The sequence below is a fragment of the Ranitomeya variabilis genome, chromosome 4, assembly GCF_051348905.1.
Source record: "Ranitomeya variabilis isolate aRanVar5 chromosome 4, aRanVar5.hap1, whole genome shotgun sequence".
Lineage (NCBI taxonomy): Eukaryota > Metazoa > Chordata > Amphibia > Anura > Dendrobatidae > Ranitomeya > Ranitomeya variabilis.
Window position 1 is genome coordinate 431775451 of NC_135235.1, and position 144179 is coordinate 431919629.

General features: G+C 41.9%; 1 protein-coding gene across 7 annotated transcripts; it reads right to left on the reverse strand.

Annotated features, from left to right (window-relative positions):
* Window positions 1-12645: 12645 nt before the first annotated feature.
* On the reverse strand, window positions 12646-108645 carry TMEM100 (transmembrane protein 100). Of its 7 annotated transcripts, none has more exons than XM_077257594.1 (4): window positions 69294-69371; window positions 45277-45465; window positions 42061-42175; window positions 12646-13270 (listed from the first exon to the last, which is right to left on the reverse strand). In XM_077257594.1, the coding sequence occupies exon 4, from the start codon at window positions 13211-13213 to the stop codon at window positions 12809-12811; it is 405 nt and encodes a 134-aa protein (XP_077113709.1). In that variant the 5' UTR covers window positions 13214-13270; window positions 42061-42175; window positions 45277-45465; window positions 69294-69371; the 3' UTR covers window positions 12646-12808. The 7 variants fall into 7 exon arrangements, with proteins under 7 accessions (XP_077113709.1, XP_077113708.1, XP_077113710.1 ...); XM_077257593.1 differs by having other exon boundaries at window positions 12646-13279; XM_077257595.1 differs by lacking the exon at window positions 42061-42175.
* Window positions 108646-144179: the final 35534 nt, after the last annotated feature.

A 144179-nucleotide genomic window follows, 5' to 3' on the forward strand; every position in this document is an offset into this window, starting at 1 on the left:
GCTCACTGTATCCCTCTGCTAGTAAAGCCAGAATAGAGGCCTTCTTTTCCTCACTCAAGACTTTTCTTTTCAACTCATTTGGCATGGTTAAAAGTTATTTTTTCATTCCTTTTACTTTTGGGATATTACTAACACTTGTTTTGCCATCCAGCTTGTCCTATTGCAAGAGGATTGTGAACACCACAGCAGTGTTTTTTATACTTTCCTTCATTAAATAAGATTTGGTTCAGGTGATCATCACCTAATCAGAAGCACATTAAGTAGAATGAGGTGTACTCTGGTTGGAATCCAGTTGACACTGGAATGGAATGGCTGTCAGACATGTAGAGAAGCTGTTTTATATAAAAATGTGCAGGGGTCTCTTAATTTTTGCCAGAGCTGTATATGCATATACACAAAAAAGCATATTGGCCATAATTTCACACAAAACACCAAAAATGGGCCAAACAAAATAGTTGGTACCTTCCAAAATTGTGGGTAAACAACTGTGTTTCAAGCATGTGATGGTCATTAAAATTCACATGTGGCAAGTAACAGATGTAGGCAATGTGAAAATCAAACCTGAAACCAGATAAAAAGAGATGTTGACTCAATCTATGCATTGTGTGCCTATGTGTGCCACACTAAGCATGGAGAAAAGAAAAAGAAGACAAATGTCTGATTACTTTAGAATCAAAATTGTTGAAAAACATCAGCAATCTCAAGATTATAAGTCCATCTCCCCAGCCCTTGATGTCCCTTTGTAAATGGTGTACAGCATAATCAAGAAATTTAAAATCCATGGCACTGAAGCTTATCTTCTTGGATGTGGATGGAAGATAAAAAATTTATGAAAGAAAGAATTTCAAGCTGTCCTGCAGGCTCAGCGTGCAAAAGTGTCATCGAAAACAATCCATCAACATTTTAATGACATGAAACGCCATAGCAAGGAGGACCTCACTGTTAACACAGACATAAAAAATCTGGACTGCAGTTTGTCAAAATGTACTTCAGCCAAAATCATTCTAGGAAAGTATCTTGTGGACAGATGAGACAAAGACAGAGATTTTTGGTAAAGCACATCATTCTAATGTTTACCGAAAGCAAAATGAGGCCTACAAAGAAAAGAACACAGTACCTAAAGTCAAATATGGTGGCGGTTCAAAAATGTTTTGGGGTTGTTTTTCTGGCTCTGGCACTGGTTGCCTTGACTGTGTACAAGGCATCATGAAATCTGAAGATTACGAATGGATTTTGGGTCGCACTGTAGTGCCCAGTGTCAGTAAACTGGGTTTGTGTTCTAGGGTCTTCCAGCAGAACAATTGCATCAAAAATACCTTAAGAAGAACCCAGAAATGGATGGAAACAAAGCGCTGGAGAGTTCTGAAGTGGCAAGCAATGAGTCTAGATCTAAATTCAATACAACACCTGGGGAGAGATCTTAAAATTGCTGTTGGGAGAAGGCACCCTTCAAACATGAGACCTGAAAAAGTATGCAAAAGAAGATTGCTCAAAAATTCCATTTGAGAGGTGTAAGAGGCTTGTTGATGGTTATAGGAAGTGGCTGATTGTAGTTATTTATTCCAAAGGGTGTGCAACCAAATATTAAGTTGAGGGTATCAATAATTTTGTCCAGACCATTTTTGGGGTTTTGTGTGAAATGATGTCCAATTTGCCTTTTTTTCTGTTTTCTTTCATGCTGTTCCAATACACACAAAGGAAATAAATGTGTATAACCAAATATGTGTAATTGCAGCAATTTTCTGGGTGAGATACTTCATTTTCTGGAGCAATTTCAAGGCTGCTAACACTTTTGGCCACAAAATATTTTATATATATATATATATACACACACACACACACACACACACACACACACACACACACACACACACACTGTATATATAATATTGCATCTGATCAAATAAGAATTCAAATTTATTGAATTAATCTATTTTTGGAGCCATGCTGTAAATTACCCTTGTACAATCATGGCACTTGTTGGTGCTTTTAAAGAATTTGAATGGTTATTGACTTTATTCTATCTATCTTTCTTTCTCTAACTGTATATTGGTTAAAAGAGGGCTGTTATATTAACCTGCCAAAACAGGCCACCTAAATAGCTGACATTCCTGGCTTAGTCGGCTAGATGAAGTTCTGGGCAGGCCAAGAATGAATGTACTTGAAGAGGTTAAACTCACAACCAAGTAGCAACCACAATAAACATAACGCAAATAACATGAAATTCCATTCCCCCTCCAACGTCACTGTGACCAGCATACATCAACCAGACTAGGCTTTAGACCGCACTAGGAAACCTTAGTCAACAGCTGTAGCACCCAGTCCCTCAAAACACCTATACTGTACGCTACTAAAGCTCACTCCCGTTCTGGCAGTGCTATAACTAGGAAACCCTTTTTCTTTTATCCACCTGTTCAATTATTTATCATGCTATGTGTTTCCTGTTAATTGTCACTCATGCATAGGCTTTATGTTGTAAGTGGACACCCTAATATTTTTAATGACCTTAAGCAAAGTGATTGACATTGGATAGCCGTGTCAGGTGTTCCTAGTGACGCAATATGTTCTCCCAGCAGCAGGAAAGCTTCCTGTCGTGATTAAGTTGGAGCTATGAATGTAACAAAATGTGTTGTCAACTTTCCTCTGATGCAAGACATTTTATTATAGTGTCTGGTAACAGAGCAATGTAGCAACGCAAACAGTGGCTTTAAATACACCGCTCTGCTCCGCTCTCCCCCCATTCAGCCTTCTACATGTATAGCAAGTCCTATTTTAAAACCCTGGCATCGGAGATATTTATCAATCCACCGATGTGCCCTCAAATCTCCAGATGCATCCAGAATTTATCTGTATATGCCTCCAGATCCCTGATAGAATACAATTCCAGATGGGTATATGAAATTCTAGATTTTTGGGTTGAGCATATTTACAAATAAACATTTTTTAATTACATTTCTCACATTTTAACATTTTTTAACATTAACACTAACAAAGTAAGAATTGAAACAGCCTAATTTACACAGCAGGATAAAGTATGAAAAATAAAAAAAAAATGATATTAAGAGAATGGGTATGTCTGAAGACATTGGTCAGTGAGAGAGGAGGAGACTATGAATGAGGTATTTCAGACGTTCTAGCAGAAACACGGAGAACTGATAACAACAAGACCGAACACATACCTGTCTAACTAAGCAGATGACTAAATGATTGATGGAAATAGTGCAATAGTGATTGATTTTCCCCAAAAATGTGGCAGATGTTCAAATGCGTAAAAAGGAAGTCATTGATCCTAAATTAGCAGCATATTATGTAGACCTTTCCATATTTCAACTATAAATGGTCTATGTATGTTCTTTAGCATAATTTATTTAGAATATTTTATTATACTGTGCTCCCAGATCCCATCAGGCAAACTGAAAGATCTCTTTATACCTTATTTCACACATTGTAATGATCTGATACTTCCTCATCCATATCACAATCCATTATTCATACCCAACAGGCAGATTTCATCTACTCACTTTATTAGGCCGGTTTCACACGTCAGTGGCTCCGGTACGTGAGGTGACAGTTTCCTCACGTACCGGAGCCACTGACACACGTAGACACATTGAAATCAATGCATCTGTGCAGATGTCATTGATTTTTTGCGGACCGTGTCTCCGTGTGCCAAACACGGAGACATGTCAGTGTTCGTGGGAGCGCACGTATTACACGGACCCATTAAAGTCAATGGGTCCGTGTAAAACACGTACCGCACACGGACATTGTCCGTGTGCAGTCCGTGTGCCGTGCAGGAGACAGCGCTACAGTAAGCGCTGTCCCCCCCACGTGGTGCTGAAGCCGCCATTCATATCTTCTCTGCAGCAGCGTTTGCTGTAGAGAAGATATGAATAATCCTTTTTTTTGTTTGTTTCTGGTGTTTAACATAAAGATCCCTGTCCCCACCCCCCTCCCACCCCCTGTGCGCCCGCCCGCTGTTATTAAAATACTCACCCACCTCCCTTGCAGTGTCCTGTCCTGGCCGCAGCTTCTCCTGTATGCGGTCACGTGGGGCCGCCCATTACAGAAATGAATAAGCGGCTCCACCCCTATGGGCCCCACGTGACCGCTCATACAGTAGAAGGTGCGGCCAGGACAGGACACTGCGAGGGAGCCGGGTGAGTATTTTAATGCCGGCGGCTGGGCGCACAGGGGGTGGGAGGGGGGAGGATGCCCTAAAGTTTATTTTAAACACATAAAAAAAAAAAAAAAAAAAAAAAAAAAAAAAAGATTTTTCATCCCTTCTCCCCAGCGAGCGCTGGAGAGAACGGATGAATTGCGCTTCAGCACCATGCTGGGGAGACAGCGCTTACTGTAGCGCTGTCTCTCCTGCACGGTCCGTGTGGTACCCAGGCGGCACACGGCTGCCGCACGTGTGCCACTCGGATGGCCTACGTGAGCTCACGGACACACGGACATGTAGATTGTAAGCTCTCACGAGCAGGGTCGTCTTATTTTGTTTTATTCTGCTTTATTACTGTATTGTTAACATTGTTACCTATGACTGTTGTGTTTGAAACTGTTAAACTGTAAAGCGCTGCGGAATATGTTGGCGCTATATAAATAAAGATTATTATTATTATTATTATTATTATTATAACTCCGGTACCGATTTTTTCCGGTACCGGAATTATCTGGACGTGTGGGACAGGCCTTACTATGAGTTTTATTTCACAAATGTAACCTCAGCTGTGGTCTTAGCATACTGGAAATATGTACTCGACCGTGCTCACAAATTTCTACGTACCATAAGGCTATGTTCACATGTTCTGTTTTTGCAGCATTTTTTCAAGCTTGTTATGCAAATTTTCAGCTGCGTTTCACAGTACCAGCAAAGTCTCTAAGATTTATGTATTCATTGGGTTTTTTTCTGACTATTTTTTCAAAGAGCTGCATTTTTGCAAAATGCAGCATGTCATTTCTTTCAGCTTTTTTTCAGCGTTTTTGCAGCATTTTTCACCCAATGAAAGCAATGGGTAGTGCAAAAAAATGCCATAAATGCAGGTTTTGCTGCGTTTTTGGTGCCAAAACCTGATGAAGTTTAATCAGATTATTTTCTATGCACTAAATATTTATCAGCATGCACAAGAGACATATGTATCCTGACAAAAATGCAGCAAAAAAAAACACACAGCAAAAATGGCACAACAAAATTGCTGCAAACAGTAAGCAAAACCTACTTTTTGAAGTTGCTTCTTTACTGCCAAGAGAGCAGGTTTTGCCTGTGGAAAAAAAACGCATCAAAAACGCAACATGCGAATATAGCCTAAGCCTTGATAACACTTTGCCTAGTAAGCATAGCTGTTTTTACCCCAGACGTGACCTGCCTTTTGTTTCAGTATCAAAATGTGGCTCCATGACATCCACTTGTCAACCATATTGTCTTTTATGTGGTTGCTTCTTTTCTCACCTATTCACTCAGACTTCCTTCGCTCTACAATTTTCCTGGCAGTAACAGTAGAAAAACCATTTCATTGTCCCATCCTACTCATCGAGTAAAGACATTGAGTGGAACATCTTGTGGCATCAACAACCAAAAATGTATTGGTTTATCGGTTACCGGCTTCACCCAAACTTATAGCTTTCAAGAGTAGTTCAGTTGGAAGTGTGCAAGTGTTAACTTGACTCTTCATTGGGTTGTTCAGACCTATGACCCAAAAGTAAAAAAAAAAATATGTACTCATCTCTCAATTTCTCACTGTTCCTTTATAGAGATGCTTGAATTCTTCAAAGGTCTCTGAGTATTCTTTTCTGGAGGGAACATACATGTGATAGCTGCAGATGTGACCAATCAATTTAAACTAAGTTTTAGAATGAAAGTGCATTTACGACAAATTTTTTTTTAGTAGGATTATCCGTTATTGGAAAACATATTAGTAGTGGACCCAAGGAAGTAAGAAAAACAATAAAAAAAAAAAAAAAAAGATACTGACCTCTTGGACCAATGCTTCTCCTTCATAGTTAGTATTGTGTCCCTTTGTAGTCTGCTGAGATCACATGAGCGTTACAACCAATCAGCAGCTGATAATCGGATGCATCTATCACATTTAGAGCAAGAAGAAACATTGACTACAGAGGAGCAGCCCTAGAATTATTCTCAAATCCCTTCGATCATTAATAATGGATTGTTCAGTGGTGGTGTTTTCTTTATACATTTATAGTATGAACACCAAGGACACAAACTCCTGGCACATTGCTGACCAAATTTATAAACTAGCTCTACGGTATGAGTGTAGCACTTCTATACTAATATTTTTGCAGTTGTTCTTTAGCGGGAAACAGTTAACCAGTCTTCACATGATCATACAAATCCCTGTTGATTTCATTTTGCACATCAAGCTGAGCAACCTGTGGATATTGCTGTGTTGAAAGTCGGATGTAATTGTTCTTTTGAACAAGCGATATGACAGTGAGAACTTCCTATGAGTTTATTTTTTCCTCTAGAGCCGCAGGATTCATGTTTAGCTATAGGAAAGACTTTATAAAAGCAGCATTTTTTCCATGATTACCGCTACAGTCTTTTAGCAGACCAATTGTTATTAGTATATCTTCAACAGTCCGCCATCAGTCATGCTTCTCATAGCTTGCTAATCAGAAGGAGGTTCATGCATCTTGGCTACTAATGTAGGGCCTTTACCATTGCTGACACATGGAGATGGAGCCTAAAATTTCACACAGCGGCAGCTCATTATAATGTTGGCTTTTCAACCCTGGACAAAAAGGGACTGGTCTTTGTTTCCTCCTAGACGTTTCTTTTGTAAAAATGCAGTTCTTGTGGAGAAAGGAATCCTAAGCAGATTTTTACATATCTGCTATGCATAGCACACTTCAAGTCCGCTAAGGGGACTATTTAATATAGCAAAAAAAAAAAGTTTAAAAAAATATTAATATAAAAAAAACACAAAAATTCAAATCACCTGAATTTGCCCCCATAAAAAATAAAACAATGAAGAAAAAAAACTACACATTTGGTATCACTGCGTATAAATGTCCGATCTATCAAAAATAAAATAAATTAATTTGAATGGTAAACAGTTTAACGAGAAAAAAAATCAAGATGCCAAAATTCCTTTTTTTTTTTTGGTCACCGCAAATTGCAATAAAATCAACACATCATATCTATGCCAAAATGGTATCAATAAAAACATCAGCTCAGGGCGCAAAAAAATAAGAGTTCACACAGCTCCAGATCTCAAAAAAAGAGAATGTTACAGGACTTCGAAAATGGGGACAAAAGCAAATTATTGTTTTTTTGAAATTTTTGAATTTTTTTACCACTTAAAAAAATATATATGTATGGTATCTGCATAGCTGTACTGACCTAGAGAATCATATTGCTAGGTCAGTTTTATCATATATTGAGCATGGTAAAGAACCCCAAAAACCATTGTTAAATTGCACTTTTTTTGCAATCTCACCACACTTACAGTTTTCCAGTACACTATGAAGCAGAATGAATGGTGTCATTGAAAAGTACAACTCATCCCGCGAAAAAACAAGCCCTCATATGGCTATATGGTTGGAAAAATAAAAAAGTTATGGCTCTTGGAAGAAGAGGAGGAGAAAACGAAAAATGGAAAATTGCCCAAGGGTGAAGGGGTTAAGATCCATGTATAATCGACATGGAACACATGCAGATTATGTCATAATTTTTAATAAGCGTTGCAGCAAAATTTTCTACAAAATCCTCTAAAATTACCAACAAGGTAACCTGCAAAGAAAAGATTTTAAATGCATTAATTCCGAACAAAAAACACAGCTTTAATAGCAGCACTATTTTTTAATAAAACATATATCTCATACAAAAACAGACCAAAAAGTGCTAGGTTGAATAAGTTTATCGTTAATTTACAAAAAGGTGACACATTTAAGTATAAATCACATTTAAGACAAAACAGAATTACAATTAGCCATCTAAATACACTGTAAATACAACATGAGTAAAAAAAATCTACAAGTACCACCAATATCATTCACTGCAGCACAATGAAGTACTGACATCCAAGATTTGATTTCAGACCTATGTTTCAGACACTAGATTAGCTTTGTTGCACATTTAGTCTCATGGAATAATTGCTACAGCTACAGACATTTCATCCTTCATTGGATTTCCCAGATACAGTTTTGATTATCTGCAAAGCTGAACGTTTCGATTAGTCATCTGAATGCATATTAATTGTGGAGACAGAAAAAAGCAATTATAATGTTTGCCAGATATGCCATCACTGGGAGTTTCTACAAGTGAGAAATAAAGCTTGTTATACACAATTCATAATATATTCTATGTACAGATATTGCAAAGAACAGGTTTAAAGGCATTCTACTCTTGGACCAAAACTGTTAGATAACAGGGATGTAATATAGGTAGCGTAGTAATTGCAAATGTCTATAATCCCTGGTGCCTAATAAAGCCCAATGGACCTACCCCTACATAGAAGGACACCAGTATGATGCTTGGGCATGGCCTACTTGGAGAGGAGCACATAAAGCCCATTAACCACATTACTACCTAGGAGGACACCAGCATAATGCTTCAGGAGTACCCACTTGAGAAGGCCCACATAAGGTCCAGCAGATACACTACTAAATAAAAGGACATCAGCATGATGCTTGGGGAAGATCACCTAAAACCTAATGGTTTAATTACTACATATTAGAACACCACATGATGCTTGGTGAGGCCCACTTAAAGCCTTATGGTCTCATTACTAGATAGGAAGACACCCCACAATGCTGTTGGAGGCCCGCTTAAAGTCTAATGGCCTCGTTACTACATAGTAGGACACCACATGATGCTTGGGGAGGCCTACATAAAGCCTTATGGCCCCATTACTACATAGGAAGACACCCCATAATGCTTTTGAAGGCCAACATAAAGCCTAATATCCTCCTTACTACGCAGTATGACACCACATGATGCTTGGAGGGGCCATTGAAAAGTTTTGTATTAGGGGCTATGGAGCTTCAAGTTACACCTATTAAAGGGAATCTGTCAGTAGGTTCAACCCTCATAAGCAGTCTATATGGGCATGCAGGTCATAGGAAGTTGATTAAATCAATACCTTGATATCTACGATCAGATGTCTTATTCCAGAGAAATCCATGTTGTCCTTAATATGTACATGAACTGTTAAGATCTAATGCATGACAGATCTTCTAAAGAATCTGTTTACAGAACTTAATATTAATGAAAGAGGGGGCATTACCAGTATAATATGTAGATCGGGAAAGCAGACAGTGAGTCATTACATGTCTCACACTAGGAACTCCCTCTTTCATTTAGAGGCACATTCTCATGAAGATCTGTGTCCGATCTATAGATCTTAACAGTATATTAAGAAAAACACAGATTTCTGTGGAATAAGACCTCAGATTGCAGATATCAAGGAATCATTTTATTCAGATTTATATGACCTACTTGCCCATATAGACGGGTTAGGAGGCTTTATCTGACAGATTACTGTTAAATAGAATACAAGAGTGATCATCTAATCCTCCCACTTTTTAACATTAACTGTTTCCCTTTTAGAAGTCAATAAAATAACAGTATTTTCATTAGCTTTGAAAATCCTGTACAAGTTGGGTTACATGAAAACTAGGGACATTCATAGGTTCTTTCAGATAAGATTTATTAAAAATAATTTTACAATATCAACTAAATGTCTGCCGTCTTGCATAGTGAGCTACCGTATATTTGATTCACTCATGAAATATGACACTATGGAGAATTCTTCCAAGTCGTTACTGTAGGACTATAATACCAATTTTCTATCAATTTTGAAAAAATTACGCACGTGCCAATTTGAAGATCGCATAGGTAAAGGGGCAGAAAGGAAAAGGAGGTTAATGAAAAATCAATCGTACTATACGATTCAGCTTACCCCATCATAGAATCTATTACTTTCTGAGGAACAGCTCTAGCAGAGGAACGAGGGCAGGTGGGGAGGCTGAAGTTGTGGTTGGACCCATATTAATTTTGCCATTTTCCTTCCACAGTCAATATCCTAGTTATTACACAGTATGATTATGCTGAAATGTCATCCAAATTTGCCAATAGGTTTAGTAAAATAATGACAATAGAGATGAAGCATCTACATGGGGATTACCTACAACTTGAGGTTTTCTGGTTCTTGCTTCTAACGTTTGCACTTGGTAATTGAAAGTCACAAGGGGACAATTGGAAATACAAAGAAGTTGTGACTGCATAATATATTAGATCCTACCTGAAATATCTCTTCTGTGTAAGTCTCGCTACTTAGAATATTTTTTTATAATATTAGAATAGTATGCGTATATTGCCAAACCCTCGTAGCTGAGATTCGCACACTTCACAAGTATGTTCCTGTGCAGATAATATATATTCATTTTTAATACCGTGTATCAACTCTAGGCTTAATATAATTATTATGACTAGTGTCTGTAAGTATATTTGTGCAAATTAGTCATGAATCACTCATTAGGATGTAATTGTAATCCAATGATACATCTAATAGGCTTCTAACATCTTTACAACTATTATTACATTATTCATGTGCAGTTCCCCTTATTGATTTCAGTTTAATGTGGTTTGAGTTATAACAGAGGAGTCAACATCCAAAAACACGATGGCTGCTGCTACTTTACTATAGTCCACATTAAAAAATGACTTACTATCACAACCTGCCTAACAAAACAAAGTAAGCTTAGGCTATGTGTGTGTCCTATTTTTCCAGCAAAAATGGACAACTATTGGGCAAGAAATGCTCCCGTTGAGGAGGTCATTGGCCTCTACAGTGAATATAACACTGGATAGAAATAAAATGCAAGTATGTTCATAACATTAACATTGCTGCTCTGGTTACAGAATAGGTGAATAAAGAAAATTTGAATCGACCAACCAAATATTGCTATTATAATCAAAAGTCCTCATAACAACCAACCTGCATGGCACAATGTCAGGAACTGTATGAGAAATGCACTGACCCTAAATGTCAAAATGAACCCTATCATAGTCATCACAACCTCAGCTCAATGCATAAATACAGTTAGGTCCATATATATTTGGACAGAGACAACATTTTTCTCATTTTGGTTATAGACATTACCACAATTTAATTTTAAACAAAACAATTCAGATGCAGTTGAAGTTCAGACTTTCAGCTTTCATTTGAGGGTATCCACATTAAAATTGGATGAAGAGTTTAGGAGTTTCAGCTCCTTAACCTGTGCCACCCTGTTTTTTAAAGGGACCAAAAGTAATTGGACAATTGACTCCAAGGCTATTTCATGGACAGGTGTGGGCAATCCCTTCATTATCTCATTCTCAACTAAGCAGATAAAAGGTCTGGAGTTGATTTGAGGTGTGGTGCTTGCATTTGGAAGGTTTTCCTATGAAGTAAACATGCGGTCAAAAGTGCTCTCCATGAAGGTGAAACAAGCCATTCTTAAGCTGTGAAAACAGAGAAAAAACCCATCCGAGAAATTGCTACAATATTAGGAGTGGCAAAATGTACAGTTTGGTACATCCTGAGAAGGAAAGAAAGCACTGGTGATCTCATCAATGCAAAAAGACCTGGGTGCCCACGGAAGACAACAGTGGTGGGTGATCGCAGAATAATCTCCATGGTGAAGAAAAACCCCTTCACAACAGCAAACCAAGTGACCAACACTCTCCCGGAGGTCGGCGTATCAATATCCAAATCTACCATGAAGAGAAGACTGCATGAAAGTAAATACAGAGTGTTCACTGCACGGTGCAAGCCACTCATAAGTGTCAAGAATAAAAAGGCTAGACTGGACTTTGCTAAAAAACATCTAAAAAAGCCAGCACAGTTCTGGAAGAACATTCTTTGGACAGATGAAACCAAGATGAACCTCTACCAGAATGATGGAAAGAGAAAAGTATGGCGAAGGCTTGGTACAGCTCATGATCCAAAGCATACCACATCATCTGTAAAACACGGCGGAGGCAGTGTGATGGCTTGGGCATGCATGGCTGCCAGTGGCACTGGGTCACTAGTGTTTATTGATGATGTGACACAGGACAGAAGCAGCCAAATGAATTCTGAGGTATTCAGAGCCATACTGTGTGCTCAGATCCAGCCAAATGCAGCAAAACTGATTGGTCGTCGTTTCATACTACAGATGGACAATGACCCAAAACATAAAGCCAAAGCAACCCAGGAGTTTATTAAAGCAAAGAAGTGGAATATTCTTGAATGGCCAAGTCAGTCACCTGATCTCAACCCAATTGAGCATGCATTTTACTTGTTAAAGACTAAACTTCAGACAGAAAGGCCCACAAACAAACAGCAACTGAAAACCACTGCAGTGAAGGCCTGGCAGAGCATCAAAAAGGAGGAAACACAGCGTCTGGTGATGTCCATGAGTTCAAGACTTCAGGCAGTCATTGCCCACAAAGGGTTTTCAACCAAGTACTAGAAATGAACATTTTATTTAAAATTATTGAATCTGTCCAATTACTTTTGGTCCCTTTAAAAACAGGGTGGCACATGTTAAGGAGCTGAAACTCCTAAACCCTTCATCCAATTTTAATGTGGATACCCTCAAATGAAAGCTGAAAGTCTGAACTTCAACTGCATCTGAATTGTTTTGTTTAAAATTCATTGTGGTAATGTCTATAACCAAAATGAGAAAAATGTTGTCTCTGTCCAAATATATATGGACCTAACTGTAAATGCCAAAGCTCAATTGTTAAAAAAATGTCCAATCTGTCCAACCAATGCAGACCAGTTTCAGTCCATATCATTCAAGATGTCCTCCACCATTAAGCAAATAAACTCCTTTGGTTTGCCACTAATGCTGTCTGGCTCTCTCTCCTTTTAGCTCTCTTTTTCCGTTGCCTAATTTTCCAGCACAACGCACTGGAGCAGACCAGAAGAAGTCCAGAAGAAAGTAGGACCAGCCCAAAGACAGAGATAATGGATCCATGAGAGTTGAAACTATAAGCCACGGCTGTGACTACAATGCCTGCTATTAGAATAACGACTCCAAAAGGGATAGTGCAACGATAGCAAGATAGCTCTGCTCCACCAGTTGCTGCAGTTAATTGGGTTTCATTCACTCTTGGAATAGTTGTAATGATGCAGTCATTGGCACGCTTCTCCACCATCATAGGATCTGAAGACTTTGGAGAACCCAAAAGTATATCTTTGATAGGCTGCTCCATCATTTTGATTCCATCAAGTTTGAGGTGTGAATTTATGCAACTTCTTTATTGGGTCCAAATCTAATTAAACTGTGCAAAGAAAAAACATAAATGCGTTAAATACAATCCACATATAATATATAAGCATATCATGTAATTCTACATCTAAGACCAAAATATGACAAGGATGTCACACATGTAATAGCGTACATATTTACAGCAGTAGATTTAGTTGGGGCTGGAGTATGAAGCTGTCACCAGGTATTTCCCATATAAAGTAGGGCCAGCACCTGTAAGCCTTCATATACAGTATTGTAGAATGCTTACTATATGTCCCCAATGTGCTCTCCATAAAAAAAAAAGCTTTTATTCTATTCACCTACGGCATGGTGCGGTCGAATGGGTATAGCTGTTCTGGATCTGGCGCCTCCTCTCTTCTTGATTCGTATGGATGACGTGTTCTACATCATCCACACAGTGTCCTCAGCATAGCACTCCTGTGCAAGCGCACTTCTCAACCCTGCCATAAAAGTAGTAAAGTACTGTAATGTGCATGTGGGGAAAGGCTAAAGAGCGCCGGCGCATGCGTACTACAATACTTTGCTATGCCCCTGATAGGTCAGAGAACTGCGCGCGCACAGAAGCAATATGCAGATCACGCTGTCTGGATGACGTAGAACGTGGTAACCTCAGGATGCAAGAAAAGAGGAGGCGCCATATCAAGAACAGTGACGCCCATCAGAACGGACAACTCCATAGATGAGTATAATAAAAGCTATTTTTTGTTTTATAGAGAGCGCATTGGAGACATATAGACAGCATTCTAGAATGCTGTCACATAGGGCTTACAGGTGCTGGCCTTACTTTATGTAGTAAAAACCTGGCAACAGGTTCCCTTTAACATACAGTACATGTCAACTGATCTTTCTATGGCAGTTAAGAGTGAAAGAGGATATGGATACCTTGTAAAAAAGAGGATATGGATACCTTAAGTGATTTATATTTTTCACTAAAATGCATGATTTAGGAGAAAAAAAAATAAATATTACAATTGGGTTTCATTAAAAATTTTGCACTTTTTCCTTTTTCTGAGGAAATTACAGACTGTATTGCAGCAAAGGACAAGAAAGTATTTTTAAAAGTGACTGAAAAGCCAAGTGCCTAGAGATTTATCTATAGTGTTTGTAGCTTTGCCTTCTGCCCCGGCAGAGACATTGAGTTACTCACCACTGCAGCCTCTTTCCCATACTTCCTGCTCCGGCTGCCGATGACCAGGTTCGCACATCACAAGCAGATCCCCAGGCACTGTGCTTAGGGTGCAGAATCCTGAAGTGTCCCCAGCCAATGGCTGTGGACACTTATTATTTAAGGCACCTCCACCCAAGGGAGGTGCCTGTGCAATGTAGTAAGTTTGTTCCTAAAAACACTCTTGTCAGTTCTCAGGTCCCAGTGCTCGTATTCCTGTATACCTTCCTGTCTATCAGCCGTGCCTGCCTGTCTATCAGCCGAACCCACCTGCCTGTCTACCAGTCCGCTCTTGCTAGTGCTCAGACAGTTCCACACATACCTGCCAGTGCTCATCTCCATATCAGCCAGTCCTACACATACCTGCCAGTGGAAATCTGTACATCAGTCGGTCCCACACGCATCTGCCAGAGCTCAACTCTGCATCAACTGGTCCAGTCCGCACCTGCCAGTGCAAATCTGTTCACCAGCCGCTCCTGCACACAACTGCCAGTATATCTCTGTACATCAGTCAGTCCGGTCTGTATCCATGGTTCTCATATTCCTACAGTGCCTGCCTGCATTTACTATTCCTTCCTCCGGGCCATCCTTGCTACCCATCCCTTGGGAATCAGCTGCCATATACCCAAGGTCAGTCCTGGTATACCACCTGGTCCCACCTCCTTTGGTGAGACACCAAGTTCCGCTACTCTAGGCTTTCCTTGGTCCTCGGCATAGTGGTTCCACCATCCAGCCTGTTACAGTGTGGTTTGTCTTAAAGGGGTGATTCCAGAATATATTATATTTTTCAAACTTCCATTATTATAATAACTCTAAAGTAACCACAGCCATGCCTTCAGATACTCACTGGCTATTTTTTTTCCTCCTCTATAACTGCGTCTGTCTGCTCAGTGTGAAGTAGGCCGTGCTTCAGTGCTGACATGCGACCAATGTAGACTATATATCCCACAAAAACCTACTTTTTCAGGCATGCTGCTCTCCGCCATGTACTGATAACGTTAGCAACCCCTCCAAACTGTTCTGTGGTCTGCTAATGGCTCCTGAAGAAGAGCTAATAGGCAGTAACATGGTGCTGTCCACAGCTTCTAGTATATCAAGGAAATTAATTGTTCTACGACCCCACCACTCTGTATTTTGGTTTATAATCATCCATCCCCTAGTTCTGTAAGTGTTATCGATATATTTTCCTACGTGTGCTGTCCTATGTCTTTTTTGTCCATAGCAACCAATCACAGTGTAACTTTCATTTTACCAGAGATGTTTAACCCCTTAGTGACAGGGCCACATTTTTAAAGAAAGTAGAAAAAAATTGGAGTCCGGCTCAACTAGTCATCAGTAAGACTGCCTAGTGCAGTTGACGGGGTCATGTCGACCATGTAAATTTTTCTTTTGTACGCACTATATTTTCTTTTGAAAAAGAAAAGGAAAATCCAGTCCTGGTGAGCCGGACTCCAATTTTTCTATTTTCCTTGATGTGAGGCCAGGGCGAGGCCAGTGTGTGAGCCCCAGGTGGATGAGCATAAAGAAACTGGGTGAGCTGGAATCAAGTTCCCAAATTTTTAAAATCTGACCAGAGTCACTTTCCATGGAAATATCTCTGGAATTCTTCAACAAATCCCAGTGATTTTGAGACTGTTTTTTTAGTGACACATTATACTTTATGATAATGGTAAATTTAGGTTATGTTTGTTTATTTACAAAAAATATAAAAACTTTGACAAATGTAAAAAAAATTAGCAATTTTCAAACTTTGAACGAATATCCCTTTAATCCAAATAGTCATACCACAGAAAAATATTAATAAATAACATTCCCCTCATGTCTGCTTTACATCAGTACCATTTGTAAAATGTTATTTTATTTTGTTAGCCTTTTAGGAGGTTTAAAATGTAGCAGCAATTTTTCATTTTTTCATGAAAATCTACATAATGTATTTTTTTAGAGACCTATCCATGTTTGAAGTGACTTTATGGGTCCTATATTTCGGAAAACCCCAAAAAGTGATACCATTTAAAAAATAGCACCCCCTGGCATATTGAAAACTGCTGTCGGGTAGTTTATTAACAATTCAGGTGCTTTTCAGGAATTAATGCAAAGTGACATAACAGGAATGAAAAAGTGTATTTTTACCACCTAAATGGCCCTAACTTCTGAACAGGCCGCTATAGGTAGCAGACTCTAAGGCCGCTATTTGGTCGTGAACAGCCATGGCAAACATCAGGATCAGACAATCATGATTTTGGGTGCCAACGGGGATAAAGAGGAAGCCCCCACACTCTGTTAACCCTTTATATGATATAGTCATTATTGACAGCAGCATCTAAGGGGTTAAACAGATATGGACGGTGTCAACACGGATCGTGGCTGATGCAGAGAGTTGTCAGATATAGTGTACAGCCGACAGCTGCTAGATTGTCACCTGTATCTGGATGCTATTCTTTTATATCTCAGGTCAGTTAAAAGATGCATTGACGGTCATTAAGGGGTTAAAAAATGAGAGCTGAACTTTGAATGGTTGCTGTGGGCAATAATGTCAGTTTCTCCTTTTAGACAGTACTCTGTAAATAAAGACCCAGTTTTTGTTACATTGTATGAAAAGGAATGCCCATTTTTTCCAGATCGCAGATGTTTTTACTTGTATGTTTTCCTGAATTTTTGCAATCCTTACTAGTAGGGTTGAGCGACTTTCATTTTTTAAAGATCGAGTCGGGTTTTGTGAAACCAGACTTTGTCCAGAGTCGAGTCGAGTGCAGTCGGCCGATTATCGCGAAAAGTCGGGGATCGACCGAAACACGAAACCCAATGCAAGTCAATGGGGAAGCATAGTCTGCAGTGAGTGGAGGCCAGGAGACCTGTGCCAGTGACGTCGCCAACGAGTATGCCCCCCCCCCACCTGTTGAAGGAACCTGCACTTTCATCTGCACCTTCCTCTTTGTCCCTGTGTAAGGTGGTATAACATGCGGGAAGGGGAACCTTACTTTCAGCAGGGTCAGATTCTGGCTGTGTAGAGTGCAAGGGGAATGTAGTGGTCTAGGTCAATGTACCAGCAGACTCATCTAGCAGTGGCTGGGGAATGGGCAGGATGAGGAGGAAACAGATATAGGGCCAAAGAATAAAGTAGGCTAAATGCAGTTCAAAATTGGTAACAGGACTAAACTGGCGGCATTGCTTTGTTGAGTGGAGTAGCAAACCCAGGAGCAGCAGACACTGTTTTAAGGGCCCAAACACACTAATAGGCCAAATGCAGTTTAATATTTGCTACTGTAGGCCAAAAGCCAGAAGGTTGAAGCTCAGCTTTGTTCAGTGGAGGACAACACCAGGCAGGGGCAGACACCGTTAGTAGGCCCATAACCACCTATTTTTAAAAACACAGCACTTAAAGAGAGCCAGAAGGTGGAAGCTCAGCTTTGTTCAGTGGAGGACAACACCAGGCAGGGGCAGACACCGTTAGTAGGCCGGAACCAACAATCTTTTAAAAAACAGCACTTAATGAGAGCCAGAAGGTAGAAGCTCAGCTTTGTTCAGTGGAGGACAAACACCAGGGAGCAGCAAACAGAGGTATTAGGCCCCATCCAGCAATTAAAAAAAAAAAAATAGCTTAATCAGAGCCAGAAGGTAGAAGCTCAGCTTTATTTAGTTGAGGACAACACCAGGCAGGGGCAGACACCGTTAGTAGGCCGGAACCAACAATCTTTTAAAAAACAGCACTTAATGAGAGCCAGAAGGTGGAAGCTCAGATTTATTCATTTGAGGACAACTTGAATTAGGGACTGCAGACAGACTTACCAGGCTGTCCCCTGTGTGGACCATGCATCCAATACATTAACCCATTGCGCCACAAAGGACACGTAACCTTCCGTGGCCATGCCTACAGGTCCATGTGTCTGTTGTCAGGTGTACCTTTGGACTCACAGATTGACAGAATGCAAGGACAATGTGGTCTTTAACATGCTGGTGGAGGGGTGGGATGGCTTTTCTCGCAAAAGAATTGTCAACTGGGTAGCTCATAGCGTGGTACAGCGTAGTCCATCATGGCTTTATTAATATTAAATAAAATAAAAAAATAGGCTCTATGCACTGTAAAATAGGTTCCAGGGGTACACGGGCAGCAGTGGTCTGGTCAGTGGAGGCCTAGTGGAAGGAGGGACCGCAGACAGGCTTCGAAGGCCTAACATAATAAAATGGGCAGGCTCTATGCACTGTAAAATAGGTTCCAGGGGTACACGGGCAGCAGTGGTCTGGTCAGTGGAGGCCTAGTGGAAGGAGGGACCGCAGACAGGCTTCGAAGGCCTAACATAATAAAATGGGCTGGCTGTAGGCACTTTATAATTGGTTCCAGGGGTACACGGGCAGCAGTGGTCTGGTCAGTGGAGGCCTAGTGGAAGGAGGGACCGCAGACAGGCTTCGAAGGCCTAACATAATAAAATAGGCAGGCTCTATGCACTGTAAAATAGGTTCCAGGGGTACACGGGCAGCAGTGGTCTGGTCAGTGGAGGCCTAGTGGAAGGAGGGACCGCAGACAGGCTTCGAAGGCCTAACATAATAAAATGGGCTGGCTGTAGGCACTTTATAATTGGTTCCAGGGGTACACGGGCAGCAGTGGTCTGGTCAGTGGAGGCCTAGTGGAAGGAGGGACCGCAGACAGGCTTCGAAGGCCTAACATAATAAAATGGGCAGGCTCTATGCACTGTAAAATAGGTTCCAGGGGTACACGGGCAGCAGTGGTCTGGTCAGTGGAGGCCTAGTGGAAGGAGGGACCGCAGACAGGCTTCGAAGGCCTAACATAATAAAATGGGCAGGCTCTATGCACTGTAAAATAGGTTCCAGGGGTACACGGGCAGCAGTGGTCTGGTCAGTGGAGGCCTAGTGGAAGGAGGGACCGCAGACAGGCTTCGAAGGCCTAACATAATAAAATGGGCAGGCTCTATGCACTGTAAAATAGGTTCCAGGGGTACACGGGCAGCAGTGGTCTGGTCAGTGGAGGCCTAGTGGAAGGAGGGACCGCATACAGGCTTCGAAGGCCTAACATAAAAAAATGGGCTGGCTGTAGGCACTTTATAATTGGTTCCAGGAGTACACGGGCAGCAGTGGTCTGGTCAACGGAGGCCGATTGTAATGAGTGTCTGCCAGTTAGTAGTCCAAAACAACAAATAAATGTGAATGTCTCGCATTAAAACAAAACAAAAACACTAAAGGGTGCAATCATTAGGTTCAGGGGTGGGATCCTCTGCGTTGTTTCAGACCTACTAATTTAGCGCAAAGTATTTACTGTGGTAAATAGAGGACACTGCCCCTGACTATGTTAAGTACCATCATACATGTCAACACAATGGTATTATCAGTGGCAGGTATGGAAGGATGTCAGCGCATAGACTAAACATTGGTGGAAGTGTGAGAGATAACTGTGGAAGTGGTAGAGCAATGTTTGACCTGGGGGTGGGTGAACTCTCTTGTGGCCGGCGGTACAGGCCCAGGGCCCCTCATGTTACAACAGTGTGTCTGACGTTGGGTGCGCACCACCACCGCCAGAGACACTTTATTGTACTATGAGGGACCCAGTAGCAATGCCGTCGACCAAAAGCGAGCACACCCACCTCTTCAGACAAACAGCAGTCTCACGGGTGCTTGCGCCAAGTCACGATACCACGGCCCCGTGTGGGGAGTTTGGCCATTTAGGGAGGTGTAAACATGTCGTATGCTGGACAATCAGCTGCAGCAAATTAGACATTAGAAAAGTAATTCACAGTAGTCCACAGGCAAGAGCTTTTCATAGGAAAGCTAGGTGTCGGCCGGGCAAGGTGGGGCAAAAGATTTCGAAATCCAGTTGTGGTTCATTTTAATGAATGTTAGATCATCAACATTTTGGGTAGCCAGACGAGTCCTTTTTTCGGTTAATATTGAACCTGCAGCACTGAATACTCTTTCTGATAGGACACTAGCTGCCGGGCAAGCAAGCTCCTGCAATGCATATTCTGCCAATTCAGGCCAGGTGTCTAATTTGGATGCCCAGTAATCAAATGGGAATGACGGTTGAGGGAGAACATCGATAAGGGATGAAAAATAGTTAGTAACCATACTGGACAAATGTTGTCTCCTGTCACTTTCAATTGATGCAGCAGTACCTGTCCTGTCTGCGGTCATAGCAAAATCACTCCACAACCTGGTCAGAAAACCCCTCTGTCCAACGCCACTTCTGATGTGTGCACCCCTAACACTCCTAGTCTGCTGGCCCCTGGAGCTCGTGTGAGAACGATCACGTGCGCTGTGTGCTGGGAATGCCTGAAGCAAACGGTCAACAAGAGTTGATTGTTTGGTTGCTAATATTAGTTCCAAGTTCTCATGTGGCATAATATTTAGCAATTTGCCTTTATAGCGTGGATCAAGGAGGCAGGCCAACCAGTAATCGTCATCGTTCATCATTTTCGTAATGCGTGTGTCCCTTTTTAGGATACGTAAGGCATAATCCGCCATGTGGGCCAAAGTTCCAGTTGTCAAATCTCCGGTTGTGATTGGTTGAGGGGCAGTTTCAGGCAAATCTACGTCCCTTGTGTCCCTCAAAAAACCAGAACCCGGCCTTGCCACGCAACCAATTTCCAGTGCCCCCGGGAAAGCTTCCTCATTAAAAATATACTCATCCCCATCATCCTCCTCGTCCTCCACCTCCTCTTCGCCCGCTAACTCGTCCTGTACACTGCCCTGACTAGACAATGGCTGACTGTCATCAAGGCTTTCCTCTTCCTCTGGTGCAGACGCCTGATCCTTTATGTGCGTCAAACTTTGCATCAGCAGACACATTAGGGGGATGCTCATGCTTATTATGGCGTTGTCTGCACTAACCAGCCGTGTGCATTCCTCAAAACACTGAAGGACTTGACACATGTCTTGTATCTTCGACCACTGCACACCTGACAACTCCATGTCTGCCATCCTACTGCCTGCCCGTGTATGTGTATCCTCCAACAAAAACATAACAGCCCGCCTCTGTTGGCACAGTCTCTGAAGCATGTGCAGTGTTGAGTTCCACCTTGTTGCAACGTCTATGATTAGGCGATGCTGGGGAAGGTTCAAAGACCGCTGATAGGTCTGCATACGGCTGGAGTGTACAGGCGAACGTCGGATATGTGAGCCAAGTCCACGCACTTTGAGGAGCAGGTCGGAGAACCCAGGATAAGTTTTCAATAAGCACTGCAGCACCAGGTTTAAGGTGTGAGCCAGGCAAGGAATGTGTTTCAGTTGGGAAAGGGAGATGGCAGCTATGAAATTCCTTCCGTTATCACTCACTACCTTGCCTGCCTCAAGATCTACTGTGCCCAGCCACGACTGCGTTTCTTGTTGCAAGAACTCGGACAGAACTTCCGCGGTGTGTCTGTTGTCGCCCAAACACTTCATAGCCAATACAGCCTGCTGACGCTTGCCAGTAGCTGGCCCATAATGGGACCACTGGTGTGCAACAGTGTCATCTGCCGATGGAGTGGTTGGCCGACTGCGGTCTGTGGAAGAGCTGTCGCTTCTGCAGGAGGACGAGGAGGAGGAGGAGGGGGTGCGAACGCCTACAGCCAACTGTTTCCTAGACCGTGGGCTAGGCACAACTGTCCCGAAATTGATGTCCCCTGTGGACCCTGCATCCACCACATTCACCCAGTGTGCCGTGATGGACACATAATGTCCCTGGCCATGCCTACTGGTCCATGCATCTGTAGTCAGGTGCACCTTTGTACTCACAGATTGCCTGAGTGCATGGACGATGCGCTGTTTAACATGCTGGTGCAGGGCTGGGATGGCTTTTCTGGCAAAAAAGTGTCGACTGGGTAGCTCGTATCGGGGTTCAGCGTACTCCATCAGGGCTTTGAAAGCTTCGCTTTCAACTAACCGGTAGGGCATCATCTCTAACGAGATTAGTCTAGCTATGTGGGCGTTAAAACCCTGTGTACGCGGATGCGAGGATAAGTACTTCCTTTTTCTAACCAGAGTCTCATGTAGGGTGAGCTGGACTGGAGAGCTGGAGATCGTGGAACTTTCGGGTGTGCCGGTGGACATGGCAGACTGAGAGACGGTTGGAGACGGTATTGTTTCCACCGGTGCCCTAGATGCAATATTTCCTCCTACAAAACTGGTGATTCCCTGACCCTGACTGCTTTTGGCTGGCAAAGAAACCTGCACAGATACTGCCGGTGGTGCGGAAAATGGTGGCCTTACAGTGATGGAAGGGATGTTGCGTTGCTGACTAGCTTCATTGGCCGAGGGTGCTACAACCTTAAGGGACGTTTGGTAGTTAGTCCAGGCTTGAAAATGCATGGTGGTTAAGTGTCTATGCATGCAACTAGTATTGAGACTTTTCAGATTCTGACCTCTGCTTAAGCTAGTTGAACATTTTTGACAGATGACTTTTCGCTGATCAATTGGATGTTGTTTAAAAAAATGCCAGACTGCACTCTTCCTAGCATCGGATCCCTTTTCAGGGATTGCAGACTGAACTTTAACCGGATGGCCACGCTGTCCTCCAACAGGTTTTGGCTTTGACACGCGTTTTGGCCCAGATACGGGACCGACAGATGGAACCTGTTGCGATGTTGATACCTGCTGCGGCCCCTCCTCCACCTCTGCTTCTGAACTACTGCCGCCTGCACCCTGTTCCCCCAATGGCTGCCAATCGGGGTCAACAACTGGGTCATCTATTACCTCCTCTTCGAGCTCGTGTGCAACTTCGTCTGTGTCACCGTGTCGGTCGGTGGTATAGCGTTCGTGGCGGGGCAACATAGTCTCATCAGGGTCTGATTGTGGATCAGTACCCTGAGAGGGCAATGTTGTGAACTGAGTCAAAGGAGCAGCATAGTACTCTGGCTGTGGCTGTGCATCAGTGTACTCCATGTCAGAATCTACTTGTAATGGGCATGGCCTGTTAAGTGTTTCACTTTCTAAGCCAGGGACGGTATGTGTAAAGAGCTCCATGGAGTAACCCGTTGTGTCGCCTGCTGCATCCTTCTCTCTTGTTGTTGTTTTTGCTGAAGAGGACAAGGAAGCGACTTGTCCCTGACCGTGAACATCCACAAGCGACGCGCTGTTTTTACATTTACCAGTTTCAGAAGAGGAGGCAAAAGAGCTAGAGGCTGAGTCTGCAAGGTAAGCCAAAACTTGCTGTTGCTGCTCCGGCTTTAAAAGCGGTTTTCCTACTCCCAGAAAAGAGAGCGTTCGAGGCCTTGTGTAGCCAGACGACAAACCTGTCTCCACAGCTCCAGACTTAGGTGTAATATTTTTATCCCCACGACCACCTGATGCTCCACTACCACTACCATCATTACCAGCTGACAATGAACGCCCACGGCCACGACCTCTTGCACCAGACTTCCTCATTGTTTTAAAAACTTAACCAAAGTAACTTTATTTGTTGCTGTCAAACAACTTACACGGTGAGCTATAACTTCAGTATGATTTCAATATCCCTTTACAGGTTGATGAGACCACAAGGAAAATCAGGCCCAATGTTACACACTCTGTTTTCTGTGGCACCAAATCACAGAGATGCCACACACGCAGGACTGTCACTCAAGCACAAATGTCAATATTAATCTCCCACTGTTTTATTTATTTTTATTTTTTTCAGGGAGACTTTAGAAACCAAATAAGATAAAATGATTTTTTCAGGGAGACTTTAGAAACCAAATAATAAAAAAAATAGGCTTTCTATGGCCCACTGAGTGAGAGATGGCACACACAGGAGTCAGGAGTGGCACACAAGCCCTGAGGCCAATATTTTTCTCCCACTGACTGATGTAGTGATTTTTTTTCAGGTAGATTTTAGAACCCAAATCAAGCAAAAAAATAAATAGGCTTTCTATGGCCCACTGAGTGAGAGATGGCACACACAGGAGTCAGGAGTGGCACACAAGCCCTGAGGCCAATATTTTTCTCCCACTGATTGATGTAGTGATTTTTTTTCAGGTAGATTTTAGAACCCAAATCAAGCAAAAAAATAAATAGGCTTTCTATGGCCCACTGAGTGAGAGATGGCACACACAGGAGTCAGGAGTGGCACACAAGCCCTGAGGCCAATATTTTTCTCCCACTGATTGATGTAGTGATTTTTTTTCAGGTAGATTTTAGAACCCAAATCAAGCAAAAAAATAAATAGGCTTTCTATGGCCCACTGAGTGAGAGATGGCACACACAGGAGTCAGGAGTGGCACACAAGCCCTGAGGCCAATATTTTTCTCCCATTGATTGATGTAGTGATTTTTTTTCAGGTAGATTTTAGAACCCAAATCAAGCAAAAAAATAAATAGGCTTTCTATGGCCCACAATTTGAGAGAGAGAGATGGCACACCCAGGAGTCAAGACTGGCACACAAGCAGAAAGGGCAATATTAATCTCCCACTGTTTTATTTAATTTTTTTTTTTTTTTTCAGGGAGACTTTAGAAACCAAATAAGATAAAATGATTTTTTCAGGGACAATTTAGAAACCAAATAATAAAAAAAGGCTTTTTATGGCCCACTGAGTGAGAGATGGCACACACAGGAGTCAGGAGTGGCACACAAGCCCTGAGGCCAATATTTTTCTCCCACTGATTGATGTAGTGATTTTTTTTCAGGTAGATTTTAGAATCCAAATCAAGCAAAAAAATAAATAGGCTTTCTATGGCCCACTGAGTGAGAGATGGCACACACAGGGATGGCACTCTAGCAGAAATGCCAATCTTAATCTCCCACAAAAAAAAAACAGGGACTGTCCTACAATTACTATCTCCCTGCAGTAATCTCAGCCAGGTATGGCAGGCAGCAATAAGGAGTGGACTGATGCACAAATTAAATAAAAAGTGTGGACAAACAAAAAAGATAGCTGTGCAGAAAGGAAGGAACAAGAGGATATGTGCTTTGAAAAAAGCAGTTGGTTTGCACAGTGGCATATACACAGCAATGCAGCTATCAGGGAGCCTTCTAGGGCAGCCCAATGAGCTACAGCGCTGAGGAAAAAAAAAAAAAATGTAGCTTCCACTGTCCCTGCACACCGAAGGTGGTGTTGGACAGTGGAAATCGCTACAGCACAAGCAGTTTGGTGGTTAATGGACCCTGCCTAACGCTATCCCTGCTTCTGACGAAGCGGCAGCAACCTCTCCCTAAGCTCAGATCAGCAGCAGTGAGATGGCGGTCGGCGGGATCGCCCCTTTATAGCCCCTGTGACGCCGCAGACAGCAAGCCAGTCACTGCAATGCCCTTCTCTAAGATGGTGGGGACCAGGACCTATGTCATCACGCTGCCCACACTCTGCGTTCACCTTCATTGGCTGAGAAATGGCGCTTTTCGCGTCAATGAAACGCGACTTTGGCACGAAAGTCGCGTACCGCATGGCCGACCCCGCACAGGGGTCGGATCGGGTTTCATGAAACCCGACTTTGCCAAAAGTCGGCGACTTTTGAAAATGAACGACCCGTTTCGCTCAACCCTACTTATTAGTAAAATCAGCTCCATTTTAGGCAATGTCATCTAATGTACATCTTGCTACTTTTATGCAATCTTTGAACAGATAGACTCAGTAAGCCGTGGGAGTGTCTGCTTGAGTAAGGGGGAAAACAGAAGTGCAGGGCAGGCCAGAAAGGTGCAGGTAGTAGGGGAGTCAATTATTTGGGAAACAGGGCAATCTGTCACGAAGGTCTGGATCTGTGAACAGTGTATTGTCTTCCTGAGGCTTGAGTTTGACACATCGCGGATCGGGTTGATTACTGGGAGGGGCTGGTGAGGACCCAGTGGTCATGGTGCACATTGGCATCAATGACAAAGATGGATGATCTTTAAAAATGCTTTTACTGAACTTTACTGTAAGCTTAACCTCAAAGGAAGTATTCTCTGAAATGCTAGCATGTGCCACCCAAGAAAGGTAACAAATTGGAGGAGTGTTTAAACTAGAAACTGTGGAAAGGATAATTACTGTACAGGGGAAGATAGTGTAGATTGTGACCTGGGCCTACATAATGAACATGGTGGCTGAATAGGGGAAGTGGTTAGAACACTTGGCACAGAGAAGATGAATAGAGGTACAGAGAAATAAATAAAATACCTCACCAACAAAATAGAGGAGTTAGAAAAATGTTTGAAAAAAATGTGGTATAGTGGAGATAACAGAGGCATGGCTGGATGACAGCTATGACTGGGCTATTAATTTACAGGGCTATAGTCTGTTCACAAATGACTGTAAAATTAAGCAAGGAGGAGGGGTTCACATATATATATATAAAACCTTCCTTAAACCCATCCAGCATAATAATTTATATGAGAGCAATGAAAATGTAGAGTTCCTAAGTGTGGAAATAAGTAGAGGGAGAAAGAATAATAAAATAAGTCTTCAAGTACAGTTCAAGCAGTAGAAAAAAAATCCTCATAGTGCCAAATAGATGAGGCAACAAATCAGGGTGAAGTAATTATTATTTACTTCAACTATTGTAATAGAAATAAGGGAGCTGAAACCTTTAGGTTCAGCAAAGGTAGTGAGTAGTGAGGTTAGGCTTGGCCACATGTAGTCACTAGGAACTACTCCAGTGCAGTCTTTCGGATTGCAGCAGCGGACAGGAGTGTCAGAGGCACAAGTATGCAGTATATAAGGTCACAGACAAAACATGGTCAGAGGATCCAAGGTCGGAGCAGGCAGCACAGGTTAAAAAGGTATAGCCGAGGTCAGGAGTGGAGGTGGAGAGGTCAGGCAGGAAAGTAAAACTAGCCAGGTCGGTAACAGGAAGCAGAATACAGAGAAAAGCTTGAACCTGGACTACATGGTAGGAACCAAATGATCGAGCAAGGAGTGATGAGAGGAGCTTCCTAATATAGTGCTTGCTTGCATGAGATAGGCCAGGGAGTCAGATCTTTGCAGGACACAGCAGGGTTAAATTTCTGGAGAGATTGGTCACTCCCCCTAAGGCAAAATGGAAACACAATGCTGTACCAGTCATGCAGGGGAGTACTGTAAGAAGCAAACCTCAGTGAGCTGACCTGAAGTGAGGAGACTCTGCTTGATGACCATGGTGAGTAGGGCGACGCAGAGGAGGCACATGAGTTACTGGTGTGACAATTTTTATAACAATAAAAGACAATTCCAATTACAACTGATGCATTCAACAAGAGGATGGCACCTCTAGACCTAATTTTAAGGATTAAGGGTATAAAAAAATGTAGACATTTGAGAACACTTTAGAAGTAGTGATAAATAAAAATAAATTTCACTCATCCTTTGCTGAGATATTTAATAGAGGGGGGCTACAAAACCACTAAACTTCAGGAAGGCTAAATTCTATCAGCTAAGAGATGATCTTACTGCCATAAACTGGGACAATGTCCAGAGAAATAAAAGTACGTATAGCAAATGGGACACTTTTATAAGCATCTTGAACAGGAGCTTTGAACAATGGGAATAAACAAGCTAGAAATAGGAGAAAACCACTATGCTTAAAAAGAGTTGCAAGAGGAACACTAATTGACAAAAGTAAAACATTTAGCAATCTAAAGCTATAAGGGAAGTAACCAGGGATTACTTAATTATAGGGAGAAAAGGGACATACGGCACTCCTGGTGAGCAACTGCGGTGCTCATGTAGGGTTTCAACCTGTAATCAAATAGTAGTAATAAACTTGGCACTCAGATGGCACTAGATTTATTGACGACATTTTCTGCATTTGAGATGGACCAATGGATTCACTGACAGCCTTCCACACATACATTAACAGCGTATGGCCAGAGTTACAGTTCATGATATACCATGTAAAAAAAAAAAAAAAAATCAGCTTCTTGAACACCATTGTTTGCAGGAACGAGTGGAAATCTAACTATTGATTTGTTCACCAAAGTAATTGACTGCAATATATGACTACATTTTTCAAGTTATCGCCCCCTGACTATGAAAAAGCCATACCCTCATCTCAGTTCAGGAGAGTTGATAGAATAGTATCACAGGAGCATACTAAACAAATCATACTAAAGGAGATGAAGGACAAGTTACGGGATAGAGGTGACACAGAGAAAGTACTGGCAGCAGTACAAAATACATGACCAGTGGACTCTACATCCAAGGCCAAGAGACCTTTCTAATCACCTTTTTATTCATAGACCTGAGACGGGGATAAGGGGGCATCCTCTACATCTGGAGGAAAGAAGGTTTACACATAATCACAGACGTGGATTCTTTACTGTAAGAGCAGTGAGAATATGGAACTCTCTGCCGTATGATGTTGTAATGAATCATTACTAAAATTTAAGAGGGGACTGGATGCCTTTCTTGAAAAGTATAATGTTACAGGGTATATACACTAGATTCCTTGACAGGGTGTTGATCCAGGAAACTAGCCTGATTGCCGTATGTGGAGTCGGGAAGGAATTTTTTTCCCCAATGTGGAGCTTACTGTTTGCCCAATGGTTTTTTTTTGCCTTCCTCTGGATCAACATGTTAGGGGTTGTTAGGTTAGGCTATGGGTTGAACTAGATGGACTTAAAGTCTTCCTTCAACCTTAATAACTATGTTTCTATTTTACTATGTTCCCCACCCATCACCTGCGCTGCCACAGCACAACAAGTAAGTGTGCTTATCATGGCTCTATCCTACCCATCACTGATGTCACATGGGTATCCTCCCCTCTCTGAAGGTCCTGGCTGCTGCTTCATCATATGACTCCACCCCCTTTTTACATCAAGCAGGTTCTGGTGGCACAACACCGCTTTCCCAGGTCATTTCCAGCTCAGTGCCTAGATAAAATGGCCACTGCCATTATTCCACAGCACCACTCTTCTGCAGCGATTTAGATAGCGCCCCTACACAGTGCTGTTTTCTCTTATGATCAGAAGTTTCCATATGGCAATGAGGTATTTTATTTGATTTATCCATCATCTTTCAGATTGTTGTCCTTACGACTGTCAGTCTTATACCCTATACCAGAGGTGTCAAACTGCATTCCTCGAGGGCCGCCAACAGGTCATGTTTTCAGGATTTCCTTGTATTGCACAGGTGATAATTTAATCACCTGCACAGAATGATTCCAGCACCTTGTGGAATGCTAAGGAAATCCTGAAAACATGACCTGTTGGCGGCCCTCAAGGAATGCAGTTTGACACCTCTGCCCTATACGGTACATTGTTCCACTCTTAAAGGTACAGGTCCATTTGGTTCCAGTACACTTTTCCATAATTCTGCATTAGGACATTATAAGTAACACATTTTTCCTTCCCACTAAGTGGACATATTGCTTCCATCTTTGCATATAGCTTCTACATCTTGTTTGGAAGTCTTATGTATTGACAGTATTATAACCATTGCTAATTCTCTCTTTTTGGACAGGCTTCCATTGAGATAGTCTTGTGGGACCTCAGTCCAGATCCCATATGATATCCTTTTGACCTACCTGAATTCATTGTCATAATATGTACTTTCGGAGGAATTTGATTCCTTGCATTTCTGAAAAATTATTTTGACACATTATCGCTGTATCCTGCATTGTTAATTTCCTTATATGTGGCGTATCTATTTATGTTACTTTTTATTTTATTTTTTCATTTATTACGGTTTTTGTATGTTTTTACACACATGAAGGTCTAAATAGACCGAAATGTTAATTTGTGGATTGACAATAAAACTGTTTTACGTTTATACAGTTCTGAGTGCCAAGTTTATTGCTTCTATAAATTGTAGGGAGAAAAATAAACTGTGAAATTGAAATTTCATTACCTAGGAAGGTAAGAATAATCTAAAAGTATTCTAACTAAGTAAACAGTAATACATTATTTTTAAGGGGACAAACACTATAATTTTTGAGTCTGAGTGAAGTCGTGGAAGAGGATGAAGGAAAGACCAATCTATTAAACTACTTCTCCCTTCTACTCTACAGTATTTACACAAGAAAATCCCATGACACATGACATGATCAGGGATACCATAAATTGTCCATTAAATGTAACCTGCTTAACCCAGGAAGTACTGCACTACCTCAAAAAGAAAATCGATAGACAAATCAATGCGCCTGGATGGCATACACCTCCGAGTACTGCAATAATTAAGCACTGTGACAGAACAAACCATTATTTCTAATGTTCAAGGATTCTAAAAATAAAACAGTCTTTACCAGAAAACTGGCACATAGCAAATGTGGGGCGAATACTCAAAAAGGGGTCAAAAATTGAACCTGGAAACTATACGACTAACCACTACTTTTGAGCAAACTCTTTTCTAAGAGATGCTGTCCTGGATTATCCTAATAAAAATGACCCCATAAACAAACATCAACATGGAGTTAAAAGTTATCTGTCTTGTCAAACTAAACTGATAAGGAGGTTAGAACCAGACTGACCCAGGTAAGGCTGTGGATGCTAAGAAAATGAGCAAACACCCTGCAGTAAATAAATAGGAATAGTGCATGAAAATGATATAAGGTACTTGGGTAACATAATTTTGCTAAAAAAAAAAACAAAACATAAAAGCCATCCCACCACGTGACGGTGACCCTATTTGGGATGGTACTAACTCTGTGCAAATAAGGGCTCATCCTCACTTTTCTTTGAGCTGGGCATTGTATTTATATAGCTCCCAACTGCTGGGTGTCCATTAGTTGGGACCTCAGTCCTTCTCAGCCCTTATTCATATAAACATCATTAGACACATGGTAAGGTTTTAATACTGGAGGTTAGTACCATTCCAAATAGGGTCACCGTGACGTGGTGAGATGGCTTTTACATTTTTTTAATCAAAATTATGTTAACAAAGTACCCTATATATTATTTTCATGCACTATTGTTATATATTTATTCACTGGAGGGTATTTGCTTATTTTATTTTTATCTTAGGTTTTGTCTGCTTAGCGGCCAGTGTGAACATTCGCCTACATACTATATGTACACCAACTTACATTACAATTCATTGCTTTTGTTTTTTGTTTAAGACTGTGGATCCTGTCTACTATTCAAAGGCATTTCATAAAGTACCACAAAAAGGTTAATACATGAGAGCAATAGGACTAGAGGACAATATGCGTAATTGGCTAACATCTAACTCAGTAAGGCCTCTTTCACATTTCCGTCAGTATGGGCCCATCGCAATGCGTCGGGCTGACGTACCGAAGGACGTTGTGAATTCTCTGCACGACGTGGGCAGTGGATGTACGCATCCGCTGCCCATTCTGCAGTCCGGGGAGGAGGTGGCGGAGTTTCAGCGGACCCGTCGCACAATGACGGACCCGTCGCACAAAAAAGTTACATTGAACTTTTTTGTGACGACGGTCCGCCAATTACCGACGAATCCAGTGCACGACTTATGGAACATGTGTCCATACGTCATGATGCGTCGGTAATACAAGTCTATGTGCAAAAAACGCATCCTGCGGGCAACTTTGCAGGATGCGTTTTTTGCACAGAACGATGCATTGCAACGTCTTCAAAAAGCCGGAAGTGTGAAAGAGGCCTAATAGGATACAGTGGATGGTTAATATTGAAACGAATACTTATTGGGTAAAAGTTATGTACAACAGGGATCAGTATTGGGCCCGCTTCTTTTCCAAACATTAATTATCTTGTAGCACGTATACAGTGTAGAATTTCAATATTTGCATATGATACTAAACTCTGCAGAATAATGAACACAGAGGAGGATAATTTAATACTACAGAGGACTTTGAGTAAGCTGGAGGCTTGGGCTGAGGTCATGCGCTTTAGCTTTGAAAATAAAATGAACAATTATGTAATAAATGGGAAAACACTGGGTATAACAGTCATTGAAAATATCTTAATTGCTGGGTGTACAACAAACTCAACTTTAGCAACCAGTGCCAGGCAGCTGCTGCCAAGGTAAATAAAATCATGGGATGCACTAAAAGAGCCATAAATGCTCATGACAAGAACATAATTGTGCCTCTATTTAAGTGAATAATGTGGCCTCACTTAGCGTATCTGGTACAATTTTGGTCTCCAGAATATTACAAGACATTGCTGAACTAGAGAAGAGTGACCAAGGTTTTCCACCACGTTATCCCCAAGAGTGGTTTGAATGTTAATGACCAGGACAATTTTTACAAATCTGAACAACTGTCCTTTTATGAGGTAATAACTCTGGAATGCTTCAACAGATCTTTGCGAGTCTTAGACTGTTTTTTTCATGACATATTGTACTCCACGATAGTGATAAAATTTATTTGATATGACTTGTGTTTATTTGTAAAAAAAACTGAAATTTTGTGAAAATTTTGAAAATGTCATAATTTTCCAACTTTTAATTTTCAGGCACTTCAAATCACAGAGATATGTCACAAAAAAATACTTAATAAGTAACATTTCCCACATGTCTACTTGCATCAGCACAAAATTGGGAACCAAATTTTTTTGTTAGGAAGGTATAAGGGTTAAAAGTTGATCATAGATTTCTCATTTTTACACCATTTTTTTAGGGACCACATCACATTTGAAGTCACTTTAAGGGGTCTATATGTTATAAGATACCCAAAAGTGACACCATTCTAAAAATTGCACCCCTCGAGGTGCTCAAAACCACATTTGAGAAGCTTATTAACTCTTCCAGTTGGTTCATATGAATTTTTGGAATGTGGAAAAAAAAAATGAACATTTACTTCAGATCCAAATTTTTTTATTTTGACAAGGCTAACAGGAAAAAATGGACCCCCAAATTTGTTGTGTAATTTCTCCTGAGTATGCCGATATGCAATATGAGGGAGAAAACTACTGTTTGGGCGCACGGCAGAACTTGGAAGGGATGGAGCGCCATTTGACTTTTGAATGCAAAATTTGCTGGAATTCAACTGGCGGATGCCATGTCATGTTTGGAGAGCCTCTGATGTGCCTAAACAGTGAAAATCACCCACAAGTGACACCATTTTGGAAACTAGATCCAACAGGGAACTGATCTAGATGTGTGGTGAACACATTGAACCCTCAGGTGCTTCACAGAAGTTTATAACGTTGCGTTGTAAAAATTAAAAAAAAATCAAACTTTCCCCTCAAATATGTTTTTAACACAAGATATTGCATTTTCATAAGGGTAACAGGAGAAATTGCATGATACAATTTCTTGTGCAATTTCTCCTGAGTACGCCAATATGCAATATGAGGGAGAAAACTACTGTTTGGGAGCACGGCAGAACTTGGAAGGGATGGAGCGCCATTTGACTTTTTGAATGCAAAATTTGCTGCAATTCAATTGGCGGATGCCATGTCATGTTTGGAGAGCCTCTGATGTGCCTAACCAGTGTAAATCACCACAAGTGACACCACTTTGGAAACTGGATCCCACAGGGAACTGATCTAGATGTGTGGTGAACACATTGAACCCTCAGGTGCTTCACAGAAGTTTATAATGCTGCATCGTAAAAATAAAAAAAAAATAAAAAAAATTCCCCTCAAATATGTTTTTAACACAAGATATTGCATTTTCATAAGGGTTTCAAGAGAAATTGCAATTTCTCCTGAGTATGCAGATATGCAATATGAGGGAGAAAACTACTGTTTGGGCGCAGAGCAGGGCTCGGAAAGGAAGGAGCGTCATTTGACTTTTTGAAAGTAAACATTTCCTGGAATCATTAGCGGACGTCATGTCCCATTTGGAGACCCCCTGATGTGCCTAAACAGTGGAAACCCCCCACAAGTGACCCAATTTTGGAAACTAGACCCCTCAAGGAAAGTAATTAGATGCATGGTGAGCACCTGGAACTCCTAGGTGTTTCACAGAAGCTTATAAAATTGAGCCATGAAAAAATAAAATCACATTTTCCTCACAAAAATGTTATGTTAGCCCCAAGTTTTTCATTTCCATAAGGGTAACAGGAGAAATTGCACCATACAATTTGTTGTGCAATTTCTTCTGAGTACACCGATACCCCATATGTGGGGGAATATTACTTTTGAGGCACAGAGCAAAGCTCAGAAGGGAAAAAGCACTATATTCGAGTTCAGATTTTGATGGAATGGTTAGAGGGTGGTATGTCACATTGGCACAGCCCCTAAGGTGCAAAAACAAAAGAAACCCCCTATATGTGAACTCGTTTTACAAACTACTCTCCCCAATTAATTCATCTAGGGGTGCAGTGATCATATTGACACCACATGTGACTCACAGAATTTTATACAATTGAGCGGTGAAGAAAGAATAAATTACATTTTTACCACTAAAATGTTGTTTTAGCCCCAAGTTTTTAATTTTTCTAAGGGCTAATAGGACATTTTTTTTACAACAAACTGAGGTCCATTTTTCCTGAGTGCACCAATAGCCTGACTCCCTACATGTAATCGGGAAATATATTTTTCAGGCACAGTGAAAAACTCAGAAGGCAAGGAGTGCCAGATTTTACTGTTATGGTTTGCATGTGCCATGACCCACTGCAAGAGCCCATGAGGTGCCAAAACAGCAGAATCCCCCATAAGTGACCCCATTTTACAAACTACACCTCTCAGTGAATTAATCTAGGGATGCAGTGATCATATTGATGCCACAGGTGTGTCACACAACTATATACCATTAGAAAGTGAAGAAAAAAAATTAAATTTTTACCTCAAAAATTTTGTTTTAGCCCCAGATTTTAAATTTTCACACAAGAAGTGGGTAAAAATTGCACCAAAATTTGAACGATAATGAATGATACCGCGCTTGAGAGTAAGTAATCTAGAAAAATGCCTGGAGTGATACAAATGGGGTAGTGCAATGTTCACTCCGATATGGACCCCAGGTTATAATGCTGGTGATTCTAATAGCAGGGATACACAAAATAGCCTGACAGATAAATAGATAAATACAAGTCCCCTAAAGGCTCATATACAAAAGGTACTGCTTAGGATATTGAGAAGGAGAACAAGAAAATTGACTGCATGGCAGTGTATAGTAAATGTGTACCTGCACCCCCTCGCGGGATAGCCGTAGGGAGCTGATTCCCACCTATGTGCAGGTGAGCCCCTGATCAGAATGTAGGCAGTATAGATGCACTTGCGGTTGCTGGCTTACCTAAGTGATGCCTGCTGGAAATGCAGAACCGTGTCTGATCGTGAGATTAGTAGGGGGAATGTGTACTCCAATGATCCAGGGGGCGGTGAGGGTTCAAGGTGCTGCGTAGAGCCAGGGAAGCCCCGGCCAGTGGCGTCCCTGGATACCAGCAAAGAAAGAAAACAAATGGCTGACAGGACCTGCTCCAGCGTGATGTCACTATGTAGTGGCGCTGGGATCAAGAAGGCTAACCAACACGTTTCGAAGGACTGTGTCCTTCTTCATCAGAGTTAGCTCCCCCTACTTGACCCTATCAATATATGCTACACCCGATCAAGGGTACAACCCCCATTCTTATGCTGATAAGCCTCCGCAAATAGGTACTGATGTGTATACTTTACTCCACTACTTGGGATTGCGGGTAAATGATACATCCCTAAAATTATGGCCAGTTGGGTGTCAAAGGATATTTGTATAAATCAATATTGATCACCAGTGAATGTTAAAAATAGATAAATAAAAGCGCTACACCCCAGGTTAAAATAAATAAAAAAATATATGGGCAGGAATATTAAAGGGACATGACTTATACATACAAACGAGATTAAAACAAATTTTATTCATAATTTAAAAATTAAAAGTGGATAGATGATAAAATACAACTACATAAAAAAGTGAATTAAGAACTGTTACAATGATATAAAAAGTGTGTATCGGGATAGATGGACCACTAAAAAAACATGAACTATTGGTAACATCGATCCGCATGAGTACTCAAAACTATTATGACTCTAGTAAAAGAAAGGGTCATTTGTGTTGCAAATGACTTGCATCCCAAAAATTATATGAGTATGTAAATTGTGGTACTCAGTAACCTTTCAAGCTGGTGTGAGATGACTGAATAAGATATAATAATGCAGATATCAATCAATCTTCCTGGAGCCCTAACCCACGTATCTTAGGATTGTGTGCCCTAATAGGTTAGATGGTACAATTTAAGGGTTCCCGTGACTGTTAAAAATATGGGCAGAAGAGGAGAGGTGTAAGGAAGGGGGGAGGGGTTAAAAATAAAATTATATTAATACTGATAAATAATCTTTAAAAAGCAAATAGCTCCAGCTCATGGTTTAGGCCCTTAGGGGCCAAGGAGTCCAGGGTGAATATCCATTGGGATTCCACCCGAGACATGCGTTTCACAAAATCACCCCCCTTAGGTTTGGCTGGACCATTTGAATGCCAAGGAAGTATACCCCTTTAATGGATCTGTGATGTTTTTCCTTAAAGTGGCGTGAGAGTGGATGCCCCAAACACCCTTTCTGAATGTTGGTTAGGTGTTCTTTTATCCGTATCATAAGGCGGCGTTTTGTGCAGCTGTCGTACAGCTTATTACAAGGGCATTGAATTAAATATATTATTACTCCTGTGGAAAACAGGAGATGCTCTTTTCAATAATTAATTCCTTAGTGGCACTGGAATCAGTAAACAATAGTTGACAGGTTTTTTGAAAGAAGTATTTAGACAGCAATAACACCCCCCACATGGTGTAAAACCCACCCTTAATAGACCTACAAAAAGGTCTCAAATGTTCTCCCACAACTATGGTGAAACCATTTAATCTATACATTTCCATGAAAAAATATCTGCGGAAACTGCCTTTGAAAAAATATTTTTTGAAAAAAGGCAAGCTAGCAGCAATAAACAGCCAGGGGGCACATGGGTATATCCATACTATGCTGGCTCCTTCCCCCTATGCAATGATGTAGATTTGTAGTTCTAATGCTGAGTCATACAGGGAAAATGTACCTCCTGTTTCTACATAGAGCGTAGAAGGATTCAGCTAGTCAGTTTTTAATCATATGAGCTCATAGACCTAGTGGAAAACAGAATAATTAGCTGGGTAGATAGGAAAAATGAGCAATTGTATGTACACAGTGCTGTATAATATGGTGATTACAATATATTATGAGGATAACAATTTTGATGGGAGTGCTACTCTAACTGTAGACAGATTTTGAGTGAGTGTTAGGTGTCGAGTTCCCACCTCTGCACAGGAGGAATCTCAAACCATCTCCACTGCGGTCTCCCATTCTTCTCCAGCCGCAGTGGAGTCTGCTCGACAGAGACGTCGGTCCCAGAGTCTAGTTCAGGCTGATACTGGAAGACTGGTTACTACTGCCCTTCCAGGCTCTGTCCTTGTAGCCAGCAATGTTCAGCAGTGAGCAGGTCTTTCTGGGACTAAGTCCTGCTTTTCCCCTTCTGAGCATGCCCAGGGTAAGATCTCACGTTGGAGATCAAGGGTCACATGCTTAGAAACTGCAGCAAATCCCATTGGTCCTCTAGGAAGGTCCTGAAAGTGCTCAACTTCTGTGGCAGCCTCCAATTGGTCCTTCTGTGAAGGTCCTGTACTTGCTGCAGCTATAAAAGGTACGCATGGCCGTACGGCCATGCGCTAGTGTGCACTTGTAAGCGTGTGTATGTTGATGAGTGAAAGTCGCTCATTAATCATCCCCTCCTTTGTGTATGACTGCTCGTGTAAGGTGGATGTCTGTTATCTAGCGCCTGACAGAGCCATCAGTACTAAACGCACGATACAGCGTCAATTGCTGTGACCGCCAGTGCGGCGCCGTACGCTATTAGAGCTCTTTCCTATCCCAAGTTTGGGTGGTTAGTGGCGTCCACCAAAGCGGCACAGCACGCACTCTTGTGCATTTGTTATATTTCCAGTTACTCTGACACCCCAGTTGCGGTGTCGAGCGCAAGTGGTCTTAACGTACTCTAATCCTGTGTCTTGGGATAGAGTCCTGAGACTCCTTGCTTGCGCTCTTGGTGCGGTACCGCGGCCCTGTGATGCAACAGGGTTTGCTTCCTTCACACAGGGTGAAGTTAACCTGTGTGTGTATCCACATTGTACCGCCATATAGTCCGTCATTACTCAGCAGCAGGTTCCATCTCTGCACGGTGGACCCCGGGCTGCGAAACGCAACTTATATCATCTCTCTTATAATTTGGTGTGTTCCGCTAGCCCTATCAGTGAGTGATCAGAACAAGAGGTAGAAGAGAGGAGTAAGACAAGTAGACAAAAGAGGTATTTTCTTGCAACAAGACATATTAAATTGTTGCTCACCACAAATTAACAAGAAAAGAACAAAAAAATTTCAAAGAAATACATTATAAATATTTACTGCTAAGAACAAATCTGTTTTGGTTGCAAACAATGGAAATTTTCTACTTAACTGGACCCTAAGCAGTAAATAATCTGGAATTAGTGCCACATTAGTGATTCATTCACAAGAGCACTTGTAACGATATTAATGCAGCTATATTTTTCAACACTAATTATTGAACCGCCATCCCATATGCTAACCCTTTCAGTGAATTAAAAAATGAATACAGAATATAAAACTTGAGATAATATATTATACTATATCAACAGTCATAATAATAAATATTAATGTAAATGTAATGTTAGAGGGCTAACAAAATATACATATACCTAAAAAAAGACAACTTTTGTTTTTCATGAATTTACTGTATTTATTCGGCCAATTTTATCTTACGTTTTTTTTTCAGATTTCATTTTTCCTTTTTATTTAGGGTATTTTATTAATGGATTCATTAAAACTATGGGCTATACATTTATATGTGGCATCAATAGGTTAAACTGCCTTTTTATGGAAAAATCATGGAACCTGGTTCTGACACATCACATCCTAGAAATGAATAGAGGATTCATTAACAATAAATTCATTTTTCATAAACAGAAGTGATACTATAGATAGATATAAAAAAAGAAAGAAGAAAAAAATGGATATGTCTAGATTCCTTTCTTTTAAGGTTAAAAAAGTCACAGCAGACTATGCTGCTTCGATACCTTAAGAAAACAGACTGAAATAGAAATCTGCACAAGCATATGCTAAACAAATGTGAATATGGCATATGTTTCACCCATTACGCTTTATCTAAACAACAACATTTCTGTCTGAGTATTTTTTGGCGGATTCAAATACATAGCAGATACATACATACATACCACAAAAAATGTGTCTAAAATGCAGAATGTCGGCTACAAAGCACAATGAAATTCCATATTCAGAAAGTTATTTGTAACCATGTAAGGACACATAACACTGAATATCAAGAAGTTACATTTATATTTTAGTTATTTTTATTTAGCTATAAAATCTATTTATAGTATATCTATATTACGGCAATTTATCATATGTCTATTTAGCTATCTAATATCCCAGAAAAATATCCAAATATGTGGAAAAAATAAGGAGCCTTTTTGAAAGTTTGAGATCTGAATTGGAACTGCATCCTAGACTTTGACACTGCTGCTTCCATTTTCCTAATCTATCTATCTATCTATTTATCAATCTACAGTATCTATCTATCTACAGTATCTATCTATCTATCTATCTATCTATCTATCATCTATCTATCTCTCTACTTATCCCATATCTATCTAATATTTATCTATCAATCTACAGTATCTATCTATCATCTATTGTTAGGGCTAGCGGAACGCACCGAGTAAATATAGAAGTTTTATTGTAATTGATACGTTAGCAGCCCGGGGTCCACCGTGCAGGAGAACCTGCTGCTAGCAAGCGGCGGAACTATATGGCGGTATGAGCTAACTCTGTCACTTCACAGAGTAGCCGTGAAATCAACGCACTGCACCCTGTTTGACTTCACAGAGGCACAGGCTAACTACCCAAGTGAGAGCAGTCAGTGGTCATGCATGCACACAAAATCTCCTCGCTGGAGGTGCCAGCATTCTAGGGGCTTATTTCAGCCGGGTCCCTGAACACAAACTCACATGACCACACTGGCGCAAAGCACATAACATAGGAAGATACTAGCGCATGGCCGTGCGGCCATGTGAGCCTTAAATAGTGGCAGCACATACAGGACCTTCCTAGAAGGACTAATGAGAGGTTGCCACAGAGCCTGAGCACCTACAGAACCTTCCTGAAGGACCAATGGCTTTAGCTGCAGTATCCGAACATGTGACCCTCGATCTCCACCGAGAGATCTTACTCTGGACATGCTCAGAACGAGAAAATCAGGACTTAGTCCTAGAAGCGTCTGCTTGTGGCTGCCCAGCACTGACTTCAATGGCAGAAGCAGGAAAAGCAGCAGTAACTCTTTGTACAGAGTCAGACTGAGCGAGACGCTGGGACCGACGTCTCTGCTGAGCAGGCTCCACTGTGGCAGGAGAAGAATGGGAGACCGCAGTGGAGATGGCCCGAGATTCCCCCTGTGCAGAGGCAGGAACTCGACCCCTAACATCTATTATTTATCTATCCATCCATCTATCTTTCCCATATCTATTTTCCATGAATGTACAGTATCTATCAATCTACAGTATTTATCTAGCTATCTAGAGAGGGCACTGTGAATAAGAAAAATAACAAAAATAACCAGAATAAACTAAATAAGAGACAGCACTATACATAACAGGGGAGCAAGCTATATAATAAGGGACTGCACCATGTATAACAAGAGAGCAATGTACGCAATAAAGGAAGGTGTGATACATAATAAAAGAGGAAACTATGTAACTAAGGACAGTGTTTTGCATAATAAGTGATTACACTGTATACTAAGGGACTGTGTGAGTATATTATATACTCAGGGATTGTACTATACATAGTAAGTGAGTACACTATATACTAATACAGGAAAGATATATATCTTGGTACCGTGTTAGCCAGTAGATAGAAAAATATTTAGAATTGAGAGTCCTCAGTGGTTGATACCTTTTAATGGCTAACTGAAAAGATGGTAACAAATTGCAAGCTTTCGAGACTACACAGGTCTCTTCATCAGGCATAGACTAAAACAAATTCTGAAGAATCACATATTTATGCACAACATAGCACAGAAAAAAAAAAACACCAAACCATGGATAAGACAGGTGGCATGAAGCAGAATTACCATGAGTGATAAACAGTAATGAGGGGGTCATCACAACAGAGACCCCAATCAGAGGACAATAAAACAATCATTATCTAAGAACTGGCCCAATATTTATGGACATAACTGTTTATCACTCATGGTAATTCTGCTTCATGCCACCTGTCTTATCCATGGTTTGGTGTTTTTTTTTTTTCTGTGCTATGTTGTGCATAAATATGTGATTCTTCAGAATTTGTTTTAGTCTATGCCTGATGAAGAGACCTGTGTAGTCTCGAAAGCTTGCAATTTGTTACCATCTTTTCAGTTAGCCATTAAAAGGTATCAACCACTGAGGACTCTCAATTCTAAATATTCCACTATATACTAAGGAACTGTCCTATACATAAAAAGTGAGTACACTATATACAAATGGACTGTGCTATACATATTAGGCTACATCCCTGTATCCGTGTGCAGTGTCGGTGTGCTGCCCGCTTTTAGGGACGCATTGAGCATATCCTATTCTGATCCTCAAAATCGAATCAGAAGAGGACATTCTCTGACCCTCATGGATCTCATTCTCAGATCCGTGATTTTCATGTACGTGTGAATAAACCTATAAAACTCTACAAGTCCATGTGCCATCCGATAAAAAAACCTGGAAGCACACGGACATTTCACACCAATGTGAGAATGTAGAAAAAGGGATTTTACCCCAAAAAATATTATCACTCCAAATCACACAGTGCAGATACAGAATAATATCTACATCCAGGCACTTACCGCTGAGGCCTCGTCTGATTAGAGCCGCTTTCTCCTGTTTCTTCTCCATCTGGTCAGACCTTCATGTTGACATCTCCTAGTCATGACTCGTCTTGTCACGATGATCGTCGGAGCCCTGAAAATAACAAGGTCACATACATTGTATACATACATGTGTCTCCTCCTGAATACAGATATGTACCCACCATTAATATTCTATTAGCCACGCACCATTAAAAATATAATGTGATAAGCAGCACTGTGTCCCCCATTAACTATAATCTCTGACTCCCAATAATATAAATTATTCAGTCTGTGACTCTCCCCAATTACCTGTAAGGCTATGTGCACACGGAATATATGCAAGGTTTTATAGTACAGGAAAAGTGAATGAGATCCCTGAAGTCTCATGCAAACGCTGCTTATTTTTTACTTGCAGTTTGCTGCAGATTAAAATCTGCATAATGTCAATTCTTGCAGCGTATTTCACTCACACTAATAGGGAAAGATACATAACAAAAGCATGGCAAAAAATGTGGAAAAAAAATAAATGTATTTTACACAGCATTATTCCTGCCAACACATTAGTAGATGCAGCAGAATTTTCTCCTGCAAATCCTGAATGTGTGCACATAGCCTTTGTCCGTGACCTGTGTCATATTCATTATAAGTCCTTGATAGCATCAAAATGAATTTGGAAGTGGGAGAAGACGCCATCACGTACTGAGCATCCTCCACCACCTCCCAATTCATTACAAGTCCCTGACAGCGTCTTCTCCCATCTTTCAGTTCATTCTAAAGTGTCCTATGCACCTTGCCTCCTCTCCCACTCTCCAATAAAATTGAAGTCCCCTATATCATCACAATGAATTGTGAGATGGGGGAGGACGCTATCAGGGGCTTAGCACTCTCCACCAACACCCAATTCATTTTACATCCATATCTAACATCTTCCTCCACCTCCCCCTGTTCGTAAGTCCACTATGAATCCATCTTTCTCCCATCCCAATCCCCCACACACCTCATTGTCCTACTCCTCCACCGCATCTCATCATTGTCCTCTCCACCACCTCCATCATTGCCCTATGCACCACCCCAATCATTGCCCTCTACACCACACCATTCATTGCCCTTCCCATCAACTCCATCAATGCTCTCTCAAAAACCTCCATCACTACCCTGTCCATCACCTTCATCATTGTTCTCTCCACCACCTCCATCATTGCCTTCTCCCCCACCACCCCATCATGGCCCTTTCCACCACCATCATTGTCCTTTCAACCACCCTAATCATTGCCCTTTCAACCACCTCCATCATTGCCTTTTCCCACACCAACCCAATCATTGCCCTTTCCACCACCATCCTTGCCTTCTCCCCACCTCACTATCATTACCCTTTCCACCACCTCCATCATTGTTTCCTCCCCACAACCCTTATCATTGCCCTTTCCACCACCTCCATCATTGCTTTCTCCCCCACAACTCCCATCATTGCCTTTTCACCACCTCCATCAATGGTTCCTCCCCCACCACCCCAATCATTTTCCTTTCCCCACCATCATCTTTGCCCTCTACACACACACCAGTCACCTCTCTGCATGTTCCCCGCAGCCACACTAGCCACACACACACACACACATACACACACACACACACACACACACACACACAGACAAATACACGCACAGCACCTCTCACCTCTCTGAACGTTCCCAGGCAGCCGCAGCATCTTCATCGCTGGCAGCTTTTTCTCTGGCACAGCCACGCGCTGAATGCTGACGTCATCCAGCCGCACTGCTGTATCAGACATGAAGTGCGGGCAGGAAGCAGGACGGATCCATGTAGCTCCGCTGCCATTTTGAAGGCAGCAGAATTGCAGGGATCGCTCCCTGTCCCTCACACGAGGGCAATCTGGCAAGGGGCCCCTCTGGTCAGACTGCTCAGTGTTAGCCGCCCTACAGGGACAGCCCTCCAACTCCGGGCTCCGATGCAGTCGCACTGGCTGTACATGCGGTGTGTCCACCCATGATCTATCTACAGTATCTATCTATCGTTCCCTTATCTATCTTTCTATCTATCTCATATCTATCTATTTTCCCATATCTTTCTATCTATCTCATATTTATCTATCGACAGTATCTATCTACAGTATCTATGTTTCCCATATCTATCTATACTCTATGAATCTACAGTATCTATCTACAGTATCGCTACAGTATCTATCTATCTTTCCCATATCTATCTTTCTATCTACAATATTTATCTGTCCCATATCTGTCTGTCTATCTACAGTATCTCTCTATATCTATCTAATATTTATCTATCATTATCCATCTAGTATCTATCTTCTATGATCTATCTATAATTATTTCTACCTATCCATTATCTATCTAGCTAGCTATCTGTACAACCATTTTTGCTAGTTAGCAAAACTTAACAGTTATAAATAATATTTAATAATTAGATATGGTATTTTTAAGGTAAAAATATAATTAAAAATATCTTATTTTCCATCTGTTTTGATCAGAATATGAAATATTTTTATTATGCATTATATATTATATCATATTATTATACAAAGATATTCTGCAAGAATATAAAAAAATTTCATTACAAAAACAGGAGAAAGTACACTTATAAATGTATTAAATATTTCCATACAGACTTTCTTGTTTAAATTTATGCAAGTATAATAGTTATTTAATTCTATACAATTTTGTAGGCCACATATGAATTAAGCTCCATATGCAGTAACACATTCAGTCAGACCGGTCCACATCCCTCAATATCCTCCAATATAATGTTATATGCAGTAATACATTCAATCAGACCAGTCCACATCACCCACAATATCCTCCCATTCTCTGATTTCATATTTATTTCCCCAATTATTATTATTATTTCAGGTACCTTATTCTAATTATTATGCCAGAATATAATATATTATTCATATTATATTCCGGTTAATACAGTACAGCGATTTGAGTACATAAACCATCTGGTTTTTTGCAGAGATTAAAATATATATTGTTGTTTCATTTCAAATTTCAATGTTCTTTGTTGGCTTGTCAATACGCGGCCTGTAAATCTGTTACAGTAAAACTTTACAAGTTCTTATTTTAGCAGAAGGCATAATTATTCCGCAAGACGTCTGTAGAGCTAAATGCCAACAATCTTAAAAGCTAATAGATGTGTAGCAATTCAGATTTACAAGCAAGCATTCAAATTTGAACCTACCGTGAAAATCTGTAATCCATGCTATGACAAATCCCGAGGGTTCGTAGTCAACAAAACATGTATTTTGTCTAGATCCAGTTTGTGCTCGGCAGGAACACTAAGAGGAAATGCTGTGTGCCTGTTGCTTTCAATACCAGTCTCCAGCTTGAGGCTGAGTTACAGATGACACATAGTTAGCGCCGAGGTTTTCTATGGAAAGAAAAAAAAATGGGACACGAATCAGAAGAGAGTGAATAGGCGTTTGTTAGCAATTATTACTGGGTCGTACTGAGGAGAAAGGGGCCAGGCTCCAGGAGAAAATCTCTGCCTCTTACACCTCTGTGGAGATTTCATTTCTTGGCAGTAATGTCTAGCTTTCTGACCTCTTGGTCACCTATTTTGTGGCATATTGTGACTAGGTGAATTTAAAAGTATTAACAGATGAAGAGACTGCCAAGCAAAGAATCAGGGGGCAAAATTACAATACCTTTCTGATATTCCATGAATTAAAGTCTCAAGATGAATGATGTTATAGAATGGTGAACATGAACAGATGTATCTTTCCTTAACAGGATTGTTCAGGAATAAAAGAAAGAGAAAGAGAAAATGTCATTATTTATAAATTACAGTAAATACCTTTTAATTAGCAAATCACAATCATTTTGTATATGGAGGTAATGCCGTACATTAAAATGGCTATTGTCTTGCTACAGTGATAGAAACCCATCCTATCATGTTAAGTGCCTATGAGCATGCAGTAGGAAGCTCCGCTGCTGTGACCTGCATACAACCTATACCACATACTGTAAAGCTGTCTTCTGGTCACAGCAATAGCTCAGCATTCACATAGACAGCGTGAACAGAGGTACCTAAGCACCCCTGACATCTCCAATAGTAAACCAGAAAGAGAAGTTGAAGAGCAAAGTGAGCAGCCTCTTCTTATCTCAGAACCCCTGATTTAGATCAGAAAGGAAGGGTGGTGAGCAGTGTCTTCTTACATCAGCACCCATGGTTTAGATCAGAAAGGTAGGGTGGTGAGCGTATTGCCTGCTCACCACCCTAGCAATCTAGCAGTGTCTTCTTACCTCAGAAACTCTTTTTTAGATCAGAAAGGAAGGGTGGTGAGCAGTGACTTCTTACCTCACCACCCCTGGTTTAGATCAGGAAGGTAGGGTGGTGAGCAATGTGAGCAGTCTCTTTTTACCTCGCCACCCCTGGTTTAGATCAGAAAGGTAGGGAGGTGAGCAATGTGAGCAGTCTCTTCTTACATCGCCACCCCTGGTTTAGATCAGAAAGGTAGGGAGGTGAGCAATGTGAGCAGTCTCTTCTTACCTCACCACCCCTGGCTTAGATCAGAAAGATAGGGAGGTGAGCAATCTCTTCTTACCTCACCACCCCTGGCTTAGATCAGAAAGGTAGGATGGTGAGCAATGTGAGTAGTCTCTTCTTACCTCTGCACCCCTGCTTTATATCAGAAAGGTAGGGTGTTGAGCAGTGGCTTCTTACCTCAGCACCCATTCTATATTAATAGATGAGAAGGGAAGTGTGGCCAGCAGTATGAGCAGACTTGCCTTACTTCAGCATCCTTGGTAACTCCAATATTACTTCAGAAAGACAGGGTGGACAGGAGTGTGTGCAGCTTCTTCTTACTTCAGCACCCCTGGTTTAGATCAGAAAGACTGATGGACAGCTGGCTTGATAGCATTGTGAGCAAACTCTTCTTATTTCAGTACCACTGGTACTTTCAGTATTAAAATATCCAGATGGGGCTTTCCTACTGAACATGCTCACAGGCACCTGCCCTGATATCCTTGGAGAGGTTTCTCTTACCATCACAAAACAGTGGTCATTTTAAAGTACTATTGTGATTATCTCCCTTGAAGAAACAAGTATGATTTCCTAATTAAATGCATCTAGGATTTTTTTTCCCATAACATTATCTTTACTTTTTCTATTCTCCAAGAGTCCCTTTACTTGCTTCTAAACTCAACGTGCCTAGTATTCCATATATGTATGACGTGACATATTAAACATAAGACAAGAAAAACATGTACAACTGTTCTCAAGAAGGCTGCAGATACCAGAAGTGGAACTTGCACTTGACATTGTATTAGACATTTATGACATATCCTGCGGATTACTGTTGTAACTGGTTCTGCTCAACATAACTGATATAATGCAGAGATAATAAATCTAGCAGCAGTTTTTAAGGCATTTTCTTGTTAGTTACCAAGTTACCAAGCTATAAGACAACATAGATCCAGGAAGGAGACTGGTGTTAACCATCTTATGACTTTGCATTCATATTAGAAGACATACATTACTAAGTTAATAGCTTCTATCATTACTTAGGTATACAATGTCATGATGGATAATACACAGTATAAGTACATGTTGAATGAAGTTTAGAAAACCATTTCTTCTGTTCCTTTCAAGGTCTTTACAAAGTTTAGAATGAATTATATGCAGATTACAACTAGACTATAATAATTGGTTTGCATTTTATATATTTATCCACATTATTATCCTTCTTGTAATCATAAATCATGAGTGGCTTAGCAGATCGTACGCACGTCAGATATCTTGGCCATCTTTCCGATAGATAGGTACACTTACCCTGCTGAGTATTCTGGTGTTCTACATGGGAGAGCTACAGACATCTCTGGTGGTGGCTTATCTCATGGAAAAAACTAAAGGTTTCCAATAGATAGGTACACTTACCCTGCTGAGTATTCTGGTGTTCTGCATAGGAGAGCTGCAGGCATCTCTGGTGGTGGCTTATCGCACGGAAAAAACTAAAGGTTTGGCAGTCTGAAATCTGACATGCCAGATCCTTATCTCATCCGACAATCATCTCTCTGTGGCCCCACATACATATACATTAGACGGTCTGCCAAACCCATCGATATCAGCTGTTTCGGCTCCCCTTAGACTAATGTGTAGGGGGGGGGGGTTGTTTAACACAACAAACTTTCTCAAAATCTCAAATATGGTTGAATCTACTCAGAATTCTTCTATATAACAATATCTATGTTATTCCCAAACCTTCCTGGTCATACTGGTTTGCCTCCAATTCTCTTTTAAATTTGCGTATTATTTCTGACATTGCAAAAAATCACAAGTCATCAATAACTGCGGAGTGCTGAAACTACCATGTGATAGATTGTCTTGGCTGCCATTAGGCACCTAAAAAAAGGGTTAGCTCATGGTTATCTATCTCTGCAACTGAGATAGCTTAAGGTTTTAATTACATGGCCTGACCGACAGCATGAAAAAAACGCCGATCGGTAAATACTGATTGGCAGTCTTTGACACCCCGTTTACCCAGGAAAACCAAAGCAAACAATGTGCAATGAGCAAGCTAGACCACTCAGTGCTAATCGCTGCCATGGTTTTGGCAGCTCAAGTCATGTTTAGACAGGAGAAATCACTGTCAACATTGGTGATCATCAGGCAAGATAATCGAGAAATGATACATCTTTAACGACGCTTCTTCATGATTATCTTGCAGTGTAAACGCCCCTTAAGTGACATGGTACTCAGTAGGGTCACATAGTCTTTTTGTTTTAGCGACTGATTTGGCCTCAATTAACACTTACGTTTTCTCAAAATAACAGATACATTTAAATACAAAATCCTATGTGTTCGATCACATACAACATTTTTAGAAACACAATCAAATTTTTTTTTTCATTATACATACTTTGGGGTAGATGAATATTACATTTAATACCAGTTAATACTAAACATCCAGTAAATAATTACTGCCACCTTGTAGAATTTCTACTTCACCTCTCTTTCTTTATGCACTTTAAAAAATTTAATGTCAACTGTTGTGAATTGGGTTTCTGGGCTCCCCCGGTGGTCACTGGTGGTACTGAACTTGTGTGCTTCATCTCCTCTGTTCACCTGTTTCCATCAGGATGTGGGAGTTTTCTATTTAACCTTGCTCCTCAGTCATTTCTATGCCGGCCAACAATGTTACCAGAAGCCTTTCTGTTGCATGTTCCTGCTCCTAGACTACTATCAGCTAAGTTGGACTTGTAGTCCTAAGTTTGTTTTGCATTTTTGTTCCAGTTCTCTGTGTTTGAATATGTCTGAGGCTGGAAGCTCTTGTGAGCTGAAATTGCCACTCTAGTGTCATGAGTTGATATTAGAGTCTTAAAGTAATTTCAGGATGGTGTTTTGAAAAGGGTTTTCAGCTGACTGTGAAGTTCCCTTTTCTGTCTTCCTACTATCTAGTAAGCGGACCTCAATTTGCTAAACCTATCTTCATACTTCGTATGTCAATTTCCTCTAAAATCACCGACAATATATGTGGGGGCTACTGTCTGCCTTTTGGGGAAAATTTCTCTAGAGGTAAGCCAGGTCTGTATTTTCCTCTGCTAGGGTCAGGCAGTCCTCCGGCTGGCGCTGGGCGTCTAGGGATAAAACGTAGGCACGCTACCCGGCCACTGTTAGTTGTGCGGTAGGTTTAGCTCACAGTCAGCTCGAGTTCCCATCTTCCAAGAGCTAGTCCTTTTGTATGCTTTACTACGGTCTCTTGCCATTGAGAACCATGACAGTTTGGCCGGCCAAGGGTTAAAATAATTGGCAGAAGAAAGGAGAGAAAAGAAGTCTGCAGAGAATTTTTTTTTTTTTTTTTTCCTGAGTTTGCTCATTAGTTGATTTCTTGCATCTCTGCTTACTGCAGCCTTTGTCTCTCTCTCCTTCTAATCCTTGAATGGTTCTGATTTCACCTGGTAAAAATGGATCAGCAGAGTTTAGCTACAGGTTTGAATAATCTCGCTATGAAGGTTCAAAGTTTACAGGACTTTGTAATTCATGCTCCTATATCTGAACCTAGAATTCCTTTCCTTTCAGGAAAATTCCTGAATTTTTCTCCGGGGATAGATCTCGCTTCCAGAATTTCAAACATAATTGTAAATTATTTTTGTCTCTGAGATCTCGCTCCGCTGGAGATCCTGCACAGCAGGTCAGGATTGTAATTTCCTTGCTCCGGGGCGACCCTCAGGATTGGGCATTTGCTTTGGCACCAGGGGATCCTGCGTTGCTCAATGTGGATGCGTTTTTCCTGGCATTGGGGTTGCTTTATGAGGAACCTCATTTAGAGATTCAGGCTGAAAAAGCCTTGATGGCCCTGTCTCAGGGGCAAGATGAGGCTGAAATATACTGCCAAAAATTTCGTAAGTGGTCTGTGCTTACTCAGTGGAATGAGTGCGCCCTGGCGGCGAATTTCAGAGAGGGTCTCTCTGATGCCATTAAAGATGTTATGGTGGGGTTCCCTGTGCCTACAGGTCTGAATGAGTCCATGACAATGGCCATTCAGATTGATCGGCGTTTGCGGGAGCGCAAACCTGTGCACCATTTGGCGGTGTCTACTGAGAAGGCGCCAGAGATTATGCAATGTGATAGAATTCTGTCCAGAAGCGAACGACAGAATTTTAGGCGAAAAAATGGGTTATGCTTCTATTGTGGTGATTCAACTCATGTTATATCAGCATGCTCTAAACGTACTAAGAAGGTTGATAAGTCTGTTTCAATTGGCACTTTACAGTCTAAGTTTATTCTGTCTGTGACCCTGATTTGCTCTTTATCGTCTATTACCGCGGACGCCTATGTCGACTCTGGCGCCGCTTTGAGTCTTATGGATTGGTCCTTTGCCAAACGCTGTGGGTTTAATTTAGAGTCTCTGGAAGTTCCTATACCTCTGAAGGGTATTGACTCCACGCCATTGGCTAGTAATAAACCACAATACTGGACACAAGTAACTATGCGTATTAATCCGGATCACCAGGAGATTATTCGCTTCCTTGTGTTGTATAATCTACATGATGTGTTGGTGCTTGGATTGCCATGGCTGCAATCTCATAACCCAGTCCTTGACTGGAAAGCAATGTCTGCGTTAAGCTGGGGATGTCAGGGGACTCATGGGGACGTACCTTTGGTTTCCATTTCGTCATCTATTCCCTCTGAGATTCCGGAATTTTTATCTGATTATCGTGACGTTTTTGAGGAGCCTAAACTTGGTTCACTACCTCCGCACAGAGATTGCGATTGTACTATAGATCTGATTCCGGGCAGTAAGTTTCCAAAGGGTCGTTTATTTAATCTATCTGTGCCTGAACATGCTGCTATGCGGGAATATATTAAGGAGTCCTTGGAAAAGGGACATATTCGTCCTTCGTCATCTCCCTTAGGAGCCGGTTTTTTCTTTGTATCTAAAAAAGATGGCTCTTTGAGGCCGTGTATTGATTATCGGCTTTTGAATAAAATCACGGTTAAATATCAGTATCCTTTGCCACTGCTTACTGATTTGTTTGCTCGAATAAAGGGGGCCAAGTGGTTCTCTAAGATTGATCTTCGTGGGGCGTATAATTTAGTGCGAATTAAGTAGGGGGATGAGTGGAAAACCGCATTTAATACGCCTGAGGGCCATTTTGAGTATTTAGTAATGCCTTTTGGTCTTTCAAATGCCCCTTCAGTCTTTCAGTCTTTAATGCATGACATTTTCCGTGAATATTTGGATAAATTTATGATTGTGTATCTGGATGATATTTTGATTTTTTCGGATGACTGGGACTCTCATGTCCAACAGGTCAGGAGGGTTTTTCAGGTTTTGCGCTCTAATTCCTTGTGTGTAAAGGGTTCTAAGTGTGTTTTTGGGGTTCAAAAGATTTCGTTTTTGGGGTACATTTTTCCCCCCTCTTCCATTGAGATGGACCCTGTCAAGGTTCAGGCTATTTGTGATTGGACGCAACCCTCTTCTCTTAAGAGCCTTCAGAAGTTTTTGGGCTTTGCTAATTTTTATAGTCGATTTATAACTGGTTTTTCTGATGTTGCTAAGCCGTTGACTGATTTGACTAAGAAGGGTGCTGATGTTGCTGATTGGTCCCCTGCTGCTGTGGAGGCCTTTCGGGAGCTTAAGCGCCGCTTTTCTTCCGCCCCTGTATTGCGTCAGCCTGATGTTACTCTTCCTTTTCAGGTTGAGGTCGACGCTTCAGAAATCGGAGCTGGGGCGGTTTTGTCGCAGAAAAGTTCCGACTGCTCCATGATGAGACCTTGCGCGTTCTTTTCTCGTAAATTTTCGCCCGCTGAGCGAAATTATGATATTGGTAATCGGGAGCTCTTGGCTATGAAGTGGGCTTTTGAGGAGTGGCGTCATTGGCTTGAGGGGGCTAGACATCAGGTGGTGGTATTGACCGACCACAAGAATTTGATTTATCTTGAGTCTGCCAGGCGCCTGAATCCTAGACAGGCGCGCTGGTCGTTATTTTTCTCTCGGTTTAATTTTGTGGTTTCTTACCTACCGGGTTCTAAAAATGTGAAGGCGGATGCCCTTTCTAGGAGTTTTGAGCCTGATTCCCCTGGTAATTCTGAACCTACAGGTATCCTTAAGGATGGGGTGATATTATCTGCTGTTTCCCCAGACTTGCGACGGGTCTTGCAGGAGTTTCAGGTGGATAGACCTGATCGTTGCCTGCCTGGTAGACTGTTTGTTCCGGATGATTGGACCAGTAGAGTCATCTCGGAGGTCCATTCTTCTGCGTTAGCTGGTCATCCTGGAATCTTTGGTACCAGGGATTTGGTGGCTAGGTCCTTCTGGTGGCCTTCCCTGTCGCGAGATGTGCGAGGTTTTGTGCAGTCTTGTGATGTTTGTGCTCGGGCCAAGCCTTGTTGTTCTCGGGCTAGTGGATTGTTGTTATCTTTGCCTATTCCGAAGAAGCCTTGGACTCACATCTCCATGGATTTTATTTCTGATCTCCCTGTTTCTCAGAAGATGTCTGTCATCTGGGTGGTGTGTGACCGTTTCTCTAAGATGGTCCATTTGGTCCCCTTGCCTAAATTGCCTTCCTCATCCGAGCTGGTTCCTCTGTTTTTTCAAAATGTGGTTCGCTTGCATGGTATTCCGGAGAATATCGTTTCTGACAGGGGAACTCAATTCGTGTCTAGATTTTGGCGAGCATTCTGTGCTAGGATGGGCATTGATTTGTCTTTTTCGTCTGCTTTCCATCCTCAGACTAATGGCCAGACCGAGCGAACTAATCAGACCTTGGAGACTTATTTGAGGTGTTTTGTGTCTGCGGATCAGGATGATTGGGTTGCCTTTTTGCCCTTGGCGGAGTTTGCTCTCAATAATCGGGCTAGTTCTGCCACCTTGGTTTCTCCTTTCTTCTGTAATTCGGGGTTTCATCCTCGTTTCTCTTCCGGTCAGGTGGAGTCTTCGGATTGTCCTGGAGTGGATGCTGTGGTGGAGAGGTTGCATCAGATTTGGGGGCATGTGGTGGACAATTTGAAGTTGTCCCAGGAGAAGACTCAGCAGTTTGCCAACCGCCGTCGTCGTGTTGGTCCTCGTCTTTGTGTTGGGGACTTGGTGTGGTTGTCTTCTCGTTTTGTCCCTATGAAGGTTTCTTCTCCTAAGTTTAAGCCTCGGTTCATCGGCCCGTACAAGATATTGGAGATTCTTAACCCTGTGTCCTTTCGTTTGGACCTCCCTGCATCTTTTTCTATTCATAATGTCTTCCATCGGTCATTGTTGCGCAGGTATGAGGTACCGGTTGTGCCTTCCGTTGAGCCTCCTGCTCCGGTGTTGGTTGAGGGTGAGTTGGAGTACGTTGTCGAGAAGATCTTGGACTCCCGTGTTTCCAGACGGAGACTTCAGTATCTGGTCAAGTGGAAGGGCTACGGTCAGGAGGATAATTCTTGGGTGACTGCCTCTGATGTTCATGCCTCCGATTTGGTCCGTGCCTTTCATAGGGCTCATCCTGATCGCCCTGGTGGTTCTGGTGAGGGTTCGGTGCCCCCTCCTTGAGGGGGGGGTACTGTTGTGAATTGGGTTTCTGGGCTCCCCCGGTGGTCACTGGTGGTACTGAACTTGTGTGCTTCATCTCCTCTGTTCACCTGTTTCCATCAGGATGTGGGAGTTTTCTATTTAACCTTGCTCCTCAGTCATTTCTATGCCGGCCAACAATGTTACCAGAAGCCTTTCTGTTGCATGTTCCTGCTCCTAGACTACTATCAGCTAAGTTGGACTTGTAGTCCTAAGTTTGTTTTGCATTTTTGTTCCAGTTCTCTGTGTTTGAATATTTCTGAGGCTGGAAGCTCTTGTGAGCTGAAATTGCCACTCTAGTGTCATGAGTTGATATTAGAGTCTTAAAGTAATTTCAGGATGGTGTTTTGAAAAGGGTTTTCAGCTGACTGTGAAGTTCCCTTTTCTGTCTTCCTACTATCTAGTAAGCGGACCTCAATTTGCTAAACCTATCTTCATACTTCGTATGTCAATTTCCTCTAAAATCACCGACAATATATGTGGGGGCTACTGTCTGCCTTTTGGGGAAAATTTCTCTAGAGGTAAGCCAGGTCTGTATTTTCCTCTGCTAGGGTCAGGCAGTCCTCCGGCTGGCGCTGGGCGTCTAGGGATAAAACGTAGGCACGCTACCCGGCCACTGTTAGTTGTGCGGTAGGTTTAGCTCACAGTCAGCTCGAGTTCCCATCTTCCAAGAGCTAGTCCTTTTGTATGCTTTACTACGGTCTCTTGCCATTAAGAACCATGACAGTCAACCTATTCTTTAGTGACATCTTTGGGTGACAGCCTCGGGAGATGCAAAGTTACAGACAGTCTAACGTACCTTCATTTTGTAGCATAGACTACTTTTTACTGACCCTTACAAAATCTTCTGGGTTGGAGGGGGTTGGGAAACAGGTTGGAGTCTTCTACTTTTATGGACAGTTTTGCACAAACCCCATTTTAATATCATTCATCTACACTCAGGCTTAAAAAAAAATCATAACCAATCTTAAAGGGAGACTGTCATTAGCTTTTTGCTGACCTATCCAATGCCAAAATTAAAGGCGGACTCCCATCTCCAAGACCCAATCCCAGTATGTAGTAGGTGTATCCATGGTTAGGACCAGTCATATAGTGACAGTTCGTTATTAGTGGTCATAATCATGGATATGTAAGGTACTGTTGTGCCCTGCACATGGGGTATTCAACATAGCGAATCAGAAAAACTATACTACATTTCTAATTGAAGGTATTTGCTAATATTATTATTATGATTCGCTACATAGCTTACCCAGTGTGCAGCAGTAGCTTAGATATCCATGGTTACGACCACTAATAACTGTCACTAAATGAGTGGTCCTAACCATGGTTACCTAAGCTGCTGCAATGTCCAGAACACAGGGTAAGCAACATATCTAATAAGAAAAAGGATACTACATTTGAGGTATTTGCTAATATTATTACACCTACTATATATTGGGATAGGATCTTGGAGATGGGAATATCTCTTAAAATGCGACAGAGACCATGATTCCATTGCCGATTTTTTTGATTTTGCATCCATTTTGCTAAAATTCTTGGTTATCTTTTGCAGTCCTAAGGTCTTTTTGTTCATCAGCTGTCAATTACCCCATCTATGCCCACTGATTGACAACTGATTTGTCCCCATCATATGTATAGGGAGATAGCTTTCAATCAGCAACAGGTAGAAAGGGGAAATCACAGACTACTTAATGGGGAGGTAATATTTCTTCTATGTTACTCTGTCACTGTGGTACTGGAACAGTAATTATATAAGGGGAACAATTGACTTTTGTGACCCCTGCTTCCTGAAATCAGCTATGAGCTATCCATGTGAAAGCCTGCAGGAATTTCACTTTACAATACTACTAAACAGGCAAAAGATGCAATATATTTCTCACAATTATAGAAATGGTGTATAAATTCAGAATGGTAAAAATATTTTGGAAGCCCAATGCCAGATAATGAAATATCTTTCACGAATGACCAATTTTTTGCTCTTCAAACAATGTTAGTTACAGATTGGAAGACTATATTGACTAGATTGCATTGGATAGACTAGAGGACTACATTAGAAGAATGTGTTACAATTTAGCCTTATCAGAAGTTTTTATGTATGTGCCATAGAATAATAGAATGCTAAAAAATGTATATGCTTTTCCCAAACCTTCTTGGTCATACTGTTTTACCTCCAAGTCTCTTTTAGATTTGAGAATTATTTCTGACATTGCAAAAAGTCAGAAGTCATCAATAACTGCCGAGTACTGAAACTACCATTCAATAGATTTTTTACATTTTATATAGAAGAATTCTGAATAGATTCAAGCATTTTTGAGAACGTTTGTTGTACAGTAAACAATCCCCCCCATACATACTGAACTAAGGATAGCTGAAACTGCTGATATTGATGGGTTTGGCAGACCTAAAAGTTCATTGTGTCCAACCCCCTGTTCAGTGCAGGATTCACTAAGCTATCCCAGACAGATGTCTGTCCAGCCTCTGTTTGAAGACTTCCATTGAAGGAGAACTCACCACCTCTTGTGGCAGCCATAAAATATGTTAAAATCGTTCAAGCACAATAAAGATATTTAGTGGAATAAATACAAGCGTTTATACCGCAGAAAATCAAGGCAAACTATTTCCAAATATTGGAATAGAAAGTATTCCGTTCTAGAAATTTAGGTTTGGTGATTGATTACCAAACTTTATGACCTATTGCCTCACACTCATGAGAAATCTTTAGGCAATAGAGGCTTCAAAGATTTCATAAGCAGATATGTAATATGAAAGATATGTTTGTCGATAAGATTCAAATGGGTTTTCCATGTTAGAAAAAGGAGGAGACCCCTTTGTTACCTCATTTGTAACCCCATATAATGCAACCACCATAGTTTTCATGGCAGCAAAGGGCCTTTTAAAGGCTCATGTGTGTTGCATGCTAGTTTTTCTGTTGAGTCTTTTTCCAATACATTAGATATATTATATGGTAATCAAGCTCTGAGCCTACAAATAAAAAAAAAATCTGCCTCTGAAGCATTTCTGCTTGCTGCTTGTCAGTAATGTAGGAATATTCTTGATTATATATAGGCATATGCTAGTCTTGTTCATAGGCTGTGTCTGGTTTTGCAGTATAGGTTTATCCACATCAATAGGGCGGCATTGCAATACAGTCGTCGGACAAGAATTGTGTTTCTCTGGAAAGAAAAAACACTTTTTCTAATCCAAAATTACTCCTTTATATTTGGGAAAAATGTAAAACTAAGAAAGCAAGTCTGAGAAATAAACAGATAATAGAGTTTGAAAGACTTGGTCTCAAAGCAGAATTTATGAGCTACTACATCTTTACTTCCTTTAATTTTTTCATAGACTTACTTCTCTGGTCTTACCAGGCTTGTGCCCAATTAGAAGGCTGTGCCCAGCATTTGGCTACATCAGTCACATGTCACCATGTCAACAAAGACTAATGAGGAAAAGTGGATAGATTTAGTTCGCATAGAGATAGCATGCTGATTTTCTAATTTTTAAGCACATCAAGTCTTAATGTGATTTTATTCTGAAACTGGACAACTCCTTTCAGCCTTAATCTTTTGCCTTTCCATGTTTTCTTGTTGTTTTTGTGAACAGTTGGGACAAGGAAGATGCAGAGATGGTGCCGGAATACATTTAAAGGATTAATATATGAGATGTATACAGAGGTGGTTGCTGTAAAGGGGCTAAGGCACTATACAAAGTGTTTCTGCACCTTCATTCTTCTGACTGGTGGGGTGCTGCCATTGCTCACAAATTGATGGATAATTTGCTTCAGAATAACTATTTGCACGTGCAAAATGTTTCCATGGATCAATTGACCTCTTACCCATTTTATTTATTTTTTTTAGTTATTTTTTTACTAGTTTTAATGCCACATCACGTGAAGAAATGGGGACCTCTGTTTGGAATGGCGCTAATATCAAAGTGCAAGTTATTCCTGATTTTTGCATCAATCTGGATGCCAACAAAGCTTGAACACGGTTCTTCACAATCTGAGAGGCATTTCTGCTGCATGTCATAGTGGCATCATTGTGCGTCATTAAGATTTAGGTTTTGAAATATAGCTCTCTTCACCTGACAGCTTATAATAAGACTTTCATTGACATACTTTGCAGAAGCCACTTTATTTAGAAGATCCCAGGATAGCCTTAGCCTTCACCTTTTAATGCCTTTATAGGGATCTTGAGTTATGCAGTGTCCCCTGAGTTACATCTGCAGAGGGGATGGTGGCCAGAGAAATACCGTAAGCTGGGACAGAGGATTGTCATCAAGTCAGGTCATCTTCAGGAAATCAAAGTCAGTGACAGAATCGTGAGGCAATCAGATAAAAGAAAAACAAGCGAAAGTTAGGAACTAAATATCAGGAGACATATTATATGAGGACTAGACAAAGCAACAAGCCATGGCAGTAAAAAACAATACCTGGCAACTGGAAGTAGTTGCTGGGGGTTTTAAATAGGGAGTAGCTCCACCCAAGACTCACAGCAGTTATTTGCAACAGATACAACTGATATTCAGCACTCTGAGGTGGCAGAGGTTATAGGAGAGTATTCAGACATGAAAATAACAGATTTATGGCTGGGACCGATTTAAAACATGAAAACCAATATACAATTTAAAACATATTATACAATATGTAGCTGTCACAATTCCACCAATCACGATGTCCTACGCACATTGTGAATGACAGTTCTGCTACCCTATGGGATCAAGGGCTTTTTAAGATGTCAGGATTGTGAGTGACAGCTCTACCACCCAATCTGAGGAAGAGGTGGGAGTATTATGATTGACAGCTCAGCAATCCCATCTGGCTGGGTTTGTGGGATCTCCAACAGGTATCATCTATATTGCCCCCAATAAACTTATATGAGAGGTATATTATATTGGATTACTTTTCTATTGGCTAATAAATATTTACTTTTAAAAATGCATGTTGCAATAGTCAGTTAAATATATGATAGGAAGCTGTCAAGAAAAATGTAATAGCACTAGTATATGGAAAATGTTCAATTTTATGGCAGTGTAGAAAGATCAGTATATGGTCATAGTAAATTGTCATTGACTTAAATTAGATGACATTCTTTCATAGAATTGTGACCCAGTAATTCATTCTACAGTTGATGTGACTAATTGAAGAGCGTGATGTAAATGCTGGATTTAGGTTAGATGTTATGCATTCACAGATCTTTCAAATCTCTTTTTTATGTTTGGATTTGAATGTAGGGAAATAATTTATAAATTCTATCTACATTTCATATAATGGCATAATCTACATAAGATTGAGCTGTTAATAGTTTGCTCTTGTCAGCTTGACAGCTATGATATGTAAGAACTTTTTTGATACATTTCATAGAATTCAACTCTATGTTCTATGTGGGTTGTGATGAAGAAAGAAACATAAAAGATTATTAAACAGAAGTGTGAATCATTCAAAAATCTCAACAAAAATGAATGGTAATGAAGAAAAGATTCGAAATTACCATTATATGGTTTACATCCTAACCTGTGTATTAATAGGGAATATATCACGGCTATTATAATTAATGCCAGATAGCAACACATGAAAACATTTTTTTTCTAATTTATTGTTGTTTTTATATTTTCCATATTCTGATTTTTCAGACCCTATCCTTTGTAGTAAGGCATCTAGATACAAAAGGTCTTTGTGAAGGGAAGGGGGAGCTGTGATATCAACTATTGTAAATGGAGGAACACCTTCCAAAATCACAAAACAAAGCCTCCACACATGAACATCACCAAATAGGGCCTATAAGAATCCGATTGACTACATGTTTTCACCAATGATGGAGTTAGGGTACCGTCACACAGTGAAATTTCCATCGCTGCGACGGCACGATTCGTGACGTCGCAGCGTCGTTTGAATATCGCTCCAGCATCGTAGACTGCGGTCACACTTTGCAATCACGGCGCTGGAGCGATGCCGAAGTCCCCGGGTAACCAGGGTAAACATCGGGTTACTAAGCGCAGGGCCGCGCTTAGTAACCCGATGTTTACCCTGGTTACCCCCGTTAACGTAAAAAAACCAAACAGTACATACTCACATTCCGGTGTCTGTCCCCGGCGTTCTGCTTCTCTCCACTGTGTAAGCGCCATAGCCGGAAAGCAGAGCGGTGACGTCACCGCTGTGCTCGCTTTCCGGCCGGCAGGCGCTCACACAGTGCAGAGAAGCTGAGACGCCGGAGGACAGACACCGGAATGTAAGTATGTACTGTTTGTTTTTTTTACGTTTACGCTTGTAACCAGGGTAAACATCGGGTTACTAAGCGCGGCCCTGCGCTTAGTTACCCGATGTTTACCCTGGTTACAAGCGAACACATCGCTGGATTGCTGTCACACACAACGATCCAGCGATGTCAGCGGGTGATCAAGCGACGAAAGAAAGTTCCAAACGATCTGCTACGACGTACGATTCTCAGCAGGGTCCCTGATCGCTGCTGCGTGTCAGACACTGCGATATTGTAACGATATCGCTAGAACGTCACGAATCGTACCGTCGTAGCGATGGAAATTTCACTGTGTGACGGCACCCTTAGTCAATCTTAAAAATCGTGAAAAAAGGCAGGAGCTAACTGTGGAACAGATCATGAGTTTTTAACATTAAACATTAAAGCTGTGCCAACAGACTAGACAATAGGCCGCTTCCAACTTCGATTTGACCAACATACCTAAAGTTTTCTTTAATGGTCTGCCCAACTGATTTACGTCACTGGACATGGATGAAAGAAAGAAAGCATGAGAAGTTATGCACTCATATAAAGACTAGTATTACTGAAGAAACTAGTAAGACAATAAATAAGAGGCAGAAAAGAACCCCACAGCCATAGTTGACATAAGAGACCATAAAAATCTTCCAATTAAAGAAGAATGGAAAAAGGTAATAAGCAGGAGGCTGGCAACATCAGTAAAAAAACTAAAGAGAGCCATTCGAGCAAACAACTAACTTTACTACCAAAAAATATGTATAGAGATAGAAAGCAAACATCTGAGGGGCCTGCATCAGATATGGACAACTGGTAAATGGCCCAAGGACTGGACTGGATCGGTGTTTTTTCCTATTCCAAAGAAGGGAGGTGCTACCGGCTGTGGAAACTATCGGACAATTGCCCTCATACCTCATGCCAGCAAAATAGTACTGAAGAAACTATGGCTACAACTTTACTTTTACAAAATGCTGCCAGAGGAACAAGCAGGATTTAGAAAGGAACAAGAGATGTGATTGCTAACAGACAGATAATGTAAAAAGCCAAATATTACATCAAGGAGATCTATTTTTTCTTCATCGACTATAGCAAAGTCTTTGACTGTGTAAATCACCAGACACTTTGGAATACCATGAACGATATGTGTGTTCTGAGCAATCTGATCAGCCTCATTAGTAACCTTTACATCAACCAAGAAGCAACAGTCTGAATGGAACACAGCAACACGGAATGGTTCAAAGTAGTGCAAAGAGTCAGACAAGGCTGCATCCTGTTACCATTTCTCTTCAATTTATATGCTGAAGCTATTTGTGGGAAGGCTGGCCTTGTCAAAAAAGAAGAAGGAATAAATTTTGGGGACAAATCAACAACAGTCTTAAATATGCAGACAATACAACAATGATAGCAACAATCATAGATGGAATGAAGAACTTATTACGGAGTGTCTAGATTAAGAGCTCGAACATGGGACTGGTACTCGGCACAAAAAAGACAAAGATATTGACTACTAACAGGGACACATTTGAGATAGATAGCGATGAACTGGAAGTTGTAAAGGACTTTAACCTACTCGGATCGATGATCAGTCAAGATGCAGCGACGACACAGGAAGTCAATAAGAGAACAGCTAGGAAAAATCAACATTGAAGTCAATGGATAAGTTGTTTAAATCAAGGAACATTTCACAGGTGACAAATACATGGCTCGTACATAGTCTGGTCTTTTCTGCGGTAACATATGGATGCAAAACTTGGATAATAAACAAACAAGACAGAAGAAGAATTGATGCCTTCAAAATGTGATGCTGGAGAAGGATGTTATTAATACCATGAATGTCAAGGAAAAAAAATCAATTTTGAAACAAATTAAACTACAAGTCACTTGAAACAAGGATCGCAAAGCTACGACTTGCCTATTTTGGACACATCATACAAAGAGAGCAGTCATTGACGAAGGACATCATGGTTGGAAGAATAGAAGGAACAAGGTCAAAGGACAGCAACTGGTTGGCTTGATACTATCAAAATAATGATGGAGAAGATGCTAATGGACCTATCTAGGCTTGCACAAGATTGATCTTCCTACAGATTGTTTATCCATTAAGTTGCCATGGTTCGAGATTGAGTCAAAGGCCATTAAAATAAATAAATAAAACTGGTGGATCATGTGTTGGGAGCTGTGATATCACCTATTGTAAATTGTGGATTGTATGTTGTTTACCGATTTGTTACCTTTAATTATATACAACCTCTAATGATAAGGACAAGAAGTGTGAGTTTATAATAGCCAAAGTGACAAATATGAAAATTAAAAAATTTGAAATATTCCTTTTTTAATGTAACTCATAACAGAAAAAAAAAAAAAAAAAAAAACACAAAACATTGGCAAACAAGCACCAAAGAGCTTGATACAATCTAGCCATCACATTTATAGGTCTCATTAAATGTATTCACTCAATAAACTAGCATATATCTGTTGACCCCACTGCTAGTTTGAGTTTGGCTTACTTATGATAAACCACATAGAGGCCATCAGTTTCTAAATTGCGAGGACTATTATCTAGTTTTGGGAGCAATCATGTTCAATTACAGCATCTTCAAGTCTAAAAATGGGTAAGAATTAAGTAAACCCCTTCCAAAAGTGGGCATACCCATATGGTTTTAGACTTTCTGGAAGCGGTCGTTCGGGCGAGACTTAAATATCCGTAGTTTACCAAATTGAATGTTAGTAAGGAAGCAATCATAGATGACATTAGTTTCCTAAGAACTTCTAACTTGATAATTCAAGACTAGTCAGTGGTGTTAAATGGTAGCTCTTTAAGCTCACTAGTGAAAAAGATTGAAGAGCTGAACTCCCAGCAATTTAGTGATTCCAGTCCATTGTAAACTTTAGTTAACATTGTTCCCTCAGGAAAAATATTACTATATCAGTATTGGAATAATGTAACAAAGTAATGAACACCAGATGAAAGTCAACCATTCTGAATTCAGCTTCAGAAGGGAATGATTGATGATGGACATCATGACCTATGTTGCAACTGGAAGATGTTATGGTATAAGTGAGGGTATATTCACATAAGGTAGATTTGTTGCAAAAATATTTGTGACTGTCCAGTTCATTTGAATGAGACATGCTGAAATTAATGCACATGCGGCAGGGAAAAAAAACAATCAAAATTAACTGACTTGATTTATAGTTTTATGTCTTTCTACAACAAATCTCTAACATGCCGGCAAGCTGTGGTTTCCAACTTATGTCTCTCTAGCTTTTTTTCAAAACTGCAACTCCCAGATACAGGTGCTTTTCACAAAATTAGAATATCAGCAGAAAGTTAATTTATTTTAGTTCTTCAATACAAAAAGTGAAACTCATATGTTATATAGCATCATTACAAACAGAGTGATTGTGATCTATCTCAAGTGTTTATTTCTGTTAATGTTGATGATTATGGCTTACAACCAATGAAAACCCAAACATCACTAGCTCAGTAAATTAGAATAATTAACAAAAAATACCTGCAAAGGCTTCCTAAGTGTTTAAAAATGTCCCTTAGTCTGTTTTGGTAGGCTTCACAATCATGGGAAAGACTGCTGGCTTGACAGATGTCCAGAAGGCAGTCATTGACACACTCCACAAGGAGGGTAAGCCACAAAAGGTCATTTCTAAAGAAGCTGGCTGTTTTCAGAGTGCTGTATCCAATCATATTAATAGAAAGCTGAGTGGAAGGAAAAAAAGTGTGGTACACAAGCAACCGGGATAACCGCAGCCTTGAAAGGATTGTTAAGAAAAGGTCTTTCAATTTGGGGGAGATTCACAAGGAGTGGACTACCACTGGTGTCATTGTTTTAAGAGCCACTACACACAGACATATCCAGGACGAGCTACAAGTGTCGCAATCCTTCTATCAAGCCACTCATGACCAATGGACAATACCAGAAGAGTCTAACCTGAGCCAAGGAGAAAAAGAACTGGACTGTTGCTCAGTGGTCCAAGGTGTCAGGCAGCTGTTGCAAAGGCAAATAAAATAATGCGTTGCATTAAAAGAGTCATAGATGCTCATGAGGAGAACATAATTTTACCTTTATACAAGTCACTAGTGCGACCACACTTAGAATACTGTGTACAGTTCTGGTCTCCTGTGTATAAGAAAGACATAGCTGAACTAGAGCGGGTGCAGAGAAGAGAGACCAAGGTTATTAGAGGACTGGGGGGTCTGTAATACCAAGACAGGTTATTATACTTGGGGTTATTTAGTTTGAAAAAAATGAAGGCTAAGGGGTGATCTTATTACAATGTATAAATATATGATTTATACATAGATTCCTTGATAGTGCGTTGATCCAGGGAACTAGTATGATTGCCATATGTGGAGTCAGGAAGGAATTTCTTCACCAATGTGGAGCTTACCGTTTGCCACATGGATTTTTTTTGCCTTCCTCTGGATCAACGTGTTAGGGCATGTTAGGTTAGGATATGGGTTGAACTAGATGGACTTAAAGTCTTCCTTCAACCTTAAAAACTATGTTACTATGTATATTACTATGTGTTGTTTTCAGATGAAAGTAAATTTTGCATTTCATTTGGAAATAAAGGTCCCAGAGTCTGGGAGAAAAGTGAAGAGGAACACAATCCAAGCTGCTTGAGGTCTAGTGTGAAGTTTCCACAATCAGTGATGGTTTGGGGAGCTATGTCATCTGCTGGTGTAGGTCCACTCTGCTTTATCAAGATCAAAGTCAGCGCAACCATCTACCAGGAAATTTAAGAGCACCTCATGCTTCCCTCTGCCAACAAGCTTTTTGGAGATGGAAATTTCATTCTCCAGCAGGGCTTGGCAACTGTCCACACTGCCAAAAGTACCAATACCTGGTTTAAAAACAACATTATCACTGTGCTTGATTGGCCAGCAAACTCGCCTGATCTTAACCCTATATAAAATCTATAGGGTATTGTCAAGAGGAAGATGAGAGAAATCAGACCCAACAATGCAGACAAGCTGAAGGCTGCGGAAATATTATTACTACCATCTGCCAATCATAAGGCTCACACAGTTTAAGGCTATGGATTCTTTAGAACATACAAGGTTCAACTTGATAAAGTTTTATGCTTTAATACAAAATGGTACAGTGCATACAATAAGAAACAGGTACAAAAATATGGTAATAAAAAGACATACAAATATGCAAAGCAGTTATAAAAATAAACAGGAGAAAACTTACAGAAATAGCTAACTTTGTAGTCTGCTTTCTGCTCCCTGAGGGGGAGACGAACATGGAATGGAACACATCATCTCAGCTGCCCTCAATCTGTGAACAACTTTGTATGCGTACAAGTCCAATTTATAGAGTTAACTTGGAGGTCAGATTTCTAGAACAGCCTCTGAGGTTAATATTATAATTGCTTGTTTTTGATAGGACCATGGCCATTCCCCCAATGAATATATTATTTTCCTCTGAACACTCTTTGCCTAAGTTTCTCACAGATAGATAGTGTCCAGCTGTAATTGACATCTCTCTTCAAAAGACCTAGAAGGTGTGAAATATTTCCCTTTCCTGGTTCCCAGCAAGACCCCCTGGCGAGATTGGAGACAGTAGATTGCTTGCTAAGGATACCATATGCTGTGACCCCCTGTGAGACCTGCAGACTCAGTACAGATGTTAAATTTTTGCTAGTCACACATATATTCCTATACATATTTCACTACAGAGTGTATTTATTGAACATACATTTCAGTAGGCCAACATTTTGGATTTTAAAATAATTTTTCTAATTTACTGATATAATGACTTTTGGGTTTTCATTGGCTGTAAGCCATATTGATCAACAAAAAACAGAAATAAACACTTGAAATATGTCTCTGTTTGTAATAACTCTATATAATATATGCATCACTTTTTGCACTGAAATAAATTAACTTTTTGATGATATTCTAATTTTGTGAGAAGCTCCTGTATATAGTGACAGCAATTCCACAGCGCTTTACAGACATTTTCAGCAGTTAGTGAAGAACTTCAGTTTGGAGATCATTATTAAAGTGTCAAAATCTAAGGGGTAGAAAGATTAACTAGCCTCTTGTGATTGAATACAATATAATTAAAAAAATGTATTAATACAATGTTAAACTGAAGCAGGAGGTAAAAATTAATTTTGCAAAATAATCCATGGGGAGACTGTTATACCAAATCAGAGGCATTTTAATTTATAATAAAAATTTTCCATTTACGAATATCATGTGAAGTACACATGGACATGTACGTAATACAAAAGATACTATGTATATGAAGCAACACTTAACACCAGAAGTCCCAGAGAGGGGTCATTTAACAGGATTTTTCATGGCTTGTCATTGATTGGCCATGAATACTTGATTAGTAACTGTAGGGCTCCCATACCACTGCTAATAAGCTGGCTGAAGGTGATGGGTCCTCAGAGCTCCATGTAGCATTACATCCCCTTTATTGGCTAACTGACACAGCGATGTACATTAGACTGTGGCTGTGCCTAGCACTACAGGTCAGGGTCATTCTCATAAATGGGACTGAGAAGCTGTGAGCTGCTGTACCGGCCGCAGCCCCGACTCCCAATTTACCATATAGCACTGTGTCTGGTGAAACAATAGACTGGGTGTACATCTGAATTAGTGTACAAAGCAGATAGGCACGGAAACACAATTCTGCTCTATAATGTAATTCTCCAATGGGTTCATTTTGTGAACTAAAATATTAAGATGTTTGAATATTGTATGAAAAACAGGTTAAAATTGCCAGAAAATAGTTCTTTGCAATAAGAAATCTTTGAGAAGATACATTATTATCACAGAAGACGTACATCATTGGTACGGTGGCTCAGTGGTTAACAATGTAGCCTTGCAGTCCTAGGTTTAAATCCCACCAAGAACATCTGAAGCAGCTTGTATGTTTTCCCCGTGTTTGTGTGGGTTTCCTCCCACACTCCAAAGACATACTGATAGGGAATCTAGATTGTGAGCCCCAATGGGGACAGTGATGCTGATGCTTCTAAAGTGTTAAAATAAATAAATCTATATCTGGACAGAATTAAAGCAGCACTGCTATATAATAACTGTGGGATCAGGTCCTAGGACAATAACTAAAATGTCAGATCTCCTAAACCATTCAAGAGAAGAAAACACACTCATTCTTCTATAGTGTAGGTGCAACATTTCAGCTCGAAGAAGGTTCAGTATTGTGCTTGGAATCGAAACACCACAACTACAATATTGGTGAAAAAAAGTATCTGTCTATCTATCTAGCTACAGTATATATCTATTATCTGTCTATCTATCATCTATCTACAGTATCTATAACTATCTCATATCTATCTCATATCTATCTATCATCTATCCATCTATATTTTTCAAATAGAAAAGAATGAAATAAAAGAAAATAAGAAAATTTCTATAGATAGGTAGATGGATAGATGATAGAGTTACTGTAGATAGATAATAGATATATACTGTAGATAGATAGGTGATAGATGTAAAAAGGGTAGGCAGCACTCCAATAGTTACCAAAATAAGTGGACTTTAGCCCATGTGGCGTGATGATGTTTTAGATCAAATGAACCTGAAAGTCCACATATTTTGGTAACTTTTGGAGTGCTACCTACCTTTTTTACATCTATCTATCATCAATCATCTGTCTATATTTTCTTATATTTCATTCTTGCTTTTTCCTTAAAAAAAGATTGATAGATAATAGATAAGCTGATATATAGATAGATAATAGATAGATGATACATAGATAGATGAAAAGCCAGACAACGTGAAATAAATGTACATTTACATCATTGCAAATTTATAGTTTAACTGTCAAATCTGTTCTTAAGACTAGTAGTTACCATCTAACACAGGTACCACACAGACATAGCAAACAGATGTACACTACAGACCTCAGATGACATAGCAAGAAAATGCCTCTGCCCTACAATGAAAACAAGGTAGAGTAGCAGTAAAGTCCTCTGCAGGAACAAATCTCAATTAATATCATTTTACAGTCATAACGTGTCCAATCCTAAATTTGCAAAAGAAGAGTTATCACAAGTCTACAAATATTGCATCAAAACATATCAAGTCATTTCAAGACATTCCAGCAAAGTTTATAATAACGGCATAAAAACCAAGGGTTTTTTTAAGAGCTGTATCCAGTGATTGGGATATTCATTCCTAAACTGTATGTGGTTACCCATCACTGTGGCAACTAAAAGCTTATGCAGAAGTAGTAGTGCTGATTTTGCACTTATTTGTGCACAATGCTGTCATAAGCCAGATAATGCAGTACCGGTAGACCAATATGAAACGATACTGAACACATTCCAACATTATGCCGCAGAATTGCTCCGAATGACACGCTCCTTCTGCAACATCTTGCTATGTGGATCAGCTTTTGGAGCTAACATAGTGGGTTTCTAGAGACTTCGTAAAGATGCTCAGCCACATGGGTCCTATCACCCTTTTTAATGCTACTATGGAGAAGTACAACATGTTATTTGCTCACTCCATACATGATAACGGCTCGGAAAGTCTGAATATGGTGTTTGCAGCTGTTCTTTTTTTCCTAAATTTGGATGTATTGTATGAGCCATAGATAATAAGTATTCATTGCCAATAATAAAATGCAATCATACGAAAATGTTCCTGCAGCAACAAATAATTTCCCAAAGCATGGCAAATTATTAACTATCTCTACACAATATCATATACAGAGCTGCTATAAGTTTCACTATATAAATGTCATTATAATAATATAATATAATATAATAATATAAATGTCAGTTTTATAATAATGATTTATTGTACACTCACTTTACACAATTAGCCCAAAGTTTGATCATAATCGTAAACTATGTATAAATATTATGAATGTTTGCAAACAAATCAGCAATATAATAAAGACAATAAATAAAGAATGCCTAATGTTCCGCGCAAAGGAACAGATAGAGCAGCAGTAGGAGCCAGACCTTACCTTTCCACAGGCAGGCTGCAACTGAACTGAGGCAGACACATGTACAGAAGAAAATCAGTGACTGAATGCAAATCACACACTGTAAGGGAATGTCTTCAAATTGCTGTTTGGCTGAGAAGGAGCTCTTAGGGAGGGTGGTAAAATATGTGACTCTTTAGTCTTATTCATGCAGAAAAAAAGTTCAACAGTTCCACATATAACACAATGTAAACACGTCTGGTGAAGAAATGTTAATGAGAACCATCTGATCAGTACTTAGCTTCCTTTATTCCTTCTTCCTAATCATCTGTGCAAAGTATAGAGCTGTAGGGGGCAATACCATACCTCCCAACTTTTGAAGAACAGACTGAGGGACAAATTATATGGCGTTCATAGCGCACCCAGACAATTTTAACCACAACCCAGTCCACACAAATTTACCATTTCTTTCTCTCCTGGCAGGAGCGGTGGCAGAGGGGCGGTGGCAGTGAGGGACACTCAGAAGATGCCTGGGACTGTATCCCGATAGGACTACTGATGAGTGGATTGGTTCACAGGACTACGGCCTAACGTCTAGATCAGCGCTACCTGGCGGTAGATAGTAGGACGCAAATACCTTACCTTCTGGCGTCCCGGGAACAGCTTTTGATCACCCAGAGCTGGTGCGACACCATCTATGTGTCCCGCTCATCTTTAGTTGGGAACTGTAGATTTATTTTTGTTCATTCTTTTATAGTCTAAGCATCCAGAACTTTCTCATCTTTATGAAGCTTCATTATATAACATCTGGCTTTGTAAGGCCATGTTCATATGTTGCAGAAATACTGTGTTTTTTGTTTTATGCACCACACTACACAATAACAATCTTCTCTGACTATTGCTTAATTTTTAATAGAGAAAAAATATCAATCACGCCATTTATTTACTTCAATTACTACTCCCGGTAAATAATCAGATCAGTGTTGTGCAGGGTCGCTATAGTTACAAGGACACCAATTCTGTCTGTTATTTTCTGATTTGTGATATTTATTGTTTTTTAAAAAAAAATTAATTACAAATTACCTTATTTATGCATTATCAATTGTTTATTATTTTTTAGTAATTTTATGGGATGGAAAAAATCTGTGTTATTCTTCATCTAGAATACAAATACATAGAAAAATACTGCAGCGTACAATTTCTCAGTACAATCTGCCTATGGAATCAAAGCCTGCAAAGCAGATCAAGTACAGAAATTTGTTCCCATGGTGTCACCAGAATATGTGGCTCAATTTGAACTCAGCTTCCCAAAGAAGTGATTAACCACCTTTAATTTATGTTTTATGAGGGAGGAGGGGCACTCACTATTTCACACAGGGCCCTGTAGGTGTGGATTTCTTTTTTCCTTAATAATAACAAATATTCTTCATTTATAAGCTGCATTATGTGTTTACTGGTGTTATCTTTGTCTAATATTTAAATTTGTTTGGTGATCAAAAACATTAAAGTGTGACAAACATGCAAAAGATTAGAAAATCAGGAAGGGGGCGAACACTTTTTCACGCAACTGAAGCACTGTGTCATTTAGCATTTCTACCCAGTTCTTCTCTTTTCTCTGCAGAAATAGGAAGTCTTTTTTTCCTGCATGAGTCATTCCCTCTTCAACTCCTGACCCAGTTGCTCCTACCAGGAACTTTTGCAGTGATCACTCATGCAAGGGAAAAAAGATTTCCAAGTTCTACAGATACCTTAGAAAGATTCAGCTAGTCTGCTGTTAATCATGTGATGTCATAAAGCTGATGGAAAACAGAAGAATTAGCTGGGCAGAAAGGCAAAATGAGCAAGTGTAAGTACACAGTGCTATAATAATAATGTGATCAGAGGTGTATCTAGGGTTTCTGGCACCCAGGGCAAGAATTCAGTTTCGCGCCCCCCCCCCCCCCCCCAGAATGTATGCGATTTTCACACTTCGTTATGTACCCACGAGCTCCTCTCCCTAATGCTCTCAATGTTCAGTGAAAAACTGAGAGAAGCAGAAGAGAAGCTCGGTGTCACAGGACCACAAGTATGAAAGTGGCATATGAGTGAAGTGTCCATGTGACGACTACTGGAACCTGCAGAGCTGAATCCTGACATTGCAGCTTCTGAATGCTCACAACACATACACTGTACACTTTTAGGATTCTCCCTTGCCAGTGGATAGTCATGTCAGCACAAGTATGTGATTTGTATACTTCTGACCACATTCCAACTAGACGTGCCCGGCCTCGCTCAGTTCATTATCATTGAGTGAGGCCACACATGTCTAGTCAGCATGTGACTGCATGTATGTAAATCGCCAGCACAAGAGAATCCTGACAGCGTGCAGTGCGCACTGTGAGAACTCAGAAGTCTGCAGTCACAAAGAATGACTGCAGACTCATCACAAACCTGGACATCCCCTTTAATGCTCCTAACATAAATAAAAACATGAGAGTTAGTCAGTATCACAAATAACATTTACATCCAGGTACCTTATAAATGACGTCGTCTCTTGAGTCATTCTTTTTTTCTTCATCTTGTCCAGATCCCATGATGCGTTTTCTCATCCACAGCCATCTCTGCAGACTTCCATCTTCTCCGCTCTTTTGCAGAAAATCTCCACATGATGCCCTTAAAGATACAAGTGTCATTATAATGCTCCTGAATAAAAAATTACCCCTCACTATACTGTCTGCACAAAATATGACCCCCTACACGTTCCCTCTTAAGGTACATGCTCTTCACACTGACCTCTCCTTTCTATACCGACCCCCGTCTTCACACTGTCCTCTCACACTGTCCCCCTCTATAGGGCCCAGTATTTATACTGTACTCTCTCATCACACTCCCCCTCCTTGGTATACTGTCCCCTCCTGGCTGTGCCCTTACACTGTCCCTCCATGCTACGCATGCACACATCCCAACACCCTCACTCCCCATACTCTGTCCACATACGTTTTTCACATCGCTACTCACACTGTGTCTGCATACATTCCCCCATTTGCTCCCCAAACTGTCTGCACCCATCCCCCCATACTGTTTCCTCATAAATGCCCCCAATCTCCCCCTTTGCTCTTCATTTTGTGTCCTCAGATCTCCCCACACATTAAATCCCCCCATCCCCATGACAAATCTCCCCCCACACACATTCAATCCCCCATCTCCACTCCAATTCTCCCCACACACAATAAATACCCCCATCTCCACTTACATTAAATCCCTTCCCCACAATAAATCCCCCCCATCTCCACTCATATTAAATCTCCCCCTCACAATAAATCCCCCCTCCCTACTCACATTAAATCTCCCCCCCAAAATAAATCCCCCCCATCTCCACTCACATTAAATCTCCCCCCCACAATAAATCCCCCCCCCATCTCCACTCATATTAAATATCCCCCATCCAATAATATATCCCACCACCCCCACTCACATTAAATCACCCCACAATATATGCCCCCCATCCCCACTCACATTAAATCCCCCCATCCCCACTCACATTAAATTCCCCCACAATATATGCCCCCCATCCCCACTCACATTAAATTCCCCCACAATATATGCCCCCCATTCCCACTCACATTAAATCCCCCCCTGCACCTTCGGTGTCTTCAGCTCCACTGGAGCGCTTACCACCGATCTGCATCTCTTGCTCTGCCGCGCAGGTGAGTGACGTCAGCAGCGTGATCACATGACCTGATCATGCTGCTGGCGTCGCTCTGACCCGGCAGTCAGAGCTTCAATTGTACTCGCATCTCAGATATGAGTACAATTGAACACTGGGAGCCTGCGCGCTGCAGCTTCCCTGTGCCGGCTGTCATCTTGACAGTCGGCACAGAGAACAGCTGACTCCCAGTGCGGGGGGTGGCAGAATGCAGCCGCCAGGGGAGACACTGCGGACCGCCGCTTTAGGCGGCCTGACTGCGCCCCCCTGCCGGCTGCGCCCGGGGCACATGCCCTGGCTGCCCCCCCCTAGATACACCACTGAATGTGATGACTGCAATATAGAGTGGGTACGGAAAGTATTGAGACACCTTTACATTTTTCACTTTGTTTCATTGCAGCCATTTGGTAAATTAAAAAAAATGTTCATTTTTTCACATTAATGTCCACTCTGCACCCCATCAAGGCTAAAAAAAATAGAAATGTAGAAATTTTTGCAAATTTATTAAAAAACAAAAACTGAAATATCACATGTCATAAGTATTCAGACTCTTTGCTCAGACACTCATATTTAAGTCACATGTCTATTTCCTTGTGATCCTCCTTAAGATGGTGCTACTCCTTCATTGGAGGCCAGCTGTGTTTCATTAAAGGGACACTGTCACCTGAATTTGGAGGGAACAATCTTTAGCCATAGGGGCGGGGGTTTCGGGTGTATGATTCACCCTTTCCTTACCCGCTGGCTGCATGCAATATGGGATTGAAGTTCATTCTCTGTCCTCTGTAGTACATGCCTGCACAAGGCAATCTTGCCTTATGCAGGCGTGTACTATGGAGGACAGAGAATGAACTTCAATCCAATATTGCAGCCAGCATGCAGCCAGCGGGTAAGGAAAGGGTGAATCAAACACCCGAAAACCCCGCCCCTATGGCTAAAGATTGTTCCCTCCAAATTCAGGTGACAGTGTCCCTTTAAACTGATAGGACTTGATTTGGAAAGGCACACACCTGTCTATCCAAGACATCACAGTGCATGTCAGACCAAATGAGAATCATGAGGTCAAAGCAACTGTCCAAGGAGCTCATAGACAGAATTGTGGCATGGCACATATCTGGCCAAGTTTACAACAGAATTTTTGTAGTACTCAAGGTTCCTAAGAGCACAGTGGCCTCCATGATCTTTAAATGGAAGAAGCTTGGGACCACCAAAAGTCTTCCTAGACCTGGCCATCAAGCTAAATTGAGCAATTGTGGGAGAAGAGCCTTGGTGAGAGAGGTAAAGAAGAACCCCAAGACCACTGTGACTGAGCTCCAGGGATGCAATAGGGAGATGGGAGAAAGTTCCACAAAGTCAACTATCACTGCAGCCCTCCACCAGTCAGGCCTTTATGTCAGAGTGGCCCAACGGAAGCCTCTCCTCAGTGCAAGACATATGAAAGCCCGCATAGAGTTTGCTAAAAAACACATGAAGGTCTCCCAGACTATGAGAAATAAGATTTTGACATCTGATGAGACAAAGGTAGACCTTTCTGGTGATAATTCTAAGCGGTATGTGTGGAGAAAACCAGGCACTGCTCATCACCTGCTATGGGGGGGGGGGGGTGTTTTTCAGCTGCAGGGACAGGACGACTGGTTGTCATTGAAGGAAACATAAATGTGGCCAAGTACAGAGATATCCTGGATGAAAATGTCTTCCAGAGTGCTCTGGACCTCAGACTTGGCCGAAGGTTTACCATCCAACAAGACAATGACCCTAAGCACACAGCAAAAATAACAAAGGATTGGCTTCAGAACAACTCTGTGACCATTTCTGACTGGCCCAGCCAGAGCCCTGACCTAAACCCAATTCAGCATCTCTGGAAAGACCTGAAAATGGCTGTCCACCAACGTTCACCATCCAACCTGACAAACTGGAGAGGATCTGCAAGGAGGAATGGCAGAGGATCCCTAAATCCAGGTGTGAAAAACTTGTTGCATCATTCCCAAGAATACTCATGGCTGTACTAGCTCAAAAGGGTGCTGCTACTCAATACTGAGCAAAGGGTCTGAATATTTATGACCATGTAATATTTCAGTTTCTTTTTTAATAAATTTGCAAAAAATTCTATATTTCTATTTCTAAATAGATTTAATGAGGAAGTGCAATTGCAAGATGGGGTGCAGAGTGTACATTAATCAGAAAAAGAAATGAACTTTTTTGAACTTACCAAATGGCTGTAATGAAACGAGTCAGAAAATTAAAGAGGTATGAATACCCACTGTACATTTCAGTAGGCCATCATTTCAGATTGTAAAATAATTTTTCAATCTGGTGTTATAAAGTATTCTAATTCACTGAGATTATAACTTTTGGGTTTTCATTGGCTGTAAGCCATAATCATCACCATTAACAGAAATAAACACTTGAAATAGATCATTCTGTTTGTATTGACTCTATATAATTTATGAGTTTCACTTTTTCTATTGAAAAACTGAAATAAGTTAAATTTTTTATGACATTCTAATTTTGTGTGAAGTACCTGTAGCTTCCCATTGCTGGGTTTTCATATTCTGTACCCGGTCCTGCTCGACCCTTATTCACATTGACGTCACTTTGACACATGGTATGGTTTTAATGCTAGAGGTTAGGTCCATCCTGATTTGGGTACAACTTGACACTAGTTGGATGTCTTAAATGCTTTTTTTTTTTTTTTTACAAAACCGGTGTTTACCAAGCACTCTATGTTACTTATATGCACTATTGCTTTTACTTATTCACTTACTGCAGTGAATATGTTCATATTGTTTCTGTACTAGAAACACATGGAATAGATCTCTTAATCAACTAGAACGTTGGGGGGCGAAGCCTGCCAGGGACAGAGCAAGACTAGTCTAATTTTTCACCACAGTCACTGACTGGTTCTTCAAACTATATATATCAGAGAAATTTAGAAAAATATTCCTGGATGCTATCGTGTAGCCAAGCTCTGATTCATGTTATTCATACTACCAGTGGTTTGGGCAGCTGACAGGTTCCCTTTAAGGGTTACATGTGTCATTAATCACTTTAGCATTACCAATGATTATTAAAACGCATCCATCATCATAATGCTCTTTCAATGTGGAATGAAATCTTCTTTAGCATTTTCCCAAATAAGGCTAGCTTCACATTCAGACCTCATTTTTCATTCTAGTGAGAGGTACTTCTATGTCAATACTAAATGCCTTAGCAATTTTAGTATTCAGTGTGTTTCCTGCTACTAAGTTGTAAGGTCCCTGTGCTCCCTGAACCTAATCCTGTTTATCCTGCGTGCACATGATCCTGCCTTCTCTGTCAGACAAGGAAAGATCCTATCTATGGACTGTTCACACCTGCCTGGACGCTCTGGCATCAGCTGCCGCAACCGCTACAGTTCAAGCTGCAGCAACCTCGACAGGGACTATTCAGTCCGCAAGTCATTCCCAGGGTTCTGGACCCTGTCTGTCTGCACCATCATGTTTCAATATGGATCCGGTTCGCCTCCGATTGTGCAAAAGTGGCCTCCCTGATGTCTTATCTTGGAGACGAGGCCCTGGAATGGCTCAACATCTTGTGGGAAAGAGAAGATGCTATTATTTTGGATCTGCATGTTTTCCTAGAGGTGTTCTGCTAGGTATTTGATAAGCCAGACAGGGTTACCTGTGCTACTTCATCCCTCCTCTGACTACGCCAGCCAGTCTGTCAGTAGGCCAATATGCCTTCTGGCATCTGAACTCGGTCAGAACAACAAGACTCTAGTAGCCAACTTCTGGGAGGGATTGTCCAGAAGGATCAAGGGTGAGCTAGCATGTCGAGACATTTCCCCTACTCTAGATGATCGAGTTTCCCTGACTATCAGAATAGACCTCTGGTTCTCATGAGAGACAACGCATGAAAGAAAGCCACTCTGTCCTTTCAAAGGCCATTCATTGCTCATCTTTTCATGGCCACAGCCTCTCTAGAGCCTATGCAGGTTGACAGCGCAGCGTTGGCAGAGCTACAGCAGGAGCTCCAGCAAGCCAAAGGCCTGTGCTTCTATTGTGGAGACACCAAACAACTCATTCGCTCTTGTCCCAAGAAGCCAGGAAACTCCCAAGCCTAGGACCAGTAAGAGAGGCTAACCTGGGCAAGAGCAATTCCTCTCCACAGTTAATCCTGACCATATCCGTGACTTAACAAAAAATAATTGTAGCAAGCATACTACATGTAGAATACCCTGAAGGGGTTAAATAGCAAAATAACAGATCATCATAATATAAAGTATGTAGTCTATATGTAAACACGGACCAAATAGGGCCCAACAGCAAATATATATATATATATACACACCAAACAACCACAAAAAGAAGCAGTCATAAGGTCCCATAAAACTATAAACTTTATTAAACAACAATTAAAACAGTATATAAAGCAGGTAAATGGCAAAATGGGAGAGATGAGTAATGCCCATAGCGGACATGGACAGACTACAAAGGGCTAAATTGGCCACACACGCCTGTAAAACCAGAAGCCCACATAAGTTATAGCATATAGTCGCTTTCCAAGAGTGGCAATACAAATACATATCAGCAGCGCTAATGGAAAATAACCGCATATTACATACCTATGGAATGCAGGAGTGGGAGGCCAAGAACCCTGTCCCCGACGCACATTTCGGAGTCACAAAGACTCCTTCCTCAGGGGGCATACAGAAATGTGGTAATCGGCTAGTATTTATATCTAAGATTAAATGACAAGCCATGCCCCTGCACGCAGCGCCACCACACACTGCGCGCCGCATCCGGAAACTCCCCCTTCCGCAGGCGTCAGGAACATGTGGGGCCCACATGACTGGACGACCAACATGTGAGGAGGGCCGGCGCGACATCACAAGGCAAAGTGTGCAAGCGCACAGCAAGCAATGAGTAGCGGCCATTATACTAAAGGGCACGAGAAGAGGGCAAAGCTGTAAGTAAAATATCTCAGTACAAAGGGCGGTACTCATTGAAAAACTCTTCACAGGCGCCACATCTAAAGCAGATGAAATAAAAATGAATAATATATACCAAACATTAAGATGAGGAGCCCGAATAGAAGAGAACTACAGGGCAATTTATACATAGCATAGTACATACAGTGAACAGCAAAAGATGGATAAACTTGTATAAGGGTCCCCATATTATAATACAAATAATATACAACACATTTGTAATCAAATGACATATGCCCTTTAGGAACCAATATACAATATATAATATAATATATCGTAGGGACCCCGCCGCACTAATCCATCTTTAAATATACAGTTAGGTCCATATATATTTGGACAAAGACAACATTTTTCTAATTTTTGTTATAGACATTACCACAATGAATTTTAAACAAAACAATTCAGATGCAGTTGAAGTTCAGACTTTCAGCTTTCATTTAAGGGTATCCACATTAAAATTGGATGAAGGGTTTAGGAGTTTCAGCACCTTAACATGTGCCACCCTGTTTTTAAAGGGACTAAAAGTAATTGGACAGATTCAATAATTTTAAATAAAATGTTCATTTCTAGTACTTGGTTGAAAACCCTTTGTTGGAAATGACTGCCTGAAGTCTTGAACTCATGGACATCACCAGACTCTGTGTTTCCTCCTTTTTGATGCTCTGCCAGGCCTTCACTGCGGTGGGTTTCAGTTGCTGTTTATTTGTGGGTCTTTCTGTCTGAAGTTTAGTCTTTAACAAGTGAAATGCATGCTCAATTGGGTTGAGATCAGGTGACTGACTTGGCCATTCAAAAATATTCCACTTCTTTGCTTTAATAAACTCCTGGGTTGCTTTGGCTTTATGTTTTGGGTCATTGTCCATCTGTAGTATGAAACGATGACCAATCGGTTTGGCTGCAGTTGGCTGGATCTGAGCACACAGTATGTCTCTGAATACCTCAGAATTCATTCGGCTGCTTCTGTCCTGTGTCACATCATCAATAAACACTAGTGACCCAGTGCCACTGGCAGCCATGCATGCCCAAGCCAACACACTGCCTCCACCGTGTGTTACAGATGATGTGGTATGCTTTGGATCATGAGCTGTACATGCCTTCGCCATACTTTTCTCTTTCTATCATTCTGGTAGAGGTTTATCTTGGTTTCATCTGTCCAAAGAATGTTCTTCCAGAACTGTGCTGGCTTTTTTAGATGTTTTTTAGCAAAGTCCAGTCTAGCCTTTTTATTCTTGATGCTTATGAGTGGCTTGCACCGTGCAGTGAACCCTCTGTATTTACTTTCATGCAGTCTTCTCTTTATGATAGATTTGGATATTGATACGCCGACCTCCTGGAGAGTGTCGGTCACTTGGTTGGCTGTTGTGAAGGGGTTTCTCTTCACCATGGAGATTATTCTGCGATCATCCACCACTGTTGTCTTCCGTGGGCGCCCAGGTCTTTTTGCATTGATGAGTTCACCAGTGCTTTCTTTCTCAGGATGTACCAAACTGTAGATTTTGCCACTCCTAATATTGTAGCAATTTCTCGGATGGGTTTTTTCTGTTTTCGCAGCTTAAGGATGGCTTGTTTCACCTGCATGGAGAGCTCCTTTGACCGCATGTTTACTTCACAGCAAAACCTTCCAAATGCAAGCACCACACCTCAAATCAACTCCAGGCCTTTTATCTGCTTAATTGAGAATGACATAACAAAGGGATTGCCCACACCTGTCCATGAAACAGCCTTGGAGTCAATTGTCCAATTACTTTTGGTCCCTTTAAAAACAGGGTGGCACATGTTAAGGAGCTGAAACTCCTAAACCCTTCATCCGATTTTAATGTGGATACCCTCAAATGAAAGCTGAAAGTCTGAACTTCAACTGCATCTGAATTGTTTTGTTTAAAATTCATTGTGGTTATGTCTATAACCAAAATTCGAAAATGTTGTCTCTGTCCAAATATATATGGACCTAACTGTAAATAGCTTAACAAAGGCTACCCATATGTATAACATAATTCCCCCCGTCACCATTGTCATGTACCCTAGAAACGCCCTAAAGGAACATTATCCTCATATTGGAAGCCCATACGATAAATGGTCCCACTCAGCAGTCCAAAAACAATAACAATGCCATTGGAAAGAATCCCAAAAATAACAAGCCGATGATGGTATCCACGTAAGTCCAGTAGTGTACTTGCTCCACATGATGTATACAGTGTTCAAACTTCAACCAGTGATCACCTCGCGATATAATATACTAAAAAAAAACATTAATGAAAAATACATTAAAATTAGTATACAAAAAAACAAAGACCGCCGACAACCGCACATGAGCACACATCAGGCGTAAAATCACAAAAACGGGGCAAATGATAAATTTTCATTTAGCCCGTATGGGTGAATCGTATGCAAAGTCCAAATCCACCTTGCTTCTGAGCAAGGTGTTTGGAAAGATTCCCTCCTCTCATGTTAATATTAAGCTGGTCAATCCCCCGCACTCTCAACCTCGTAGCATCACAATGATGAAAATCCCTAAAATGTCGTGGCAGCGTGACTTGTGGAGGCTCCCAGTTTGTTGAGATGGTGTACCTGGATTCCAGTGTCTCAGGCAACTTCAAACAGCAAGAAGTAGTAGATCCGTGTTCTACAGCTTCAGAATCTGTTGTTGGTGTCATCTGTTGATGGAACGCCCCTTTCCGAAACTGTTTGGGTGGTCACTGAGCAAGTAGAGCTCCAGATAGGATTGCTGCACACTTAGAAGATCATCTTCTACATTCTTCCGAATCTGTCTCATCCACTTCTCCTGGATCTTCCATGGCTCTGAGTGCATGAACTCATCTTTGACTGGAGATCCAGAGAGGTGCTACATTGGTGACAGTCTTCTCATGAAAAGAGTCTTCTACCGTTTGAACTGTTCGGCTGCCAGTGGCACCATCTTCCCTGCCAGGACTATCATCTGCCTACTGGTTGTATTCTGACATCTTCAACAAGAATGAAGGAATGAATGTGTGGTCAGGCGGAGCGCTGGGCATATAGATAAGGCTAGAAGGATATAAAATGTACAAACCTTTATTAAAATGCTGAACACACAACGCATTTTGGTGGCTGAATGCCGCTTTCATCAGGTGAGGCCTGGCACTCCGCCTGACTGCACATTCTTTCATTCATTTACCTACACTTCGTTGTGAGTTGCGGATGGAGCAGCATAGGGATTACCATTTAGAATTTGAGACCTAATCTATACTTGTGTTGTGGTTCATCTGGATGATATCTTGGCTTTCACTCCAGATCTGCCCTCTCATAGGTGGAACGTTTGCCAAGTCCTGTAGTGACTTAGAGAGATTCGCCTGTACACTAAACTTGAAAAATGCATGTTTGAACAATCTTCTTTGCCTTTCCTAGATTATATCATTTCATACACTGGCCTGAAGATGAATCTGGATAAAATGTCTTCATCCTCACATGGCCGCGCCTTGCCTAAGTTAAAGGTATCCAGCAATTCCTAAATTTGCAAATTACTACTGACATTTCATTAAGCATTTCTCGTCCCGTACCGCTTTCATCTCTGCTAGGATACGTAAGGGTGCTGATCAAAAAGTATGGACTACATAGGCTGAGAATGCTTTGCTCTCCCTGAAACAGGCCTTTTCATCCACTCCAGTATTACATCGACCAGAAGTGAACAAACCATTCTTCCTTGAGGTAGATGCTTCATCTACAGGGGCAAGTGCTTTTCTATCCCAAAAATCTTCCTCTGGCCGTATGGTGACCCGTGGTTTCTTCTCCAAGGCCTTCTCTGTCCCGAAGAGGAACTGCTCAATTGGCAACAGAGTTGTTGGCAATTAAGATGGCTCTAGAAAAGTGGCGATATCTTCTCGAGGGAGCAGTCCATCGGTTGTCATTTATACAGGCCAGGTTCTTATGGTCTATCTGCAGTCCAAGCAATGAATAAACCCACACCAAGGTGGTGGTTGCTATTTTTTGACCGTTTTGACTTTGTTCTGCATTTTTGGCCAGTTGACAATAACATTAAAGCTGATGCACTTTCCTTCTCCTTCCTGCTCACCGACCAAGAGGAGGAACCCCAACTCATAATTGAGCCATCTAAGATGGTTACTGTGGCTTTGGTAAACTTGTCCCAAATTCCTCCAGGAAAGATCCTGGTGTCATAATTGGATAAGAGATGCTATAGGGTCACTCCTCCAAGGCGGCCGGTCATGCCAGGAAGGGAAAGACATTGCAGCTCATATTAAGTCACTATTGGTAGCCCACCACACGTAAGGAAATCATGAAATTCATTTCCGCCTGTCTTTCCTGTGACAACAAAACTGCTAGGCAACTCCAATTCAGGCGACGCCTACCATTTCCTGTGCTCTTGGTACCTTGGAAGCATATTGCCATGGACATTATTACAAACTTTCCCCATGTCCTCAAGGTGTTCTGTCAACTAGCTAGCTTCTTGAAAATGGCACATTTAAACCCATTGCCAGGTCTTTTGTTCGCTCTGGAGCTTGCAGAAATATTCATCCAGCACATTTTCCATCTTGATGGGTTTTCTCATCACATCATGTCAGACCGAGGTGTCTAGTTCACATCCAGATTCTGGCAAGCTTTGTGCAAGCTTCTGAACATAGTGCTGGACTTCTCTTCTGCATACCACCCTTAATCTAACAAAAAGATAGAGACAATCAGATTCTGGCCAACTTCCTGCAACACTTTCCAAATGCACATCTTGATGATTGGGTCAAGCTCTTACCATGGGCAGAGTTCTCCTACAACAACCATGTAAGTGAGTCTTTGGCAAGTTCTCCATTCTTTATTGTCTTTGGGCAACAGCCAGGAATCCCTCTTCTGGTGTTGGCCACATCTGGCGTAGCAGAAGCCGATGCTTTCACAAAGGAATTCTCGAAGATAAGAGAGGATGCCAAGGCCACTTTAGAGAAATAATCGAAGCATATGACGAGGCATGCGGACAAGAGACTTTTAGATCCACCTTGTTATCATCTATTGCATAATGTGTGGCTATTTTCTAAGTACATACATCTCAAGATTCCATCCTACAAGTTGGGTCCTTGCTTCATCGGTCCCTTTGAAGTCATCAAGCAAATTATTATTGTGTCTTATAAGTTGAAGCTGCCAGCTTCTTTCAGTCAGCTTGAGTCTCTTCTTCAAGCATCCTGGTGCTACGCCTGCTTCCATCAGCTCCGAGGATGTATTTGAATTGAGAAATATCTTAGCCTTTAGGAAGGTGAGAGGAAGACCATTTTTCTTTGTCCATTGGAAGGGATTTGGACCTGAAGAAAGGTCTTGGTAGCCAAAATAATATAATCATGCTCCACTTCTTCTACAGAAAGTCCTAGCAGGTTTGAGGAAGAGGGGGCATGCAGATAGGCCCTGCACATGTGTCCTTCCTCCTTCCAGCATGGATGCCGGTGTGTTTCCTTATTCGTGCATGCTAAACCCACTCTTAAAGGGCTAGAGTGTGGGTCTGAAAATGTCATCAGCTAATAGCAGGGAGACGTTTGATATTCAAGGCACCCTCCCCTATTGGGAGGTGTCTTAACAACTTTAGTATTTAGAGTGTTTCCTGCTACCAAGTTGTAAGATCCTTGTACCTGTGCTTCCTGAACCTGATTGTGTTTGTCCTGCCTGCACCTGATCCTGCTTGCCCGGTCTTAGCTAGTTACTGTCAGACCTGATGTAATCTGTTCCTGAGCCAGCCCTGATGTTACAAAGTCCAGAGCCTGATCCATCTTGCCCGCACCTATCCCGCTACCTTCACAAGTTCAGTCTGAACCTGCACCTGTGATCCTGTACCTGAATCCGTCCTGTGTTCCTGAGCGTATTTGATCCATTACTGATCCAGCACGTATTTTGACTTCCAGCCACACATCCCCGTTATCTAGTCCCTGTCCAGTCCTACTTCCCTGTTTCTTTGGGGGTCAGATGCCGTGGCTCCAGGGTCCGTTCAGGAGTAGCACCTGGTGTCTACCTGAATTCAAGTCTAACCACACCATCAGTGGCTCTACTGAAGAACCAGGTGGTCACTTAGTTACACCCCTCCAGGTATTCCCCAGACTATGGCATAGTGGTTCCCCAACCACATGTGTAAAAATGAAGAAAGGTCGATATATATATTTAATGTATATGTCCAGAGCAATAGTATAACAAAGTGTAAAAACATTTTTTTACATTCCTCCTGCAGTGTCTGTTGTAAAGGAAATGTATAGTTGACTAAATATTCCACTGGAAAACCAAAAGAAAAAACAAGGATCCCTAAATCCCTAAAAAATAACTTTTAATGAATGAAGTTTAAAAACATTCCAAAATTGGAGACAAAGCACCAAATATTGAAGGGATTACCATAGGAAAATAAATATATCTCAGTAGTGTGTCCTACTGTGCCCTGCAGGTCCACTGTACTGACCACTGGCAGTGGAGGTTGGCACCCTAAGTTTCAGCGGTAGGTGCCCGCACTCAACAGGGCTCACACTGATGTCCCTACAAATCGTCCATTAAAGCCTCAAATATCAAAGGAAAAAATATCCCTTCTTATGTTATTATTTTTGTTTTTTTCTACTTTTGATTTTTACATTTTTTTGTGTTTTTTTCACATGGGCAATGGGAGTATTGGGACACAATTTTGGTAGCCATAGGGATTTGTGGGGACATCAGGGCGAGTCCCGTTGAGTGGGGGTGCCTACCGCTGAAACTTAGGGTGCCAACCTCCACTGCCAGGCAGGGGTCAGTACAGTGGACCTGCAGGGCACAGTAGGACACACTACTGAGTATATTTATTTCCCTACGGTAATCCCCTCAATATCTGGTGCTTTGTCTCCAATTTTGGAATCTTTTTAAACTTTGTTCATTAAAAGTTATTTTTTAGGCATCCTTGTTTTTGCTTTTGGTTTTCCATTGTCTGTCTAGGATCTCAATAGATTTGATTTTGGTTGGCATAAATATTCCACTAGCAGAATCCACTATGAATAGACCTTTTGTGTGCTAAATATTTTAAGTTGAGCTGTTAGACCGTAGATCCATAGTAAAATGTGGATAACACATTTTATGCAGTGAATCGCAATTGTTGAAAGCTATAAGAAAATGCTGCACAGTTGGAAAATAGCAGCAGTCCCTAAAATAAGGGGATAACAAAATTTTCCTCAAGATGGATTTTGTAAGTTTTCTTTCACATTGTACTGAATTTTTAGTTGTGAATTTGGCATGACAAATCCTTAAGAAAAATGCAGTATATTTCTTTATACAGTGGCAAGGGTTGTCTATTGGTTACGGGTGGAGTTGGCTTAGGTGTCAAGAAGTGCAGACATTGTTCACCTATTAATTAAGGCCGGGATCACACATACGCAAGATACGGCCGAGTCTTGCAGGTGAAAACCCAGCTCTGGCGCCAGCACTCCAGAGAGGAGTGTGCAGCTCCATGTATTGCTGTGCGGCTGCACGCTCCGCTCCTGGGTGCCAGCGCCAGAGCTGGGTTTTCACCTGCGAGACTCGGCCGTATCTCACGTATGTGTGATCCCGATCTAAAGTTGAACTGGATAAAATGAAATCTGCTGTATTCTTTGTGAAGAGCTATAGCACAAACATTACAATATGCTTTGCACCACTACTTCGATGTTTGCAGCACTCTTCCAAACTTCACAGCAGTTTAGATGTATTAAAAATATTGTATGATAAGTAAATGACAGTCTGTATCTGGAAAAAACTTATATAATCATTATATAAACAGAGGTGAAGATTTTAAGCACATTTTGGATGGAATATTATAAGATTTTTATACTGGCTGCTGTTACTACATCTAAAAATGCATAAAGGAAACATAACACTATAAAGCGGTCTTCCTGGGATAAAATACCAGTCTAAACTGAAAATGATTCAATAAATATTGCGATGTGGATATTTAAAGGGATATTGTCATATTCTGAAATTAGTTATGAAAAAAAGCAAGTTTGCAATTAACTTGCTTTTTCTATTTGCTGTGGATCTCCTGCTATAAGAGCATAGTGTAGATTTCAGCGCAAACACTGACAGACCTTTAACCCCTTTACGAACTTTGACATACATGTACAGCTTCAAAGGGGGCTATTAGATACATTAAAAAGTTTTTAAAAATAAAAAAAAACAAACACAAAAGTTCAAATCACCCCCTTTTTGCCCCATGAGAAATAAAACGATGAATAAAAAAACCACATATTTGGTATCAATGCATTAGTAAAAGGCAGATCCATCAAAATATAAAATAAATCAATCTGATCGTTAAAAGGCATAACGAAAAAAAAAATCAATATGACAGAAATACATTTTTTGTTATCAGTAACATTGCAATAAAATAAAATAAGAAGATATCAAAATATTGTATCTACCCCAAAATGGTATTAGTAAAAACATCAGCACAGCAAAAAATAAGCCCTTACCCAGCCACATATCCCCAAAAATTAAAAAGTTATGGGTCACAGAACATGCAGACCTTTAAGGCTATGTGCACACATCAGGATATTATGCAAAAATTTCCTGAACAAAACCAGACTTTTTCCACAGGAAATCTGCATGCATTTTTCGCGCGGTTTTCTCGCGGTTTTTGTGCGGATTCTTCTCGTTTTTTTCCGGACCTTCAAAATGCAATAAATAGCGGGAAATCCGCAAAAAATCTGCAAAATTAATGAACATGCTGCGTATTTTTCCGCGATGAGTTTTTATTGCGGAAAAAACACAACATGTGAACAAAAATTGGGGAATGCATTAAAAATGATGGGATGCTTAATGTATGCGTTTTTTAAGCATTTTTGCCACGGAAAACTGCTGAAAAAAAGCGCAAAAAATCCAGAACGTGTGCACATAGCCTTACAGATTTCCAATTTTTTTTTCATCTCTTATATAAGAAAACTACACGTTTGGTATCTGCGTACTTGTACAGTCCTGGAGAATCATATTACCAGATTAGTTTTACCATACAGTGAACATGGCAAAAAAAAAAACAATTGTAGAATTACACTTTTTTTTCCAATTTAAACGCACTTTTGATTTTTTTTACGCTTTCTAGTGACAAAATGAATTATGTAATTTCAAAAGTACAACTCGTCCTACAAAAAGCAAGCTATCATATGATTAGGCTGGGGTCACACTTGGCGTAAGACAATACGCCATGTATTATACATCCGTACTACGGCCGTAATACGGAGAAATGTTCCCAAAATATTGATCCGTAGTCAGGGTGTGTCAGCGTATTTTGCGCATGGCATCCTCCGTATGTAATCCGTATGGCATCCGTACTGCAAGATTTTCGCGCAGGCTTGCAAAACCGACATCTAATGGATTTATGTGCTCAAATGTTCGGGAAAACATATATACAGTATATATATATATATATATATATATATATATATATATGTCATTGAGACACATATATATACACTCACCGGCCACTTTATTAGGTACACCATGCTAGTAACGGGTTGGACCTTCAGAACTGCCTCAATTCTTCGTGGCATAGATTCAACAAGGTGCTGGAAGCATTCCTCAGAGATTTTGGTCCATATTGACATGATGGCATCACACAGTTGCCGCAGATTTGTCGGCTGCACATCCCAAAGATGCTCCATACAAGGCAGGATGGATCCATGCTTTCATGTTGTTTACGCCAAATTCTGACCCTACCATCCGAATGTCGCAGCAGAAATCGAGACTCATCAGACCAAGCAACGTTTTTCCAATCTTCTACTGTCCAATTTCGATGAGCTTGTACAAATTGTAGCCTCAGTTTCCTGTTCTTAGCTGAAAGGAGTGGTACCCGGTGTGGTCTTCTGCTGCTGTAGCCCATCTGCCTCAAAGTTCGACGCACTGTGCGTTCAGAGATGCTCTTAGGCCTACCTTGGTTGTAACGGGTGGCGATTTGAGTCACTGTTGCCTTTCTATCAGCTCGAACCAGTCTGCCCATTCTCCTCTGACCTCTGGCATCAACAAGGCATTTCCGCCCACAGAACTGCCGCTCACTGGATTTTTTTTCTTTTTCGGACCATTCTCTGTAAACCCTAGAGATGGTTGTGCGTGAAAATCCCAGTAGATCAGCAGTTTCTGAAATACTCAGACCAGCCCTTCTGGCACCAACAACCATGCCACGTTCAAAGGCACTCAAATCACCTTTCTTCCCCATACTGATGCTCGGTTTGAACTGCAGGAGATTGTCTTGACCATGTCTACATGCCTAAATGCACTGAGTTGCCGCCATGTGATTGGCTGATTAGAAATTAAGTGTTAACAAGAAGTTGGACAGGTGTACCTAATAAAGTGGCCAGTGAGTGTATATTCTGTATTTAGATTTCATTCAGCGTGATATCTGTGAACAGCCGGTAAGGCTACTTTCACACTAGCGTCGGGAAAGACCCGTCGCTGTGCGTCGGGCCGACGTTCCCGACGCTAGCGTGGTCTCCGCCGCACAACGGGGGCAGCGGATGTATTTTTCCAATGCATCCGCTGCCCCATTGTGAGGTGCGGGGAAGTGCGGGGAAGTGGGGGCGGAGTTCCGGCCGCGCATGCGCGGTCGGAAAAAGCGGACCGTCGGGAGCAAAAAACGTTACATGTAAGGTTTTTTTCTCCCGACGGTCCGCTAACACACGCCCAAGCGTCGCAAAACGGACGCGACGTTTGGCAATGCGTCGCAAATGCGTCGCTAATGTTAGTCTATGACGAAAAAACGTATCCAGCAAGAACTTTTGCTGGATGCGTATTTTCGGCAAAACGACGCATTTGCGACGTATTGCAGTTAACGCTAGTGTGAAAGTAGCCTTATTCAATTGCCGGCTTTTCATTTCTCCTGCACAAACCCGACAGGATATGAGACATGGTTTACATATAGTAACCATCTCATATCCCCATTTTTTTGCATATTCCACACTACTAATGTTAGTAGTGTGTATGTGCAAAATTTCAGCGCTGTAGCTGCTAAAATAAAGGGTTAAATGGCGGAAAAAATTGGCGTGGGCTCCCGCGCAATTTTCTCCGCCAGAATGGTAAAGCCAGTGACTGAGGGCAGATATTAATAGCCAGGAGAGGGTCCATGGTTATTGGCCCCCCCGTGGCTAAAAACATCTGCCCCCAGCCACCCCAGAAAAGGCACATCTGGAAGATGCGCCTATTCTGGCACTTGGCCACTCTCTTCCCACTCCCTGTAGCGGTGGGCTATGGGGTAATGAAGGGTTAATGCCACCTTGCTATTGTAAGGTGACATTAAGCCAGATTAATAATGGAGAGGCGTCAATTATGACACCTATCCATTATTAATCCAATTGTATGAAAGGGTTAAAAAACACACACACACATGATTTAAAAGTATTTTAATGAAATAAACACAGCGATTGCTTTAATAATTTATTGCTCTCTCAATCCATCAGCAACACCCTTGCTTGGCAAAATAATAAACGCACAAGATACATACCTTCAGATGTCCTATCACGTCCAACGAGGTAATCCATCTGAAGGGGTTAACTAATATTACAGGCACGAGCTGCGATAAACCACTCGCTCGTGCCTGTAATCCCCCGGGTGCTGAAAGGAAAGCAGAGTGATCTATACTTACATTCAGTCGCGGTGATGCGCCCCTGCTGGATGTTCTCATGAACTGCAGCCTGGGAACTTTTTCCCATGCTCCAGGTCATATGAGGACATCCACCAGGGGGCGCATCACCGCGAATGAAGGAAATGTAGGTCAATGACCTACATTTCATTCATTCGCCGGGGAATTACAAGCACGAGCACACAGCTGCATTAGCAGGGCTCCTGCCTGTAAAATAATTAACCCCTTCAGATGGATTACCTCGTGGGACGTGACGGTTCAGCTGAGGGTATGTATCTTGTGCGTTTATTATTTTGCCAAGCGAGGGTCTGCAAATGGATTGAGAGAGCAATAAAATATTAAAACAACCGCTGTGTTTTTTTCATTAAAATACTTTTAAATCATGTGTGTGTGTTTTTTAACCCTTTCATACAATTGGATTAATAATGGATAGGTGACATAATTGACACCTCTCCATTATTAATCTGGCTTAATGTCACCTTACAATAGCAAGGTGGCATTAACCCTTCATTACCTCATATCCCACCGCTACAGGGAGTGGGAAGAGAGTGGCCAAGTGCCAGAATAGGCGCATCTTCCAGATGTGCCTTTTCTGGGGTGGCTGGGGGCAGATGTTTGTAGCCAGAGGGGGCCAATAACCATGGACCCTCTCCTGGCTATTAATATCTGCCCTCCGTCACTGGCTTTACCATTCTGGCGGAGAAAATTGCGCGGGAGCCCACGCCAATTTTTTCCGCCATTTAACCCTTTATTTTAGCAGCTACAGCGCTGAAATTTTGCACATACACACTACTAACATTAGTAGTGTGGAATATGCAAAAAAAATGGGGATATGAGATGGTTTACTGTATGTAAACCATGTCTCATATCCTGTCGGGTTTGTGCAGGAGAAATTAAAAGCCGGCAATTGAATTACCGACTTTTCACTAACACCGCTGCGTATTTCTCGCAAGTCACACTGCTGGTCCGTGTGGAATCCGTATTTTTCTTGCCCCCATAGACTTTCATTGGCGATTTTTTTGCGCAATACGCTGACAAACGCAGCATGCTGCGATTTTGTACGGCCGTAGAAAGCCGTATATTACGGATCCGTAATATACGGCTGATAGGAGCAGCCCCATTGAGAATAATTGTGCCGTATGTAATGCGAGTTTTACGGACGTAGTTTCTGCGCTCTTACGTCCGTAAAACACGCATGTGTGACCCCGGCCTTATGTGTACGGAAAAATAAAAAAAGTTATGGCTCTTGAAAGAAGGGGAAAAAAAACAAAAAATAAAAAATGGAAGGGGGTGAAGGGATTAATGTATCATAGTAGCAGCATTAGCTCAGCCATTGGATGAGTCTACTGAACCAGAACTGTCACTCAGGAAGGAATGCCTGCCCCCAGTGCAAAAGTAAGAATTTAGAAATTGACATCTCCACGCATAATCTTAACAGTGTAGGCCATCATAAAAGTAAGCTACATAGCAAACTAAGTCCTGCCACAACAACAGACAACACTATTACATGCTAAGAAACATATCATTATGACAAACATCATGGAGTGAAAAATGACAAAATGAGATGAAACAATTTCAGTTAAGATGAGGAAAACATACAGAAAATATTTAGACAAAAAGCCAGGGCAGTGTGGGTTTTAAAAAGCAAAACACATGTATTATCAGTCAAATATAGGAGCAATACATACCGTAATATACGTAAAAGCCGCTCCTCTGCTGAAATACATTTGTGCATCTTGGTGTCCTTGAAGGTGATGCCAGGGCGAACAGCCTCCAGAAGAAGGTCAAATGTAGCCAGGCTCATCCGACAGTACTGAAAGAACTTGTCAGCATGGCTGCGTAGAGAACCATACACTCCCTGACAGAAGTTATGTCGCTTATCCATGTTATGTAAATAAAAGCTTATAACCTGACGTTAAATTCATCAGTTGGTTGCATAATTCATTCTTTTGAAAGCTGAACCCCTCCAAAATGTGGTTTCGGTTAAGAAAATAAATTGGCATCAATGCAGAAATATTGATCAGTTAATGGACACAGAATGGTCAGATTTTGGCAAGACAAAAGTTTTGTCGCCTGGTCATATAATGCACCGAATCCTAGTTTACATCCTCACGTATTGTCCAGGCCAGCCAGGTTGTTGATTTGCAAAATAGAGGAAAACCTATGCAAATAGATCACCATTCATCTCCTTTACCTGAGAATGCTGGTTTGAAGGACATTTGTTAGCTATAAAAAGTAGATATACCTCCAGATATACAGAGACAGAGATTCAGCCAAGACAACCACACATCCAAAAAGAGCAAGATACTCTCTTCAGGACAGCAGCCAGGACATCATGGCTCCATCATGAGGGACACATATTTGTCATTCAACAGGATGCCAGCTTAGAGGACCATGGCCCAGGCTGGAAGAATACAGATCTGCTCCACTGACCATCATTGACACATGGATACATTTGTGAATGTCATGAATGGGACCCTCCAGTCGCCTGGCTCCATGGAGATGTTCAGAGAAGCCAGGTTGTGACCCTCTGGTCAACTAGCCTTGTACCCAAATGGGCTGTCAACTTCCTAAGCTTCTTGATACATTCTCTGTGTATATGTCACATGTGGGGTAGTCAGCCATGGAAGCTGAAGCCTGGTTGTGACCCTCTGGTCTACTGTCCTTTTATCTGAATGGACTGTCAGCTTCCTAAGCTTGTTGTTACCTCCTCTCTCTGCATGCCACAGGTGGGGTAGATGGCCCTGGAAGCTCTGAAGAAGCAGCTGTTCTTATCCCGTAAGTCAGTTGAAGGGTGAGACTGTAATGTGCACCATCTTGGGATGTTTGCTGGGACTGTTCTACCTGTGCTCTGCCTGTTTTGTGGTTAAATAGGTAGGATGATTCCTGGTCAATGCGGTTTCAGCCAGTCAATTGATGCAATTTATGATGATATCAATCACACCAATCAGAGCGCAGAGACACGCTGTGACTTGCAAGTGACCACCCTGCACATGCTCATTCTGTCCCTCTGTGCGCCGTGCTGGGCCTTGTGGTGCCACAGAAGCCTGTGATGAAATCTTAATATAAGGGGTGCACTCCTGTATCAATGATGTTTTAAGCAGGGTGCAAAACCTGGTCTGTAAAAAACTTCAAACAATATGAGAAAAAAGACTAGACCAATAACAGTATGCACACCTATGGTTAATGCATATTATGGTTATGCTGTATTGTATTATGCATATCGGGGTGAGTGCTATTGGTTTTATATTTAGGCCTTTTTAAAAGGTTTTATCTTCTGTTTGTCTTGTTGAGGTGTAAATAAAATTGTTTATTTTTTTGCATTAACCATAGGTGTGCATACCGTTATTGGTCTAGTCTTTTTTCTCATATTGTTACAGAAGCCTGTGATATCACAATTGCTGCTGCTGCCTGTGCCTGCTCCTGCTGAAAAAAAGAGAGTAGAGTTCCTGATCCCAGATCCTTGCCTGATCTCTTCTAATCCACCACAATCCCCCTCTCCCTCCTTTTTCCCACCTTTCCTCCCCCCTAAGTATACCATAGTAATTGTCATCTACTACGGTATTTTTTACTGAATTGAGTTTGTGTCAACACAGAAAAAAAAAATCATCTCTGTGTCAGTCCCACAGCCGCCGAGCACTAGTCATTGACCCACATCCTTGATTAACTTTCGTTTGTTGCTTTTTTATTTTATCTTTTCTTTTCTAAACAAAAAGTTTACATCAAGCACACTCACACACACAAAGACAACATATATGTAAAAAAAAATGTCCAGCTCATCCCAATCACTCTATTCAGCAGAGGAGGCATTCGCCTTCCATGCCTCTGACAATGATAGTGAGGGAGAGGATCCCACCTTTCTCCTCCTTATCATTTTCGTCAAGTGATGCTGAACCGCCAAGCAGACGCACCAGAAGAGAAACTAAACCAGTGCCCATTGACTCCATATGGACCTCATCCCCGAATACTATGAGTCATTAATTAATGATTTTGTGGCACAATCAGGAATTAAATTTGACTCCACCAGCCTCACTGAAATGTTTTTTTTCAGACTTTTTCTCTGAGGATTTTGTAAACTTCATGGTGGGACAAACAAATTTGTACGCCCAGCAATTTTTGGCACAAAACTGCTCTTTATCACTTTCTAACTGGACTCCTGTAGATGCAGTCAAAATTATGACATTTTGGGTCCTGGTCCTTCATATGGGGATACTGAAGAAGCCAGAACTTATTATTTGAGTGTTGACATTTTGTGTAACCCTCCACTGTTCCGAATAGCCACAGCCCATAAACATTTTGAGGCCATCCAAAAATTTAAAAAAGGCCATCCAAAAATTCTTGCATTTTATTGATAATGCACAGTGTCCTCCCCAAGATGACCCAAACTTTGACCATCTTTTCAAAATTCAGCTGGTCATAGAGCACTTCAGCAACAAGTTTGCTGAGGTGTACATACCCCAAAGGGACATCTGTGTGGATGAGTCCCTAATACATTTCAAGGGGAGGCTCAAATTCTGACATTTCCAGCCCACTAAGAGGGCCAGGTATGGATTTAAGCTGTACAAACTGTGTTAGAGTACCTCAGGGTACACCCATAAGTTTAGGGTTTATGAAGAGGAAGACTCCAGGATTGAACCCATTGAATGCCTACTGTCCTGGTAGTGAGTGGGAAAATTGTGTGGTATTGTGTGGTATTTGGTGCACCCACTGCTGGATCAAGGTTATCATCAATGTAAATAACTTTTATACCAGCATCCCACTCTTCAAGTCTCTCTCTTACCGCAGTCCGCAAGAATCAGAGAGGCCTTCCTAAGACGCTAATTGGATAGCTGCTCAGGAAGGGTGAGAGCAGAGCCCAATGTAGCTACAACATGCTGGTGGTCAAGTACAAGAACAAGAGGGATTTCTTATTCTTGACCACCATACATGGTGATGGCAGCACCTTCAGCACTATTCAAGGTACCTCTATACAGGTCCACAAACCACACTGTGTACTGGGGTGTAACAAGTACTGTACATGGGGGAGTTGATCTCTCTGATCAAGTCCTCCAGCCATACAGTGCCATGAGAAAGGTAAAATAAGCTGGCTTGTGCACATTGTACAGATGGCAATCCATAACACTTTTGTGCTGTCACAATGTGCAGGCCATACCTGTGTGTCATACCTTCAGTTCCAGGAGGTATTGATGAAGGCCCTAATCTTTGGAGATCAGGAAGAAGTGGGCCCCAGTACTTCCGGAACTGAAGGTGCTTGTACCAGGCCAATATTTCCCCGGTGAGGTCCCTCAAACCTCAAAAAAGGAAGGTTACAAAAGAGGTGCCGAGTGTGTTTACAGAAGGGGTATACGCAAGGACACCAGTTATTAATGTGACACCTGCCCCAACAAACCTGGCCTGTGTATAAAAGAATGCTTCAGACTGTACCACACATCCATGGACTACTAAATTAATTTCTGACTTTGCACAACTCACGAACTGTATGTCAACCTGACGTACACTACGCAACTCACGTATACCAATCCTGCGAACACTACACAACTCACGTATGCCAATCTGACGTACACAACATAACTCACGTATACCAACCTGATGCACTTTACACAACTAATGTATGCCACTACATTATAAAATTCACATACCAGTAAACAGTAGATCAGTTCCAATATGAGGTCACTTGTGGGGCATTTCCACTGTTAAGGTGTATCAGGGGCTCTGCAAACGCGACATGACGCTCACAGACCTTTACATGAAAATGTCACTCCTTCCCTTCTGAGCACTGATGTGCATCCAAATGATAATTTTCTCCCACAGATTTTGAGGTCCAGTTTCTCCTGTTACCCTTGTGAAAATAATTTTTTGGGCTAAAATAACACTTTTGTGGAAAAAAATGTGAATTTGTTGATTTTCACAACTCAACGTTATAACTTTCTGTGAAGCATTTGGGGATTCAAGGTGCTCATCATGCATCGAGATAAATTTCTTGAGGTGTCTAGTTTCCAAAATGGGGTCACTTGTGGGGGATTTTCACTGTTTAGGCACATCAGAGGCTCTATAAATGTGACAAGACGCCCGCAGACCATTACTTCAAAGTCTGCAATCCAAAATGTTATTCCTTCCCCTCCGAGCCCTGATGTGTGCCCAAACAGTAGTTTTCTCCCACATATGGGCTATCAACATACTCAGGAGAAATTGAACAACAGATTTTGAGATGCATTTTCTCCTGTTATCCTTGTGAAAATAATTTTTTAAGCTAAAATAACACTTTTGCGGAAAATATGTGATTTTTTTTTTCACAACTCAACGTTATAGCTTTTTGTGAAGCTCCTGGGGGTACAAGGTGCTCACCACAGATCTAGATAAGTTTCTTGAGGGGCATAGTTTCCAACATGGGGCCACTTGTTGTTTTTTTCACTTCTTGAATATGGTTTTGTGGACCTTGAGGGGTGCAGTTTTTTGAAATGGTGGCACTTTTGGGTATTTTCTGTCATATAGACCCCTCAAAGTCACTTCAAATGTAAGGTGATGTGCTCCCTAAATAAAAAGATATTTAATAAATAACATTTATCACATGTCTACTTTATATCAGCATTATTTTTTAAACATAATTTTTGTGTTAGGAAGTTGGAAGGGTTTAAAAGTTTATCAACAATTTTTGATTTTTCCAACAAAATTTTGAAAACAAATTTTTCACATTTTGAAGGCCTCTACATGAAAGAAAATACCAAAAAGTGGCATCATTTTAAAAGCTGCACTCCTCAAAGTGTGCAAACACCCATTCAGTAAGTTTATTAACCCTTCAAGTGCTTCACAGGAATTAAAGAAAAAGTATAAATTTTACTTTTCCACAAAAATGTTGCTTTAGCCTGAAATATAGCATTTTCACAAGGATAACAGGAGAAAATAAACTATACAATTTGTTGTACAATTTCTCTTGAGTACACTGATACCCCAAATGAAGTGGAAAACTACTGTTTGGGCACATGGCAGAGCTCTAAAGGGAAGGAGCACCTTTTGAGCGTTGGAATGCAAAATTGTCCTACAAGTGACCCCAATGTGGAAACTTCACCCCTCAAGGAACTTATCTCGATGTGTGATGAACACCTTGAACCAACAGGTGCTTCACAGAATTTTATAAAGTTGAGCCATGAAAATAAAAAATCTAAATTTTTCCCACAAAAATGTTGCTTTAGCACAAAATTTGTTATTTTTACAAGGCTAAAGGGAAAAAATTGACCCCATAATTTGATGTGCAATTTCTCCTCAGTAAGTCGATACACCACGTGGTGGAAAACTACTGCTTGGACGCAGCAGGACTCAGACGGGAAGGGGCACCAATTTGACATTTGGAATGCAAAATTGGCTGGAATCAGTAGCAGACACCATGTCTTGTTTGCAGAGTCCCTGATTTATCCAAACAGTGGAAACCTCCAACAAGTTACTCCATTGTGGAAGCTACACCCATCAAAAACTTAATTCTAGGTGTGGTGAGCACCTGGAACCCACATATGCTTTACAGAATTTTATAAGTTTGAGCCATGAAAATGAAAAAACACATTTTTCCCACAAAAATGTTGATTTGCCCCCAAATTTTCATTTTCACAAGGGTAACAGGAGAAAATAGACCATACATTTTGTTGTACAATTTCTCCTGAGTACAATGATACTCCATATGTGATGAAAAACTATTGTTTGGGCACAATGCAGGACTTGGAAGAGAAGGAGTGCCAATGAATTTTGGAGCACAATTTTGGCTGGAATAGATGGCGGATGCCATGTCACATTTGAAGAGCTCTTGACATGCCAAAACAGTAGAAATTTCTCACAAGTGACCTCATTTTGGAAACTATACCTCTTGAGGAATTTATCTAGGGGTGGAGTGAACATTTCTAGCCTTTAGGCAATTCATAGAATTGGGCTGAGTCAAAGGAAAATTACAATTCTTTTCAACTAAAATGTTGCTTTGGCTCCAAATTTTACATTTTCAAAAGGGATAATAGGAGGAAATGAACAGTACAGTTTGTTAAGCAATTTCTCCTGAATGTGCCACTACCCCACATGTGGTTGAAAAACTACTTTTGATGAACATTACACAGCTCAGAAGGGGAGGTGTCATGGGGTGGGGATAATTATCTCCTTACTCAGGGAGGTCCCCAATCTTGGGCTTTCTTGCTGCCCCCTAATGCCCCTGAACGGATGTCAGTGGATAGGTTTTTTGAGGCTTTAGGACTTATCTATGATGAACCGGACCGTGTCAGGGTGGCAGAGGACACTATCATGGGCCTTGCTCGGGGAAAGCTCTCAGTCGAGTGGTTTTGCTTGGAGTTTAAATGATGGTCTCTGGAAGTGTCCTGGAACGACTCTGCACACAGTTGCCAGATACGGAGAGGACTGTCTGATCATCTGAAGCACGCTCTGGCTCTCCATCCAAATCCTATTTTCTTGGAGGAGGCTATGACTAAGGCCATCTGGATGGATTGAAGGCTGCGGGAAAGGGCTGTTATACAGCGGGAAGTTCTTCTATTCCTGAGTAATCCCGACATTACACCACATTCTGAGCCCATGGAGGTGGGGACCACCACTGTCAAAAAAAAGGAGAAGAGACGTCGACGGGAAGGGAGACTTTGCTTCTACTGCGTTAGTCCGGGACACTGGAAAAAGGACTGTCCCTCCTGTCCTCCGATCCCCAAGGTGACGGGAAACACCTAAATCTGGGTAATTTTCGAGGAGGCTGCCCAGACTTTCAGATACCTTTTTCCTCATTGCTTAAGTTACAGTTGGAAGTGGAACTTTATGTTTAAATCTATTGTATTCCCACTTTAGCTTCTTTGGACTGTGGATCATCTTTGAACATGATTGACTCTGATTTGGTGGCCAAATGTAAGTAATGGACAGTTAGGTTGGGAACTCCCATCAATATTGTGGCCATTGATAAAACTTCTCTTACCAAGAATTCTGTCATTAAGAACGGATTACATGCTTTGTTATAGACAATATTCCTGCTGCATTGGTGTTGGGGTTCCCCTGGTCACAGGCACATAAGCCGGTCATCAACTGGGAAGCCCGGGACATTGTTAATTGGGGTCCCAATTGTTCTAAGGGATGTCTTCTTAATGTATCTGTGTCATCCATCAGTCTGAAAAGTATTCCGGAGTACCTAAAGGAATTGGAGGATGTGTTCTCCAGAAAGGAGGCTGAGGTTTTACCACCACACCACCCATTCGATTGTGCTGTGGATCTCATTCCTGGTGCCAAATTGCCCAAGGCCCATTGATATAATCTCTCCGGCATTGAGCGGGCTGCTATGAAGGAGTATATCTCTGAGAGCCTTCATAAAGGGCACATTCGGCCTTCTGCTTCTCCGGTGGCGGGATTCTTCTTTGTTAAAAAGAAAGATGGTGGTTTACACCCATGCTTCGATTTTCGAGAATTGAATAAAATCACTGTAAGGAATGCTTACCCCCTCCCACTCATTCCTAATTTGTACAATTAATTGTTTGAGGCCAGATGGTTCTCTACATTAGACATTAAGGGGAGCTTATAATCTTATCCGTATGCGGGAGCGGATGAGTGGAAAACTGCTTTTCTCACCTCTGAGGGTTTGTTTGAGAACTTGGTGATGCCCTTTGGTCTGACTAATGTGCTAGTGGTATTTCATATTTTATTAATCATGTTTTTACTTCATTTCATTGGGCACTTCATGGTAGTTTATCTGGATGATATCCTCATATATTCTGCTGATAAACAGAACCACTCGGGTCACCTCCGTGCAGTCCTCCAGATGCTCAGGGAGAACTCACTTTGCTAAACTGGAGAAGTGTACGTTTTTTGTTCAAGAATTGTACTTTCTGTGGTTCATTTTGTCCACAGAGGAGTTTCATATGGACCCTAGAAAAGTACAGGCTATTGTGGATTGGGTCCAATCCAGAGATCTCAAAGGTCTGCAGCGGTTTCAGGGTTTTGCCAATTACTATACAAAATTCATCAAGGGGTTTTCTCAGGTGGTCAAACCCCTCACTGATTTAACTCGTAAGGGGGCTGATATAAAAAATTGGTCCGTTACAGCTTTGGGGGCGTTTTCTTCTTTGAAGGAATGTTTTATATCTGCCCCGTGTTGATTCAGCCTGATCTATCTTAACTGTTTATTGTGGAGGTGGATGCCTCGGGGGGGCAGTGTTGTCCCAGGGGCCCACCACGTTAACCAGCTTAAGACTCTGTGCCTTCATTTCTAAAAAAAAAAATGTTCCCCTGCTATTGGCCATTAAATTGGCTTTTGAAGAATGGAGGCATTTTTTGGAGGGGACTGTCCATCGTATCACAGTCATTATGGACCACAAGAACCTGTCAGACATTGAGTCCGCCAAACATTTAACTCTGAGACAGGCGAGGTGGTCACTTTTTTTTTCTAGATTTCAGTTTTCTATCATTTTCAGTCCTGGGTCCAAGAATGTGAAGGCTGATGCTTTGTCTCGCAGCTTGGATCCAATATCACCTCCTGAACCTCCTTCCTCCATTCTTCAGCGTGGAGTGGTGGTGGCTGGAGTTTCTTCGACTTTGGAGCAGGACATTCGTGAGGCCCAGTCTCTGGCTCCTCCATCTGTGCCAGATAATACATTTTTTGTGCCGGTCCAGTATTGGTTAAGGTTGCTGCGTGAGTTCCACAACACGGCTCTGGGTGGGCATCCTGGTATCTCGGCCACACGTAAAGCCATTGCTAGGCTGTTTTGGTGGCCCTCGTTGGCTTCTGATGTTGCTGTATTTGTGTCCTCCTGTGAAATATGTGCTTGCGCAAAAACCTCCCATAACCGGCTGGCCGGGGAATTGGCGCCTTTGCCAATTACAGATAGACCTTGGACTCATCTGTCCATGGATTTTATCACCGATCTTCCCCTTTCTAATGGCAAAACTGTGATTTGGGTAGTAGTGGATAGGTTCAGTAAACAAGCACATTTTATACCATTGACTGGACTGCCTAATGCTGTGACTCTTTCTACTCTGTTCACTGAGCATGTGGTGTGATTGCATGGTGTACCTATGAGTGTGATGTCTGATAGAGGGGTGCAGTTTGTGTCAAAATTCTGGAGGGTTTTTTGTAAAAGGTTGGGTATCAGTCTGACCTTTTCATCAGCATATCATCCTGAGACAAACGGTCACACTGAAAGGACCAATCAGTCTTTGGAGCAGATTTTGTGGTGTCTTGCCACATCTAGACAGGATAATTGGTGCTCGTCATTACCCATGGCAGAATTTGCTTTTAATAATCATGTCAATCAGTCCACTGGTACTTCTCCGTTCTTTTGCAACTATGGTTTTCACCCTCACTTTGGTGAGTTTTCCCTGCTGGATTTGGGGTGTCCAGGGGCTGATTCAGCCATTTAGTGGTTGGGGGAGGTCTGGAGGGAGGTCAGTATAAATTTTTTGCAGATAAACGATGGTTGGTGGGGCCGGTACTCCAGGTGGGGGATAAGGTATGGTTATCCACCAAGATTATAAGGTTGAGGATTCCTTCTGCTAAACTGGGTCCCAAGTTTATTGGTCCTTTTGAAATTTTGTAGGTGGTTAATTCTGTTGCCTTTCATTTGCACTTGCCTCCGTCACTGCGGATCCCAAATGTGTTCTATAAGGCTCTTTTGAGGCCCTTTGGGTCTTCTTCAGGTAGCCTCCTTTGCATCTGCCACCTGTTGTGGATGGCCAGGCCGAGTTTGAGGTGGAACAGGTTGTGGATTCTCGGATGCTCCACCGTTCACTTCAGTACATGGTCCATTGGAAGGGGTACAGCCCTGAGGACCCGTCGTGGACGCTGGCACGTTCGGTCCATGCTGACAGGTTGGTCAGGGCCTTTCACGTTCATTATCCAGGGAAACCTGGGGGTCCCATGGCCCCCCATTGAGAGAGGGGTACTGTCATGATCCAGGCTCGGGTTTGTTTCTTGCTATGCTCTCCCCGTTCTGGTAATGCAGGGGTTAACTTTCCTCTGCCTCATTCTGGGATCTGTTTGGCTATTTCTGCCTGCTACTGTCTGCAGGCAGTGTGAGTTATAGTTCCTGCCCAGGTTTGAGTGGCTAACCCCGTTACTCCCTGATTTGTTCTCTGCCTGTTTGCTTAGTCCCTGTGTTTCCCACTCCTGCTACCCAGGTGGACTTAGTGTTTGATCCCCGTGCTCTGACCTCTTGGTATCTGACCCGGCTTGACCTCTGTCTCACGTCTCTGGCATTCCTGTTCCTGTCTGGCTTTTGACTTCTCTGGCTTGCATCTGACTACGTTTGTTGCTGTTTCCTCTGGTACTGTGTTTCCTGACCATTACTGACTCGGCTTGTCTGACCACTCTCTTGTCACCTTGTGGCATCTGCGCTGCCACACTGTGGTGCTACACTGAAAGCACAACCATTCTTCCTCCACCAGGTCCCCCTGGTGGAGGCTGCACATACTGCGCTGCAGCAGCATTACAGAAGGAGCACCGTACTAGAGTTCAGACTTTGCTGGAATGGTTGAGGATGCCATGTCACATTGGCAGAACCCCTGATCAGAACAGCAGAATCACCATAAGTGACCCCATTTTACAAACTTCACGTCTCAATGAATTTATCTAGGGGTGCAGTGAACATGTTCACACCACATGTGCTTTACAGAATTTTATATCATTGGGTGGTGAAGAAAGAATTACATTGTTACCACTAAAATATTGTTTTAGCCACAAATTATAAATTTTTATTAGGGCTAATAGGAAAAAATTGACTTCACAGTTTGTTGTGCAATTCCTCCTGAGTGCACCAATACCTTACATGTAACCGGGAACTTTTTTAAGGCACAGTGGAAAATTCAGAAGGGAAGGATTATAGTGCAGAATTTACTGGTATGGTTTGCGAAAGCCATGACTCACTGGAAGAGTCCCTGAACAGCAGAATCACCTCGTAAATGACTTATTTTACAAACTACACCTCTCAATTAATTCATCTAGGTGTGCAGTGATCATGTTGCCTCCATGGGTGTGTCACAGAATTTTATATCATTGAGCAGTGAAGAAAAAATAATTACATTTTATCACATTTCCAAGCAATAAATTTTTTTGTATTTTTTTCTGACAAAGAAAAATGGTCAAAATTTAAAAAAAACCCTAGTACTTTCAGACCTCAAATAATGCAAAGAAAACAAGTTCATAATCATTTAGAAACAACAATACTAATGTTTTAACCCAGGAAGAGTTCAGAAATCAATATTTTGTGGAACAACCATGATTTTTAATCACAGCTTTCTTGGCATGCTTTCCACCAGTCTTTCACTTTCTGGTGCAAAAACTTAAGCAGTTCTTCTTTGTTTGATGGCTATTTGGCTAAGGACGATTAAAGAAAACCCCGCAAGGGATTTTATTTTTGGAGTGAACTACAGGATGGTAGTGGTGTGGTTCACTCCTTCCAGGCAGGTCTTATAAGTGGCCCACGGCCACAGATTCCATTTAAAAACCCTGCAGCAAAGGTTTGGGTGTCAGTGTGTGTTTGCACACTGTAGAGCAGGTTGGCTCTGCAATATCTGGCTGGTGTGAAGTAAACACAAAGCCAAGGGAAGCAAAACGCCTGTCGCCCCTCAGCGTGACATGGTGGTGCAGTCGCCCATGACAACCGATCTCTGATACAGACTGTTTTGACGCCCCAGCTACGATCCGGAGGATGTCGTTGTCTTTCAGTTTGTGAGTTTTTGGACAATAAAGACATTTGCGTTGAACTTTACTGGGTCACTGCCTCATTACTGCACGGTGTGAACACTGCCGCATTACAGTATACTGTATATATTGTATATTGTATATATATATTCAAATGTGAGGTTTTCTCTGTGTAAATAATTGTATGTGGCTATGTATCTGCATTCCTTTGCATGTATGATTGTGGTTTTACATTATCATTTATGCTGTAGCTTTTTCTACCTGGCGGCCAGAGTTTGAGCAATATGACAGTATGTTTGGAAAGTACTCAATGTACATGCTCATTATGTCAATAGCATGTATTGCCAGATGGAGACCAGAATAGTTATTTTGTCCTCTGTCTGGCCAATAAGCATAACACACCATATAGCTTTATAATAGTGCAGTAGATGACTTTATATCACCTAACAGTATCCTGTAAATGAACCCCAGTAATATCCACAATACCCTTTAGATAACAGACATCCCTCATTAACACTCTGTGTCTGGAAGCTCAAGTGATGTCAATGTACAAATACAGAGTCCCCTCACAGGAGCTCCCCAAGGTACCCCAGAAAGACAGAAATACTTTTTCCTTCAATACTAAACATTGTGTACAGTCAATTTTTTTCTAAATAGTTAATTTTACCCTTAAAGGGAACCTGCCATGCAATTCATGCTGACCACGGGCGGCATGAATCAGAGCCTGACTGTGTGATTGCAGTCAGGTATATTTTTTCCGAAACAATGCAGAGCTTAAGAGAAAACATAGCTTAAAGGCCTGCTTCTGCCCACATCACACTAGATGAAAGATTGTTCACATTTGTACCAGTAAATCAACTGGATTCATGCTGAGAGAAGCTAGCCAGACATGGCAGTGGATAGCTAATCTATTTTATGGTCACTGTTCAGTTCTGTAAAGCACCAATTCCAGCATTTTATTAATTTCACTGCCAGAGTGGTATCACTAATGTAAGAAAACATAGAAACATACTAACCAGCCGCTTTCTTTTGCTCTTCTCAGCACCGCTCCAAGCTCGACTGTCCATCTTGTGACCGCGACTTCTGACTGACCAAAATTCAGAGGTAACGGTCACAAGCTTTCAGTGTAAGTTTATGGGAGCCTCGTTCTGGCTCTCATAGACTTACACTGAAAAGTGACCTCCAGCTCATTCAGCAAACACTGCAACAATCTGGCAAACCTCACAATCTACAAAAGAACATGTCCAGTGGCAGTGGATTTGCGCAGTTGCAGAACAGTACAGCTCTGTAAACTTTATAGTGATGGGTACTGCAGATGCACCCATTTTGATTTGAATAGAGGCGAATGTGCAGGTCCCAGTCATGGACACTATACATTTGATGGAGCTGTACTTTTCTCCTCCACAACTGAGCACTTATGGCCACCGCTGGTCCTGGTAGAAGTAGATTGGAGGTTGCTGATCATCAGGGGGTCACACTTGCATTGATCTGGTTTTGATGATCTATCCTAAAGATAGGCCATCAATATTAAAGTACTGAATAGCCTCTATAAATGTCCTGCCCTACTGACAGGTCATCCACTGAGGTGGAGTCTGTGCAGGAAATGGCAGAGTATGGCCATTCAGTAGGGTTACTTCACACATACAGCCGCAGTATATCAAATTGCACGTCTAAGAATATATCAAGTTAACAATTGCTCCATCTGCGCCAAGTTCTTGCACCGGGGCCCTCCAGTGTCAGTGTCCGCCTCTGCTTTTGCGGTATACGCCCAGTTGTTTGATTGAAAAATTTGTATTTTGATTACAGGGGGGCATAACTTTGGAACAGAGGGGTACAAAAGAAAAACACTGTTCCTCAATCTGTAGAGCCAATTGGTGGAGATCTTTAATTGAATGTAGGCCAGATGTTGACTACATCGCTTACCTATTAACATATATAACATTATTTTGCAAGAATATAACAATTTTGCATCATCTTCCTATTTCAGGAATTGCCCTTCTCCAGTACATGCCATGATCACTCTTTTAATCTCATTTGGATATCCTGCCCTAGAATATGTAATCTCATTTTGTCTGACCTTTAAAGGGTGTAGTCTATCCTGAGTTCAACCTGCAATCCTATTGACAAACCTCAGCTAAAGTTACACTTTTCATGTCCAGAAAAACATATTGAAAGACTTAAAAAGAAATATGAAGTGGGACTAAATCAGAGATTCCAGCTGGCGGCTGATCATTTCCTGAATGGTAACACTATGTCATGTGTTACATATACAGTCATCTTACTCATCTTACATCAACTAATCATTTCATTCTGTTACACGGCCCCTTGTCTATAAATGAGCGAGTATCATGCAGAAAAGTTTATTCGAGTACATGCAAATACCCAAATGTACTAAAAAGGTATAAAAGTATAAAACGTATTTAGGAATGCACAGCCTTTTGTTTGCTTTATTTTACAAATCCCACTAGTTATGTAAGATACACTCCAAACATCTAGATTTCAGACATATGGTATCCTTAGATGAGCATATATTCACGCACCACGTACAAATGACAAGTTCTACTATAAAACAGCTTTGTAACTAAAGTCAAAAAAATGTGAAATACAATACAAAATCTGATGCCACCTGCTGGACACACGTGGCACTTTACCATGTGGATCATTTTGGGCTTTGAATTTTTTAGACTGGTATTTCCCTTTTCTTTTGCTGCTTATATAAAATAAAAACTAAGGATTCATAAGTGGAATATAGTGGGATTCTGCATAAAAATATAATGTAAAATATACATTGTTTCACCTTTTGAGTCAATAGCTGATGTAGACAACTGTATAGGTATAAAGTAGTATATATCTGACACACACACCTTGCAGTATACAGTATGTCAATTTGATGTCCCTACTATTAGCAGGGCAATTAAAAAGAAAAGCTTTGGCTCTGCATTATTTGTTAAATCTAGGGAGGGCTCACGTTTTTTTAATGGGTGTCACGTAAAGCTTCATTTTTCCTGCAGCTTTGGTGCCAGGAAAATGCTGGCTTCCTCCCTTGGCAATAACAGTTAATTAATGGGGGCCAGCTGCTATGTCCCCTACAATCAGTTTGCTGTCAGAGATATGAGACCTGTGATTTGCTGATAAAGAACTGCCAACATGTGAAAAAATATTACAGTTCGGCAGTATTTGCTAGCAGCGCTCTATACCTTGAATACTCTGTAACAGCTTAGATACAGAAATAATAATGCACATTTTAGGTTGAGACTTATGCACTCATTCACTGAAATTTTTGAGTTTGGTGCCAAAGTCAGACCCCACTCTGACATATATATTTTTTTGCAGATTATTGGTACAAAAAGCCAAAATGTGTGAAAGCAACCTATGGATAGACTGTTTCTGTGTGCTATTAAGAAAAAGGAAACGTGTTTTAGGTCTAAACTTAAATTACAGCTTCAATCTACAGTCATAATCCTGCTGTTAGTCATTGGAAACTGTCAACATTGCCAGCCAAATTCCTCAATCTACGTGACATCCTGTGTAGTAGAGTCGCAAAGGCCAATTGCATTGCGTGATTATTGTGAGAGAGTGTTTGTAAAAATGCTCATTTCCCAATAACTGTACTGTCTAAACACCTGATAAATGAGCAAAATGCTTGTTCGTCGGGTGAAATGATCTTCTGTGCTGAATAAAAGATCATTGTTCTCGGAAGCACATTCTCCTGTGTAAACATGACTTGCGCTGCCGAGAACAATGACAGCCTATGTGCACTGAGCTGACCAGCATCATGCTGTGTTAAAGAACCCTTATTCTCCCCTGCAGCACATGACATCTCACAATGCAAGTCAACAGACGAGCTCTGTACAGACACTTTGAGATATCAAAGAGCTCTTGTCCTGGAGTCGGAGGTAAACTATACAGTCAGAGGTCACACTGATGACTTTTACCTGACCTTGGTACAGATTCGAATAGTCAAAACACAGATTTTCATTTAGTTTGAGCCTACAATAACCATCCAGTCATAACGTTTCATCCTCGTGGCATTGCAAGGGTGTCATTTGATCTACATTTCACTGCTATTTGCATTGTGAGTTCGAGGTTTCCATTGGTAGGAATTTCCTTTGGAAAGCTCTGGCAGACATATACAATTAACATATGTCAATGAGTGGGCTATAATATTTTTCATTTAACATATACGTCATAAAAAGCACATGATGCATACAGTATGTTAGATGGATGAGAAATATGACATACAGCTGTGCTACTCTATTCCATACAGGTATAAAAAACAAAGACCAAAAGAACAATCTTTTCGCCTACGTCTGGTGAATCAGACCCACTTAACGTATGTTCTGGGAGCCTTCTTGGTAAACGTAGGTTGCTAACACAGGATGAGAACAGTTTGAGATATTATAAAGTCTTTTCAATTTGTTTTATAAATACCAATAATTACAAGAGAGCACTGCATAAATTTGTATTCTCTACAACAGGAGTGCCCAACCTGTAGCATGGGATCCACATGTGGTTCGCGAGCCCATGTTTTGTGGCTCGCGGCTGTCTTCCACCCTGGTGCATTAGCACCAGTTCCAGCAAACAGTTATGAAGAGCGGGACTCCATACTTTGTGGCTGGCCCTGCACAGAAGAGCAAATCTGGAAGCGCATAAACTGGAGGGTGGAGGGGGGCAGAGGGAAGATAAGTATGGTAATGCTGGAGATAAGATGACATTTCCAGGCAGAGGGCTGCTTGAAGCAAGATGCAATAGTGGTGAGGTGACTGATGCGAGAATACTGAATGTGGATAAGGTGAGAACTCATGGATGTGAGTATCCTGACTATAAGGAAGGGAAGGAATGGGGTATAAAGTCTCAGTGCTCTTTCAGTGGGGAAACTTTTGCTGTCATTTTACCAATAATGGAGAGCTTTCGGTGTCACTACTGGGAGCAGAGAATAGGACTAGATGTGGCTCGAGATCATCTTTGAGAGATGAATTTAGCTCTCAAGGTAAATAAGTTTGGGCTCCACAGCTCTATAAATGTAACCCCTAAAAAGTGCCCACAAGCTCCAATTTCAGGAGCCGCTGTATTTGTACAATGAATACATGAACATGAATCGCATGAACTGAGACTGACAAAATGATGAGCTATCAAAGACCCCATCACTACAGACCCAAGAGAAAATTAACTACAGTACACACTTCACATTAGAAACCAGGACATTATTGAGCCAAACAATTACTGAGAAATCCCACTGACTTCAGGTCCTGTCAGGGTCCAATAAATATACAAGACTGGCTGAAGGAACTACCACCTCCAATTGCTAATCCAATACTAAATAATCAATTTTATAGAAATTACGAACCTCACTTGTGGAAATTGCACATTGATTTTGTGTATTAAATATATCGAATTAGTATACAATAGTCAGCAGTACCTTGACGCTCTGCATGTGTTCTTTGTTTTTCAGTCCATGAATGGTTTTGTATGTGGCTTAAGCTGATGTGTACCTCTTCTCATCAGTAAAGCCTCTGCTCCAAAGTTGCCTTCAAGTTTCCTAATGAATAACACAGAGAAGATTGCAGGAAAGGCAGATGTCACTGCTCCCTTTTCTCTGTGTACGACCACTTGCTGGAAGTAACATCAGCCTGGAAGGAAACATTTGGAAAGTTGTCTCCATCCACGTACAACTCTTTGATGATTCTTGGGTGTGGAGAGGGAAATAGGAGAATTTGCCAAACCAAATTAAGATCTGAACTCTATTGTTTGTTTTCCAATCAGGTTCTTTTAGAAATCACTAGACAGACACATTCTGCTGTTACCTTACTGTTCAAAGAGTTATTTTTTCCTATGAAAACTAGACTGTTCTCAGTCTCCTATTTGTTTAGTTACATTGAATATACAGGAAGGTCTCATTGTTGTCCCTGGAGGAGGACTTCCTTGAAGAGAATTAATCTGCAATGAAGGATGGTCTCTGAGCTACAAAACTCCCATCATTCCTGTATACTTGCACTTTTTTTTAAAGTACTTAGTAATCCAGGGAAGGGCATATGTACAATATATAAGTGTGCAAGGTACATTGCTGTTAGCATGAGTGTAAACCTGCATACCTCTACACTACTAAATCTTTGTACAGCATAGGCATCACCTCTAAGACATAGCAAATACTATACTACTATTTTCATTCACTTACTGGAAGCCAATGACAAAAACAAATGAAACTATTATATTATATAAAATTCTGCTAAACTTCTCTATGGTCACTGTCTAACCAACGCATAGTGGTAGCATTTTAGGGCACAATGTCTAAACACCTAGTGATGGTGACACCATAGTGATCCAATAGCCATAGGAAATTCACCTGCATGACTGCTGATTGAAGATGGCCTAAGGCCAGGGCTGGTGTTAGGGGCAGGCAGATTAGGCATTTGCCTAGGGACCCCGCTACCTCAGGGGCCCCTTGCGAGTTGCGGGCCGCTAATAGCTGCAAACCACGTGTCCACTATGGGGCCTGTGAGTCAGGGGGGCCCGGCGCCAGTGCTGGCTCCCCACCCCACATTCCACTGTATCAGCATCATAGATGCTGCTACATAGCACAGAAGAGGAAAAAAGAGCACAAAAAGTCCCAAATAAAATCCAGATAATAATTTATTCAAAAATGCAAGTATCACAAAGTAACCAGAAAAAGATCAAAATAGACAAAGTGAAATAGTTGACTTAACAGGTATAAAACTCAGGAGCAGCCTATATCACGGTGGATGGGGGACACATAATACCAATCCCACAATCATTATAAGAAATACTATCCCATAAGATAAAGTCACTGGTAGGAAATGTCAAAGTGCTCAACACTACATTAATGCATCTTCTAAAGTAGTATATCCATAGAAATCAAAATCCCAATATTTAAAAATGCTGCTGTAGAGAATTTACAAAACCGTAAAGCAACCAAATGAGTCACAGTAGTATTAAACCAATGGTCAGATATATATCCCTGTAAGATGAATTCACATTACTAGGGATGTCAAAAAGTATCCTCACCCATAGTCTCCACTGCTGACACCTGAGTAATGCAGGCCCAACGCGCGTTTCGCGTGGGCTTCCTCGGGGGACACTTCATCACGTGCCATGCTGTGCAGGGCAGTGGAGCTGCAGAGACGCACTGCAGACACGGGAGCAGCGGGGGAACAGAGAGATGTAAATATTCTATTATATATGTATATACACTCACCGGCCACTTTATTAGGTACACCATGCTAGTAACGGGTTGGACCCCCTTTTGCCTTCAGAACTGCCTCAATTCTTCGTGGCATAGATTCAACAAGGTGCTGGAAGCATTCCTCAGAGATTTTGGTCCATATTGACATGATGGCATCACACAGTTGCCGCAGATTTGTCGGCTGCACATCCCAAAGATGCTCCATACAAGGCAGGATGGATCCATGCTTTCATGTTGTTTACGCCAAATTCTGACCCTACCATCCGAATGTCGCAGCAGAAATCGAGACTCATCAGACCAAGCAACGTTTTTCCAATCTTCTACTGTCCAATTTCGATGAGCTTGTACAAATTGTAGCCTCAGTTTCCTGTTCTTAGCTGAAAGGAGTGGTACCCGGTGTGGTCTTCTGCTGCTGTAGCCCATCTGCCTCAAAGTTCGACGCACTGTGCATTCAGAGATGCTCTTAGGCCTACCTTGGTTGTAACGGGTGGCGATTTGAGTCACTGTTGCCTTTCTATCAGCTCGAACCAGTCTGCCCATTCTCCTCTGACCTCTGGCATCAACAAGGCATTTCCGCCCACAGAACTGCCGCTCACTGGATTTTTTTTCTTTTTCGGACCATTCTCTGTAAACCCTAGAGATGGTTGTGCATGAAAATCCCAGTAGATCAGCAGTTTCTGAAATACTCAGACCAGCCCTTCTGGCACCAACAATCATGCCACGTTCAAAGGCACTCAAATCACCTTTCTTCCCCATACTGATGCTCGGTTTGAACTGCAGGAGATTGTCTTGACCATGTCTACATGCCTAAATGCAGTGAGTTGCCGCCATGTGATTGGCTGATTAGAAATTAAGTGTTAACAAGAAGTTGGACAGGTGTACCTAATAAAGTGGCCAGTGAGTGTATATATATATATATATATATATATATATATATATATATATATATATACACACACAGTGGGTTCGGAAAGTATTCAGACCCCTTTAACTTTTTCACTCTGTTTCATTGCAGCCATTTGGTAAATTCAAAAAAGTTCTTTTTTTTCACATTAATGTACACTCTGCACCCCATCTTGACTGAAAAAAAAAACAGAAATGAAGACATTTTTACAAATTTAATAAAAAAGAAAGCTGAAATATCACATGGTCATAAGTATTCAGACCCTTTGCTCAGACACTCATATTTAAGTCACATGTTGTACATGTCCTTGTGACCAAATGAGAATCATGAGGTCAAAGAAACTGGCCAAGGAGCTCAGAGACAAAATTGTGGCAAAGCACAGATCTGGCCAAGGTTACAAAATTTCTACAGTACTGAAGGTTCCTAAGAGCACAATGGCCTCCATAATCCTTAATTGGAAGATGTTTGGGACCCCCAGAAGTCATCCTAGACCTGGCCATCCAGTCAAACTGAGCCTTGGTGAGAGAGGCAAAGAAGAACCCCAAGATCACTGTGGCTGAGCTCCATGAGATGAAGTAGGGAGATGGGAGAAAGTTCCTCAACATCAAATATCACTGCAGCCCTCCACCAGTTGGGCCTTTATGGCAGAGTTGCCCGACAGAAGCCTCTCTTCAGTGCAAGACATATGAAAGCCCACATAGAGTTTGCTAAAAAAAACACATGAAGGACTCCCAGACTGTCAGAAATAAGATTCTCTGGTCTGATGAGATGAAGATAGACCTTTTTGGTGATAATTCTAAGCGGTATGTGTGGAGAAAACCAGGCACTGCTCATCACCTGCCCAATACAATCCCAACAGTGAAACATGGTGGTGGCAGCATCATGCTATGGGGGTATTTCTCAGCTGCAGGGACAGGATGACTGGTTGTCATTGAAGGAAAAGGACAGGCTGGAGCGAGTCGCCCCACCCTCCCCACAGGCGGCGTACATGGAAGCCGGCATGACAAGGGGTTTGGAGAAGGGTAGGGGGTGGGGTTATCTAAGGGGGAGGAGTTTGCAAGAGAAGGGGTTTATAGGAAATTGGGGGGTGGGGTTAGTCACTCTGGAGGCCATTGAACAGGACATCCCTACTCACCGAAGATGAGTTCCGTTGACCAGGTGCTGGAACGGCTGCGGTGAACCAGCCTTCCAGCTGGTTGGAGTCCCAGTTGTCTGGTATCCTGGGCGGAGGCAGCGGGGGTCCCCTGGCGGGCGATACAGGGGAGCGGTGTTCTTGGTGGGTCAGGCCTTCAGAACGTTTATCTCCCAACCTGCCTTAAGCATCTCAGCGGCAGCGCAGGAGCCCCTCCAGGGACCCTCCGGACCGAGTTCCTGCCCGAAAAAGCCTCAGCAGTGCTCAGTCCAGGAGAAATCTGCAAGCTGCGATGGGGCCTGCGGCGGTAGACAGGCCTTCCTCTCCCGTGCTCTGGGGGGTGGGGCCTGAGCGCGCCGGATCTACCATCGCCCCATGTGATGTTGCGGCGGGTCACCATGGTGATGTCCTGGCCAGGCGGCCTGCTTTATCCGCCAGAAGCAGACAGTGGGGGAGTTCTTCAGATGCTATGGCAGGCAGCGCCCCAGGCGCCCCGGGGCTGTTTGACCTGGCTGTGGATTCCAGATCTTTTTCCTCACCTTCTGCCAGGACTGGACTGTATCGTCGGTGAGGATCAGATGGGAGTGGAGAAGACGGTGGGCCTGTGTCCGGGGGCCCCCTATCAGGTTGCATCAGTGGCTGATGGCTCGGCATTGGTGAACCCTGCATTGACCGGGACATCGAGATCTTCCTCGGGAAATGGACCTCAGTTCCAGGAGGGTCCTAGGATTGGATTGGGGTTGAGAGACGGCTGGACAAGTGCGACATCTGCGACGGGGGGGGATCACAGCTCCCCTGCAGCCTGGTGAGCATGAGTCTGTGTTTCGTTTGTTACTGGCGTTTTCACTGTCTCTTTCAGTTGGTGTTAATTGGGCTGTGGGATCTGTAGGTCAGGGTGAGGGAGTTGGAGTTCGGTCCAATTCAGGGATTCAAGGGGTAGGTGAGCTTTTGTCTAATGTTCGAGAACTTTTGACACGGTTGGGGGGCGTTGGGTCTGGGCCGTCTCCTTTAGCGGCTTTGGTGGGACCTTCGGATTTGGGTCTCAGGTTGTCGGGTTAGCGGTTCTGTGGTGCAGGATAGGTCGTCAGAGTCGGTATCAGTATCTGTGCAGACTGAGGAGGAGAAAGATGGGATTTGTTTGGATGATAAGGTGCATGGTGAAGTGTATGTTTGTTTTGAAGGGCCATTGGGGGCTCACTTGAAGAAGGAAGTGTGTGAGAAGATTTGGAAAGATGAGTATGTGGAGATTTTTTCCATTCAACCGTTGGAGAAATTTAATTTGGATAAGAATAAGAAGGAAGACGGTAAGAAGGAGGATGGGGAAAAACGGAGATGGCATCTTATTCCTCAGACTTTTGTGAATTGGCTTCAGGCTTTTGCAATTCTGGCAAGCGTAATTAGCAAGAAGGCTCCTGAAAATTGTTCCGCCTTATTTTGCTATATGGACTCAATAGGTGAGGCTCATATGGCCTATGGTGGCCAAGCGTGGCTCCGTTACAATGAGCAGTGTAGACAGGGGAAGGCGGTTTGGCCCATGATTTGGTGGGATCAGAAGTACATAGGTTTGTGGTTGCGCCTTGTGGCTCCAACTAAATTTGGTAATTCCTTTCAAAGCGGGGCCGGAAATTCCGGCCAGTCAGCTTCGCAAGGCAGTTCTTCTGGTACTGGGGGTCAGTCAGGACAAACTGGAGGTTTCAAACATGGCGTACGCTGCCAGTTTAACGAAGGCCAGTGCAAGTTTGGAACCACTTGCAAAGTTCAAGCACATGTGCTCGCATTGTAATGATTCTTCCCATGGCGCCGCCAGATGTTTTAAGAAAAAAGGGAAGCCAGAGGGTAGTTCGAAAGAGGGCGATGCCGGTGAGGCTGGACGCGATGGTCCCCTATCTAAATAGATTACCCGATAGGGATAAAGTGCAGCTGCTGTTGGCGGGTTTCTGGGATGGTTTTCGTATACCTGCCTCCCCCTTTCGTAATACCTCAGGTTTTGAAAAACCTTAGATCGGCCGAGTTACATGCGGTTGTTGTATCTGAGAAATTGAACTGAGGTTTCTTTAGGTAGGATGTCTGGCCCCTTTTCTATTCCTCCGTTGGAAGATTTGGTTGTGTCGTCTTTAGGCGTGGTTCCGAAGAAGGAACCAAACAAGTTTAGGCTGATACAGCATCTGTCTTATCCTCGGGGTAGGTCCGTGAATGATGGGATAGACCCGGAGCTTAGTTCCGTGGTCTAAACATCTTTTGATGAGGCGGCACGATGGGTGTGTAGTTGCGGCAGGGGTGCGTTGTTGGCTAAGACTGATATTGAGTCCGCTTTTCGGTTGTTACCGGTTCACCACGATAGCGTGAGGTTGTTATTGGAACGGGGCGTTTTACATTGATAGATGTTTGCCAATGGGTTGCTCGTTGACATACGCATATTTTGAAGCTTTTACTTCTTTTCTCGAATGGGTGGTCTGGGATGTGTCTGGTTTGGATTCCGTGATACATTATTTGGATGACTTCCTGTGCATTGGGCCGGGTCAGTCTCAGCGTTGTGAAATCATTTTAAAGAGGGTTGCCTGGATAGCTGAGCATTTTCGTGTCCCATTGGCGCCGGGAAAAACAGAGAGTCCCTGTACGAGCCTCTCTTTTTTAGGTATTGCTATTGATTCGGTTAAATGGAAGTTCAGGTTACCTGAGGAAAAGGTGACAGGATTGAGGTGTGAAGTGGCTCGAGCAAGACGCTTGAAGAAGTTGCCTCTGCGTGAAGTTCAGTCACTTCTTGGGAAACTGAATTTTGCATGCAGGATTATCCCAATGGGGTCTTTTCACGAAGGCTGGCCAGTGTTATGGCGGGGGTTAAGGCCCCACATCATTTTGTTCGAATATCGTGTGAGCACAAGGCCGACTTGGAAGTTTGGGACCGTTTTTTGGCATGTTACAACGGTCGATCGTTGTTGATGGAGGAAGTGGTGGGTAACGTGGATTTGGATCTTTTCACTGATGCTTCTGGTGGTGTTGGTTTTGGGGCCTTTTTCGGTGGCCGGTGGTGTGCCGCTAGATGGCGTGAGGAATGGTTTGTAGCTGGGTTGGTGAAGAATATTACTTTGATGGAGATTTTTCCAATCCTGGTTGTGGTCCATCTGTGCAAAGGTGATTTTCAAAACAAACAGGTCCGCTTTAACTGTGACAACATGGCTGTTGTCTGTGCCATCAACAGTCTAACGACATCTTCACCTCCAGTTATTAGGGTCCTTCGACAGTTGGTTTAGTGTTGCTTGTCCATTAATGCACATTTTACGGCATCTCATGTGCCTGGAGTTAAAAATTCCATTGCCGACTCTTTCTCTTGTTTTCAGTGGGAGCATTTCCAGTCGCTGGCTTTGGACGTGGAGGAGCGGGGTCTGGAATGCCCGCCGGAGCTTTGGAGCATAGTATCTGGGCTGCAGAACCTTTGATTCAGGCATCGTTGGCTCCCAGCACGTGGTCTGCTTATCGGTCAGCATGGTGTTCTTGGGAGACTTGGCTGGTGTCATGCGGTGCTACTGACGCTGGTGACGACCAGGTGGGAGCTTTGTTGTTGTGGTTGAGGCGTGGGGCCGATGAAGGTTGGTCGGCGGCGAAGGTCGATAGAATTAAAGCGGCTTTGGCTTTTTTTTTGGCTTCGGGGTGTTAGGGATTTGACGAAGGTATTTTTGGTGAAACAAGCGGTTAAGGGGGTTTAGAAGATTGGGGAATCGGGGGGATCGCAGGCGCCCGGTTTCTTTTGGTGTGTTGGAGCTGTTAGGTGCGCGTTTGGAGGAAATCTTTGCATCTAGTTTCTAAGTGGCCCTTTTTGTTTGGCTTTTTCCCTTGCCTTTTTTGCTGCTTTGAGGGTTGGGGAGATTGTGTCTCCTACTACTTGCAGGCAAGGGGGGCTGTGGGCTAGGGACGTGTTGGTCATTGGGGGCCATTTGCAATTTTGGATTCGGAGGTCTAAGACGGACCAAGCGGGTAAGGGTAAAAAGGTGGTGTTGGGTGCGGTCCCAGGTTCTGCCATGTGTCCGATTCTTTGTTGGCGGGCTTTCAATAGTTTCCAGCAGCGGAGAAATGGGCCTTCATTGTGTCATGGGGATGGGTCCTTTCTTTCTAGATTCCAGTTTGTCGCGGTTTTTCGGCAAACACTGTCGGCTCTAGGTCTCGACTCTTCTCGGTTTGCATCCCATTCTTTTCGTATCGGGGCAGCGACTGAGGCAGCGTTGAGAGGTTTGGCTCCTGAAGTGGTGTAGAGGATTGGGAGATGGGAGTCTGTCCGTTACAGAAGTTACATTAGACCCTGAAGGGTGTGTTTCTTATGGGCTATAATTTCTGTTTTGTCTGTGTGGATTCTAAGTTGTTTATGTTTTTCTAGGTTCCAATTCTCTGTTGGTTTGGATTGTCGGACATTCCTACGTTTATTGGGGTGCGAAGCGTGCAGACATTTGGCATGACGGAAGACAACTTGTTTTTCCAGGGAGGTGGCCGTCATCAGGTGGTTGGGTTTTAGGGGTTTGAATTGGAACAGTGTTTTGCTGGAGGTACATAATGGGGTTCGGTTAGACAGGCCTCCTGACATTTTGGTGTTGCATGTTGGGGGGAACGATTTTGGCGTTCGCCCGGTTTGCAAGTTAATAATGGATATTAAGCATGATTTGCTCAAGTTATGGGTTTCTTTTCATGAGATGGTTATAGTGTGGTCGAATATCATTCCACGGAAGTGTTGGAGGCATGCCAGATTGGTGGTCAAGATTAATAAAGCTTGTATTAAGTTAAATCGGGCTGTATCTGGTTTTGTAGTCAGGAATGAGGGCCTAGCGGTTCGTCATGTGGATTTGGAGAATGGGGTGAAGAATTTCTTCTGGGAGATGGCGTGCATTTGAACGTGGTGGGCATTAATTTGTGGGCCCTCGGGTTACAGAATGGCATTGAGAGAGCCATTGCGGTTCAGGGTCGGGGGTCTTGGGTAGTTGAGGTGGTCAAGTACCCTCGTTGTGGCGGAGGGTGCTAAATTGGCCTGGGGGATCCCTCGGGATATGGATTCTTCAGTTGGTATAAAATTTTGGTTACGGGTCTGGTGATTTGGGGGAATTTGGCAACGGTGGCCAGATTCCCAAGATGTAAGTGGACAATGGTAACCCTTCGGGGTATTTTGGTGCTCTTGAGCCAGTGGGGTAACGGCTGAGAGTAAATTATGGTTGTTTATGTCCACAAATTTTTCTCGTATGGTTAACACCAGATTTTGAGCTTCAAGGACCCTCCCCAGCTTATATTACTGTTACATGTTTTGTACATTTTAGAATAAAGTCTGCTGTGGCCAATTGTTATCCAATTCCGGAGTCCTGTCGTTACGTTGTTGATGGGGAGCTCTGATTAGGGGCTTGGGGTTATTGATTTAGGAATATAACTCCCTTACCTGGTTATCGACAATACCAATGTCACGTGAATGCGGCCAAGTACAGAGACATTCTGGAGGAAAACCTCTTCCAGAGTGCTCTGGACCTCAGACTTGGCTGAAGGTTCACCTTCCAACAAGACAATGACCCTAAGCACACAGCTAAAACAGCAAAGGAGTGGCTTCAGAACAACTCTGTGACAATTCTTGACTGGCCCAGCCAGAGCCCTGACCTAAACCCAATTGAACATCTCTGGAGAGACCTGAAAATTGCTGTCCACCAACGTTCACCATCCAACCTGACGGAACTGGAGAGAATCTGCAAGGAAGACTGGCAGAGGATCCTCAAATCCAGTTGTGAAAAACTTGTTGCATCATTCCCAATAAGACTCATGGCTGTACTAGCTCAAAAGGGTGTTTCTACTCAATGCTAAGCAAAGGGTCTGAATACTTATGACCATGTGATATTTCAGTTTTTCTTTTTTAATACATTTGCTATATTTGTTTTTTTCAGTCAAGATGGGGTGCAGAGTGTACATTAATGAGAAAAAATGAACTATTTTGAATTTATCAAATGGCTTCAATGAAACAAAGAGTGAAAAATTTAAAGGATATGGATACTTCAGTATGTGGTAGCCATAATACTGCAGGACTGTGGGGCTGCATTATACTCAATGGAGGGCTGCATTATACTCAATGGGAGGCTGCATTATACTCTGGGGGCTTGCATTTTACTCTATCGGGTGACTGCATTATACTCTATGAGGGAGCTGCATTATACTCTATGAAAGGGCTGCATTATGCTCTATGAGAGGACTGCATTTTACTCTATGGAGTAGCTGCATTATATGCTATAGGGTGGCTGCATTATACTCTATGAGGGGGCTGCATTATACCCTATGGGGTGGCTGCATTATAATGCATGAGGGGGCTGTATTATTCTCTATGGGGTGGCTGAATTATATTCTATGAATAGGCTGCATTATTCTCTATAGGGGACTGCATTATACACTATGGGGGCTTGTAGTGCAGCAGAGTTGGTGCAGTGTGAGAGATAGGCAGGGACCACAAAAAGTTTAACATAAACAGTGTCTTTATTCTTAGACTCACATATAGGAGTTTCAGCCAATACAATACGTGTTCAAAATCCAATGGCACCGACGTGTCTCTTGGGTGCATAAGCCGCCTTGAAATTCCTGGCTCTGTGTTTGCTCCACACAGACCTGGATGCACATAGGCTCCTGCTCTGCAGCTTGCAAATGCCAAACTGACACACCCAAAACAAAAAACTAAACCATAGAGCCACTTCTAAAACCCGGAGTGGAGAGAGGTATTCGCCCCACTACAAAACCTGCAAATTCCTCTAAAAATAAAAGCCCTTGACAGATTTTCCTAAAAATCTGACTGGGTCACTATTTGGACCCAATCCACTCTTTTATTTTGCCTTGCGATTCACAGGCAATCTGCTGTGAACACAAGGCCCTCCAGTGGATTTAATAAGACTCTGTCCACATCCTGGGGGACACATATCAACCCTCGCATATGATCCCCCTCACTGCCTCACATATCCCTTCTGTTTAAACTTGGGGGCTGAACACTTGTCACCATACAGAGTGCCCATAACAGGGCATCTGCATGCCCTTGTGCCTTCCCTGCATGATGTTCCACAGTGAAAATCAAATTTTGCAGAGACAGAAACCATCTGGTGACCCACGCATTCCTCTCCTTGGATTTTCTCATCCAGACCAAGGGAGAATGATCTATCACCAAGTGAAATGGTCAAACGAGCAAATAATAGCATAGGGACTCCATTGCCCACTTAATAGCCAAGCACTCCTCCACTACGCTATAATTTTTCTTAACCGGGTTGAGTTTCCTACTCAGGTAGGTGACTGGATGTTCCTCTCTGTTCATCTCCTGTGATAGGACCGCTCCTAGGCCGATGTTAGAGGCATCCGTCTGCACAATGAAGACTTTATTGAAGTTGGGGCTAATGATGATGGGCTGTCTGCACAGAGCCAACTTTATAGACTGGTATGCATCCTCCACCTGAGGATTCCACTGGACCATGATCGACTTCTTTCCATTTAAGAGATTTGCTAGGGGTGTTGTTTTCGACGAGAAGTTATGTAGAAACCTTTGGTAATACTCAATGATGCCGAGGAATGCTCTTACCTGTTTGGAGGTAATCGGTTGGGGCCATTTCTGTATGGCCTCGATTTTATTTATTTTGGGTTTGATAAACCCACGGCTGATCACGTACCCTAAGTAACAAGCTTCCTCACACCCTATCATACATTTCTTGGGATTTGCCGTCAAGCTCGGGTCAAGTTGGTATGCCTGTCAGTACTAAAGATGATAGCAAATAGATCAATGGCTGCACTCAACTGTACTAAAGCAAGGAAATGTGCGATACATGAAATGTGAATAGCTTAATGGCTTGTGAAATCTATGAAAAAACACATGAGATGCTTAACACAAGATTTGGCCAAAAAATGTGAGCTCATCCACCAAACATCAAGGTAATCTCAAATCGGATGGGTACCTGACCTGACTGCCTAGTGTGAACACTTACCTATGGCTAATAACATGGTAAAGCCTGCATTTATAGGAAGGTCAGAACCAACTGTGTTTGGATGTAATTAAAATCACAGCATGGTGAAGGGCGGGGCGTTCAAGTCAGAAAAAATAGTACATAGTAAATATAAGTAAACTGACTGAACAGCAATCTAGTCTGAACCTTGACGTTTGGTGGATGCGCTCACATTTTTTTGGCCAAATCTTGTGTTAAGCATCTCATGTGTTTTTTCATAGATTTCACAAGCCATTAAGCTATTCACATTTCATGTATCGCACATTTCCTTGCTTTAGTACAGTACAGTACTGTACAGACACTGCGCTCCCGCATTAATGGCCACAGAAATAGAGCAAAAAACTGCTTTTTAAAACATAGTCTCTCAAGGCATCTGCTACTTAAACATAATAAAATTTTTAACATAAAAGTAACTCCAGTGGAGCAGATACCCTCTGGAGCTGCAAACAGGAATGCTCTTTTAAATAGGAAAGAAACGTTTTGGATATATCGTTTGGGAACATTATTTCCAAATGGATTAAATGATATCATAGAGAGAGTGTAAAGGTTTTTTTTTTTTTTTCTCTTTCTCTTTTCTTTCTTTCTTGCATCAATGTTAACAAGGCTGTATCAATCAGCGGGTGTTTTCCTGAACTTGGTCCACACCCCAAATCAAGTTTCTGAGGCTGGGATAAAAGGTTTGATACTATATATAAGTGTAATTGAATTTTATACTAGTAGGATTTGTACTGTGTTTTTATGATACCTGAAGAAGGATATATACTGTATCCGAAACGCGTTGTATCTCTTCTATTTTAAGTTATGAAATAAAAAAATATAAAATATCATCTTTGGATGCGAGTCCTGGGAAACGCTGCCATTCATGGGCTGGATGTGCTTTTCTTGGTTTACAATACCACGTAAACCTATGGAAAACCAAATCCGCTGTGCCCATGGTGTGGAAAATACAGCGCGGAAACGCTGCGTTGTATTTTCCGCAGCATGTCAATTCTTTGTGCGGATTCCGCAGCGTTTTACACCTGCTCCATAATAGGAATCCGCAGGTGAAATCCACACAAAAAACACTGGAAATCCACGGTAAATCCGTAGGTAAAGCGCAGTGCATTTTACCTGCAGATTTTTCAAAAACGGTGCCGAAAAATCTGCACATAAATCCGCAACGTGGGCACATAGCCTTAGGGTTAGGGTTGGAATTAGAGTTAGGGTTGGAATTAGGGTTAAGACTAGGGTTAGGGGTGTGTTGCGGTTAGGGTTGTGGCTAGGGTTGGGATTAGGGTTAGGGGTGTGTTGGGGTTAGTGTTTGAGTTAGAATTGAGGGATATCCACTGTTTACGCACATCAGGGGGTCTCCAAACGCGACATGGTGCCACCATTGATTCCAGCCAATCTTGCATTGAAAAAGTCAAATGGTGCTATCTCCCTTCCGAGCCCAGACGTGTGCCAAACAGTGGTTTACCCCCACATATAGGGTACCAGCGTACTCAGGAGAAACTGGACAACAACTTTTGCGGTCCAATTTCTCCTGTAACTCTTGGGAAAATAAAAAATTGCGGGCTAAAAAATTATTTTTGAGGAAAGAAAAATGATTTTTTATTTTCACGGCTCTGCGTTATAAACTTCTGTGAAGCACTTGGGAGTTCAAATTGCTCACCACACATCTAGATTAGTTCCTTGGGAGGTTTAGTTTCCAAAATGGGGTCACTTGTGGGGGAGCTCCAATGTTTAGGCACACGGGGGCTCTCCAAACGCAACATGGTGTCCGCTAAAGATTGGAGCCAATTTTTCATTCAAAAAGTCAAATGGCGCCCCTTCCCTTCCGAGCCCTGCCGTGCACCCAATCAGTGGTTTACCCCCACATATGAGGTATCAGCGTACTCAGGACAAATTGGACAACTTTCGTGGTCCAGTTTCTCCTTTTACCCTTGGGAAAATAACAAAATTGTTGCTAAAATATCATTTTTGTGACTAAAAAGTTAAATGTAAATTTTTTCCTTCCGTGTTGCTTCTGCTGCTGTGAAGCACCTGAAGGGTTAATAAACTTCTTGAATGTGGTTTTGAGCACCTTGAGGGGTGCAGTTTTTAGAATGATGTCACTTTTGGGTATTTTCAGCCATATAGAACCCTCAAAATGACTTCAAATGTGAGGTGGTCCCTAAAAAAATGGTTTTGTAAATTTTGTTGTAAAAATGAGAAATCACTGGTCAAATTTTAACCCTTATAACATCCTAGCAAAAAAATTTTGTTTCCAAAATTGTGCTGATGTAAAGTAGACATGTGAGAAATGTTATTTATTAACTATTTTGTGTCACATAACTCTCTGGTTTAACAGAATAAAAATTAAAAATGTGAAAATTGCGAAATTTTCAAAATTTTCGCCAAATTTCTGTTTTTTTCACAAATAAACGCAGAAATTATCGACCTAAATTTACCACTACCATGAAGCCCAATATGTCACGAAAAAACAATCTCAGAATCGCTAGGATCCGTTGAAGCGTTGCTGAGTTATTACCTCATAAAGGGACACTGGTCAGAATTGCAAAAAATGGCCAGGTCATTAAGGTCAAAATAGGCTGGGTCATGAAGGGGTTAATAAATATCAAGGTTTGTCCAAGCTTGTAATTTTGACCCTCCGTATACATAGTAGCGCTAGTATAAGCACACTGAATCAACTGCAAGTAAGATCCTATACCACATAGGAATTTTAGAGGGAACTCAGAAGGAAAACTTTAGAAGGAACTCAAAAGGAGAAAATGTTTTTACTTGCGCTATGGTTCAGGGTGCACAAAGGGGTTTCAGATTCAAAGAACCTATAGCATTGGATTACCTGCGATATGAGAATTTGTGCCTGTCATGGTGCTCTGAGGTCTCTGTGAGGTAAGCTACAGCTGTATATCCACAGGTAGATATTAAGGGAAAAAGTCGCCGGTTGGTGACGTGATAAGTGACTTCAGAGGTAGATCTGAATGTACTCAATAATAATTATTACGTCTGTATAATGCAAAATATAGATGTTTCACACTACAGGGTTGTAATTATGATAGTGTGTTACCTGTGGTGTGATAACGAGGCTCATGCCTGTGGAGGGCTTGAACGTGAAGTCCCAGAAAATTGCAGCTGCAGATGCCTAAGTGGGTTGAGGAGAAAGTTCATTGGCTGACGGCATGATGAGCGGCTTCAGGGTAGTCTCAGGAGCACTGTCCCGGCTGGTGACAGGTGCTAATGTATCACTTCCGGAGGTACCAGTATACTCACCGGGGTACTTCCAGTTCTTGTCAGGATCTGCGTGACGTTTTCAAACATGTGACTCCCGCAGTGATATGGTACCAGTAAAAGTACAGAATGAGAAGAGCACCAAAAAAACCAACGCATTTTTGGAATTCCTATGGATTCCTTCATCATAGGTGGTCCAACATGCATCCATATGCGAATTACTCAAAAGCGAACAGTTCAGTTTCATTATTCAGGCCTTTAGGCCTCAATGTATCCAATTGAAAAATCCAGCAGCTTTCTTCTCTTGACATCTGTTTAATGAAATCCCCACTATGCTACTGGTAGTGTATAATTTGAATGCATATTACTTTACCATCATGTAAAGTAAGGGAGTGGAGTGTGGAGTGTTGCAAGGTGTTTTGATAATGGTTGGTCGTCAAATGTATTTCTTATATTGTGAAGATGTTCATTTATTCTTTTATTTTAAGGGGCGTTTTGACCATCTGCATATTTGAATTTGACATCCCTGCATTAAGCAAAATAGGTTACTTGACTTTTTTTTTTAAATAGGCGGCTTAAAAAGCTCACCAAAAACTCATCATGGGAAAGTAGCTTAAAAGTGAAAAAAAAAACACAGTGGTAACTGAATAATTGTAAACTAACAAAAGTAATTTTCAATTTAAATTTACTAATTATTATCAGCTAATGAAAATCAGACTTTAAGCCTCATTTATCAAAACTGTTTAACAGAAAATGGTTGTTACTGCTCATAGCAACCAATCAGTGCTCAGCTGATAGTTTGAAAAATTAAGACCAATGCTATCAAATTGTTATTCAGCAGAAACATTTAAAAGTGCAAATGAAAGAAAATGGCCTGAATAAAACTGGTACTCCTAGAAAAAGATGAAAATAGTTGGACCATAGGAAGATGTTAACCTAAAGTGTGTTCTGTAATTAAATTTACAAGTTTCTACAAACTTGTAATCAGTCAGTTTGCCTATTTAGAAGGTGAAAAACAGTCACGTGATGTTTGGTATAATGGTGTCTATCACACTGTACATGGACCAAAAAAATCTAAGAAAAGAGATGTCTGAAGAGATTAGAAAGACAAACATGTTGAAGGTAAAAGCTATAAGATCATTTACAAACAGGTTGATGTTCCTTTTTTTACAGTTTTATTCAGAATTGTTTGTTCTATGGGATTGTAGCCAACCTCCCTTGACATGACCATAAGAGGAAAATTGATGAATAATTGAAGAGATTGTTAATATGAATGGCAATCAAAGAGTCAAGATTAACTTCCAAAAAGATTACAGGTGAATTCCAAGATCAAGGACATTAGTGTCAGATTGCACCATCTGTCATTGTCTTATCCAAAGTGGACTTCATGTAAGATGACCAATACAAAAACAACTGTTGAAAGCAAATCATAAAAAAGCAAGACTAGAATTTGCCAAAATGCATGCGCAGTGAGCCCGCCAAGATCTGCCATCCAGCACCTGGCAACAATAGATTTTTCCTATTGGTTCATTTTGATCACTGTGATATACCTTATCACAGTGATCAAAATAAAAAATAGTAACTCTTTATTACCCCCTTAGTTAGGTAAAAATATTAAAATTTAAAAAAATGTATTTTTTTCCATTTAGGTTAGTGTTGGGGCTAGGGTTAGGTTTAGAGCTAGGGTTAGGGTTGGGCTAACTTTAGAGCTAGGGTTAGGGTTGGACTAGGGTTACGGTTGGGGCTAGGGTTAGGGTTGGGGTGTGTGTTGTGTTGGGGTTAGGGTGGTGTTGGGGTTAGGGTTGTGGTTAGGGTTGTGGTTAGGGCTGTGTTAGGGTTGTAGATAGAATTGGGGATTTCCACTTTTTAGGTACATCAGGGGGTCTCCAAAAGTGACATGGAACACGCCAATGATTCCAAACAATTTTGCGTTTGAAAAGTAAAATGGTGCTCCCTCCCTTCTGAGCCCTGCCATGCATCAAAACAGAGGCTTTACCTCACATACAGGGTATCGGTGCACTTAGGAGAAATTGCACAACAAATTTGGTGGTCCATTTTCTCCCTTGTGAAAATAAAAACGTTTGGGTCTAAAGTAAATGTTTTGGGAAAAAATAAAATGTTCATATTTTGCTTCCACATTGCTTTAGTTCTCATGAAGCACCTGAAGGGTTAATAAACTTTTTGAATATGGTCTTGCGCATCTTGAGGGGTGCAGTTTTTAGAATTGTGTCACTTTTGGGTATTTTCTGTTATATTGACCCCCTAAACTCACTTCAAATGTGAGGTGGTCCCTAAAAAAATGGTTTTGTAAATTTTGTTGGAAAAATGCAAAATCGCTGGTCAACTATTAACCCTTATAGCGTCCTAACAAAAAAAAGTTTCCAAAATTGTTCTGATGTAAAGTAGACATGTAGAAAATGTTATTTATTAACTATTTTGTGCGATATGTCTCTCTGATTTAAGGGTACAAAAATTAAAAGTTTGAAAACTGCAAAATTTTCTAAATTTTTGCCAAATGTATGTTCTTTTCATAAATAGACACAAGTCATATCGAATAAATTTTACCACTAACATGACATACTATATGTCACGAAAAAAAAACATTCTCACTGTTAGTGGGATTCGTTGAAGCGTTCCAGAGTTATAACCTCATAAAGTGACAGATGTCAGAATTGTAAAATTTAGCTTTTTCATTAAGTACAAAATTGGCTTGGTCACTAAGGGGTTAACCCTCCATTGCAAATTAGGTTTATTATAAAATAACTAAAACACAAAATGTCACTTGTAATAAATGCTAGTACAGCCTCCCAATTATTCAGTCCCTTGAATACATCTCAGAGCAAGCATTTGCAAATCACGTGTTGTCTCACACCTGGTTTGTGATGAGCAAATGTGTGAAAATTTTTGTTTGAAATTCACTCTGCTTTGTTCATAATAAACATAGGTAAAGAAAAATTTTTAAAAAAGTTATACTCACCCGGACTTCACTTGTTCAACTTTACAATCCCATTCTCGTCTGTTCATATTTACTGATCCAGTGTTCACTGGGTCAACAATTTTTTTTTGTAACATTTTTCAAATTCAGATAAATCCAAATATTTTCTAAAATTTGAGGCGAATTTGAGCAGCTTCTAATTGATTTGCTCATTTCTACACCTGGTGCTACAATAGCATTAGGTGTAATTGAGATAAAAACATCAAAAACCTGGAATACCTAGGAGATGGTTGAGTGTGATGTTTGATTGAAGAATAAATATATGGCAAGTCCAGAAAGTGGCCCAAAAAGTTGAGAAGAGAGGTTTCAGTTTGAGTGACCCAAAAGCACAAAAAAGTCAGCTGTAATATGCTAAACGCTACATAAGCTAAAGAAATGTTGTCACTCTGCACTGTAAATTATTGAAATACAATTGGTACTTTATGGGCAAATCAATCAGCTACTGTTTGTAGGAAAATAATAAAGCACACACTGAAAAGAACACACTGTAATGCCGACGTCCCTGCACGTTTTTCCCCTCCCCTGGCAGGGGATGCCAACTCACTCACAGCCATGGCCCCCATCCTGCATTTCCTTCCCCTCTGGCTGCTGCCCGGGGTCTGCGCACTACTTGCAGATTCCCGGGCACTGTGCTTGGGGCACGTGCTCCTTCTTAAAAGGACAGCACGCACCACACTAAAACGTCCCCAGCCAATGGCTGGGAGACACTTATTATTTAAGGCACCTCCACCCGATGGGAGGTGACTGAGCAATGTGGAATGTCAGTAGTCTGCATGCTTACTAGTTCTCAGGTCCCCTGTACCCACCAGTCAGTTTACCTGTCCTGTACCTCTCTGCACGTACTTGCCTTGTGTTTTTGTATTTCAGCCGTGCCCGCCAGCATTTGCCTGCCAGTCTGTATACCAGCCATACCTGCCTGCACTTGCTGTGCCTACCTGTTCACGAGCTGTACCAGCTTACACCTGCCATGCTCTTCTGTATATCAGCCGTACCTGCCTGCACTTGCCGTACACATCTGGATAATAGCATTTAGGACATTATGAATTCAATAATTTACCAGAGAATCCTAGGATAAAAAATGTTATGTTTTCCATGAGAAAATGGAAACTTTGGCGGCATTGGACCTTCCAACAGGAAAATGATCTTATGTATACCTCAAAGTCCACCACAGCTTGATTTTGGAAGCAGTCCTGGAAGACACAGGAGTTACTCTTACAGTCACTTGACTTGAACTCTAGAAAATCTTTTGTAGGATTTGAAGAAAATAGTTGCTTCATGCCAATTCAAGTATTAGTAAACTGGAAGCTATTGCCCTTGAGGAATGGGTTAAGATTTCTCAGGAAAGCTGCCATACGCGTGTATTTGGCTATGTGTCACCTTTTGCAGTAGGTTATGACAGCCATAGTTGTTTTATTAAGTACCGTATTAAAAAACACTTGCAATGAATGAGGTGAATAACTATGAAACTGCTGTGGTCAGTAAAAGTGGCATCTTGCATTCAATTGGGATATTCCACCTCTTATATTAGTTGTGTTGAGCGATTTGAATTGTCCTTGTTTGATTGATTTATTGCAAACAACAGAAAGTTTTGAACATTTTGCTTATAATCCAAATTTGCAATGGGGTGAATAATTTTGCTTGCAATTTTATAGACCGTATTTAATAAGGGATGTCAACTACTGAGAATGAACTTGGTAAAGCTTGTATGGAAAGTCTCAAAAAGAAGGAGATCCAACCATGCACAGAGACATGAAAAGATCACAACTATATCACTGTATAAAACGGAAACATGCCACCCTTATTACATATCATATCAATGGCAAAAGCATCTATTGACACATGATTATCTGCTGCTTGTATACAGAGAAGCTCTAGTATTCATTCCTGCATAAAAGTCTACAGAAAAGTTGGATAGCACATGAGAGAGTTATAAATATATAAGCAGGATGTGCGCTGACAATGCAGAGTATAGAACAGAACACAATCACAAAAAAGACGATGTGTGTATACCTGGAACTTCCTGTACTATGACGTCAGAACAGAGAAAGAGAAAACCTGTCAACTTCCCTTTGCACTTTTTAGCTATATATAAGTAAAACAAACAACTGTGTTTTTACAGGCAACATTCATAATGTTTTATAGCAGAACAATGTTATCAGCCACAATTCGCTCCATGTTTTGCGCAGAAAGTAACATTTGTGTAGGGCTATAATATTGATGAATACTATGCTGAATGCCATGCTTACCAGCCTTTAAAGGAAATTTCACATTCAATCATCTTCTGACATCTTCTCACTTACCAACATATCTGAAGATCATATTAATGATGATCAGCTGTACTATATATTAGGTAAAAACAGTGTGTTCTAACTTCTGGCAAAATATCTATCCAACTTTATTGAGTTAAAAGTCGAAGTCACATACAGTCTGAGTTTAGGGGCCAGGAAGCACAAAGGCAATATGTTTCGAACGCGATACGGCAGAAGCTGGAACCCAAGTTTTCACGTTACATGCATACTGGACTGCAAATGTTACGGTGAGATGGCTTTTTTTACATTGATTTTTGCTCAGCTGTATATTCCCATGAGCCATCATTCTTTACCTGTGCTTATATGAATGGGGGTTTAAAGAGGTTGTCCACTACTTTTATATTGATGATTTTTTTAGGTTTTTTTGTTCTATGTAGTTTGCCATTGGCAGGGTTGCCACTAGGAATTTCGGGGCCCCATACTGGCAAAATTTTTGGGGCCACCTTGAGACTCTGCCCTGGCTCCACCCTAGCTCTGCCTCCACCCCTCAAACCTTCCACAGTCCCACTGCCCTCTATTGGAAAACTCCACTTCTGCACCATGTTCCACCAATCAAATGTTAACAGTTCCCTTCACCAGATCACATGCATAGCCAGCAGCTTTTTTAGACTCTTTTGGCCGGGCTTTACTCTACTGTAACTTATTAAAAATTTGTTAAAATATCCAATACAATTTAGATATATTTTTATTTATTTTTCAAGTTTTAAAATTACCAATAATATCATATGCAAGGGACAAATGCCACTGCACCATGACCGAATCACATACTACCACCACATGGTGACCAATAATTCCACATACAAGTAACAAATACTACCACGCCATGACCAGATCACATATTACCACCACATAGTGACCGAATAATAGCACATACAAGGATCAAATACCACCACACCATGACCAGATCACATATTGCCACCACATAGTGACCCAATACTGCAATACTGATTATTAGTAAAAAATCAGGATACTAATATTACCATAAGTGCCATTATACACAGGAGATCTGAACTTAGAATACAATGTCTGTGTACAGGTAATACAGTGATCACCAGTGACATTATACACAGGAGCTTTGTATATAATGTCAGTGTACAGGTAATACAGTGATCATCAGTGACATTATACACAGGAGCTCTGTTTATAGTGTCAGTGCACAAGTAATACAGTGATCACTAGTGACATTATACACAGGAGCTCTGTATATAGTGTCAGTGTACCGGTAATAGTGATCGCCAGTGACATTATACACAGGAGCTCTGTATATAGTATCAGTGTATAGGTAATATAGTGATCACTGGTGACATTTGTAAGATTGCTCTTACTGAGTGTATTGGGGGACACTCGCTTGGCACGGGATTCAAGCACACGGGCACGGGTTTTTTTCAAACAAAGCAGTCCATGCGGTTTATTAAGCCTCATAAACCATCATGAGCAGTCCATTTGCACACACTGAACCAGGACATCACATTAAGTTTCAGATCCTTAGTCTGTGGTAACTAAATATGCTGGACCTCACTGACCAGTTGCCGTGGGTTACCACACAGTTCATGATACAAGCACCAACAGTTTATGGAGGTACCTTACGGGAGCTCCTGCTCCATCTGCTGTCTCCTTGTCAGTCCACTGGGAAAACTGCCTCACGGGAATCACCAACTTGCCTTTGCGGCATATCTTAGTTAGTCCAGATCCACCCAGAGGACGGTAGCTTCCCCAAGTTTCACTGTCCGCTGCTCAGGGATCCGGTCCTCCTCCCAGGACCTCCCACGCCAGCATGTGCTTTCCAGGAAGCCTATATAATATGCAGTGTATACTGTGTGTGTACGTGTAATACACTAACTCACCAGTGACGTCTCTCAGTGAAGTCCTCAATCTTCGCTTTTCATCGTCATCCAGCACAGACCGCCATTACTTCTTCCAGCCAGGACTCGTCTCTGCAGGAAATAACATGGTTATCTAGAGCTCCACTTGCAGAGCACATTAATTATTTTTTTCCCAACTTCTATACTACACCAGATGAAAAAAGGCAACATAGTGTCGCTCTGTACAGTATCAGGACCCTCCCGTTGAAAACAGTATCCTCCAAAAATAAAATACGTCAATGCAGTAATAATATCCCGTAATTAGCCCCTACAGTGATAACACTCCCCTTCCTGCCCCCCTTGTGTCTCATTTCTAGCTCCAGCCATTTGTTCTCCCATCCTACCCCATATGAGCTCCTATCCTGCCCCATATAAGCTCCCATCCTGCCCCATATGACTCCCATCCTGCCCCCATATGAGCACTCATCCTGACACAATATGAGCTCGCTCCCATCTGCTCCATATGAGCTCCCATCCTGCACCCATATTGTCTCCATGAGCTCCAATCCTGCCCCATATGAGCTCCCATCCTGTCCCCATATTAGCTCCCATCCTGCCCTATGAGCTCCCATTCTGCCCCATATGAGCTCCCATCCTGCCCCATATGAGCTCCCTTCCTGCTCCATATGAGCTCCCTTCCTGCTCCATATGAGCTCCCATCCGGCCACTATATGAGCTCCCATTCTGCCCCATATGAGCTCCCATCCTGTCCCCATGAGCTCCCATCCTGCCCCATGAGCTCCCATCCTGCTCCATATGAGCTCCCATCCTGCCCCCATATGAGCTCCCATCCTACCCCCATATGAGCTCCCATCATGCCCCATATGAGCTCCCATCCTGCCCCATATGAGCTCCCATCCTGCCCCCATATGAGCTCCGATCCTGGCCCCATATGAGCTCCCATCCTGCCATCATATGAGCTCCCATCCTGCCCCATGAGCTCTCATCCTGTCCCCATATGAGCTCCAATCCTATCCCCATAAGATCTCCCATAATGCCCCCATATGAGCTCCCATCCTGCCCCATGAGCTTTCATCCTGCCCCCACATGAGCTCCCATCCTGCCCCATATGAGCTCCCATCCTGTCCCCATATGAGCTCCCATCCTGCTCCATGAGCTCCCATCCTGCCCCATATGAGCTCCCATCCTGCCCCATATTAGCTCCCATCCTGCTCCATATGAGCTCCCATCCTCCTACCATATGACCTTCCATCCTGCTCCATATGAGCTCCCATCCTGCCCCCATATGAGCTCCCTTCCTGCCCTATATCGGCTCCCACCCTGCCCCATATGAGCCCCATACTGTCCCCATATGAGCACCCATCCTGCCCCATGAGCTCCTATCCTGTGACTTTTAGTACAAAAACAAAGTAAAACAAGTTTAACAAATTTTGCTTACCTGCATGCGGTCCAGGCGGTGCCCTCTCCCTTATTTGAGGTGTTGATGCGCCGTCACATGACAGTGACATCATTCGCCAGCGACGTGTGCGCTGACATCATCTGCCGGCTTGTGATTGGATGTCAGCTGGTTGCTATTTCTGTGCAGAAAGCTGATGGCTTTCTGTACTGCAATATATTGCAACTGAATGTGCGTCCTCAGATGCACATTTAGTTGACAATTTTGGGCCAGGAAACCAGATTGTGGCACCACTTCTTGATGGTTTGGGCAACTGCCTGCTAATTTTTAAAAGCAGTGTCACTGAACTGGTGAGAGCCCCCTGAATCCCACCACTTCAGCCAGTATATTATATATTGCCTACTCACCTGTGTCTTGCCTCTCTGATGTGTTTTCTGTCTTCTCACTTCTTCCATCTTTTCTCTCTCCCACTCTTATTTTTATCTTTTCTTCTGCCTTCTTTGCCCTGCTTGTCTGTGGCTCCACCCCCTCCATTTAGCCAAGCCACTCCACGTCTCTTCACAGTCTGATAGCTGTGATGCTGATGGAGGGGAGGGATCCAATTCTCAGGTCCAGGCTGTGCTGCTGACTGCAGGCGTGGGGGTTAGTATTGTCACAGTGTGGGTGACTGCGCGTCCCTACTCCACTGCAGCCGACTACTCTGCACGGCCTCGCACACCACCCGTGCTCTGCTGCTCCTCACTATGCAGAGTGTGAACGAGCAGGGAATGAGTGCGTGCGGCTGCGCTGACACCTGGCATGCCGGCTTAGTACCGGGTGAGCAGAAGCAAAAAGTGAGGGGCCTGCTCCGGGCCCCTCTCTACTCCTGGGCCCCATATGCCAGTAAGGGCAGTAATGCCCTGATGGTGGCCCTGGCCATTGGAGGTTGTGACTGCCTCCTTTCTGACTTTGCACTCCTCCCTTCAGCCCAAGGGTGTTTTTAATCAGCTGGTTCCTACCAGCCCACTTAAATGTGTAGGTTTGTAAACTAGGAGAGGCATGTTTGCCCATTCACACTGTAGGCTTATAGCCCAAGGGAGGCATGTTTTAGATGATAGGACCTAACAGAGAAGTGTCATCTTGTCACAGTTGATGGGCTCACATGAATTGGCCAATTTATGCGCTAAGAACCTTCACTTTTGAAAGTAATTTTTTTTAAATTACTTTTTATTACAGTTTACTCAGCAATTATTATAGATTTCGTGTTTGTATACGGTATATATTGGTCTTTACAGAGTGCTGCTGCATTCCTCATTTTTGCTAATCAGTTTAGGAGTAGGAGAAACCCGTGACAACCATCTGTAAAAAAGCTGAAGTTGAAAAGAGGATGGCTTCTACTAATGGATAATGATCCTAAACACAAGTCAAAAATCTACAATAGCCTACCTCAAAAGGCACAAGATGAAGGCTTTGCAATGTCCCTCACAATCTCCTGATTTGAATATTATTACAAATCTGTGGCTAGACCTAAAAATAGAAAATTGGAGTGGGGCTTCGGTGATATCCAGCACTCTCTCTCCTTCCTCAGGACCCTGTGACAGACAGGGCCATAGCATACTGTGATGGACTATTTGGGTAGGAACTCCTTCTTCCGACTCGGGTTGAGCTTCATACACTCAAACACCCCGAAACAGCTGTCTGTGGATGGATACCATGCTTGGCATAGGTGGTTTTCCTGTATTGGATGTTTTCCTTTATTGGATGCTGCCCTTCCCGTGGTTGTTCCTTCCCGGGGAAAGGTCTGGCTATTCACTGCTTGCGTTGAGAAACACGTGATGGTGTCTCCGCAGCTATCCTACATGCATTTGCATATTTCCCATAAGGGATGGGGGCAGTGTTCTGGATCACTGCGTTGAGAAACACGTGATGGTGTCTCCGCGGTGTTGGATGTTTTGGTCTCCCCGAGGCCAATCATCTGTTCCTTCACAGAGCTTCATACACTGGCCGTCAGAACTGATTCGGCATTTTACTCAATGTGGGGTCTTCTCCCATAGATGTTCCAGCTTTTCCGCTTGTCCCAGATCAACACCTCATCTCCTGTCCTTAGAGCTAACCCTCAAATGGGCATCATTTCGTGGTGCTGGAGTTTTCAGAACCTCATCTGCACTAGCTGACGAAGAGTCTGCAGTCAATGTCGATGTTCAGGAAAACACCCCCGTCCATGGGTAGTCTTGCGGATTCAACTCCAGCTCTGTGATCTCTCATCCCTTTTGCATGAACAGTAAAGTATGCAGGGTGTATCCTGTTGTACTGTGCACTTGATTATTGGAAACCCAGACTAATTCAGCTACAAACTCAGGCCACCGTATTTTTCGATTTTCCTCCAATGTTCAGAGCATCTGAATCAATGTTCGATTGAAACGTTCACAGGCTCCATTCCCGAGGATGATATGGCGTAGTCCTTGACTTCTCAATCCGGTACAAATGAGGTAACTCCTCTATCACTCGACCTTGGAAGCAAGTGCTTTGATCAGCATGGATCTTCTTTGGGCAACAGTATACCTGGATGAAATCTCGACAAATAGCCTGTGCAGCTGACTCAGAAGTCCGACGCTGTAATCCATGTCTGGGGGCTAAATAGTTCTCAACCAGGATGGTGCCAAGATGCGACCGTCCAGGCTGAAAACCACTGGTGAATGAGATGCTGAGCGCAGCATCATTCACCAGCGGTGACATCATTGAGGCTGGGCTAAACTGCGGTGACCTCAGGACCGTGGGAAAATGCCGGTGATGATGTCACCGCTGGGAAATGATGCTGCACTCTCAGCATCTCATTCACCATTGTTTTTCAGCCTGGACAGTCGCATCTTGGCACCGTCCTGGTTGAAAGCTATTTAGCCCCCAGACATGGATTACAGCGTGGGACACGACGGACAGGTATGGTATATTATTGGTTTATTATTTTATTTTTAATACAGGGGATGGAGGCCTTCGCTTGGATTAGGCATGGTTATAAGTATGGTTTAATTTAGAACATTAAAGGAGTCTGTGTAATTTTTTGCAAATAAAGGTTTTTATTCTGGCTGTGTATTTATTTAACATATAACAATAGGATTAGTAATGAATAGGTGTCTTATAGATACCTCTCCATTACTAAGCATGGGCTTGATGTCACTTGAAAGGTGACATCAACCTCACAAATATTACCTCACTTGCCACCGCAACAAGGCAAGTGGGAAGAGCCGAGCAAAGCACCAGAAAAGGCACATCTAATAGATGCGTCTTTTCTGGGCAGCTGCGGGCTGCTGTTTTTAGGCTGGGGGTGCCAATATCAATGGCCCCTTACCAGTCTGAGAATAGCAGCCCCCAGCTGTGAGCTTTAGCAAGGCTGGTTGCCAAAAATAGGGGAGATCCCATGTTGTTTTATAAATTATTTATTTAAATTATTAAAAAAAATAAAAAAAATAGCGTGGGGACCCCTCTATTCTTGATAACCAACCTTGCAGAAGCTAACAGCTGAAGATTGCAGTCCCCAGCTGTGAGTTTTGCCTGGTTGGTTCAACAAAATAGGGGGGAACGTCGGGCTTTTCATGCATTTATTTCCTTACAGCGCAGCAGGCAGCTGTGGAATAGTCCAAACATCCGCACCTACTGTCACTGTTATTAGCGGCAGCAGGTGTCGGATGACGGGGGCAACAGTCCCAAAGCCACCACCTGCTGTCATTAGGACATTAATATAACGCTCATCATTCTCCTCTGCTCGCCGGCTGAGCAGGGGAGAATGATGACAGTTGGCATGAGCACCTACCGCCGGGGAACAGCGCTTACTGTAGCGCTTCTTCCCCGGTGGCTGTCCATGTAGTACTGATGCGGCACACGGGTGGCACACGGTTGCCACACGTGTGCCACACGTAGTACACACACAGACATGGATATCTCCGGTACCGAAAATAAACACGCGTGTGAAACCGGCCTTTTTCAGTGGATATTGCTGAAGGACTGATCTGGTCACATATATCTGTCTCTGGAAATGTCCGGATCAGAGCTCCGTGCTGCAGGCAGGGGCAAAAATCTGAATGAACAATGGAATGGCAATATCTAAGTAAAAACATTGAGATAGATTTTTTCATAATATTATATTGGTAAGTGAAAATATGCCTAATATGTATGCACCCGTGTTCTTATACGGTTGTATATAGAAAAGTAGACAGCATCTAATCCAGGGTGATCAATTGCAAAAAGTAAAGTTTATTCCGCCATCAAATGAACAAAGTTTCGACTTGTTGTATGTATTTATGAAGACCTATAACAGGTCAAAATGTTGTTCTTTTGAAGGTGAAATAAACATTACCTTATAGAATTGATTACCCTGGATTGGATTGGACGCTGTCTACTTATCTATATGCTGTTACAAATCCATGTGGGTTCCTTGGAGATTTTGAATGTGCATGATGCATCCTTCTAAGTGAGTGCTACCAGCTACCTTTTTCTTTGATTATACAGTATATGGTTGCATATGTCTTCCTATGACTCATTGAAAGATTTCAGCCATGTAACCATTTATTCAGTCAAATAAATACCAGTGTATAGATCTGGATAATAATGTTAGGACATTAGAAGTATACACCGGGGTGTTTTCCTGTGTACAGGGTAAAGTTGTATCTTAGTGAGGGAACCCACATCGGCTTTTTGATTCATTTCCTGTGGAATACCCCGATCATCTACTGTCACTGTTATTAGCGGCAGCAGGTGTCGGATGATTGAAGTAACAGTCCCTTTAATATAAAGCTCATCATTCTCTGCTCACCAGCAGAGCATGGGAGAATGATAACAGCCGGCTTCAGCACCAGCCGCCAGGGAACAGCGCTTACTGTAGAGCTTCTTCCCAGGTGCCGATGCGTGTCACACGGAGGACATCAATGTGTGTTCTCCGTATGTACGTGTGCGGTACGTTTTGCCGTCCATGCTGACAGCAAAAAACGGACATGTCAGCGGGTTTTGCCCACGGACACACAGGCTGTGGAAACATACTGACATGTGCACAGACCCATTCATTTGAATTGGTCTACGTGTGTACGTGTCTTCGGTACGTGTAAAAACTGTCACATGTACCGGAGACAGGGTCTAACACTGTGTATGCAGTAGTTTTCCTTCCTATGTGCAGATATGGGAAGCCACTGATGGATGGGTCTGGTAACATGCACCTTCATCAGCAGCCATTTTGGCTCCAGGACTGAATGAGGGAAAAAGTAGTCAATATTAAAATAAACAACGGGACAACAGTTTACAAATAAGTAGATCGGACACAAATTCCTATAAAATTATAGTAGTAACCTTAATGCTTTTAGTTCATATGCAAAACAAAAATGGCTAATTAGCTGTAATTTAAAGAGTTTTTAATTTTTATATCATAAATAGTACACATGAAAATGAACAATTTTGTAATATATGTTATCAAAAAAATCTGCTTTCATATCCTCCTAGAACTGAACTTTCATTCTCACTTTTCACAGGTGAAATGTGTTTTGGGTGAATACAGTCGTTCCCATTACTGAGATAGGACATGACAGATGCTACTCATAAAGTTCTATGGAGGAGCTAGAGGCAGAGACAGACATTTTGCTGAAAGTTCTCCGGAAATGACAGTTGCAATTTAAAAAATATTTTGCGCAGCAATAAAATATTTTCAAATTTGAATTTCTAATTTAATTCAAAATACTGTTCAGAAATCTTTCCTTAGTGCAGCTTACCACTATCTCTGCATTCTACATGGTAAAGACCACATATTGGTCATGGTTAACGTGTCCATAGGTAAGTGAATAGATCATAATATGGTGCCAGGCATGTGAAACACACAGACATGCTATAAAAAACAGCGGACTCTTAGTGATCATACCAAATTATGGGTGTTGTAATGTCTCCAGTCTGGCTTCATTTGCTAACGTCAAGTCTGGTTTAACTGTAGTTCAGGGGTTGCTGTTATCTATATGTCTGATTATTAAGACTCACTTCCTTAAGGAAGCATTTAAGCATCCTCCCAAGAACTTATTACATAACCCGGGCTGCCATAACAAATGTACTTCCTCTACAGCGCAGATGTTTTTTTTTAACCCTGTATAACCCAAAGCTATGAATTAACACTCTACTACAGTATATTTTAATCAAAGCACATGTTGCAAATCAGAGAAAAGGGCCTTGTTGCTCTCCACAATAAATAGAGTTCGAATTTCATTTTTTAAACTCCCCTTTGAAAATGAAATCGCAGTGATTTTGTCAATGGCAAATGGGTATTATAACACAAAATTTAAAGGCCACATGGCCCTTAAGAGAATCAAAAGCAACAGGTATGCTCCAAGACATGAATGCAGACAACAAGAAAAGGGAAAACAGACAACCCGTTTAAAACTAGTACAAAATTATTTAGTTTAAAATTATTGCAAAATTCTTGTAATGATTTTAAACGGGTTATCTGTACTTTTTCTTGCTGTCTACAATCTATTGCACAATGTCAAGCACTATGTTTTCTATAAAATTAGCAAAATAAAGTACTAGCATCTGTAGTAGAATGCTGATGAACAACCGCACACAGAGTGAATGGCAAATTAGAAAAGCATGAAAATCTAGAGAGTTCTTAAGTACTGTATATTAGACTGGTACCGAAACCAGTTTTTCTTCACATGCTTTTACCTTGATTTTGAAAATATTAGGTATACTTTGGAGTCTACACCGTGTTCCAAATTATTATGCAAATTATATTTTTCTCAGATTTTCCTAAATGGTCGGTGCAAATGACAGTCAGTCTAATAAAAGTCATCACCCGTTAGATTATACATCAAATTTTATTGAAGAAACCTCCCAATGATAACAGTATAATCTCCAAAATGAAAAACTCAAAATGCACTGTTCCAAATTATTAGGCAGAGTAGAATTTCTAAACATTTGATATGTTTTAAAGAACTGAAATTGCTCATTTGTGGAATTTGCAGCATTAGGTCACATTCACTGAACAAAAAAGCTATTTAACTCCAAAACATCCTAACAGGCCAAGTTACATGTTAACATAGGAACCCTTCTTTGATATCACCTTCACAATTCTTGCATCCATTGAACTTGTGAGTTTTTGGAGAGTTTCTGCTTGTATTTCTTTGCTTGAAGTCAGAATAGCCTCCCAGAGCAGCTGTTTTGATGTGAACTGCCTCCCACCCTCATAGATCTTTTGCTTGATGATACTCTAAGGCCATGTTCACACAATGCATTTTTTACCGCGGAACCGCAGCGATTTTGCCGCTGCGGATCCGCAGCTGTTTTCCATGCAGGGTACAGTACAATGTAACCCTATGGAAAACAGGAAACGCTGTGCACATGATCCTGAAATTCACTAAAAAAGCCGCGCTGAATAGCTGCGGTAAAAAAGAAGGACCATGTCACTTCTTTGTGCGGAACTGCAGCGGTTCTGCACCCATAGACCTCCATTGTGAGGTCAAACCCGCAGTAAAACCCGCAGATCAAAAATATATCTGCGGGTTTTATTGCGGTTATGGGTGGAGAAACCGCTGCAGCAGGAAGTGCGGGGAAGCGGGCGGAAGTACGTGGGCGGAAGTGCGTGGGCGGAGTGTGTTCCGAAGTGACATGGAGGCATACCGTCGCATGGGGATCGATGTCGGCCGTTTGATAGATTTGGTATGTGTGTGTGTGTGTGTGTGTATATGTGTGTGTGTGTGTATATGTGTGTGTATGTGTGTGTGTGTGTATGTGTGTGTGTGTGTATGTGTGTGTGTGTCCCCATGCGACGCTAGTACCACCATTGTGCTAAGTCGCCGTATGGGACTACTACTCCCATCCGGTATTAGGGCTGTCCCACACGTCCAGATAATTCCGGTACCGGAATAAATCGGTACCGGAGTTATCCGTGTCCGTGTGCCTGGGAACTCACGTAGGCCATACGTGCGGCACACGTGTGCCGCCCGTATGGCGAGTGGGTACCACACGGAGCGTGTGGTACCCACGCTTGTGGTACCCTGCATCGCGCTGAAGCCGCGATTCATATGTTCCCTGCAGCAGCGTTTGCTGCAGAGAAAATATAAATAATAGTGTCAGTTTCTGAACAGCGGGGGGGCGCATAGGGGGTGGGGGGGCGGCGGACACATAGATCTTTCTTTTAAACACTATTATTCATATTTTCTCTGCAGCAAACACTGCTGCAGGGAACATATGAATCGCGGCTTCAGCACCATGTGGGGGGGGACAGCGCTTACTGTAGCGCTGTCTCCTGCACGCACACGGACCCCAGACGGAGAAGGTCCGTGTGAGGTCCGTGTTTTACACGGACCCATTGACTTTAATGGGTCCGTGTAATACGTGCGCTCCCACGAACACTGACATGTCTCCGTGTTTGGCACACGGAGACACGGTCCGCAAAAAATCAATGACATCTGAACAGATGCATTGATTTTTATGGGTCTACGTGTGTCAGTGTCTCCGGTACGTGAGGAAACTGTCACCTCACGTACCGGAGCCACTGACGTGTGAAACCGGCCTTAGGATGGGAGAGTTGTCCCTGTGTCCGGCGACTTAGCACAGTTGTAAAGTTACACAAAACACACACAATACACATACATGACACACAGTACATACAACATATAACACAGAGTATATACTCACCAACAGCACACTGGTAGGCAAAGCCCTCGATCCCCTAGAAAAAAATCCCAAAATAAAAAATCAAATCCATACTCCCTGTCCGCAGAATCCATAAAACGAGTGTCCCACGCCGATCGGCTGCTCTCCGGCGATACACTGCCAGGAGCGAAGCTCCTAGCAGTGTATCGCGTACTGTTCCGGAGTTCAATGGCGCCGGCGTCTCGGTTAACGGCAGTACAGCTGCGTTGAACTTTCCCACGCAGCACTGCCGTTAAGCAAGAGTGCCGGGGTCAATGACCGCCGGTAAACTCGCTCGCGCATGCGCAGTGACACACCGACAGGAACTATGGCTCCTGTCAGTGTGTTGCTGCAGCCGTGGAGAGCAGACATATCTCTGGATGTGTCTGTTCTCCATGGAAGATCTTCGTGGGACCCTCGATGGATTTCTGCGGACAGGGCCAGGGAGTATGAATTTGTTTTTTTATTTTGCATCTTTTTCAGGTCGAGGGTCTTCAGGACGGATTGAGCGTACAATAAAATATGGTCAAAAAGTGGGTGTCTTTATTTCATTAAAATATTTTTTTTCTTGTGTTTGTGGTTTTTTTTTAACCCTTTCATTGGATTAATAATGGATAGGCGTCTTATTGACGCCTCTCCATTATTAACCGGGATTAATGCCACCTTACAACAGCAAAAATACGTGCAACTGAAATACGTGGCACTTAAATACAGTGGGGCAAAAAAGTATTTAGTCATTCAGCAATAGTGCAAGTTCCACCACTTAAAAAGATGAGAGGCGTCTGTAATTTACATCATAGGTAGACCTGAACTATGGGAGACAAACTGAGAAAAAAAAATCCAGAAAATCACATTGTCTGTTTTTTTATCATTTTATTTGCATATTATGGTGGAAAATAAGTATTTGGTCAGAAACAAAATTTCATCTCAATACTTTGTAATATATCCTTTGTTGGCAATGAAAGAGGTCAAACGTTTTCTGTAAGTCTTCACAAGGTTGCCACACACTGTTGTTGGTATGTTGGCCCATTCCTCCATGCAGATCTCCTCTAGAGCAGTGATGTTTTTGGCTTTTCGCTTGGCAACACGGACTTTCAACTCCCTCCAAAGGTTTTCTATAGGGTTGAGATCTGGAGACTGGCTAGGCCACTCCAGGACCTTGAAATGCTTCTTACGAAGCCACTCCTTCGTTGCCCTGGCGGTGTGCTTTGGATCATTGTCATGTTGAAAGACCCAGCCACGTTTCATCTTCAATGCCCTTGCTGATGGAAGGAGGTTTGCACTCAAAATCTCACGATACATGGCCCCATTCATTCTTTCATGTACCCGGATCAGTCGTCCTGGCCCCTTTGCAGAGAAACAGCCCCAAAGCATGATGTTTCCACCACCATGCTTTACAGTAGGTATGGTGTTTGATGGATGCAACTCAGTATTCTTTTTCCTCCAAACACGACAAGTTGTGTTTCTACCAAACAGTTCCAGTTTGGTTTCATCAGACCATAGGACATTCTCCCAAAACTCCTCTGGATCATCCAAATGCTCTCTAGCAAACTTCAGATGGGCCTGGACATGTACTGGCTTAAGCAGTGGGACATGTCTGGCACTGCAGGATATGAGTCCATGGTGGTGTAGTGTGTTACTTATGGTAGGCCTTGTTACATTGGTCCCAGCTCTCTGCAGTTCATTCACTAGGTCCCCCCACGTGTTTCTGGGATTTTTGCTCACCGTTCTTGTGATCATTCTGACCCCACGGGGTGGGATTTTGCGTGGAGCCCCAGATCGAGGGAGATTATCAGTGGTCTTGAATGTCTTCCATTTTCTAATTATTGCTCCCACTGTTGATTTCTTCACTCCAAGCTGGTTGGCTATTGCAGATTCAGTCTTCCCAGCCTGGTGCAGGGCTACAATTTTGTTTCTGGTGTCCTTTGACAGCTCTTTGGTCTTCACCATAGTGGAGTTTGGAGTCAGACTGTTTGAGGGTGTGCACAGGTGTCTTTTTATACTGATAACAAGTTTAAACAGGTGCCATTACTACAGGTAATGAGTGGAGGAAAGAGGAGACTCTTAAAGAAGAAGTTACAGGTCTGTGAGAGCCAGAAATCTTGATTGTTTGTTTCTGACCAAATACTTATTTTCCACCATAATATGCAAATAAAATGATTAAAAAAAACAGACAATGTGATTTTCTGGATTTTTATTTCTCAGTTTGTCTCCCATAGTTGAGGTCTACCTATGATGTAAATTACAGACGCCTCTCATCTTTTTAAGTGGTGGAACTTGCACTATTGCTGAATGACTAAATATTTTTTTGCCCCACTGTACGTGATACATGGCACTTAAATACGTGGCACTTAAATACGTGGCACTTAAATACGTGGCACTGAAATACGTGATACGTGGCACTTAAATACGTGATACGTGGCACTTAAATACGTGGCACTGAAATACGTGATACGTGGCACTGAAATACGTGGCACTGAAATACGTGACACTGAAATACGTGGCACTGAAATACGTGGCACTGAAATACGTGATACGTGGCACTTAAATACGTGGCACTGAAATACGTGGCACTGAAATACGTGGCACTGAAATACGTGGCACTGAAATACGTGATACGTGGCACTTAAATACGTGGCACTGAAATACGTGATACGTGGCACTTAAATACGTGGCACTGAAATACGTGGCACTGAAATACGTGATACGTGGCACTGATATACGTGGCACTGAAATACGTGGCACTGAAATACGTGGCACTGAAATACGTGGCACTGAAATACGTGATACGTGGCACTTAAATACGTGGCACTTAAATACGTGGCACTGAAATACGTGGCACTGAAATACGTGATACGTGGCACTTAAATACGTTGCACCTAAATACGTGGCACTGAAATACGTGATACGTGGCACTAAGTCTACGTTCACATTTGCGGTCTGCGCCGCAGCGTCGGGCGCCGCAGCGTCACCGCATGCGTTATGCGCCCCTATATTTAACATGGGGGCGCATGGACATGCGTTGCACTTGCGTTTTGAGACGCATGCGTCACTGCAGAGGACGCAGCAAGTTGCATTTTTGCTGCGTCCAAAATCAACCAAAAAAAGGACGCATGCGTCGCAAAATGCAGCGTTGTGCATGCGTTTTGCTGCGTTTTTGTTTGTGTTGTGCGTTGCGTCGCCGACGCTGCGGCGCACAACGCAAATGTGAAGGTAGCTTTAAATACGTGGCTCTTAAATAGCTGGATAGAGCTGGATCCGCGGGCTGTGATCTGGCCTACGCTCAGCACTCTGCGGAGCGCTGTCATTCAAAACACGTCCACTCATTTTGGTGTTTAGTCCCAAAATGGAGGATGGAAGAAGAAAAGGGTTGGACAAGGAAATGACATAATTTCTTTTTTTTTTTTTCCCCCACTGCAGTTAAAGCTTTATTTGTGTCAAACACAGACAATCTGCAGAGAAAACTGTGAT

Bases quoted from the DNA above. Each gene is read 5' to 3' on its own strand.
- TMEM100 (XM_077257595.1), bottom strand. From the start codon at position 13,213: ATGATGGAGCAGCCTATCAAAGATATACTTTTGGGTTCTCCAAAGTCT.